General features: G+C 40.5%; 5 protein-coding genes, 2 long non-coding RNA genes and 8 other non-coding genes across 17 annotated transcripts; 6 read left to right on the top strand and 9 right to left on the bottom strand.

The window, feature by feature from the left end:
- Positions 1-14,497: 14,497 nt before the first annotated feature.
- On the top strand, positions 14,498-35,893 carry shtn2 (shootin 2). Of its 2 annotated transcripts, none has more exons than XM_051944088.1 (17): positions 14,498-14,634; positions 25,158-25,207; positions 25,563-25,623; positions 25,753-25,847; positions 26,013-26,205; positions 26,750-26,847; positions 26,921-27,002; positions 28,359-28,453; positions 31,124-31,258; positions 31,336-31,480; positions 33,450-33,597; positions 33,806-33,864; positions 34,165-34,262; positions 34,384-34,404; positions 34,499-34,552; positions 34,644-34,779; positions 35,460-35,893. In XM_051944088.1, exons 1-17 carry the CDS (start codon positions 14,628-14,630, stop codon positions 35,615-35,617), a joined length of 1,635 nt encoding a protein of 544 aa, XP_051800048.1. In that variant the 5' UTR covers positions 14,498-14,627; the 3' UTR covers positions 35,618-35,893. The 2 variants fall into 2 exon arrangements, with proteins under 2 accessions (XP_051800048.1, XP_051800047.1); XM_051944087.1 differs by lacking the exon at positions 14,498-14,634 and adding an exon at positions 22,544-23,069.
- trnal-cag (transfer RNA leucine (anticodon CAG)) lies at positions 19,453-19,535 on the top strand. Its single transcript has one exon. It is a non-coding gene; the product is annotated as a tRNA-Leu (tRNA).
- A 3,360-nt stretch (positions 35,894-39,253) lies between the features above and the next one.
- On the top strand, positions 39,254-45,149 carry tex261 (testis expressed 261). The gene is made up of 6 exons (XM_022218020.2): positions 39,254-39,440; positions 42,161-42,240; positions 42,330-42,483; positions 42,939-43,006; positions 43,129-43,231; positions 43,634-45,149. The coding sequence occupies exons 1-6, from the start codon at positions 39,371-39,373 to the stop codon at positions 43,747-43,749; spliced, it is 591 nt and encodes a 196-aa protein (XP_022073712.1). The 5' UTR covers positions 39,254-39,370; the 3' UTR covers positions 43,750-45,149.
- trnak-cuu (transfer RNA lysine (anticodon CUU)) lies at positions 43,395-43,467 on the top strand. The gene has a single exon. It is a non-coding gene; the product is annotated as a tRNA-Lys (tRNA).
- Positions 45,150-45,841: 692 nt separating the features above from the next.
- ankrd53 (ankyrin repeat domain 53) lies at positions 45,842-50,205 on the bottom strand. The gene is given in 6 exon segments (XM_022218021.2): positions 45,842-47,324; positions 47,327-47,378; positions 47,689-47,809; positions 47,913-48,077; positions 48,382-48,578; positions 49,772-50,205. Coding segments are annotated over 6 exon segments (1,095 nt in total). The 5' UTR covers positions 49,826-50,205; the 3' UTR covers positions 45,842-46,818.
- On the top strand, positions 48,574-74,647 carry LOC127532303 (uncharacterized). The gene is made up of 4 exons (XR_007939683.1): positions 48,574-49,899; positions 55,073-55,222; positions 73,718-73,761; positions 74,613-74,647. It is a non-coding gene; the product is annotated as an uncharacterized LOC127532303 (long non-coding RNA).
- Positions 74,648-86,925: 12,278 nt separating this feature from the next.
- f13a1b (coagulation factor XIII, A1 polypeptide b) lies at positions 86,926-110,599 on the top strand. 2 transcript variants are annotated; one of them, XM_022218024.2, is made up of 17 exons: positions 86,926-87,072; positions 92,081-96,119; positions 96,895-96,931; positions 101,708-101,922; positions 103,409-103,597; positions 104,412-104,660; positions 104,748-104,866; positions 104,938-105,045; positions 105,143-105,317; positions 105,595-105,733; positions 105,968-106,071; positions 106,179-106,267; positions 106,764-106,917; positions 107,565-107,840; positions 107,937-108,097; positions 108,324-108,460; positions 108,979-110,599. In XM_022218024.2, the coding sequence occupies exons 4-17, from the start codon at positions 101,736-101,738 to the stop codon at positions 109,118-109,120; spliced, it is 2,229 nt and encodes a 742-aa protein (XP_022073716.2). In that variant the 5' UTR covers positions 86,926-87,072; positions 92,081-96,119; positions 96,895-96,931; positions 101,708-101,735; the 3' UTR covers positions 109,121-110,599. The 2 variants fall into 2 exon arrangements, with proteins under 2 accessions (XP_022073716.2, XP_051799746.1); XM_051943786.1 differs by lacking the exons at positions 86,926-87,072; positions 92,081-96,119 and having other exon boundaries at positions 96,549-96,931.
- Positions 95,169-95,242, bottom strand: trnan-guu (transfer RNA asparagine (anticodon GUU)). The gene has a single exon. It is a non-coding gene; the product is annotated as a tRNA-Asn (tRNA).
- Positions 98,396-98,469, bottom strand: trnan-guu (transfer RNA asparagine (anticodon GUU)). The gene has a single exon. It is a non-coding gene; the product is annotated as a tRNA-Asn (tRNA).
- On the bottom strand, positions 98,929-99,002 carry trnan-guu (transfer RNA asparagine (anticodon GUU)). Its single transcript has one exon. It is a non-coding gene; the product is annotated as a tRNA-Asn (tRNA).
- trnan-guu (transfer RNA asparagine (anticodon GUU)) lies at positions 99,457-99,530 on the bottom strand. Its single transcript has one exon. It is a non-coding gene; the product is annotated as a tRNA-Asn (tRNA).
- On the bottom strand, positions 99,990-100,063 carry trnan-guu (transfer RNA asparagine (anticodon GUU)). The gene has a single exon. It is a non-coding gene; the product is annotated as a tRNA-Asn (tRNA).
- trnan-guu (transfer RNA asparagine (anticodon GUU)) lies at positions 100,524-100,597 on the bottom strand. Its single transcript has one exon. It is a non-coding gene; the product is annotated as a tRNA-Asn (tRNA).
- On the bottom strand, positions 110,315-143,396 carry LOC110967555 (uncharacterized). The gene is made up of 4 exons (XM_051944225.1): positions 143,225-143,396; positions 142,502-143,122; positions 114,401-114,541; positions 110,315-110,604 (listed from the first exon to the last, which is right to left on the bottom strand). Exons 1-4 carry the CDS (start codon positions 143,256-143,258, stop codon positions 110,315-110,317), a joined length of 1,086 nt encoding a protein of 361 aa, XP_051800185.1. The 5' UTR covers positions 143,259-143,396.
- On the bottom strand, positions 115,017-120,653 carry LOC110945712 (uncharacterized). The gene is made up of 5 exons (XR_007939682.1): positions 120,623-120,653; positions 119,678-119,824; positions 116,279-116,341; positions 115,735-116,187; positions 115,017-115,631 (listed from the first exon to the last, which is right to left on the bottom strand). It is a non-coding gene; the product is annotated as an uncharacterized LOC110945712 (long non-coding RNA).
- Positions 143,397-143,622: the final 226 nt, after the last annotated feature.

Below are 143,622 nucleotides of genomic sequence, written 5' to 3'. Positions count from 1 at the left end.
AGCGCATCTGCAGACCTAAAGATATTGTGTGTTGCTTTCTGCACAGTAGAACTGAGCTTAGAGGCTACAGTCAGTTTTTCACCGATGTTTGGTGGCTCCTTTAGTTTGTAATTACTGATGTTTCAGAAGTGAAGGCTGCCTCCCTCCTTGTTCTTGTTTTCGCCCAAAAATGCAGGAGCAGGCCACGTTTGCATCACCTCTTCTTTACATCTCTGACCACTTTCGCCTGCATTTAAATAGCCCTAAATTAATATCATAGGAAACAAGCAGCAAGTGAACGAGAACATTCAGCCTTATTTTATATCACTCTGTGAATCAATGGACAAAGCTCCAGATTGGCTTGATAGATTTGACCGTGGCTACAAAGCTGCTTTTAAGGAGAAGAAATTCCTGTGCTTGATTAGGTCAGTGTATTTTCAGAAAGTGATCACACCTCAAGGACACAACATGGCATCTTCACTTCTCTCCACAATGCGGCGGCTCTCTGAAGGAACGATCTTTCGCCATTAGCCACCGCCAGCGTTCTCGAAACCTTGGGGGGAAACTTGATAAACTCTGCTTTTAAATCCACGGCGACGTCTTCCACTTAGCTTCCAGCGGGAGTAATGCACAGCGCTAATGCACAGCAGAGTGCTCCCTCAACTAATGAATGCAAGGTTTTGTGAAGAAAGCTTCTTATATTTTATTATCGCCACATACTTCAGGGCTCGCTAAACTGACGAAAACCCACAATAGCTAATTACGCATTCAGCGACACTGAGAAGGAATATGTTATTTACAATTCAGCCGCACAAGTGTGCTTTCTGCAGATAACAGGTGAGGTGATGATGAGCAGAGTGCAGCCTGTGCGGAAAAATGCAGCGTTTAGATTGAAAGAAAGACGAGAGAGGCGAAAAAAAGCACTTAAGATTCTGTATAAGACAATCTTAATAGAATGTGTGTGTGTCCTTGTGTGTGTGTCACGTGTCACGACACTGGAGTCTTAAGTATCTCATTGAAAGATTAAGGACACTCGTCTTATAAATGAAGTTTTATTAGTGTATTCACGTTCATTCACTGCCTCTCGTTCAGATATTGACCATGACTTCTAAGATATTTTCCGTGATATGTTTATTTCAGCATAATCAGGAATTTACCTTGATTGTATGGTGTTAAATGACTTTTTTTTTGCTTTTTTTAAATACAGTTTCTGTAACTAAGGTATGTGAATGTGTGTTATTAATTGCTTTACGGCAGATATTTCTCTGAGATGTAATTGTGCTGTTGCTAATCGTGTCTACAGCTCCGTTTCTCTCATAGCTTACACGTTAAAACAGCTAAAATATGAAACAAATAGCTCCAATCTATCATCCCTCCTGTTTGAAAATGTGGCAGGAACATTAAACGGCTGTTATCATTGCACATCATTCCCATACATATCAGCGACTCGGAACCTCCTCCACTTTTTGTTCATCTAAAGACATTTCTGAAGTGTTCTGTTTTGACTTCAGTCTCGTTTTGACTTTCATGTTTAACTTGACCGATATTTTCTGTCTGCAAAAAGGGCCATCAGCGCCTTCACTGCCTCAGAAAACATGCACATTTACACATTACTGAACAATCTTGACTCTGTTTTATCATTCTTTTATCACTTCGCCAAGAAGGTGGAGCCTTGGCAGAGTTATGTGATGATTGGTGTTGGTTTGTCTGTCTGTCTGTTAGCAACATTACTCAAAAACGGACTAATGGATTTGGATGAAATTTTCAGGGAAGATCAGAAATGACACAAGGACCAAGTGATCAGATTTAGGTGGTGATGCGACTTATAGTTTGGATCCGCGGATTTGCTCAATATTTCTGTATCATTGCGAGGGTTAGGGTTAGGGTTAGGGTTAGGGTAGGGTTAGGGTTAGATAGCAGCATGGCGTCACTGTAACTGTGACAACAAGTGAACACTACATCAGCTGCCTGTTGATGATCACATGATTACGATCCTACAACAAATCCACCGCTGCAGACTTATTGTCAGAATTATATGTAGCGGCCAGCTACATATTTAGGTCATGTGATTCGGTATCCGTACATAACGTACATGTGCATAACATGCCTGTGCTCAGCGTAAGGTCATTTTGTTTGTGGGTAGATCTATAATAAATGGCCACATTCTATGATTTTTTTCAAGACATCAGCCGTCGGAAATGATCCGACTGAGCAGCCTTGGCTTAGTGCTTTTCTTGTTGAATCTGTTTTATCTTTTTGCTTGATTACAGGGTTCGGTCAGACCTTTGTTACAGAGTAACACTCACTGAATCAAACAGTGAGATGGTCCAGTCACCTGATTGGTGAGTCAAAGTCTTGTCCAGCCTCCCTGTACAATAAACAGGTACACAGGATATTAATTCTTAATAATGACTCCCATCTTCTACAGGGTGAATTTCAGCGTCTTCCCTCTGGACGAAGATTTTTAGTCCCAAGATGCAGGAAAAAGCGTTATAAAACCAGCTTTGTTCCTGTCGTCACTGAGCTCAATAACAAATAGTGACATTTTCACTTAATTTTATCTGTCTTATTTCTTAGCTCTATTTATTATTGTGACCTTTATATTTTATGATTTCATCCTGTTTTTTTTTTTTATCCTAGAGATTGCTTTTGTTTCCCTAAGGTTTTTTATTGCATTTTATTGTCTTTTATTTTTGGTTATCTTCCCTTTTTATCTATCCTTGCAGCTACGTTGTTGAATGGTGGAACACTGAGCACTTTTTGTCTTTTGTCTTGTCACTCGAGCAAGTACCTGCCAGTCAGGTTCAATGTCTGTTTTGTAACAGAATGCCAAATGCAGTCATTCTTTTTCTGCAAAACAATTTCATTCACGGGTATAAATAAAGTAACCTTGAACCTTGAACCTTTTCAGATGGTTACACACTAAAACTACTTGGATAGCTTAGGGAAATGATCATGATTTCAATTAAAATACGCTCTGTCGCTATGTTTACCACATGATATAACGCTCCATTTCGAAGGTTTCCAGGATGATAGCACAGTTGGAGATGTTGCATGCACTTATTCACAGAACTGCAACATTTTTGGGGTTACTATTTGTTCATTAGTTACCAGAATTGATTATATTCAGATGCAGCCAGAACATAGAAACTTATGCAGAAGTGCCTTAAATCTGCATTATTTCTAATAACCACCAGGAGGCAACTGGTCTGGTTGCAAAAAGAAGTCACATTGTATAGAAGTCTACAAAAATTACATTTTTTTTTTTACCTCGGTGAACATTTTCCTTACAAGTGAATGATCTGATTTGCAAGTTTTAGATCTCCTTCAGTACAGCATGATGTTCAGTGTGTAAATTATAGTGTTGTTTAAATTGGAAGACACTTGATTTAGGGTGTGTCTATTTTGTTATTTTTGACAAGTCGCTACCACACAGGTATGTTCACTGTTCTTGGGTTCTCAGTCAGATTCATCCATTGCTCGACACATCCAAAGTATAAAACTAAGGCTAAAGCTAACAGGTTCCATCTAAATATGTCACGAGTCATAATCTAAAGTTGTACAATACATTGTTTCTGCAATGTGCACGTCAATATGAAGTAAAGCATATGAACTCAAACACATCATTCTGTTTAATTTTTGTTCATTTGTTTGACAGATTTTTAGAGGCCTTGCTGGTTTTACACCACATGATAAAGAATTCAGTTGGCTTTTTCAGCTCTTTATTTATTTATATATACAGACACATCCCCTACAAAACCACCACAATCATTCCACAGTGATTTATTCTTTCCAAATAGAATTGCCATCCTGTACTCTTTCATTAAATAATGCTGGTATGTTCCAGTATTGTGCAGCCCTATCATGAGTCATATAGAAAAGATGGAAAGAAGAAGCTGTGTTGTTTGTGTACCCCTGTTTAGATTCTTCAAGTGGCACCAAAGGGCTGCATTTAAGTGTTTTTTTGATTGTGTTGATTGTGTTCAGCCCTTTTACCCCACAATATAACTTGATAGCTCTCATTCGAGTCCCCTTCATGCAGGGAAATCCAGGCCTGCTGTATGTGCAGCTATGACTAGAACATATGTAACATTCAGACTGTCTGATGCTGACATTGTCTCTCTCTGTCCACAGACCAATATTAATTTGTTCCAAGGAAACTCTTCTCTTCCACCCACCTACTGCTCTGCCACTCACATCACGGAGTATTATTCTGACCGGCAGAGACAGTGACGGCTGTTCACGGTATAACCTTTACTTCCTCTTTAGCTGCCTGACGTTATTTAACAGCGTTTCCACGAAAGCTTTGCTCTCCAGTCATGTTGTCACTTCTTCTTGGTTTGAAGACAACTGAAGAGTCGCTGCCTGCAGTACTTTGAGTCCATTTTAGAAGGAAAAAATGAAAGGTTACGTGACAATCCGTGCTAAGTACTACAAAATAAGGTTACACCCAAAGATAAATGGTCTTTAAAGGGATGTTATATAAGAAAATTTTAAATTATAAGGCGCAAGTTTGTCAGAAATTATCACAGTTCAGGATTGAATTCAGTTTGTTTAAATTTAACCCTCTATGGTACGCACTATGATCCCAGTTGGTAAAAAAATGTTTGGGGTGTTTTTTTGTCTTAAAATAGACCCAGTAAACATAATTAAGAGACATTTTCAAAAAAAATTATTTTTTTAGTAGTTTTTAGGGTTCGTTGCCATATGGCAACACCGTACCATAATGGAAAGTAATGAAAACAAGAAAGTTTTGTTTAAAATTGTATATAACATTTATTTTAAAACTCATGTTATAGTATAAACAATCCCCAGTAGCTAACTAAACTAATAGTTTAATGCAATACATAAATGGAGGCTGGAACATGATTGCCATATACATTTTACACTCTCTTACTGGTAATACCTGACACTTCACTGTCTCTGCCCTCACTGTCTCCACTGTCCTCATTCTCTGGCTCATAGTCTTTATCCGTCTCACTGTCTTCATCACTCTCACTCTACTGTGTTTCGAGCAGCTCATTTTTCTCGTCACTGAATCCTTTGTCATCTTCACTATCATCTAGTGGGAGGGCTAGTTCAGCTTTTTTTCCCTGACTTACCATAAAAAAAATTTGCATTCATGCTGTAAATGGAAGAAAGATGTGTCAAATATCATCATATGCAATGTGGAAAGGACTCACAAAGTGTATTATTATAGTTTATAGACTATAGAGGATCAGTGTACACCAGTGCAATTGCAAAGTAGGTGTATAACTAAATACAAAATGTTATCAACATACCAGGCTAGCAATCCATAATGATACGGTGTTGCCATATGGCAACGTATACATTTTTAACATTTTCTAATATTTATTGATCAAGCACAGTGCAAGAAACTACATAAAAATGAACTTAACTCACCTATTATTGAGTGTATATTTTTTTCCCCGTTGAAAAACTTCAAAAAACACTTCTTTTGGTGAATTTTTAGGAGTCAAATGGTGAGGCGCCTCCCGTCAATGATGTCTGCAGAAAAGGGTTTCAAACTGGCCTGCAGAAAGTCATGTGACAAATTTAAACACTGCTATTGGTTAACTTAGAACCCCACTTCTTTTTAATGCATTGCAACATAACTGGGGATGTATTATCTGTGTGTAGAAAGCTTAAAATGTGGGTGTTGCCATATGGCAACGCTGTACCATAGAGGGTTAAATTAATTGTTTAAAGCTGGAGCGTGTGTGTTTGAAACTATATAGATTTTTTTCACTACAGATATTTTGAAAAAAGGGGCCCCAGGTCTGATAAGTCAAGTCCCTGAAACTGCAATGTCCAAGTTTCAGTGAATGCAACTACAGTGTCCAAGTGGAAATTGAAACAGCATTGATGACTGTAAGGCTATGTGTAACGGCAACCAGTCGACTGTAATACCAAATAGCTCAGAGAGAGCAAAAGACACATTTGTACTTTTGTTTTTCTGGGTACCCCGGTAGTTCAACTGGTTTAGCGGGCGACCCATGAACGGGTTTTAGTACCTGTCACAGCGGCCATGTTTTGAGTCCAACCCACGGCCAGTTGCTGTAGGTCCTTCCCCTACTCTTCTCCCTATGTTTTCTGTCTCTCTCTTCACATCCAAAACAGTATGGCTTTTGGTTTTTGTGTGCCAAACCAAGAACTCTGGTGGCCCCACCTGTCCACCCCGATGAAACCTTTCTGGAGGTGTAAATGCCCAAAAACAGTCACCTTGAAAAAGGCGTGGTCCACACTGACAACTTCATTTCATTCAGAGCATCTGTAACCATGTGGATGTGTCACTTTCAAACTAATTTCAGCCCTTCACTTAGACCATCCCAACAAGCCTGACTTGACACTCAATGCCCCTAGAGGTCACTGCAAGTTTCCCTCATTAGTAGCACAAGGTCTTAGCCTCGACCTAGTCCATCACCCTGTTTGTGTGCGTCTAATAGAGCCAAAATGACCACACATGAACCGAAGTTCCAACCCAGGCCGTAACCTATAACCTCCAGAACCACACTTAGTTCTTTGCCTCCATTCATACTTCATTCATTTGGACTCCAACAATCTGTTTAGTGAGAGAAAAAGGGAAAAGACACGCACAAGAGATTGTTTCCTCATCCTGCCCTTGGCTCTAACTCAGGACACACACACGAATGCATTCATCCTCTGGCGCTCACGCAGTGCTTTTTTTTCCGGACCGGAAAACAGAGGGAGCTAGAGAGGGAGCAGAACGGGATTATTGGGAAAGAGGAGGGAAGGAAGAGGAGGAGGAGGAGGAGCTGAGGGCCGAGGAGGGGGCCCCTCTCTGCTTTTCAACGGATGTGTGAACAAAAGCCTGGTCAAACTGTCGGGCCCGAAGCCTAGGGTGTTTACCGCTCTTGTATCTATAACCAACAAATCAAGGATCACCCCCTCACCACCGCTACTACCACCTCCACAGCTCTGCAACCCCTGCTGCCCCTTTTCCCTTGAGCTGCCTGGCTTTATTGGGAACAGCAAATTAAGGAACCATCCATCTGGGTGTGATCACCAATTACGGAGGGAAACTGTCAGCATGCATTAAGGCCTGCAGGGAAGGCGGGCGTGTTGGGGCGGCTTTTTACGAAGAGGGAGGGAGTGAAAGAGTTAGAAGGTGATTAAAAACTGATTTCAAAATTAGAACTTTTATTTTTTTTTGAAGTCAGAAACGCCTCATTTGGGCCCCTCTGAATTATCCATGTGTCTGGTTTTGTTCATCTCAACTAAACAAAGTCCACTCATTATTTGCCGGTTCCCCACTCCAAACAAATATGTTGTTTTGTTAGCAGGAGCGAGGATGAGTGAGTGCACTTTTTCAGAGCGGCATAAAGCGACCATGTAAGCGATATAAATGTGTCGAAAACCCAGCGCCGCTTATGGCCGGCCCCTTTTTGTCGCTGCTCACTGGCACAGGCGGTGATTCCCTGTAACACTTCTCCTCCGGCCAGCTTTCTCACAACACAATAGGGCCATCATTAACTTTTTGCTCCATCGGAATGCTGAAAGACCCTGACGACCAAATGCCCCCCTTTCCCCTGCCCACCCCTCGCATGCATCCCCGCTTTTCTCTCCGCTCGCTGGTTTTCCAGGGCCCTAATTTGTGAAGGCCAGGTGTGCGCGGACCCACAGTGAGGAGGGGAGGAGGGTGGGTGAGAATGTGTGAGGAGAAGGGTGAGAATGGGGATGGAGGGGTGGGCGGCACACAAAGGGGATCCACAGATAAGGGGGCGACGGTGCCGACTATTTTCTGGTATATTCACTCGACAATTGCTTGCACACGGTCTCAGTACAGTAAATTTAGACAAACTGAGATGATTAATAATGATGACAACCTGTTTTATATACACAAATTGATGTGTTTTCACTTTCTGCTTTTTTCAATGAATTGGTCTTTTTATCTTTATTGCAAGTGGCTTCATTTTAGAGCACTGACATCCAATAATAACAGATTTTTACTTACATAAGTAAAAATGTAGCCTATAACGATGGTATGCGGATGCTACTTAGGGTTCCACGCTGGAGCAGTGCGAGTCAAATGTTTGTAAATGTAGGTGTGCCCACATGCCCTGCTGTTTTGCACAACCTAATGTTCAGATACAGGAGTAGGCTGTTGAACTCTTCCAGCAGCATCATTGCTGTACTGACCAACCCTGGACTAAGTTCAGTGCGGTACTTTTCTATTTTATGGACTCACTGACGTTTGAGCCTGTATAGAAAAGTTATTTAATTGTTATGTGTGTCTTTTTTTAATGGACCAGTTATTGTGTCTGAAATAAAGTATTCAATGAATGAACATAGTGACACTTTTTAAGTTTACTATCTAAATGCAGTACAGCTTTTGTCTATCCCATTCTGTTTTTGTTTTGGTTTCCACCAAGTAAAAAACAAGATTTTTTTGGACAAATTTATATGAATTGTTTCAATGCAATTGAATTAATTAAATCCAAATGAATGTAACACGTAATATTACCACCACCCGTTACAGTTCAGCGGGCCGTTTTGATATCTGCATAAGCATTTCTCAAAACAGAACGACACTGCCAACTCGATGATAGAAACATTACACACCCATGGAAACCGCAATGCTAAAACAAAGTTTGGCACTTTCGCTGAAATTCGACTGTAAATATAAAGGGATAAAGTGAAATTTTAACTTGACTGAGTGCAAAAAAAACAACAATCTGCCTTCACTAAAATTCAACTAAAGCAGCACTTTATTTCAACTGCAGCTCAAATACCTTTTTTACAGTGTATGTTCACCAGCTAGCTGCTAACTTTTACTGCCTTTTGCATGGTGACTAAAGCATAAAGACTCTGTTTAGAGCTTTTCTGCTGCATGCTAAAGTCCAAAATTATGCCAAATATTACTGATCAATTTTCAAGCTCAGAAAGCCAAAGCAAAGAGGTAAAAGATGCTAGAATTCCTTAAAAACCTGCCGTGTTTACTACTAATTCTGTTTCATAACCACGGTTGAACGTCATCTGAGCCATTTTAATCATTAGAATTGATTATAGCTGCTTATAGTTGTCATGTTGCTGCGCTTCTTTAAGTGCGGATTGTTCGGTAAATTCGTGTACGTTCCTCTGAGTTGCTCCTGAGTTCAATCTGTGGGAGTTTATGTGCAGAAAACTACGGTTTCTATGAGATGTGTCACTTTGGATATGCGCTCTGGTGGTGCATATGAGAATGAATGTGTGAATGAGTCATTGTGTGTATGTGTGTGTGTGTGTGAGGATAATTGGAGGACGTGGGTGGGGGGCGGCGGAAGAAGGGGAGGAGGATTTTTTTCCCCCCTTTTTTGTGTCATGTTGGCTACAAGTCGAATCAAAGTTGTTCGCCAGGCCGCTCTGCCAGGTTGAGCGAGTTGCTCGAAGCTTGGCAGCTTTTTTGGAGAGTCACAGCAGGCGGGTGAGGAGGGAGGTGGCAGTGGAGGAGGAAGGGGGAGGAGAGGGAGAGAGCGGGGGGGACGGGGTGGGGGTGGACCAGGACTAATTGCCACTAATTGAATTGGATGTGCTGATCAGATGGGAGGCTGTGGAAGTAATCGGAGTTGTCACAGTAGATAACGCTGGGCCGTCCCAGAGTGTCCGCCTCATGTGACAGCCTGTAACATAGCCTGCGAGAGGGCACCGGCCCCCTTTGTCATCGCCACAAAAGGGGAGAGAAGCAAAGTTGCCAGTTACAATGAGCAGCAACAGGCGGAGGGAGGGTGGAGGGAGGACGGAGGAGGGAGGAGGGAGTCAGGGGCAGAGGGGAGGCAAGGAAGGGGAGGCATGGCTGAGATGAAAGGGGAAATCTGAAGGAGATGCTCAGTGGAGGAAAGCAGCAGTGAAATGGGATGAAGATGTAACCTGGTTTAAAGATAATGTAGAATCTGTAGGTTTTATTCACATGAGATTTATATGCCGAGGGTGTGTTTGTAAGATCTGACTCAGACAGAAAGAGCTTTTTGCAAGTTTTTAAATGAGATCAGTGTCAGATTACAGAAGTGTTTGTAGCTTCACATTTAGTTCATCAACATTTCCAAAATATTCTTTGTCTTTATGCTGATCAGCAATTTATAGGCATACATACAAAAGTGTAAAAACACAGTGATTTTCATCATTTTTGACCCACTTATGGAAGAGGCCCAATCACTTGTGCATCTAATGGTTAAAAATCAGCTGTTTCCAGCTAGAATAGTCATTTACCACATTAACAATGTCTAGACTGTATTTCTAATTACTTTAATGTTATCTTCAGCGACATGAAGCTGCTTTTATTTCAACAGTAAGGACATTTCTGAGTGACCTCAAACTTTTGAATGGTAGTGTAGGTGTAGACCCTGTTTCGTGTTCAGAACTACCTCATTTATTCACTGCACAGATTCAAAACAGTGCTAGAAAAGAAAAATACCTTATTTTTTGGAATATGAAAACATCACGTAGCAAACCTTAAACGTTCTGCTGGATTGAGATCTACAGACCGGAGGTCATTTGAACATTCACTGTCTATTTCAAGACACCAGTATGAGAGGATATAAACTGTGGTCATAAAGAGATGCATATGGACAGCAGCAATATTCAGGTAAGCTGTAGCATCTAAATAGTGTCAAACTGGCACCAAAGGGCCCAAAAAGTGACACTGCCACCACCACCAGTCTGAGCTGTTGCTGCCATTCAGGATGGAGTCATACTTTCATGCCGCCTGAATGTCACAGCAGAAATCGAAACTCATCAGATCAAGCAACATCTTTCCAATCTTCTATTGTCCAGTTTTGGTGACCTGGTTCCCACTGCAGCCTCGGCCTCCTGTTCTCGTCTGACAGCAGAGACCCTCGGTGTGGTCTCCTGCTGCTGGAGCCCGTCTCCTCCGAGCTTCAAGGTGTTCAAGGTGTTATAACAAACTACAGTAGCCTTTCTGTCGGTCTGATCGTCTTTCTCTGACCTCTGCCTTCAACAAGGCGTTGCTGCCCAGAGACCTTCGACTGGCTGGATGCTTTTTTTATTATTATTTTTTGGACCATTCTCTGTAAACCACAGAGAAAATAGTGTTTAAAAATCCCAGTAGATCAGCAATTTCTTGACACATCAGCCTTCCTGGCACCAACTTTTCATCCCCTCTCTGAACTGCAGCATGATGTCTACCTGCCTACCTGCACTGATTTTCTGCCACATGATTGGCTGATCAGATATTTGCTTTAACCAGCAGTAGAACTCTCTGAACCTCGGACTGTTTCTTTCTGTTTGTTTGCTCTTATGGTACTGAAACTGGATGGAAACAGCATAACGATAAAGGAACTCAAAAATCTGTCTTTTTTGCACTATAACACAGCTAAGTCGCCACAAAAATGAAAAATACAAAAGTTTAAGTTTATTTCCTTTGGTTATCTATTTTACAAAAACCCCAAATCACCATACACAACAAGGTGCCAGCAGGTGTCACCAATACTCAGAAAAAGATGCTATAGATACTTTATTATTTTCATTTTTACAGTGTAATGTCATTGCATTTTTCACAGTTGTGCATTTTTCATGCTACACAATCAGGCGTAAACTAATCGTGACGTCACCCGTTGGTTTCAACGCCGAGAAAATGAAGCCCGGATTTTGCTACTTCCTGGTCGCCATTTTGGATTTTTTGGAGCCAGTGATGTAAAAAGCGTCATCAAACAGGCTGGACCAGAGAGCAACTCGGGGCAGGACCAGTCAATGGGACTGTCAATCAAGTATAGCCACGCCCCCTGGCTCCGCCAACTTTAACGATTTATTTAAAATTCAGTATTGATTTATTTTAATATCGGCCACCTGATCTCTCATTTTGACCATGAAAACTAACGGGAAAAAAATCCTGAGCTGTAGAACATCAGTCTATCAAATTTTATTTTTTCCAAAAATGAATTGGGGTCTACGGAGCAAAAGCTTTTTGGAGCCAACCCTAGCGGACGGCGTGATATTGCAAGTTTTTGACACTTCCGGGTTGGCTTCAATTTTGGAGCCAGATGCTACATCCATCTTTATATACAGTTTATGTACACAATGCAAAAAAGATATTTTGCCATGCTGAAAGGACCTCTCTGTACCATTTTTTAGCCATGCTGTATTTATTTATTTTGATCAAGTATGTTTTTTTTTCCTTGCAACTTCCTCTTTAGTTCAACCAAATAGTCTCTTTTTTTTTGTTTACAGGATCCAGTGCTTTTTATTTTTGGAGCATTCTTAAACTAGATGCCAGTGATTTTGCTTAAATATCCAAATGTTAAGTTTATATTTGGTTAATTTTCCTGAAGGAACTGTGCACCACTAGTTATATGTTCAAGGCTTGTCTGAAAGCTGAAAAGTTTCTTCTGCATTTACAGTTTCTGGTTCTTACGAAACCTTATTTTGCATTACAGTTATTTTCTTCAGAATATAATTAACTCAACATTAAATGAGAAATTAGTGCTTTCATGCTTTAAAATAATTTACCTAATATGTTTTCAGGCTTTATGCTACGTTCAAAAGTTTGGAGTCACTTAGAAATGCCCTTATTTTTGAAAGTAAAGCGTTTTGTTTTTTCCAATGAAGATGGCATTTATTCCATCAGAAATACTGTCTAGTCTTGTAAACCCCTGGTCAATCAAAAAAAAAAAAGATATATAGCCAGAATTGCCATCTCCCAGTAGATTCTCCCACTGAACATATGTACTAATCCCATAATATGCTCAAGATACGCTTTAGCTCCTCCTCATTCTCATCCCTCTGCTCCATACCACTTGTGTTGACATCCAGTATCTCGCTGATGACATTTTCAGTGTAATTTCTTTTTCTGTCTCCTTCCTCTAGTCTTTTTGACATCCAAAAATTGGTCAGTATAATAAAGCAATTATGATTTCAGAGGAATTGCTATTGTAAAAATACTCTAAATGCATTTGGAGATGACATTTCATTTATTATTTGAGTTAATTAAGTCATCAAAATAGCGTGTGTTTGTATTTTCATAGGTATAATGTAGATTACATCACAAAAATGTTCCATGACATTTCAGGAATAAAAGCATGTTGTATACCTGGAGTTTCAAATTTAAATACAGACATTTTAACATGATTTAATTTAAATATAAACTATTAATTATTTAGCAAATATGCATTCTTTCAATGCAGAAAATACTTATTTTTAAAAAATGAAGAACAATTTAGATGTTATCTTTAGCATTACTTCTTGAAAATTAGCAATGATTTTACTTTGAAAAAAAAGTGTGTGGATGATTTCATGAGAGCAGCCATTTTGAAAAGGGGCAAAACACGACTTCAGCAGCCTGTGGTGGAATGATAATTCACAAGAGGGCAGAATACAGGTATCAGGTTACATACAACAGATTTTTAACAAAACTATTTATCATGTTGAAAAGATAGAGGTCTCAGAAAGTCATGTATCAAATATGATACAAATGGTTATATAGCTCTAGACATTGTTAATGTGGTAAATAAGTATTCTAGCTGGAAACGGCTGATTTTTCATGGAATATCTACATAGGGGTACAGAGGAACATTTCCAGCAACCATCACTCCTGTGTTCTAATGCTACATTGTGTTAGCTAACGGTGTTGAAAGGCTAACTGATTATGTTAGCACTGCTAGCATTTTTCTCGCACATGAATACAAGTGTGAGTTTTCATGGAGTGAGTGACCCCAAACTTTTAAACAGTCGTGTACATGAAGCTTTGTTTCATCCTGTTGAAGGACACGGCTCTCCACGGGACTCCTGATGAGTGTGGCTAAATGTAAACGCTGCCGTCGATCGTAGAACCACAGGATAATAGCGGGACAATCGGACGACAGTGACCGACAAAAAGAGAGCGAGAGAGAGGCGTGAGAAAGACAGAGAGACAGAGAAAGCGGAGAGTTGCTGTGGGTCTTTCCCAAGCCTGCAGCAGTCCAATTAAGCCAAATTTCTCCCACTTGCACATCTGACTCACAGACGCACACACACTTACAACCGCTGCAGCTGTGCAGTCAGTTGGAGGGGTTAAATCTTGTCAGCACGATGAAAGCAGGCCAGAGCTGTGTGCCTGTAAATCCCACCGTGCACATACGTCCACATTTGTGCACTTTTGTGTCACTATGTATGTATACTCGCCAGATCTGAGTGTGTGTTTGTGCAGCTCCGTGTACATGAATGCGTGTGTGTGTGTTGTGTGAAGGATACACGCAGTGGGCATCCCGGAGCACGCAGATGTGTGAGTGTGTAGGACTAAGCCCTGGCGAAGCCCACTGCGAGGGGTCACGACCTTTACAGAATCAGTGCCTCTGCATGTCAGAACTAATGGAAGGGCCCCACCAGCTGCACAGAGAGGAGAAGGAGGAGGGAGATGAAGGGAGCCGAGTGGGAGGAAAAAGAGCCAGAGGTAAGAAAAAAGATGAAAAGTGAATAAACACTGAGGTGGGTGGGAGGGAGAGAAGGGGGGGGGAGACAAGGGATGGATGGGAAGATTTGGGGAGCGATGGTGGGAGGAGAAATGAGGGAGAGGGAGGGAGACGGAGGATGGAAATATTGGGGAAGGAAATTTCTGCAGGAGGGAGAACTTCTACTTTAGGGGAGAGAAAAGTTGGTAGAGGAAAAGAAGAATATCGGACAAATGGATATAAAGAGGAAAAGAAGAGAAATGAGAGGAGATGCAAGGTAAGCTTGGAAAATAGAAGTAAAGGTGACATGGGGAAATGTTTCGGTAAAGAGGGAGGAGTGATGGTGTGATGGAGGAGCAGAGGGGGAGACATGGGTGTGGCTTCGGCGATGAATACAGATCTTTTCAGCTCTGACTTCCCTCTCTGGGGTCGTTCCATCTCACCTTGAACCTTCAATTCTCCCCATTTTATCGCAGATCTTTTATAATATGAGCATAATATCAATGCAGAGCTTTATTTGCATTAAATCAGCGACCAAATGAAGAAAAAGATGAATTTTTTATTCTACATTTAGGGAAATACGGGACTGTATTGATAAGACGTCTTTACTGTACGGACTGATGAACTGCTTCTAAAAATGTCTAAGCTTATGAAATTCTGTATTTTCACAAAATAGTTCTACAACTTATGCAGATATAAAATAAAATATAGGAAAATTATCTCATTTGGATTAAAACATCTCATGCATCATTGTATATGCACAAGTTATTGCACCAATAATATGAAAGAAACACGTAAAAAATGTTCAAATTGATTTTTTCTTCTTTTATGAAGAATATTGTTATTTTTTACTTGAATGATTTGCTCTTTGGAGCTTTTACTGATCAGTTGAAGAACTAGAGTGCTTTTATAAGCACATAAATCCTGGCTCTGAAAAGGTTTTGCAGTGTTTCAGTTATGTTTAAATGTGTTGTGCATTTAAGTAGCCATCATTATCATATTCTAAATATGAAAGAATGAGGTTTAAATTGGGACGCTTGTGTTAAAAATGAGTGTTAATTTAATGTTTTAACTTATGAATTTGCTCAACAACCCATTAAATAAAGCTCCAAGTCTTCATCTTTGCTCCTGATAAATCTGAGTAAATGATCTTTAACAAAGAAACAAAGATGTCATTTCTAGTTATTGTTGTCAAATGATGATCAACACTCAAGAGGAAAATAAGCAGCTTAAGATTAAGTGACCAGACATGCATAATTTAACAGCAATATTCTGTAAAACAATTAACTTTATGCAAATCCGTGTTGTTCACCACCTTCAAAAGTAATTCCCACCCAGACAGCAGCTGCTGGCGGAGTGAGAGTGAGCTGACTGTGTGGTCAGTGTTGGGCTGCAGACGGTGCCACTCTGTGCCCACTCTGCCCAGACACCCCGCTTCCTCTCCTGATATGACCCGGAGACGGTGATCCGCCGTCTGTGCCACTTTGTGCCGGGGTTCAGCAGACGGCATCGCCTCTGACATCATCACTGCGAGACGGTGATGCAGCAGCTGCAGGGCGAAAGCCAAAGACGGAGGACTGACGACGCGTCTGGGAAGTTGTGGGGCGAACACTGACAGGCGTGTTGTTTTTCTACACACTTCAGAGTTCAGTCTGACATTTGAAAGTAAAGTCAGAATCAGAATCCACAAAACAGCAGAATCCACTCACTGTTTTTTCCTCAATCGAACAAGGCACAGTGAATAAAATATGATTGGGGAAGCAAAGACATAATGCTGGATTGTGCAGTGCTCTACAAACATGCAAACATGTTCTTTATGTGGGATAAAAGTGCACATAAGTGGGTTTTTAGGAGATCTGCAGCTCAGGATGAAGAGCAACAGGTGGTGAATGACAGAGTTAGAGCGACACCTACAGAGCTGAGAGCAGAAAAACCACAAGAGGCACCGGAGACACACAAAAGGCCTGTTGGGGCAGATACTGGTTAGATACTGCAGATACTAGTTACCACTGGAGGAAATCACAGCAATGATGGATCTGACATGTTTAGAATATTTTTTGTACACAAATTCTATATTAAACAAATCTTAGTATTTATAGTAATTAATCTAATTTCCAGTGCTTGTTCCAAGAGAGGTTTTAATGACATATAAATACAGTGTAAGAGTTTTAAAAGTACTTCTAATAAGACAGTGGTTTAAACTCTTTAAAAAATGCTTGCTCATTCAATTTTAATTCGTGTTTTTTTCTATTTAATGTCCATGAATCAATTTTAAATCATTTCCAATAAGACTGGGCATTATTAGAATTGTTAATTATCATGTTTGTTAATGATGCTTGTATTTCAATAAAGATACCAAAAGATGCGTGCGATCAGGATTTTCTGCAAAAGTCCTTTGTTTTTTTGTTTTCTCTGTGATGAATTTTGCATGAAAGAAATTAATTTTAGCTAAAAAAAATATATTTTACTCATCCCTCAAGGGGCAATTCAAACACAACACACACGGTCAAGCACAGAAAAATGATCTAAACATACCAAATAGGACTAAAAATTGAGGTTGTGCTTGTATTCTTATACAATAAACAGACCAACAATATCAATGGGCATTAAATAGAACCTGAAGACTCCTATAAATCTATATAAAAGTTGATTTTAAGTCTTTAAAGGTGTCGGGTTGATCAGTAGCAACAGTAGCCGGACCACAGTTGTGCGTATTTTCTCTCTGTTTGGTCTTTCAGAGTGTGAATTCGCCTGTGTTTGTGTGCAGTGTTTGCAGAGACTAATCACTGGAGAATATTGTCATTTACTCGCTCTAATAGAGTCGGTCATCATCCTCAGGTCTAAACTAATGCACATACAAATCCCCCGCAGGGAGCTGACTCACAGGCTGCTATTCTCAGCGACAACACAGTCGGAGCCAAGTGGACTCATTCATTTACACCTGCAGCCCCGACTATTTATGAGCAACTGGCACAACAGTGTAGTAGTGAGTTATAAAATACAGTAGCATAAACCGATGACTATATCAAGTGGCGAACGCAGCCCACGTATTAAATATCCCATTAAGTGCTTATAAAAATCCCTCCTGGCTCCTAGCAGATGGTTAGAGGAGAGTCTGGGGTCACAGGAAATGATATCCTTCAGAAAAAAGTGACCGTGTTTGGACAAAACGTAATGGCTCAGATGGAGTGTGAGAGTGTGAGAGAGGAAAAGCAGCGTCTCACATTAGAGTGGGTGCAGCCAGTGGCGGCCCTGTTTGTTTGTCTTGCCGGCGTACAGTGGAGTCACCAGGAGGCCAGCAGTGTCTGCGAGGCTCTCCTGTCACAACGCATCCCATCTCCCTCCTCCAAACACACCCCGTCTTTCCCGCCTCTCGCCTCCCCTCATGCAGGTTTCAGCATCCTTCCCCCTCTTTTTCTGAATTCCCAGATATCTCATCTGTCACCATTTTGCTCTACAAAAAAAAAGACCCTCCTCGGAACATTTGTCTCCTAAAATCCTTCATTCCTCGCCTCATCTGCTCTCCCACCGAAGGCCTCGACTTATGCAAAGGTCGCGACCCCGCTGGCCTCTTGTTGACCCCGGCTTGACTTTTTGCAGGTTAGCTTCTTGTCAGCTTCAGCTGTGGTGCTGCTAAAAGCCTGGATAATCCAATCACACAGTCATTAGTGCTGAGTAGGCCAGAGCAGGAGCAGGTGAGTGTGTGCGTGTTTGTGTGTGTCACCCTCTCTCTCTCTCTCGTAATCTTTCTCTTTTGCTCAGATGTTGCTAATTTCCCGTACAAACACAAACACTGTATAAGTAGTAATTCAATAATCACAGCCTTCCCCTGTTTGTCATGTGCTCAGAAATACATCAGATCAGTGGTGTCAAAGCCCGGCGAGCTGTCACCTCTGTCCGATCCAGATGCTGCGGAGGTGTCACATCCTAAACCGGCCCTTTCAGCTTCATTAAGCCGCTGCTGTTGAACAGAGTTTTGCACCAACCTCAGCAGTGGGTGCAGATGAGGGAGGGGTTGCCAGGTTTGAGATTGTCTGGATGGCAGGCATGTGAGGCGTCCGAGCCAATCACGGTCGAGATGTTAAGAAGGCGATGAGCGACCAAACACTTCCAATGAGCCAGGGTTTTTTTCTCCTTAGAGGAAACCCGTCATGCTCTGTGGCTCTTTGAATGAAAATAAATCATAAGATAGCTGTAAAGAGCAATTAAAATGTCATTGTTTCAAGCCACATCTTTATTTTGGGCTCAGAGACACAGTGGAAAAGTAAATCAATACAAAAACAAATTTATTCTGAAATGCCAATTTAGGCCACATGTCTTAAGGGGCAGGTTTACTGCGTGCATATTCTGAGTAACAATATAATGTATGATTAAATAAATATATTTAGAGGGTAATTAGGTCAAAACATACTACAAATGTTTTTTTTTTAATTATCAAGCTAAACATATTTTCCCAGAAGTCATTCTGATCACTTGTTACTTTTGTATCAGATTTGTTTTAATTTGAAATGTTTCTCTTCCTTAAAGTAGCTAACTAAAACATAGACAAATTGTTTCAGATTTGTGTCAAGCTGATTGATTGTTGCCAAAGGATTATAACTTTAGTATCACTGATGTATTATCACTTTGTATTCCAGACCAAGGTTTTTACATTTGTATTCACTTTTTAAAAAAAGTATCAGACTGTCAAAATATCAACTTTAACAAACCTCAAAGCCACCTCTTTTCATTTCCTGACTTGTATTTAAAGCTGAGAAAAGTTATTATAAAGTAAGAAAAGACATTAAAGTGAAAACTTGTCTTTTCTAGTGGTGAGGAGGGGAATTAAAGAGGGGCTTCTTACCTTCATAACTGTGACCTGCAGCAGCACAACACGTGGATCACTCTTAAAAACAGCGCTGTTTTTTTCTATCAGCAGCGTGTCTATTAACATGAAAATGTGTTACATAGTCTGACGAAGCGCAACAGGAAATAAGTCGATTATGTCTACTTTATTGAAAGTATACCACAATCGCAAAAAAAATATGTACAAGGATCAGGTATTTTTTTTCAGCCGTTTATCTTCATATTAGCATGTAACGAGCACTGTGCGTAAGTCAGGATGGCCGAGCGGTCTAAGGCGCTGCGTTCAGGTCGCAGTCTCCCCTGGAGGCGTGGGTTCGAATCCCACTTCTGACAGAAACATTTTTAACACATTCGTCCTGTCAATATTTGAATCTACAACATTGTGTTAACTGTTTTCACAGCAATGTACTCTGTTAGTGTCTCGCCGCGATGTTCTGATTCAAGGACGCTCTCAGATCCCTGATTGTCCCTGAAAGCAGCGCAACTGCTGCAGCTTCAAACTTTCCAGCCCAGTCATGTCTTGGACAAACTGAGGCACAAAGCACATCTGATTATAGCTACATCCGATTTCATGATGGCTGTGGCTTGTAATCCCAGTTAAATAAAGATATACAGTGTAGAACTAAGTGAAAGATGATAATCCATAACGTGAATGATCCTACAAGTAGTAAAACACTTAAAATAAACATTCAGTCTGGGCTACAGCCAGAATTTTTCATTTTTCTGAAACTGAAGAGTAGAATCCAGGCAATATAGTTGTTTGTAAGGACATGTTAATGCATCTTTAATTCTGCAAATATTACTATATTTCATTATTTGTTATCATTCAATCAAAATTAAACAGCAATAAATATTCATATATTTCTACAGCTGCATGTACATAGAGACTTGTATTGAACTGCTGCCAGTGGGGTCGCTCTACATTGGAGGATGCAAACGTTCACTAGGATGCCATAAATTCCAGACATGACATCGGTGGCTCTGCTAACAACATCTGACACGTTCCATATTTGCTTTTCTCCAACATGAATAATGTCAGATACTGTTAAATAAGATAAAGCTCGCATCAGCTTCAAAATTAAAGGGTTATTTTAAAGCAATTGGATCATTACAGAGCAATTAGCACAAAAAAATGTCAGGACTTTGTATCTTAAACTGTCTCGCACATTTTTCAAATGAAAGAAATCAGCTGCCGTTTCTTCAATGAAACAAAAACGGTGTAATAAAGGCCAACTGCTCACCGAGAGCCAAAGCCAACGTGGTCTTAGTAATTCAAAACTAAATACTGCTGGTTTTCTAATCTGTCTCTATTTAATCAGAATTTGAAGGCCCAGTTTTAATGAGGACCAAGTTTTTTGACAATGTCGCGCACTGCAAGAAACACCAGACAACGGCTAATGTTAAGTGACAATTTCACCTTTATTAAGATGGTGAAGGATCATTAGTAAAGGTCAGGGTGACAGGCTGGAGGAGGTTTGGGTGCTCAGGTGGGGACTGTAAAGAGAGCAGCACACACACACACACACACACACACACACACACACTGAGAAAAGACTCATTAAATCACAAGGACGTCACTGCCATGAATCACAGCAGCTTTCTGTCCTTCAGCTGTAAAGGACATTCGCTCAAGGTGATTTAAAGGCCCAACATTTCAATGAGGCCTTTTGATCGTCTCTGATTGCCTATTCTCACCGCAAATTATGAAAAATCTTTATTGTCAGTGTTTGTGTTCAAAATAATGAGCCAGTATTGTATGTGTTGGAATTTAAAGGAGGAATAGTCTTTGAATTTAAGAGATCAATAGAACTTAAAGCACCCATTGAATGCTCTGTAATGTCTATAAAAACTATAGTAATCTATTTAAAATTGTTTCTTTGACAAAAACACGAGGATTAATAGTCTGAATAGCATGAATGATAATAATAAAAGCTATTAAGATGCCCCATGCTCTGACCCTAAGTTTTCTGATAGGACATAAAGACGCTGTTGTTTAAGTTCCTCACAATGTGACAAATATAAGTTTTAGTCAGAATTCTCTACTTTGGGTAAAGTTCACTGCATTGTTTTCTAAGATAGCTCCTTATAGCCACACATCATTATCAGATATTTACATTCCTTGTTCTGTCATTGACAGGATTTAAAGACAAGAGATAATGCGGTCCTGCTTTAAAACAGCAAAAAAGTTTGCAGAGCACAAGTCTTACTGATTAGCATTTTACCACAAACATTGTTTTCTTGACATGTTCGGAGGGTTTTTGTTGGCCAAACCACTGGTTTGCTGTACCACAGAGTAACAGGGAGGACAAATCAGTCCTGTACAGATGTAACTTCTCTTAACCAAGGCTGCATTCTTTCTCTTAGATGCTGTCTTCTAATGCACTTTCATGATCTTGATGTCTACTTTAAGGTTTTATTTCCGTAGATTTTAATGCATGTCTACCTTTACATAATTTTTCTGAATGTATTTCTTTGTCATTGTAAAGCAGCTTGTATGAATTGTGCTATACAATAAGCTTGCCTTACATTGAACCTGCTCCAAATGACATGTAGCTTCATCGCCATGGACGTTCCCCCTTTCAGAAGTTTAGGATCACCGAAATGTCTTTATTTTTGAATGAAAAGCATTTTTGTTCAATGAAAATAACATTAAATTACTCAGAAATACAGTCTAAACTGTGGTAAATGACTGTTCCAGCTGGAATTTTTAGTGGAATATCTCCATAGGGGTACAGAGGAACATTTCCAGCAACCATCACTCCTGTGTTCTAATGCTACATTGTGTTAGCTAATGGTGTTGAAAGGCTCACTGATGATTAGAAAACCCTTGTGCAGTTATGTTAGCACATGAAAAAAGGTGTGACTTTTCATGGAAAACATGAAATTGTCTGGGTGACCCCAAACTTCTACATGATAATGCCAATGCTCAAGTGTTAAATGGGCATTAATCTGCAGCTGAAATACCCCAAAATGCAACCCAGTAACATTTAGTACATGTGTGGCTCTTAAGACCAACTAATCTACATGGGAGTGAGAGCTTTGGTGGTTTTGGTGTTCTCAGAAAAGCACAGAATCACACGAAACCTGATCCTTTAAGATTCTGATCTCCGTCTGACCGTGAAGCGTCAAAGCCCAACCACCTGGAACCCCGATCAAGTCAAATCAAGCGCTGAGAATTAAACGCATGTCTGACCGGAGCCTCGGTGTGCTCCTGGAAATCGACTCCTGGAAGGCAGGTGAATGAATAAAACAGGAGCGGGCGATCAGAAATTTGAAGTTTCTGAATTATTCATAGTGGAAGAACGTGTGGCATCACCGCTGTCGTCATCCCCTGAATTATCACCCAGAAATGTGCTTCCTGTGGCAGGTGTCTGATGATTCAGGGGTCATGAACTCTGAGCACAGATGCTAATAGAAGAGTGAAAGCAGCTTTGCCTTTGCCCCAGCTGCTTGAGTGACATTGATCTTGCAGTAGAGAGACAGTGTCGCCCCTTAGAGACTTCATGCATGGAGGGAAGCTACATTTTCCTCTTTTCCCTGCATGAGAAAGGGGGAAAAGTCCACACAGCTTCTGTTTTCTCATCTTTACCGTCATTACTTACCCACAAATATCATTTTAGCAACCAAAACCCAATTAAGAACTGCCTCATGCAAGGGAAAAAGTTCCTCATTTTTGAATCCTTGCAGTGGGGGAGGGTTTAAGCAGAAATTCCCACTTGCTTCTTTCACAATAAGCCAACTGCTGTTCAGAGAGAAAGCAGGTTTTTGTTTGTGCAGGAATGTGCAGCTTTATTTAGTTTTCTAAGGAGCCAGGAACCTGAAAACGGTGCAGGATGTGGGCACAGGACGAGGGCAGTGCAGCTGAAGGTAAGCCTTGATAACGTGGATGTAAAATGAGAGACTTTCAATAAGATTTCTCAGCGTAGACACAAGTTGTTTTACTTATTGTGGGGAATCATCTTCATGAAGCCTAAAATATTTCAATTTTGCGCAAATGTTCAGCGTGCAAGTTTTGCGGTTAATTCAAATACAGGGCGTTCTTTCATTTGATTATTTCTGCTCACTCTGATTTCTGACACTTAAATTCCAAACAGTTTTTGCATAAAAGCTGGATTGAATCAGCGCTACAGTCAAATATGCTAATTTGTTTTCCTGATGCCAGTTAGATGGAACTACTCAGATCCACGTGTGCAGGTTTGGAGGATTTTTGATTGAGGGACACATTCAACAGGGCTCAGCGGTTTCCTCTTATAGTTAATTTTGTAGCACCTAACATCTAAATTCCTGTATTCTGGTGAATTTTTTATGCACCAGATTGAACCTTTCCTGCATTAATGTATGGTGGAATGGTTTTCCTTAGCCACCAGGTAATGGAGTGTAATGCAGTGAGGATTTAAGGCATTCTGTGTTTCTTTCAAATATTTAATCTCCAAAAAATCCTCTGGTTCTTTCATGTTTCTATTAAGTTTTTTCTTGGATATCTACACCATGTAGATGAAGCTACAATCAGCTGAGCATTGCATAGAAACTTATTTTACATACAACAGGTTAAGGTGCTGATTTTGTTCATTTTTTTCCTGTTTGGTTGCTTTTGCACAAAACTGTAAATAGTTGTAACCATGCAGCACGTCCTGTACCTGTAAAACTCACAACAACAAAAGTTAAAGATAATACATTTGGCTTTACATGGGATTACATACTGCTCAACACTATTTCTTGGCAGAAAGTGAGAATGGTGTCAATATTCTCATCTAACTCCCAGCAGGGCGGCAATTAATTTCTGATTTCATAAAGTGAAGTAGCAGCTGGAAGCTGGAGTGATTCAGCAGCAACAGAAAGTGAAACATTCTTCTGCGGTTTCACTTCATGTATTTCTCTGGCTGAGGAACTTCACAAGGCCTCCGTCAGGTTCCTCTTCCTGTCACGCTGAGGGGATGTGAGGATCTTGGGTTGTCTCGGCTGAAGCTGAACGTGGTGTCTGTTTTCAGATGCCTCAAACCATTTCACCATCTGCACTGTAAAAGCTTGGACACACCTTCTAATTCAGCGGTTTTTGGTAAATTATTTTCTGTAGTGTGGAATAACACCGAAGACATCAAAACCATAAAAGATACATGTGGAATTATGCTGTAAACAAAAAAGTGTAAATCTTCGGTATTAATCTACAATGCAGAAAATAACACAAATAAATAAAAAGCATTGAATGAGAAGGTGTGTCCAAACTTTTGACTGGTAGTGCATATTTTTATGGTAAAATTCTAGCAGCTGCGATGTACAGAACGCTGCTGTAAAACATTTTCTTCATTTATGGTAAAGAAATGTGTTGATAATGTTGATTTTGCGGTTAAAAATGTGCTTCATTCCATATTTTACTATAAAAAATGAAGGTTTTAACCTTAAAAAAAACTTTTGTTTTACATGAAAATATCTATAAAATAAAGTTTGTGTGACCTATTATAGATATTGCAGCATTTTTTAATTATCAGCACAACAGTTATAGTGTATTTAACATTTAATATGTGTATTTTTAGCAGTGAATATTATATAATGATGCAAAAATTGCAGTTCTAGCTGTCATAAATATTAAAGCATATTTGCATTATTAACACGAAAGTACATCAATTTTTACATGAAATAAATGCAAAAGTAACAATTTGCTTGTTATAATATTACAGCATATTTCCATTTTCAGTACGTACATTTAACTGTGAAAAACTGTTTTCTTTCTGGGAACGTTTTTTTTTTTAATTACATGATTTTATACATATTACTTCATTTTTCCATTAAATAACTGCGCATAGTAGAGAAATAATCTAAAAGAAATACAGTTTTCTCCTGATCAACTTATTTAGTTTTATATAAACGGTTTGATGTTGTTTTTTTCACAGTAAAATTTACCAGCATCTTTTTACAGTGTGGCTGTTCAAGGTAAAAATGACGTTCTTCTCCCCACAGACTCTGACGGAGACAGCAGTCTGTACTCTGAAGATGAAGGAGACATTCAGGTATACCAGCTACTGACACCGTTTTAGGACAATCAGCATGAATTGTGCTCGAGAAAGTCAGAATTTTTGACTCCCTTTGGTTGAGAAATCTAGCATATTTTATTAAGGTTCTATTATTGTGAAGATAAAAGAGAAAGATGAAATAAAATCACAGAATCAAATTGCTCCAAAAAAAAAAGTGCAAGGGCACAAGCTTGATTACATTAACAAGGACAGAAGTAATTTTGGTGCCTCGGCTGTCTGATAATAGAATAAAATGTAAATCACAATGAGCAGCATCAATTTATTGCTCCATGATTGAGCTCTTTCTTCTGTTTTGTTTGTGCTTTTCATTTTATTGGCATTTGATTGTTAGTGCGAGATTCTGGAGAAGCAGAGGGACGAAGCCAATCAGAAACTGTCTGAACTGGAGGAAGGTGAGAATTCATGTTTGTTTCACACTGAAAGGCTTTAAAATGTGTTGATCTGAGTAATGAAAGTGTCTCCTCTCCTTTTGCCTAAATTGCTATGAAAGGACCACGACTGAAAACTCTTTTCATTATCAGTTTCCAGTCAGCTCCTGAGAGAGATGAACGTCCTGGAGATCCAGTTCCAGATTGAACGCTCCTGCAGGGAGACGGCAGAAGCTCTGGCTCTGAAAGTATGTATGCTGTTCCTTTCCTTTCCTTTCCTTTCCTTTCCTTTCCTTTCCTTTCCTTTCCTTTCCTTTCCTTTCCTTTCCTTTCCTTTCCTTTCCTTTCCTTTCCTTTCCTTTCCTCCAGCATCCTCGACCTCCTCACTCCACCTTGTCTCCTCTGTTGCCTAGGTGACCAAAGAGAACAAAACCCTGAAGAGGAGGAGCCAGATGCTGATGCCGCTGATCCCCGAGCTGCCTGAAAACCTGCTCGCCGTGACCTCTGACCCGGAGACTGACCCCTCCGTGAACGGTGACGTGGTCGATGCTGGCGAGGACATCAGTGAGGAGACGCTGCTGCTTGACAATCAAGCCAAGATCACAGGTTAGATGATATGAATTCAAAACTGAAATTATGTAGGTGCAAGAGTGCACATGTGCAACAATAATAACCTTAAAAATAAGAGCCACTTGAGCTTCTCATGACCAAAAATAATCACCATGATATATTAAATAGCATTTCAGTCAATTAGAAGAGCTGGTAAATATAATTAATTCACGTGTTTCATATTTGTTTACTGTGGTTATGATGCAAACCTTATAAAAATGAAAACATTATCAATGCATGAAAGGTGAAATCATCTAATTATCTTCAAATCATTTTAGATTTCCAGACACACAGTCAGCATGTGTTTGATCATTAAATCCAGAATTCTCAGCTAGTACAGAATCTGGTGCTCTATAATAAAGTCATGACACCTATGAGGCTAAAATGACTCACTACCTATAGGGAGGCCAATAATGAGATTTGATGCAGTGTATTCAGTAGGTCTCCACCACAGGAGAACCGGCAGGAGATCAATTCTAATTTCAGGAGAATAAATTTTATTTTAATGACGTGTGGCTTTCTTTGTCCGTCTGTGCGTCAGAGCTGCAGGCGTCAGTGGACGGTCTGCTGGCTGAGAAGCTGCAACTGGAGCAACAAGTGGAGGATCTGAACAGAGAGCTGCTGCAGCTTAGAGAGCAGGTACGAGTGTGTGTGTGTCTGTGTATGTGTGTGTGCGTGTGTGTGAGGCCTCATTACCTGTTTCTTCTCTCAGCTGGCTCTGGAGGTTGAGGAGAAAGAGGCCCTTTTGAAGAAAATGAGCAAACAGGGTCGGGCCATGAATAAGATCAAACGAGGTGAGTCCTCATTATGAGACGCACACGAGACAAGTGATGACTGTCATTGTTGGCTAAGGCATTGAATTTTAGCGATTAACCGATTCTTTACAGTTGTGAAAAAAACAAAATGTCATTTATAAATTCCTACGCCCCCAAAATGTCTTTGTATTTAACCCTTAGATGCCCAAGTGGGGCGTTTTCTTGCAATACGTTTGCAATGAAGAGTTTTTATTATTTCATATTCCTCACAAGACATGTTTTGATATCATCCAATTTACATTTTGAAATTACCTTTTATATTTTTAACCCTCGTGTTGTCCGGAGGGTCAAAATCGACCATTTTAAAATTTAAAAATGTGGAAAAAATATATTTTCACAGTAAAACTTCTGATGTCCACCTTTTCAACATTTTTGGGAAATCTTTGAACATTTTTTGGTTAAAAATGTTTCTTTCAGAAAATTCACACTGCTCTTTAAGAAATTATTAAAAGTTTCACTGATATATATCACTTTACATATTTTTAGCATTTTTTTTGGAAGATTTTTACCCATTTTTTGAAAATATTTACAAGAATTCTCTTGCCAAATTTGGGGAATTTTTTTAAATAAAATTTTTAAGGTAAATTTTTAAAGAATTATAGGAATTTTCTACTGGAAGGTTTTTGCAAATTTTCAGAAATTTGGGGATTTTTTTTTTTTGCTTATTTTTTTTTTCAGACAAGGAAACAATATTTTTTGGTGCCCATAAATGAGGACAACAGGAGGGTTAAAGAAACTGTAATATTTGTATCACTACCCAAAGCTCTGTATCACTGATAATACCATGCAAGAGGTGATGCACAAATTTGAAGCAACAGCTGGAGGAAAACAGTGAAAAATGTCTGCAAAATGGGTGCTGACATTCTTCTATTGCTGTTCTGTGTAATATTCTTCTTTTTCAATCATCAAAATATGTTTCTCAAATGAAAAATAAGCAAATTTCAAACATGCAAACAATAATACAAGTTATTATTCCAAAACAAAGCGACAAAAATGACCTAAAAACAGATTAATTCTTATGTGGGTCATTTTTGACTCACTTACGGAAGAGTGTAGCGTCCAATCAGTCATGCATCTAAGGGTGAAACGATCATTTCACCCATAATGTAAACAAACAAAAAGACACACATTTTTTCTTGTTATAAGATTTGTTTTCACTCTATATGACAAGATGTGAAGGTTTCTGTTATATTCTACCTAAATGACTTCATTTTCTGCAGATTTTAGAATCTATTAAGGGATTTGAATTGTACTTCTTAAACCAAGTCATCATCAATCTTTGTGAATGTTTTGTCTATAATACGTAGGCTTTTTTGTTTGTTTGTGTGTGCTCAGTCTCCCAGCTTGTCACAGAGGAGTTCACAGAGATGTCTCAGAAGCTGGAGCTGGAGCAGGGCCTCCGGCAACACGCCGAAGTCTTCGCTCACCAGGTGTGAGCATGCAGTGTGTGTTCAAGTGTGTGTGTGTGTGTCTTCAGCATGGCACAGAACATTTTGTCATACATTCACACCTATAGACACTGAGGGTGACAGGTCGTGCCACGGGAAGGGAGAAGGAGTGTTGGCGCTGACCTTCGGGCGGCCGGGGCGAACAGACGGACACTTGGACGAGGGGGAGGGATTAAACACACACACACACACACACACACGGACATAAAGACACACACTTCCGCTTGTCAGAGAGCAGCTGATGTGGCGGGACAGCAGAAGGGGTCTCCATTCTCCCTTTTCACACCCATGACACTCTGCTCAAATCTGGACTCTCTCTATGAGGCGTTCACACACACGAGACAAAAGCTCACACACACTTGTACACAAGCGGGGGGAAAAAAAAAACATCAATTCACTTAAAATCCACATACCCAAACACACACACCCACACACACGCACACAGACAGTGTTTGCTATCCCAGCTGCTCCTATAATGAAGGGCTTTTCTTTTCAAAAAACATGCCTCTGTTCCCTTCCCTTCCCATTTAGCCCCTCCTCTCCCCATAATTAGCGGTCATCACCGCTGCTGAAGGAGAATAGCAGTCTTTAAGCGCAACCTGTCTTTGCCTGACACCTTTATGTTTCGCTGAGCATATAGCAATTGTCGCCTTTGTGCGCGGTGTCCTCCATTTACCGGACAGGCGCACAATGGGCCGCCTCGCAGGGGTCCTTACCTGTGAAAGGGACCCCCAACTCTTCACACAATTAAGCCCCTTTACTCTCAATTCACGGTAAAAGACCCCCCTGTGCTGAATGCCTCTTGTATGCACTACTATTTGTTTTCATGTGTTTTGAAAACAACAACCATTCACACCTCTTCTCTGTGATGCATGGTGGTATAATGACGCAGGGCCTCAAACAGGAAACAATTTGGGCCGGTTTTTTGTGTGTGTGTGTCTGTCTGTGTGTCTTTGTCCCTTTGTGTCGCTGTGTGTGCTTGTTTGTACGTATGAAATAATTGTGCTAATTGCTGTTTGAAAATGGCTCTGCGCTGAAGGGAGAGCACAGATTTGGAACGGTGTAATTTGCAGAGCGGGGCCTGGTGCTGCATGTGCCGACACGGAGCTCCCCGAGCACGCTGCTTCCGTTTGTCTTTGTAGTAGCAAACGCAGAATTGAAAACCGCTTTTTGGTCGCTCTTCCTGTTTTCCGATCTGCTCTCAGATAGTCCACCCAAATTTGCCAGCGAGATGGTTTACACTGGAAAAAATGCCCATCTCAAAACAAGAAGAAACAAACTTATTTCATGGAACTTTTACCTTGAAATGAGTGAAAGAAATCCACCAATAGAACAAGTGAAAATGGCTTGGTAAGATTCCTTGAAATAAGATCTGATATTTAGTATATTGAGATCTTAAAATTAGCTGGGAAAACTCATTTTATGCTATATTTGACCAGGATTGTCAAGCTTAGGGGTCTTAAAATACGCCCGACATGCTTTAAAAAAAATTGCAATTTTCACTCAAATATAGATTTTTGCTTTCATGTAACCTCCAAATTTGAGATGTATGAGACTTATTTTCAGTTTTCTTGTAAAATACAACTCAAAACAAGATAATTTCAAGATATTTAAGATGCACTGTCTTAAAGCAAGTCCTTCCATCTTGCTGAAATGTCACTTGTTAAGTGAATTTATCTTAAATCAAGTGGTATGAGACATTTTGACTAAAACTAAGACAAATAGACTTGGTAAGGTTTTGAGTTTTTGCAGTGTATGAATCCAACATGAGGTCATCTGCGTTGTTGGTAGGAGTTAAAGGATATTAGTGTCAATTATACAAATATTCCACATGATTTAGGGGGATTTTGTTTTCAATTTGTCTTTTTCTGGCAATAAAATGGAATTCTTTTATAAATTATTTTCTCAGGAGCAGAAGAAAGGCTTTGAACAGCGTGCATGGGGATTAAAAATTACAGATAACTGAGCGATTAGATGAATAAATACAGAATTTCACATTAAATTCTTCTGGAAACTCCTGGTGGCGCTGTGTTAAAAATGCATGAAACAGTAGATTTTGTTGCCCCTGTTAGACCATTTCATTTCTTTACTAATTAGATTTGATTTGTTTTCTAATCCAATCTGATCGACATTTTACCAATATATTGTATTGATATTCAACATCTCAGAAAAGCACATGCAGAGGAACAAAAGGTTTGTTTAGAGTGTTTGATGACTGAGGAGCTTGACACACCAATTATTAACCACGACTGGTGCATTTATTTGTCACACTATAGAAGAAAGGATCAGATTTTCCCAATGAGTCGAGGCAAAGCCTGACAATTTTCTTTCATAATGTACGAACAATGACGCTTTGTCTCGCAGCAGAATCATCCTGTTTGCATTGTCACTCCTTCTCAGCGAAGCCGACGAGTAACAAGGCTTCCGAGTCATTGTTCAGTCCAGTTTGAAAACATTTTCTCCGCATCGTGACAACCTCCTGGTGGGAGAAAATCAACAACCAGCCGTTCACGTCTCGCACAATGATTCTTTCTCTCATTGTGTTTCGCTGTCGTTGACGTCTGTCGCTTTTCATTTCCTTGGAAGCAAATGATCAGGTAGATGTGTTGGAGATGTCAGAGGTTGACGCTGGATTTGGGCTGTCTCCATCAGATGCTGGTGGAGCAGGAGGCGAGCCAAAGACAGAGGCTGATGGAGACGCAGAGCTCCAAGCTGCAGCAGGCCATGGAGCAAATCTCCCAAATCAGCCAAGCCCTAAGTGATGTCCAGCTCTACTACCAGGACCAGGTGTGTAATCAGGTGTGTGGTCATGACAGCAGAGAAAAATGGATGCTGCGACTATTAACCACAGCTCTGTTTGTCAGATAAAACAGAGCCAGCACGTTGTGGAGGAGAGCAGCGTCCGATGTGAGCTGCAGAACCGGCTGGAGAAGAGCGAGGAGGAGAGAAAAGCTTTGGAAACTCAGCTCTCTGAGGCGAACAGCTCCGTCACACAGCTCCAGGAAGAAGGTAGCAGCTAATATTAGTCATCAAACACAGAATATCAGCAGGGAATGGGTCAAAAGAAACATGGTGAATGGTGAAGTCACACAAGAGATGTTGCCTCCAAAAACTCCTTATAAAACATCCTACAGTTCTACAGTTTCATTTACGCTTCTATCCAAAGAGTAGCTGCTTACTCCCAGTAGTATGAGCTGTATTTGGAAGCATGTTTTAGGTGGTAGCTGGACCTCGTTTATCCTATTTAAGCTGCATCTCACTGCACAGGTTTGGATGTTGTACAGCAGGGGTGTCAAATATGCAGCCCGCAGGCCAAAAGTGGTCCTCCAAAGGGTTCAATCACTTTAATAATTACAGAGAAGACATTCACTCTAAAATTGTAAATTTAGAATAATTTCAAGACCTTGGCAAGTTGTTTTGATCACAAAGTAAATACCATATTGCTCATTGTTGTTTTGCCTTTTTTGCCGTGTCTTTGTCAAATTTTGTCTTGCTTTTGTTGTTTTTTTGGTCTTGTTTTTTGCCTGACTTTTGTTGTTTGTCTCATGTTTTTGTCGTTTTGTTTCTCGTTTTTGTCGTTTTCTGTTTCGTTTTTGTCTCACTTGTGTTTTTGTCTTATTCTTTGTCATTTTCTGTTTCGCTTTATGCTTTGTTTTTTGTCTCGTTTTTTGTCGTTTGTCCATTTTTTTGCTGCTTTGTGTCTCATTGTTGTAATAGTTTTTCTTGTTTGTGTTGTTTTTTTGTCTTGTTTTTGTCTGTGTTTTGTCGTTTTGTTTCTCGTTTTGTAGTTTCGTCTTCCCTTTTTGTCTCGCTTGTTGTTTTTGTCTTATTCTTTGTCATTTTCTGTTTCGCTTTATGCTTTGTTTTTTGTCTCGTTTTTTGTCGTTTGTCCATTTTTTGCTGCTTTGTGTCTCATTGTTGTAATAGTTTTTCTTGTTTGTGTTGTTTTTTGTCTTGTTTTTGTCTGTGTTTTGTTTCTCGTTTTTGTAGTTTCGTCTTCCCTTTTTGTCTCGCTTGTTGTTTTTGTCTTATTCTTTGTCATTTTCTGTTTCGCTTTATGCTTTGTTTTTTGTCTCGTTTTTTGTCGTTTGTCCATTTTTTTGCTGCTTTGTGTCTCATTGTTGTAATAGTTTTTCTTGTTTGTGTTGTTTTTTTGTCTTGTTTTTGTCTGTGTTTTGTCGTTTTGTTTCTCGTTTTTGTAGTTTCGTCTTCCCTTTTTGTCTCGCTTGTTGTTTTTGTCTTATTCTTTGTCATTTTCTGTTTCGCTTTATGCTTTGTTTTTGTCTCGTTTTTTGTCGTTTGTCCATTTTTTTGCTGCTTTGTGTCTCATTGTTGTAATAGTTTTTCTTGTTTGTGTTGTTTTTTTGTCTTGTTTTTGTCTGTGTTTTGTCGTTTGTTTCTCGTTTTTGTAGTTTCGTCTTCCCTTTTTGTCTCGCTTGTTGTTTTTGTCCTGTTTTTGGTCATTTTGTGTTGTTCGCTTTATTCGCCGTTTTTGTCGTTTGCTGTCTTTTTTTGTCTCGCTTGTGTCGTTTGTCCATTTTTTGTCGCTTTGTGTCTCATTTTTGTAATATTTTGTGTCATTTTTGTTTTCTTTTGTGTACTTTTTGTCTTTCTTGTCATTTTGATCATAAAGTTGCGCTAAAACAAAGACAAAAATGTGGTGGTGTTGTTATTTGTAGGTTACTATGCTCTGATTTTACTGATCCAGCTCACTTGAGATCAAATTGGGCTGAACATAGAGTCATGATTGAAAACATCCTCACTGAAGCCTACAGATATTGTCACAGACTCTAGTTTCTGTAGGTTATTCTTCAGCTTCATCTTGACATTGTCTATTTAGGAAATGTTTTCTGACACATTCTTGGACTGTGCTGTCTGCAAAAACCTTCTCTTGGGTAAAACACAGATCTTTCCAGGCATCCTTCTACATTTGATATGGACACACCTGGACAAACTCTGTCTCTCTCTGCCTTTGTAGTGAAACAGTTACATGAAAAACTGAGCCGAGAGGATAAAAGCGATGTTGAGAAATCCATTCCTGCTTCACCTCCTCCTCCTCCTCCTCCTCCTCCTCCTCCTCCTCCTCCTCCTCCTCCTCCACCACCATCCACCACCACTGACACCAAGTATGTTTAAATCCAGAAATGATCAGTCAAAGAATGTGGAGATACATTTTAATGAATGGTTTAAATGCTGTTTCATGTATTTTTGTTCCCACCTTGACTGGAAAAAAGCATGAATGTGCCTTTCTAAGATGGCTATGTTCCTGCTGGTGTGGTTACTATCTGGTCCACTGATTGTGAGCATTTAACCCTGACCTGTTCCTCTCTCTAGTTTACTTGATTTGCTGAAGAGCAGGAGGAAAGATGGAGCCAGTAGAGATGTTCAGAACAGTGAGTCTTATCTCTCTTTGCTATATCTGCATCACACACATCATTTTTACTCTGAACTTTTTTTTAAAACTGAGAGATTTATCTTTCCTATCGGCTTAGTTCATATTTCTCCAACATTTTTCCTGGTTTCCTGGGAAACTGTTTTGCTTTTGAGGTGTTTTTCCTATAAAATCGCATGTTAGACTTCATTTACAGACGTACATTTGATGCAGCCAACCCTGCACATGTTGTCAACTTGTGCAAAATATACAACAGTCAATTGAAGATCTCACCATGAATTATCAATTTTTCCTTTTTAAGAGCCAGCAACTGCAGTGGACATGAAGGCAAAAGCGGTGAATGAGATGATGGAGAGAATCAGGACAGGCATCGTCCTGAGGCCCTACAAGAAAATACAGGTCAGAAAACTAAACCGTGAAATCACCTTTTAGAAATGTAGATGATCTTATCTAAAAGAGCTGATATTAAAGTAAAATCCAAAGATGGAAATATTGAACTTTGTCATTTCTTGGGTCACAGGAGGACGACAGCTCATGGAAGGTCAGCTGTTCTTTTTATTCGTTTTTGTTTCCATATTAAAAAAAAACCTCTCTTCCAATAAGAGATTTCTATCAAATTCCAAATCTTCTCACAGGACCAAAGAAATGAAAACAGAAAATCCGCCATCGTGGAGTTGAAAGGAATGCTGGTAAATTCAAATTTCACTCATGCAGTGTTTAAACATTAAACCCTTTATGAAGCCTTGTATCTGATCCATCTTTAACCGGTAAACTCGCCAGGACAACATGAAACGTCAGCACCTCCGCAGAGTCCCATCCAGGAGGGGAGTCAGTCGAAATGTGGGGGAGGCAGAGCTGCTGCAGGTACTTCAGAGGAGGAGGAGAGCGATGGGGGAGAACCGGGATTCAATGCTGGGTACGCTGACCAGTCTAACTCCATGTTTCTTTTCTTTAACATGCTTCCATTATTGTTGCTATTTATGCATTGTCTAGTCTCTTGTGTGCAGAAATATACTGTAGCACAACTCATGTAGCTAATAGCATGTCTCAAAAGGGACGTTTTATTGCGTTTAAACTACAAAATAAGCTTATTAAAATGTGGTTTATCATCTTTTATAACTGTGCTCAGCGCTAAATGAGAAATAGCTGCATTTTTGGAAACTAAGATCCCAATAATTTCCCTTTATAGTGTGTTTCTGTAACAATGACACGTTTTTTAATACAAAAAACCCTGAATTTATTCAAATAAGAAAGTTTTGTGGTTTTTAAATGACTGGCAGATATCATATGCCCAGAAAATGACATGCTTTTATTTTGCTTTTCATTTTTTTGAGTTACTACATGCGTTTACTATTTATTTGCATTGATATTTATTCGAGAAAAATGAAGGTACAAGAGTGTAAATCAGATCACTTCCAGGCCCAAACATGCAATGTTCTGTGCACAAAGTGTCCTTTTGCTCTTGCCAGCTGACCTACTACAGGCATAATCACAACAAAAGGCACAGTTCTAACTCTGTTCAGCTGTTTCAGCCTGTCCTGTAGTTCTCATTTTTGGGTTCGTGTCTGAACTGAGTATGTGGTGATGTCTGGACAGATCCCCAGCCCGGTTCTCAGTGTGTCCCAGCAGCAGGAGACGCTCCCTGGGCAGGTGAGAGCGGCCGAGCCCCTGTGCTCCGGAGGCTGAAACAGAACAGGGAGAAGAGAGACTCTCGCATCAGAGCATCAGCGCTGATCATCACTCAAGAAACGTGAAATGCAGTTTTCTAAATAAAATAGCTGAATTATTAAAATGCAGTTTTATATGATGATGAACCAAAGCTAAGTTTGTTGACCAAACTGTGCCTGTATAGATGTTTTTACACTCAGTTTTACCTTGACTTGAAAGGAATCCTCTCCATCTCTGCATATTTAGTGCTTTAATATATAAATGCATTGCCTCAGTGTTCTTTCTTTTAGTAGGAAACCACTGGTTGATCTTGGGGTCTGTACTGAAAAGTTCAAATAAAGACTGGAGCTGTAATCATCTCACTCACAGAAAACAGTTCTTGATGTTTGTTTTATCCTCCTAAGAGCACCAGATGGGAGGGGTATGCTGCAAAGAGGTATCAAATCTCACATTCATGGCTGGAGAAAAACAAAGAAGAGCATTTTTTCAAATGCCATTTAACCCTCGTCTGCAAAAAGCCAGTACTTATTGCGTGTCAAAGGAAATGGAGCTCTTTCAGCCGTATTTAATGGCAACATCATTCTTTTTGGGAGCCTCGGTTTCAGCTGATCTAAGTGCAAGTTACAGGATTTTTTTTATGCGACAAAAAATAGTTGAAAAAGAGCCCGGGCCATTAAAAAAACACTCCTATGAATACCTTTGCGCACTTCTCTCCCAAGGTGTCTGTCTCTTAAAGCTCGATCCAGCAGAAGAATGGGAGCCGCCATTTATTTAGGCACATTAAAGCTGTCGCACCCAGAGCCCCGAGGTGGTGTCGAGATAAGAGCCTCGGGTGATCTGTGGCCTCCATCCTGAAAGTTCTCTCAATGCAGCAGGTCGCCTTTTGTTTTCTCACCTCCACACTGATACTGTATGTGTGCACGCATGCATGAATGAATACATGCACCTTCACACCTCTCCATCTACCTACCTGCCTTTGTTAAAAGCGTTTGAAAAGAGGATGAAATAACTCTCACCTTTGACTCTGACACCATTTTAGTGTCTTCACGCTGTTTCACATTATATATTTACTTTATTTAGCTCTTTACTTGAAGGTCTGCCTTTTCACTTTCAAGCATGCATTTTTTATTGTTTTCTTCCTCAATCTTAAGGTGTCAGCTTCTGAGATATGTGTGCTGCACCCTCCTTGTTTATGAACCCATGCACACAAAAGCAGCACATACTGAAAATGATGCTTAGTGTTACACATTCTGGTAGTATTATGGCTTTATTAATGACTTTCACAAATACAAGATCATAGCAGTGTCAGTTTACTTCTCTTAACATATTTTCCTTGACCTCCAGACAACTGCATATTGACAGACCACGTAAAATCAGAATTAATTTAATATTCACACTGATGTTGTGGCTTTAGTTAGCAGCAAAGATATGCAACTACGCTCTTAATGCGTGAAGCTAAATTTTGCACCCTTTCAATAGTGGTGACACTGTGAAAAGGCAGCATTTCTTCTCCTTTTAAACATTCTGGTCCCGTGTTTTCCAGCTTCACAGAAGATTTGACTCCAGTTCTAATCATGGCTTTCATTCAGCCCACTTCTGGGTAATTTGCTCCTGACAGGAACTCTCCTAACCATAACCTGTGGTCGCTAAAGACACACATGCCTGATTCAAATGTAACTGAGACAAAGACAGAGCTTCTGGAAATGGGGAACTCTTTTCAAGTTGAGCCAATTTATGGGCCTACAACCTTAAAAGCGTATATTTGACTGGGTTGATCAACTCTCTGCAACGGGAGGGGACCGGCCAGCACTACAATCACACAGATATTAAGATTTGTTTCCCCCAATACGGGTGCTGTGTTTAGATCATGTGTTTATCTTTGGGCCAAGAAAGACACACTTTTACACTAGCACTTTAACAAACACACAGAAAACCAAAAGAATGTAATTTAGCAGTTTTCCAGGCGTCTGAAACACAAATGACACAGAGCTCATTCACAGAGACACACACAAGATGTCCTTTGGTATCAGTGCTACCCACGTAAATACAGTGCTGGAAATAAGCTTTCGGACACCCTTAAAATTTGACACAATCCCAAATATTATCATGATATATTTGTGGAAAAATCTTTTTTGTGTTTCAAAAGGTGTGGCTGCATTAGACAAACACAAACAAATACAAATTGTATTTTTTTGTTTATTGTTTACAAGATAAACAAACCGAATTATATTCTTGACAGTTTCAATATGTCAGTTCTCAACACTGTTAGTATCAAAGTCAATAAATGACAGAGAATGTGCTCCAAACTGAACAAAAAATAAACCATCACATCATCAAATTAATATTTAGTAGCTCTGACATTAGCACACAGTAGAGCTCTAATCCTGGTTGTCATGTTCCCCACCAGCCTTTCACACTGTTGACGGGTAATCTCGTCCCATTCTTCTTGAATTACTGCTTTTTATTCTTCTGAATTTTTTGGTTTGCTCTTTGAAACAGACCTTTTGATAATCCAGCACAGATTTTCAGTGGGGCTCATGTCCAGGGATTGAGCTGATCACTCTAAAACCTGGATACTGTGCTCCTGCAGCCAAGTTCTACTCGCCCTGGATGTGTGGCAACAAACAATATCTTGTTCAAATATTCAGTTTAGACTTTGACAGAACAGTGAATGTGCAGAAAGGAGCATGTGGGTTTGGAGAATGGCACAATATTTGGTAGAGTTCAATGTGCCATCACAGACAGTGAGATGACCAACACCAGCAGCACTCATGCAGCCCCAAACCATGATACTGCCTCCATCATGCTTGACAGTAAATACTGTACATGCTGGATTGTTTTGCCTGTCCTTTTGTGTACCCTCATATTAGCAGGAGGAAGATAAAACTGGACTCATCTAACCACAGAATATTCTTCCAATTCCTTTTTTGTCTAAAGATCTAGTAATCTTCATTGGAAAAGAAGACACAGTTTCTTAATATCTCAACATATGACTTCATCTGTTTTATCTAACTCCTTATTTTTCATCCAATAGTTACTGGCAGTTATAGGCTTTGATCTTAAAACAATCAAACACTGCATTTTATAAACTCTCTCAGATGTATTTTTAATCCTCCCGCTTGAAATCTAAAACTATTTTACATCTTAACATTAAAACTGCAGATTTGATGAATTCTTGTAACAACTTTTGATAACTGACGAATCATTTTGCTGCTTTCCTGTAAACTGTTAAACATTAAATTAATTTGTTTCCATTTTTACTGTTGGTGAGACAAAATGAGGCATCTGAGGACATCACTTCAAGCTTCTTAAATTTAGAATTCGGTGTTCTTAATCCAGATTTTTCTTATTTATCAATTGATGAATGTGATTGATTCCAATTTTTACCTGAAAACAATATTTTGACTAAATTATCGTAATTTTGACTTAAAAGGAATGCATTTTATCTCATTATATCAAACTTTATCCTAATGTGTCAGTAAATGTTGCCAGAATTTTGACTTACTGTGATGTTTTTTCAGACTGGTACCTTTCCATACATTATTTTTTGGCCAAAATAGCATCCTATTCTTAAACATTCAAACTCTGCTTTTTAGAAATCAGCAAAAAAGGTTGTTTTATTGCGCCGGGAGAGCTTTAACAGTTATTGCATTTCCCCTCCGACCACAGGTGGCGCTACAGGCAGAACGAACCGTCCTTCCTGGAGATGAGGCCCTTCTTTACTGCTCTGCTCACTTTGTACCGAGGGGGAGGAACTTTGATCAGTGCTAGTTAGCAGCCAGCTAGCTGTTTTCTGCATTATTTTCGTATTCTTCGTGTGTTGTTGCATATGCATAGAGATGTGGTTTATTTATTTACTGAGCTGGCTGTCGTTGGTGATTCAAATATCCTTCGTCACTCTGGCAATAGGTGAGTGCTCGCTGGAAATCCCTGCAAAGAGCTAACGTAGGCTGCTAATATTTGCTGGCTAATGCTAGCGTAGCAAGTCAGCGGATGAAGCTGCATCAACAGACGTTCACTGGGCGTCGTTTCACAAACGGAGGATGTCTTAGCACTCATTTAAATGTTAAAAGTTGAATGACAAAAAGCAGAAAGTGTGCCTGAACAAGTTACGCGTTTTAGCTCGCCGGCTTACTAGCTAGCTAGCTAGCTAGCCAGCCTTCGGGTACAGGAAGTTGTGGGAGAGAAGATGTTTAATTGTAACTTCATAGTAATGGCAATGTTGCATATTTTCATGTATTTACGTACAAGCAAAAAATGTACCACGGGTGTATTTTTGAATTTCCTTATTTCGGTGTAGTTTCCTCGGGACAAGGGAGTAACTCGGGCTAGATGTCTTGTTTGCTAATTGGTGTCAACTAGCTAGCAATATGCGGTTATTCTGTTATTTTATCCCTTTAAGGTTTCTCTATTCACACTAATCGACCAATCGATTCATCAGCAAATATCATTTACCACGCAGTAAAGGCTAACTAAATTAACGCCAAATAAGCTTGGCATGCAAGCTAATGTGAACAAGACAGCACTGCTCTCGGTTTTACCAACGTTAGCTGGGGAAAGTTTGTGTTTGTTTACATGTATTAATACAGCAGACAAGTTGGCTATGAGAAGTACTCAGCCCTCTTGTCGCCAGCAGTACGAACAATTAAGTTAATTTAATCAGAGCTTTTACAGGAAACTTGGCAAGGAGCCTGTTTGTCCACGTTGTCAGTGAGTTACCTGGCCACGTAAGACCTGCTGCAGCTGTCAGGTGGCAGTCACTCATAGACACTCCTACTTGATTCGTATTGTAATTTCAGATTAAATATTCAGCCCTAATGACAAGGCGGTGCATGGTCCGACTCTCCCAGTATATCTTTGTTCTTTTATCTCTGTACAACCCCATTTGCACTTTGAGATACTCGGCCAGAGGTCTGTTCTCTGTTCCACATTCTTGATTGAGGACTAAAGGGGACAGGCCTTTTGCAATAACACTTCTGATTCTCTGGAATCCTCTGCCCAGGAAAACAATGTCGACTTACTGTGAAACTTCTTTTAAATCTCAGCTTGAAAATGTATTATTTAACACCACTCTCTGACATTTTTGTCTGACTTTAGCTGTTATTTGCTGATAGATTTTGTGATGTCTAATTTTAATGTGGTTGTTTTGCACTCTAATGCTCTCTCACTGTGTTTTTCTGTCATGCTTTGTATATTCTTTACTTGCTATGTGGATACTTTGTGACATAGTCTAATTATTGTTAATCAATTAATCAGCTTGTGATCGCCAGGTTGAAAAAAAAAATTTTCCGCTGTTTTCAATCATCCACCATTAAGCTTGGATCTGCTTGATATTTACAACTGCAGACTGGATGTATTGTTCTAAAAAATGCTTTCCTAACTATCACTGCGCTAAGTCATCTGTTTGTCAATAGCAGGAAATTTATTTCCAGCAATCTTTGATATTTGATTATTTTGCTTCTTTTCTGTGAATAATAGAATGTTCATGAAACAGGTTGCAGTTTTGAGTGTTGGTTGGACAAAACAAGATCTTTGACAATTTCACTTCAGGTTCTCTGAATGTGAAACTTGAGTTTGTCCATGTTTTTAGATAGAGGCAACCAGAAATAATGACCAACAGATTGATTTGCAATAAAATGACTGTCACTTCCAGCCTTTTTTATAACAGCAGATCAGATTACTAATCAAAAAGTGAGAAATAGATGAGTAGTTATCAATTAATGGTCCACATTTAGAACTGCCTGTCACAAATATAAAGTGTAAACATCAATCAAAGCCATTTCCTACCATCTTGCAGCTAAAAAAATGTCCCTTGCAGTCCCTGGATACGTGCTTTGATCAGTTTTGATTATGTTTGGCGTTCCTTCAACACAAGCTCAATATCTGCTACAAGGTCATGTCAAGTGTTGCTGGTGTGTTTTTATTAACTTCAAGTGGACTGTATTATTTATGCTTTCTTTCTTGCTTTGCCTTGGCTGTTTGCTTGAGTTAGGCATTAAATCTCAGTACATTTAGGGAACTGGCTTGTCTGTTCTTAGCTCCAGCTAGAAAACTGTCAAGTGCTGAAAGTTGCTCTTGAAAATCTCCAGTGATTCACTCTTTTTGAGTTATTCTTTTATCTATTTTATTCCCTCTGCTTGATATTTACAGATTTGTGTTCTGCTTTATTTATATATATATATATATATATATATATATATATATATTTTTTTTTTTTAAAACTGCTACATTTTAAGGAGTACAAAGAGATGTAAAAAAACAAGTTTGTATTCCAAAACGTAAGGTATTGAGTGATCCTTTTTCTATTATTTTGGTAGTGGTACTAAAAATGTTACAGCATAACTAGTTTCAAATAATACCAAGTCCTTTTGTTGACTGCTGTGTAGATAACACTATCCTGGCAATAAACTGTTTCATTCACAAATGTGTTCTGAAATGATGAACAAACTCATCTTTCTAGCAATTCATCTTTCCTTTTTATGAACCCTAAATATTAATTGATTTCCAGCAAAATTGGCATTCTAAGATAGTACATTTACCAGTGTGTGTAAAAAGACTTTTATTATATCATTCATGTTGATTTCCAGCAGCAGTGACAAAGATTTGTCTGTTTTTGTTGCTTTACCCAGCTGCTGGCCTCTACTACTTGGCCGAACTAATAGAAGAATACACAGTAGCCACCAGTCGAATTATAAAGTACATGATACTGGTGAGTACGCAGACGTGAAAGATGTGATTATCCTTATGTTTTGAAGGATATATTGTCAAGCTGCTGTTTCACTCATTGAATGCGTCCAGTTCTCGACAGGCGTGCTGGCAGGTCTCTATGTTTTTGAGGGTTTCCCAGTGTTGATGGTGGGAGTTGGTCTCTTCACAAACCTGGTATATTTTGGCCTCCTGCAGACCTTCCCCTACATACTGCTGAGCTCCCCAAACTTTATCCTCTCCTGTGGTAAGCATAATCGACACTTTCTTTGGATCGTTTGGCTCTTTATTTGTTAAAAAAAGCTGGATTAATTGCTTATTAAACAAGTTTCCCAAGAGCAAGCTTAATACTGCACATATAAGGGACCTTTGTTCATTTTGGTTCATTTTGATTTTTTTTTTGCCTTATTAGTCAATTACAGTGTCTCTTTTGGCTATTTCAATGTCATTTGTACACTTTATTGGTCTCATTACACCCTGGTTGTGTATTACTGTGTATTCAATTTGCTTACTCTTTGGCTGTTTGCTGCTGTCACTCAGTATTATCCCCGCTCAGTGAGTCCCTGAAAGAGTTTATCTCCAGCCCTGTTATGCTGTTGATTCAGTGCTCAGTGTTTGTCACTGACATATGAAATGCCTTTATTTCTTGTTCTGCTGTGCTTTTTACTGGTTTGTTTCTTCCTGTTTGTCTGTATGCTGCAGTGTTGGTGGTTGTGAACCACTACATGGCCTTTCAGTACTTTGCACAAGAGTATTATCCATTCTCAGAGGTAATTTAATATCACATTTCTGATTCCATGTCCAGTGCTTTTTGTGAATTGGGGAAAGATTTTCTTACATAATCATTTGTTTGTCGTCTAATCGTCTTCAATTTGCTCCTGACTGGTTTTAGGTGCTGGCGTACTTCACCATCTGCCTGTGGGTGATTCCCTTCGCCTTCTTTGTGTCTCTGTCAGCGGGAGAAAATGTGCTTCCATCCACCATGCAGCAAGGAGGTGAGATCCACACAGATTTCCTTCAGCTTTGTGTTGTTTTAAGTATGCAGCAGGCACAAGCTTCAGATGTTGTTTTCTCAATCGGACATATCAGTCATGTTCATGAAATCTGAGTCTCCATGCCACGCTGTCTTTAACAAGTTGAGCTCATGTGTTAAAAGTAGCCCGGCTAGCTCAGTCGGTAGAGCATGAGACTCTTAATCTCAGGGTCGTGGGTTCGAGCCCCACGTTGGGCGCTTAGTTCTTCTTTGTCACTTTCTAAAGTACACCTCAAGTGTTTACATGTATTTCCTGTTTTCTTGTGAAATATGAAATTTAAGTCCAGAGTCGTCAGTCACTGAGATTGTCTAATTAATGATGATTACCCTTTTGTTCTTCTTTTGTTTTTTTGTTTTTTTAAAGATGATGTCGTGTCTAATTACTTCACCAAGGGCAAAAGGGGAAAGAGGTCTGGGATCCTCCTTGTGTTCTCTTTCCTCAAGGAGGCAGTGCTGCCCAGCCGACAGAAAATGTACTGAGGAGCTCGGACTCGGGGTGCAGCCTCAAGGGTTCAGGGGTTTGTGAGTATGTATGTGTTGGAGATCAAGGGGAAGCAGGAAGGACAGTGGAAATTGTTTCTGGACGGGACTAAAACGAAGCAGTGGTCGACAAAGGGGAGGAAAAGCACACAAAAAAAGGATGGACCAATAAACAGATCAGAGCTTCCTGCTGGACGAGCCAACAAGTTTACACAGGACATGTTCGTCTGTCTGTACTGACTGCCAACAACACCTACTGGAGACCTCGTTGTGGGGATCTTGTCTGTAGCGCGATGCTTTCTTATCGTCATGTTGGACTCCATTTTTTAAGCTTTAGTATTAAAATATGTATGCGCAGGGTTTGAAATTAACAACCACCAAATACCTGTAAGTTTCAACTTGGACAGATAAATCACTACCCGATAACATCTTTGTCATTCGTGTGTTGTAGGTCTCACTCGTCATCTGGTTCAGTACACAAAGTAGCACTTAAGACAAAATGCAAGCAGGATGGGTTAGAGATGACTGAGACATCTTAAAGGTACTTTATGGTGAACTCCTGCAGTCCACACTTGGGCTATGGTGTGAAATGATCTTGGACAAAATAGTGGATAAGATGGAAAGTGTTTCAATGGGAGAAATGTCACAGGTCACTACAAAAGCACCTAATAGGATAACTTCAAATGAGAAAGGGTAATCCGAAAAGGTGTACCGAGTCTGGAAAGATGTCCCGTTCTCTACAATGCGTGACATGGTTCTAATGCTGTGTGGCCTCCTGGATCACATCACTGAAAAAGTGGTAAATAAAGACGCTTACGAAGGCTTACTTGTAATTCTTAGGGATCTTTTCTAATGTGGATCATTGGCATTGAGCCTTAAAAGGGTGGTGCTATGTGGGATTTCTGTTGTTTTGACCTGCTTCTACACGTTCATTAATCACCAGCACGGTAGTGTGCGACTCGCCTGTGGTTTTTTTTTTTTTTTTTTGGGCTGTTTGTAAGAATTCATAGGAATAACAAATTGATTTCTTTGTACATTGATCCAAGAGAAAACCCGACATGAGCTACACATGTAAACACTTCTGAAGATCAAATCTGTGCAATGAGTTTTTTTTTTTTTTAAAGCTTATTGGTGTTTGGGGGGGGGGCTGCTCAAAGTGCTTTTATGAAAGACGCATAGAGGAGGCTGAAATCCTTTTTACCAATTACTCAGTGTGATTCATCGTAGGCACACAACTGTGTAATAAAAGATTTTGTTGAAATAAGTCCTGGATTAAATGGGTCTTTTCGCAGATTGGTGTTTCAAGGAAATGAAGGCAAAAATAGAGCTACTGATCTTCTTCATTTCCAATTAAATCTGGTTAATGCAGCCTGTCACGATTAAAATTTATGTATGAAGGATTTTCTCTGTGTGTGTGTGTGTGTGTGTGTTAGACTATTGAACTGACATGTTTTCAATGTCTCGTGTGGTTTGGTCACGTCACATAAGTTACACCAGGTTAATGCAGGGTGTACTTTGACCCCCACTGAGGTGTGAAGTGCTTCATGAAGTCAAGGAAAAGACAAAAAAATAAAAACCCAAGCACACACACATATGCATCTTCAGCTGACAGGCCCAGCTTTAGTTCACACTCGCATGCTGTTGACAAGCCCTCACCTGGAGCCTGATTCAGTTCCCTGGGGGAGATCAGTAAAAGTGCACGGATATATCTGTGACAGGTGACCCAGTTCACTGAGGTTTTCTCACCTTTCGCTCACCCCTCTGTTCACCCTGCTTTTGTAGGTGCAGCTTCTGGAGAAACGAGAACACCTGGAGGAATTTCCTTACATCTGGAACAAACATCCACTTAAATACTAAAGTGTGATTTTATTACTATTTGGTGGTCAGAGGTCACTGTGTTTTTGGCCGTATCTTCCGTTTTGTCAGATACTGAACTGGTGATACTGGTTTTGTTTGCCCCTTGAAACTGTGGTGATTGAAGATTTTCTATGCGCTGGACTGTAGATGTATGTGAAGCTATCATGTTTTAGGATAGATCGTGTTTTTGCAGTGACCTCCACTTTGAAGATTCATTTGTGGTCATGGCTACAGCTTGTGTTGTATCAGAATCGGCTTTATTGGCCAGGTATGTGAATACAGACATGGAATTTTACCCTGATGTTTTTTCTCTCAATGAACCTAAACATGTCAAAGTCTTCACTCCATATATTGGTGACATGGATGTAAACTGTAATTTAAGTGGGTGGAGCAGGCAAGGTAGACATTCTAATTCATTTGTCACTTTGAGCAAAGGTTGATGGATATTTTGAAAGGGAAGTTTTAATATTTTATATGTGCTAAAACTCTTGATAAGACAATTAGACATCTGATTCATTTATACATAGTTTTCCTACTTTTTTTTTTTTTTTTTAACCCTCCTGCTGTCTTCATTTACTGGCACCAAAAAATATAGTTTCCTTGTCTGGAAAAAAATCAAACATTAAAGGGAAAAAAATTCCTTAAATTTCTGAAAATTTGCAAAAGTTTCAGGAATAAAATTCCAATAATTCCTTAAAAGTTTCCCTTTAAAAGTTTTATATATAAAGAAATCCCCCAAATTTGGCAAGAAAATTCTTGTATATCTTTACAAAATGAGCAAATCTTTTTAAAAAATCCTGAAAATATCTAAAATGATTGCATATACATCAGTAAAACTTCTATTTTCTTTAAGAACATTCACAAAAAATCTCCCAAAATCCAGCGAATTTTTTTCTAAATGTTATTAAACATTTTTTTTACATTTATTTTTTTCCACCAAAAAGATGTTAAAAAATTTCTCAAAACTGTTGAAAATGTGGACATCTGAAGTTTCAGTGTGAAAATATATTTTTTTCCACATTTTTAAAATTTAAAATGGGCTAATTTTGACCCGCAGGACAACACGAGGGTTAAAACTACGAATGCATTTTACATATAAAAAATGAAAACATTTCAGATTATCTGACTACCAGTTGAGTTTTAATGCATTTTCTCTACACCTATCCGCCAGTTTGAGGTCCAGTAGAAGCCCCATCAGTACAGATTTGGAGGTCAGTAGCGTCCAGACTCCAGCACCTCAGCCAGATGCCAAGCCACCTCCGTCCATGGAGAGGTTCTCTGCCCCTGAGGGCGCCCTCGATGCGAGACCTCTGCGATGTTCTGTGGCTGAAATTGCTGAGGGGAGGCGATCCTGGAAGGGAAGGCTCTGGGGAACAGCACTCTGTCAAGGACATCCTGAGGCAGCTTAGGAGTCGGGCGAGGTGTGTTGTCCCACTTGGTGGTATACTGAAGTAGCCTGCTGCTGTTGTCCCTTCTTATTGTGACAGTGTCCCGAAGGTCGGGCACTGTGGGGGGTTTCTCTGGCTGGAGGCCCGTGAAGATGGTCCAGGGTCCGGGTGATGAGGCTACAGGTTGCCTAGTGGTGGTGCTCCCGTCCTGTTGAGGGTGTCCAGGCTTACACAGACCTGTGGGTTGTTTTGGATTAGAGCTGCTCTTCTGTGGTAAGAGGCACTGAGTGTGATACTTGGTCACCTGAGTCCTGGGGGAGAAATCCTTTGGGGGGGCAAACCTTTCTTGCTTGCCCACTCTGCCGTCTTCTCACTGATAAGTGTCTGAAAATGAAGCAGGATGTAGATGGTGTAAAATCTGTGTCTTTATAATGCGCTTCAAATGTCTTTGTTGCATAAAAACAAAGCTAAACATGCTGCCTTCAGATACCACCCAGATAAACACTTGTATAGCAGTATTAAGTTTCTTACTATATATTTTGTAGTTTATTTATTTAACTATTTGTCATTAGCAGACTTCATGTCGGTGTGTTGCTAAGTGAATGCTCTTCTGATCCTGGTCAGCTGTGGCATCATAACCTTTACATCATCTGAACATGCTGACAGAATCAGGTTTCACATCATACAAACTAACCTTTTTGTTGAGTTTATCCTGCTTAGTCAAATCCACAAGATCCCTGTGCAAGACTTGGGCACGCTTTCTCTCCTCCATTTCCTTCTTCTTTTCTGTGTGCCACATGCAGCTTTTCAGATACCTGGACACACAATAAGTCTATTTTAACAAAAATCTGTCCATTTTAACTGTAGCTGTTTAACTGAGCTTACATTTAGGCTTGAACTGTTCCATCAGTTTGATACCTTGCTACCTTCCTGTGGCACCAGATGCGGGCAAAGTCCAGAGGTATGAGTCCTATGTTGTCCTGGACCAACACATCTGCTCCGGCCTCCACGAGGATCTCCACACAGTCGAGGAGGCCCTCAGAGGCGGCCAGGTGCAGTGGGGTCTGGCCTGAGTCGTTGGTACTGGTTATAAAAAAAAAACAGTCTTTTCAGCTCCATCATCATCACTGTTGCCATCATAATCGTCATTGCAATCATTATCCTTTGTAACTTTCACCATCATTTCATTGTAATCAAAACAAGTACTTTTGCACTCTGCAGTATTGTTTACACTCTCTATTCCAAGCATCCATTTTAAAAGCGCTTCACTTGGGTAATAGGAGTTTGATAAAGCATGCCACAGCTGAATCATTCACCATTCTGGATCCAACTGAGAAAACTTAGAAACTAACCCGAAGTAGCATAAAACAATATGAAATGCTCCTACGCGTTGACATCAGCCTTGTGCTCCACCAGGTATCTGAGGCAGGCGGAAGTGTCGGAGCTCTTGGAGGTCAGGACCATGTGAAGAGGAAGACGACCTTTGGAGTCACGGCTGTTGATACACGTCAGCTTGGAGTCCACCAGGAGCCGAACAGAGGTCAGCTGGCCATTAAGGCAGGCCACATGAAATGCTGACAGACCCTAGGGGACAAAGTGTACTCTCAACACTCCTCTGTTTTCTGTTTCTACTGTTAAAACGTGTCCCTTCAGAGGTGAGTGAGAGGACAGAGGTGATGCCCGATTGTCCTTTTACATGGCAGGCATTTTGATGCTTCTGCAGGAAAAACACAGGCGTAATTAATAAGAATAGTGATGCCCCGTGTTTCTCCATTTTCATCACATGCATCAAAGTGACTGAAGCAGGAAGCTGTTGCTGTAGCTGCACCTGCTGATTTAGATACAGCTGCTTAATTGAACTGGGCAGTATGATGTTTTATGAGCAGATGTCATGTAGGAACTACATTAAGTTGTGTGCTGTACACCCACACAGGTGTTTTCACTCTTTATGGCTGATTACACCTATTTTAGAATGAGCAAAAAGGAAGTATCTGCACTTTATATACTCATTTCCGTTTTTATTTTTAATCACTTTTATTTAGTCTCTCTCCGGTCATGTATGAAATTCTAGAAGTCTGAATAACTGTTTGTGAGGCTGACATGTCCACAAGGTAACACACAGGGGTAGAAGATGTACTCAGATACCGTATGTAAGTAAAAGCAGCATTCATGCAATGTGGCAGCACTCTGTTATGAGTAAAATCCATGCATTTTAATTTGTACTTCTGTAAAAATATATAAGTAGAACAATGCTTCTCATATTATTGGAGTGATGCTGGAGCTGGTAAAGGTGGTTTATGTGGTTCCTCTGCTGTGTCAATGATCGACAAAGTTCAACTATATTATTACATCATTATTTATTCTTTCATTATTTTTATTATTAAATAAAATCGGCAAAGTAACTAAAGGTGTCAGGTAAATGTAGTGGAGTAAAAAGTACAATATTTGCCTCTTAGCTGTAATGGAGTAGCAAAAAATAGAAATATTTTCGTTGCTCAGGTAACCTGTAACTGAAAATTATACTTAGGCACAGTGATTGAATAATTCTAATTAGTTACTTTTCAATGCTTAGGCTTTCTGACTTGTCCACCTACAATATTAACATCCAGCTTTGGCCTGCAGCTTAGGAAAATAAAAATAAAATCCAAGCAAACAGCAAGTGAGGCTTTTATTATGAAACTGATTTACGCACAAAGTATTTTGACATTGGCTTCATAAATAAAGAGCCAGAGCAGTTTCCCATAGTGTCAGCAGCACACTGCCATGTTCTAACCCACCTTTCTGTCCACGTGCAGCTTCTCTGGGCTTTCTGTACAGATATCTGGGAACATCTGGCGGCCCGACGGAGCTCGACGCGATTTTTTTCCTGCAACATTTAACCATAAAGAAACTGCGGTTTTAAATGGTAAGCTATGAATTTAACTTTACGCGAGAGGTTTTAGGCAGAACTTTCACATATGTTTTAAAAACGTCGTCGTTACTGCCGTGAAAAGTTTAGCCCACGGCGAAGTTCGTCACAACTTCTGTCTTCCATGAAAAGTTCACTACGGTTCTTTGGCACGCCAGCGTGCTAGCTCAACCAGTGTACAGGATGAGTTTAGACTTATAAAAACAACCTTTAAGCTTTAAATATTATTAAACGTTTTCTTACATCCTTCGCGTTCAGCATTTCTGGTTTTGTTGACAGCTTCCTGGGTTGTCATGGAAATGAGGTAACCAGGAAATGAACCCTTCTTTACAAGTCTGTCACAGGCCCTGCGGGAAAATAAAAATTAATTAAAAAAAAAAAACTCAGTAACGTGCTAAACTGTTTTACTATCTATTGAATAAGTAGCATTTTACGTCTACAGTCGTACACAGAGTTAACTGCTCATTTAACTATGTAATATACTGGGTATTCCTTAATGAAGTTATATTAAGTAAGCTAAGCATATATTTATATGTGTATGCATAACTTGTAAAAAACAATAAATGTGAAATAAATTAGAATAAACAACAATCTGTCTTAATTGTAGTGGAATAGAGGCGTAAAATAGCATGAAAAGTAAAGGCTTGGATATAAAGCTACCTCATAACTGTTCTCGAGTAAACAGGGACTTAAGCTTTTTTAATTACTCAGGGAAATCTATACAATAAATAGTATAGTAGGGTCTTCACTTTAATATTAAATTTATTGAGATAACCTTGTATTTTTGTAGATAATATTGTAGGGTCTTATACTAAATGATTACATTTAGCTAAGTGTATATTCTATATATAATATTGTGCAATCTTAACTGGAGATGTCCTGATCCAAATCTTTGAGATGAAGGCATTTTTGACAGAAATGATTAAATAATTAATTAATGACACAAAATAAGCATAGTGGTCATCTGTTCTGGGCTGATATTGCTGTTATGTCAGTGATGTGGGTCCCAAAGTTTGTTTCCGAATATATCTGCCATTGATATCAACTTGTTTTAATATGATAAACTCTGACTGGAGACCATTAAGTCACAAAAATCTTTGCGGTGGTGGCCCGTTGCTACACACCAATCATAGCTCTCAGCTTGCCGATATGGAACTGCCCCTATGTTAAATGACCATCTTCTGAAATTGCCATAGTGGCAAACAGTATGAAGTTCCACCTGGTGGTGCAAACAGGTACTGATGTTAGTCTACTGGGAGTGAAGATTGGTGTCAGGTATTGACAAGTGCATGACTCAGAAACTGGATAATGGCAAAAATGGAAAATAAAAAAATAATTGGGACATATTTCATATTTTTATTTAAACTTGTAATGTATAGTGGCTCAACATCGACTGTATTTTTTGTGCCACATTAATAATAGTGACTTAACTTGACTAAATATACTTGGTTGCCATTACTTATTATTTTCTCTGAGGCTCACATTTACTGGACCCGCACAATAACATTCCTGTAACACTGCTAGAAACATTTATATGCTGTTCTTCAAAATCTTCATCACTGTTAATCTGGATAGAATTTTTCTTCAGGAAAGTACTAGTTTCTATGCTGTGGCCTAATGAATGGACCGCTTTGTCTTCTTTTCATGTATGCTGCCAGTCAAAAAAATTGTACACACCTTCTCATTCAGTGTTTTTTGTTTAATCATTTTGTACATTGTAGATTAATACTGAAGACATCAAAACTATAACAGAATACATGTGGAATTATGTTGTAAACAAAAAAGTATTATTCTACAATGTAGGAAATAATACAAATAAACAAAAAACATTGAAAAAGAAGATATGTTCATCAGTAGTGTAAGTGGAAAGTGAGAAAGGTTTACACACGTGGACAAAATTGTTGGTACCCCTCAGTTAAAGAAGGAAAAACCCACAATTCTCACTGAAATCACTTGAAACTCACAAAAGTAACAATAAATAAAAATTTATTGAAAATTAAATAATCAAAATCAGCCATCACTTTTGAATTGTTGATTAACATAATTGTTTAAAAAAACAAACTAATGAAACAGGCCTGGACAAAAATGATGGTACCTCTATAAAAGATTGAAAACTATTTGACCAGAGTGACATGATTAACTCAGGTGTGTCATTTAATTGACATCACAGGTGTTTCCAAACTCATAATCAGTCAGTCTGCCTATTTAAAGGGAGACAAGTAGTCACCCTGCTGTTTGGTGAAAAGGTGTGTACCACACTGAACATGGACAACAGAAAGCGAAGGAGAGAATTGTCCCAGGACATCCGAAAAAAAATTATGGACAAACATCTTAAAGGTAAAGGCTATAAGACCATCTCTAAACAGCTTGAAGTTCCTGTGACAACAGTGACTCATATTATTCAGAAGTTCAAGACCCACGGGACAGTAGCCAACCTCCCTGGACGTGGCCGCAAGAGGAAAATTGATGACAAATTGAAGAGACGGATCGTTGGAATTGTATCCAAAGAGCCCAGAGCAACCTCCAAAGAAATTAAAGGTGAACTCCAAGGCCAAGGTACATCAGTGTCAGATCGCACCATTCGTCGTTGTTTGAGCCAAAGTGGACTTCATGGGAGACGACCGAGGAGGACACCACTGCTGAAAAAAACTCATAAAAAAGCGAGACTGGAATTTGCAAAAAATGCATGTTGACAAGCCACAAAGCTTCTGGGAGAATGTCCTTTGGACAGATGAGACCAAACTGGAGCTTTTTGGTAAGGCACATCAACTCTATGTTCATAGACTCAAAAACCAAGCATACGAAGAAAAGAACACTGTCCCTACGGTGAAACATGGAGGAGGCTCAGTAATGTTTTGGGGCTGCTTTGCTGCATCTGGCACAGGGTGTCTTGAAAGTGTGCAAGGTACAATGAAATCTGAAGACTATCAAGGCATTCTGGAGAGAAATGTGCTGCCTAGTGTCAGAAAGCTTGGTCTCAGTCGCAGGTCATGGGTCTTCCAACAGGACAACCATCCAAAACACACAGCCAAAAACACCCAAGAATGGCTGAGAGAAAAGCGTTGGACTATTCTAAAGTGGCCTTCTATGAGCCCAGATCTGAATCCCATTGAACATATGTGGAAGGAGCTGAAACATGCCATTTGGAGAAGACACCCATCAAACCTGAGACAACTGGAGCTGTTTGCTCATGAGGAGTGGGCCAAAATACCTGTTGACAGCTGCAGAACGCTCATTGACAAATACAGAAATCGTTTAATTGCAGTGATTGCCTCAAAAGGTTGTGCAACAAAATATTAAGTTATGGGTACCATCATTTTTGTCCAGCCCTATTTCATTAGTTTGTTTTTTTTAAATAATTATGTTAATCAACAATTCAAAAGTGATGGCTGATTTTGATTATTTAATTTTCAATAAATTTTTATTTATTGTTACTTTTGTGAGTTTCAAGTGATTTCAGTGAGAATTGTGGGTTTTTCCTTCTTTAACTGAGGGGTACCAACAATTTTGTCCACGTGTGTAAATTTAGGCAGGTTAAAAGAATTTGACTTCCTTCTTTTCATCAGGTTTTAAACTAATATAACTGGCTTTTTGTGGGCAAATCGTTAAGGAAAAGGAGGGAAAACCTCAGAAACTGCAGCTGATTTATGAATTAAATTATTCATAGAAGCGACCTATATCAGCATGCCATTGCTAGCTGTTCTTTCTCTGGAATTAAACAGAAATAAAAGCCCACTTTGTAATGCTGCACATTCAATAGCACGTGTTGTGTTTGAGTCAGTGTAACAGCCCGTGACAGATAAAGGCAGATCAGTGGCTGCAGGCATAGCAGAAATGGATACTTCCACCCTGCCATGCCACAGCTCTGCCATCATATGTCCCTGGTGCGCTCATATTGACAGTGCATTACCATTGCTGGCTTGCACTTGGCCTCAGTAAAGCAGATTGATCTTGCGAGAGCCGTGGACGCCATACGTTTGTTCCACGGCACCCCGGACCCGCCGCCACATGTGGGGCCGCTATGAATCGGAACAGTTATATTCTCCATATCTCTGTAAAGCTCAGGGGTCGATGGGCTCATCGGGCGGCCGGCCACCCTGATCACAGCTATTGACCATCTGACCTGTGACTGAACTGAGCAGGATGGACAGCACTTTAGTGGACACATGTACACTGTGGAGGACAAAGTGTGTCGTCACAGAAGTTTACAGTGTTTAAACCGTTCAGCAAATTGAGATGCCACCAACACGAAACCAACCAGTGGCACATTAGTTTGTGCCTGGCTTGCATTTTTAATTTACAATAGGCAGTAGGTCAGATCAGTTCTTAACCAGCAGGAGAGATTAGTGCATTTGTAGAGGACTACTTGGACAGTGAGCCAAAATGAATGACAGCACTTGTGAGACCCAGTATAATCATATTGCTCACTATGTCTTTAGCGAGGACAGATTGTAATCAGGAGAGGAGGTCACCACAAAACAAAACCCTACATTGGGTGTTGAACAACAGTGTATTCACAGTAAGAAAGACATGGAATACTGACCAGACATACCATCAACACTGGCTTATCAGTAGCTTTATTTTTTTTAAAAAATTCTCTTCATATTTTATAGTTATATCTAACTTATAGTCATATATTTGCTTGTTTTTTTTTCTGCACATGATGCTATAAAGTATTTTAATTGTCATAACTTGGTAGTCATATTCTCCTAATGCACCTTTGGGGTAGCATTTGCTGTTGCTTGCAGGTTTTTCAAAGCTGTATCGATATGTGTATCCATACTTGTATGCTGCATGTGTTTTTCATTCCTTTTTGTAATACTTTTCACTCAGGAAAAGGAAAACGTAAATGTGTTTGAAAAGAGGCACAAATGACAACATCATTAATGTCTGTTTAGCTTGCTAAAGAACTTTAATCTTGCTTCTTTTTCCAGAGCTTTCAACCTCATTTAACAATCGTATTTCTCTCATTGGAGTCAGTGAACTTATTTTTTATAGAGTTTAATTGCTCAGTCATCAGTTACCACCTAATATTTTCACTTGTCACAATCAAAACCATTAACCAATGCATTTGATCACCTTCATGGGATTTAAAAATATTTTTTTGTCCGTTTAATCTTTGAATGTGTGGCTTCCCTTTTTGCTCTCTGTCGTCCTCTATCTGTTAAAGTGATCGTTGTCCAGTGGAGGGTCAAGGACAGGCCACGACCCCCAGCTTCCTGCTATGAGCTCCAACCCCCCCAGAGCCTTCGCCTTTGTCACAACACAGCCTTATAGCTGCCGGATACTTCGGTGACACAGACATGCGAGTGCAGAAAGAGTGAGTACATGTGGTCTCTTTGTGTGTGTGCATGATAATGCATATGCAGTCTTGGTTTGTGTGTACGGGTTAATAGTAAAGAGCAGAACACCCCCACTGTGGCCTCAGCAGCTTCCTTTGACCTCGGTCACATGCCGTGGAGGGTTGTGCGGACCCTTTGGGATAGAGCTCTTTCATGTTTGACTTTCATCACAAGTCCCTGGACAGCGACCCCCAGCATCACTTCTTTCTTTTGACAGTTGTGTGTTGGATTGTCCATGTACTGTCAAACTGAGTCTGTGAGTGAGTGTAAGCTCCTGAAAAGCCCTCGCATCTTAAAAGCTTTCTGACGTATGAAGTTCTGGAGCTTAGTCTGTAAGAAATTAAGATCAGAGCTCTTTAAGTTCAAAGTGCCTCCCAATGTTCTCCCTCCTACTAAATACTCATTACATTAAAACAATGGAATTTGTGTGTGTGCGCGTGCAGCGAGTGTGCATGCAAGCACTAGCTACCACTCATCCAGTTGCTCCAGTGCAGATTAGCAATGGGCTGATCAGAGCTGTCTAAACCTGCTTAGGGCCAGAATGAAAATGAGATCATATCCCAGCAGCCTCGCGGCAGACTCTCCCATTGGTTCGTTACATCATCCACTCACGTCCCATCTGCTTGGTTAGTGGCGTCTGACCGGTTGACCAATCAGGCTGCAGCACAGACAAATGAATGTAAATAAATGTTTTATGAATTTTTCAGTTGTTGTATATAACATTTGATCCTTCCATGTAGGGTTATTAATTTTAAATAGTACAGAGTGACTGGAATTGTGGGATGATAAGTAATTGGTGCATGCAAGAAAGATTTCCTTTGGCTACTAAGACATCCTGAATTTGTGTTTTTGTGCTATCAAAAATAATGATTTGACTGTAAAATGTTTCTCTCATATCTTGGGAGACAGACACTTTATGTTTCAGCTGCCTTTTGGAAACAGAAGACTGAGATATGTGGAAAAAGAATATTGGTGTTGTAAAGCTTTGAGTGAGAGTTTCAAGAAGAAAGTTGACTGAGAAACAGTGAAGAGAGAGGGAGAAAGAGATAAGAAGGAATACAGTGAGACTGTTGAAAAGAGACAGAGGAAACAGAGACAAGGAGAAGATGAGGAGCAGATACAAGAGCAAACACACACCCTCGATGTGCCTTCATATTTGATGAGCCACCTTACAAAGACCTTGTGCCCCTGGGGCTTCTGAGCTCTGCTTGTGTAAGTGCGCTGATGCCCTCACTTTCCTCCTTCTCCCTCCTCCCTCTCTCCTCTTATTCTTCTTTCCCCTCCTTCTTCCTCTGGTCCTCCTCCCTTAGTTGGTTCCCCCATCTTTCTGCCTCCTGCTCCATCCTTTAGCTCCTCCTCGTGTCTCCCCTCTTGTCCTCTCTCTCTCTCTCTCTCTCGCTCTCGCTCTCGCTCTCGCTCTCGCTCTCTCTCTCGCTCTCTCTCTCTCTCGCTCTCTCTCTCTCTCTCTCTCTCTCTCTCTCTCTCTCTCTCTCTCTCTCTGTGCCTCATGCTCAGCCAGGCGGCAGCGCGCTAATGCACCATGGCACATTCTGCAGCTCCGAGTCACAGTGCGACCAGGCTTTATGCAGTGACCGCACGGCGACCTCCCTCAGCATCGCTACACACAGGCACTGTGCTGTACCAGGGCCTGTTTAGGGCAAGGATGGAGGCAGTGGGTGGAGGAGAGGAAAGGAAAGGAGAGGAGAGGAGATAAAGTTCTGCCACTCCAAGTGACAGTGAGATAAATGAATTGCGAGTAAAGAAAGACTGAAACACCCTAAGATCCATCCAGAAGACATTTTGTGTCACGTGCAAATGATCAGAGTGTCAAACCAGAGGAGGGGAGTGCTTATCTTTGCAATTGTAAAACGTGGCGTACATGACGAAATGACAAATGCCTCTAAGGCCAGGCTATACTCCAAGTGTAGGGTTTCTTATCCTGCAAATAAATTGCACTTGCCAGTGATCAAACAGCCGAGCCACTAAGATGCGACCACTTGACATGTAGATAACTGAAAGTGTTGCCCCACAAATCTGAACACCAGGAGGAAGGACAGAGGTTATCCCAGGTGTTTGTGCTGCTCCTGCAGGGGTTTTATCTTTCCCTTTGTCGGGCCATGCTCTTTCGTCCCTGAGGTCCCGACAGACATCCTGCCATCACACCTTCCCATGATCCTGAGCTTTTATTCACATCCCTTGGACACGTTCTTCTCAGTCCTCACAGCTCAGCAGAAACAACCAGAGGGAAGGAGAGAGAGATAAAAGGATTGTGATAGTGAGAAAAGGAGAGGGGAAGCCTTAAAGGTCAGTGTTGTGAAGGTAGAGGGGAAAGAAAAGGGAAGGAAGAGAGACTAGGAGAGATGTGTGTGTATTCTTTGTGTATGTAAGGGAAATAGTAAAGCTCAAACTAGCTTGTGGCAGACCTGTCCCTCTTTATATATTTGTTAATTGTGATTATTCTCAAGCAGGCAGCACATCTCTCCTCTGTCAAACCTGAGGGGGATTGTGTCCATCTGTTGGTTGTCACATCTTCTACGCTGGCCTGCCATAGGCTGTACTCCTGATAACATCAAGTTCCACTCTACTGTAATTCATCTGCTAATCTTTAATAGTTGTTCAAATAAAGCAGATGCTGAGGATTAAATATGGTGGAGTTACATTCATTACAAGTGAGAGCTAGTTTACTGCTACCTACAGTTGATGCAGTGCAGCTGTGAGCATCCTGGGAAAAGTGTCACTCTTTTAACTTAGTGTGGGATTTAGAGTCACATACTGCAGAAAATTACCACAACCTGATACATTTATAAACCACTAGCTTCTGAGATGGCTCTGCGCTCTACACCAGAATTGATCCATTGCTTAAAGTTGTCTAGTTCTTGACTTAGCCTTTGTCTTTATCTCAAGCAGCACATCATCAAGCTTAAGGCGCAATATTATGACAAAGTAATATGTCACAATTGTATGCATGCTGTATAAAACAGTTTTGTTTCTTTAAGGGCAGCTGTAGTACGTACTTAAAGTACAAAGAAAAAGTATGCGTTTTGGAACACAGCCTCTGACTTTCTGTTCTCCATTTACTTTGGAGAGACCTTGAAGGTCAGAACTAGGATGACGTCAACCTTACACTGGCAAAGTTGCAGTACAAGAAGTCAGAAACCCACATTTCCAGGGAAACCTTTCTTTTCAGGATAACCACTGTTAGCTACACCAGTGAATAATAATGCATTACCCTGTAAATACAAACACTGGCAACATGCCTACAGATACAAACAAGGCAGAGGTGCTATTAAACAGAGTATGAATACAGCTGCAACTGCTGTTGATGTGCTGAGCAGCCATCTTTGATTTTGAATTCAGGGTTGTTATGTTCTTCATGGCGTCCAAGTTAAAAATCCTGCAACTTGAAACTTGGTACATGGAGATTTAAACCTCTGAGTTCAAACGCAATGCACCATTAGTGCCCCTGGACTGCAGATGTCACTGATTCTTACCATGGAAATATGACTTCAGACAATCAATGTAGACTCTGAAAATAAGTTAATATGCAATAGACTAGTCTAAGATCTAAAATGATACTGGCCTAACGTCACAGACCAGTTAAGGACATCTATATCACACACATACTGTATATGTGCTTGGAGTTTAAACGCGTGATAATCACTGATACCATACAGAGCTCAGGAACTGTAGCCTTCACCCACAGACCAAATAGTTCTTTATTCTCCCTGAAAATACAGCTTTTAGAGCTTCAATCACATCAGCTCTTTGGAAACGGATTTCCTTTTTTCTCACATGAACCTCACAGACGTTGCTGTGATCTCAGAGTTTAAAGGTTCATCTGCTGTGTGAACTCACACTCTGATTGTGTGCAAAGATCAACCACTCAGCAACACCATTAGCAAGGTCAAATTTACATGTTCTTTATCCAATCCTGCCCTGTCAGGAGGCTGCACTTTAACAGCAGCACCGATTGCTGCTCTGCACCGTTAACCTGCACATGAACATAAAGCTTCGACATACTAGGACGCAATCTCCATGACACGCAGTATAACCAGTGTGTCCTGTATGTACCAACACTGTGTGCAGTCGTGTTGCATGTGAGTGTGACAGTTTTCTCTCACGTGCATGTGTGCAGCCGCTGACACTGTGACCCTTTGTGATATGAAGGTCTCTGCTCTTCTATCCAGGTCGCAGAGCATTGTCTCATCCTGGTTCATCAGCAGGGCAACGCTGCACAGAGCCCATTGTTATTCTGACACACATCATGATTATATTCATAAAATGTGGCCCTGGTTGAGATAACATGATGTAAAAATGCAAATGCCATTAGGAGAGTGATACCACAACAGCCACTTTACAGAGTGTACACACTGCTTAAGCAAACATGGTGTGACAGCCGCAGGGGCCTGCATCCTCTCAGCTGATGATTTAAGTATGCATTGAAGCTAAATGTTTTAAAATCCTATTTAGCTCAATAAGAACAAAGCTGAAATTGTCTTATCTGAGGAAAAATGAAAAGATATTAATTTGCTACTCACGGTAACCTGAAATGATTAAAAAAAGACACTGTTAAAAGCAACAATTAAATTAAGCTTCTCAAAACTATTGCCAAACTTAGAGGCCTTATATGATTTAAATGTGATTTAGGAAAAAAAAAACTCATCCAGGTGTTTCATTCCAGCAGTGTCTTAATAGGCCTTCTTTAAAAAACCATCCAAACAGCAAAAGAACTGAGCACATTACAACCATCCACCTGATATAGTGTTGGTTCTACTTCTGTCGCCAAAACAATCTCTGATCTTTTGTCCTGTGGGGTGAGGTCTCTGTAGATCAGGATTGGTTCGGCTCTTTGTCGTGCTCCTTGAGCTGTCCCTGGGCATTTTGTGTGGTGAGGTGGAGCACATTATCCTGCTGCAGGAGGCTGCTGCTGTCGTAGATTGCTGTTGCCATGTGAAAGTGTGCTTGGTCTGCAGAAATGCTCTGGTGGGTGATGCATGTCGAAGTAGCATCCACATGAATGTCAGGAGCAACGGTTCCCCAGCAGAGCATTGCACTGATAGGTGATGATCAGTGGTATTCACTTTACCTGTCAGTGGTTGATCAGTGTAAGTCCAGTGGCTTCCTGTAAGTCACAGCTATGACTTTACAGCACGGCTGCTTGTCAGGAATACCAACCAACTTCATGGTGAGATCAGCTGTGACCAGTTTCACATTTAGATGTAAAACCAAACAGTTTTCAGAAGCTTTTCAGTAGCTTATCTGTGACCGTCTCTTAGTTTCAGTATGCTGCTATTGGCTCAGGCTGCTGAGGGACCTCCTATGATGCTAATTAGAGAATCTTTTCTCTCTCCTCTCCCCCCAGCCGGTACAAACAGCTGGCCACCCACCTGAGTCTGAATCCGTCTGAGGTTTCTTACTGTTATATGTAGCTTTTCCTCCTCATTGTTGCCAAGTCCTTGCTCACATGGATTGTTTTTTTAATCTTCTATTTTCTGTACTCTTCTCACTGTTTTGGTGCACTCTTTCTTCTCGAAGTGTTATTTTTCAATTTTCTCGTGTCTGCTTTTTTGCAAATGACCATTTCTTAAACAATCTATTTAATTAAAGTGCTTGTGTTTTGCTTATGTTACAAAGGCACAGAGCAGGAATTAAGACATTAAGCAAAAACAAATAAGATTTAGTTAAGATGGATGGAATTTTGTCTCTTAAGACAGAAGACTGATAAGAGGATTTAATCTTACAAAGCTAACAGTGTTCTGACAGTTATTTGACACGCAGAAGCCACAATCACCTAATTAGCAGCTTGAATAATTCACCAGTGCGACAGCGACATGCAGAAACACTAAAATCCATTTGGGCCGTTGAGACTAGAGAGATGTAGCCTCATACCCTGTGTATCACACGCTGATCGCTGTATTATTGATGCTGGATATGTAGCGTGTTTTATCAAGCTCAAACAGAGCTGGAAAAAACCTTAACCCCAATGATTTTACATTTTGTAGTGCACCGATGTGTGAAAAAAGATTTAAAAGATTTTTTTTTTGGGATTAGATTTAATATCCTTTTATTGCAAAAAGCTGCACATATACTTTACACGTGTGAATCCATTTGAAATATAAGCATGCATAAATGTAAAGAATGTCTTTGAGTCTGTGTGAATGTGCTTAAGGGAAGTAAAATGGCATTTCTTAAATAATTTATTTGTTTTTGAATGAAACTGAAAAATTAGTTATGTTTGTATGCAGAGGGCATTGTTGATGCCAGGTGAAAGCCTCTGATTGGAAAATGCAACATTTTTTCAGGGAGAATTTTGTTTTTTCAGCTTGACATTGAGCATTTTTGACATTATCAGGTTTATTATGAAAGGCTTCATAAGTTCAAGAGGTTGGAGAGGAATTCCCCTTTCAGCAGATGTAAAAATCAGCAGTTCTGAAGACTGTAGTCTTCAGGCAGTGCAACAACAAGGACGCAAAGTTCAAACAAAGTCCATTCCTTTAGATAGAAAAGCAAAAAGAAAAAGCAACTTGTCAATCCAGTTTGCTTCTGCTGTGCATAAATACACAGTCAACACTGCTCAGTTTGAACTACTGCAGCTGAAAGGCTTGTCTGTGATTACTGGTGTTTTTGGTGATTAGAATCTTTTACCTTGAAGTAACAGCTCCAAAAACGTCAGAGGATTCACATTGTTTCTGCAATCAACTGTAACCGTCAGTGTCCACATAGGTATATAAAAACACATCACAAAATTAGTCCATAGCTGGTGTTTTAAACACAATTTAAAGATTTGTTCCCCCTGTCTTGTCATTTATTCTTTTAAAATTCTCATGCATTCACCTCCGCTCAAACACCAGCATTGATTAGCTTTAAGTGAAACCACCCACTCAATTGTGGAAAAACCCCGCTGTCTCATATACAGTAAGAGGAGCCTGCCTCAGTCTCTATTTCTGCTCTGAGTGTGTGTGTGTGTGTGTGTGTGTGAGATCCTCACCTCCCCTGGCATACCCTACAGTGCCAACACTAAGGTCTGCCACATTTCCCATCCAGCTCCTCTTACCGGGGTCCCGGTGTCGGCAGGGCACAGAGCAGCGGATTGTGATGCCGACTGGCATGTTTGGGCTCTTTCTGCATTTTCAGCCAAGTCTGCATGCGGACACCTACTGCGCTGCACGTATTAAGCTCTTACAGCTCATGTGTGTGGGTCTTCGTGTCCGTGACTGCGCCAAATGTGTTTTTTTAACACATCCACACAGCTCCTTGTGTTTCCCTGCTGTCGCTCTTGTATGTAGATCGCCATCAGCTGCTAGATGTGGTGTTTGGGCACATGGCTCTGATACTCTGTCAGATGTACTGTTGTGTGTGTAAATGTGTGGGTATCACATTATACTGCTGTATGATCTTATTTAATCTAATGTGTGAATGTGATGTATGTGTTCACATCTGTTTGTTTTCACTGAAGGTGGATGTATGGGGGCTTTGTGTGTTTATGTGTTTGTACGCCCTCAGGGTGGTGGATATGACCCATAAAGCCCGGCCATGAGCATGCTCACTGTGGCCTCCCAGAGTCAGGTGAGGATATCTCCAGATGCTTGACCCTGGGTCGACTTTGCAATTGTGATCAAAGTGTGAAAAGAAGTCTGGGCATGAGAAGTCGGAGTTAAATCGCACCCCGGACTGGAGTCTGGCTGGTTCTCAGGTGTCTTCTCACCTCAGATAATTCTAATGTGCAGAGAAGAGAGGAGGGTTGAAAGGATCCTGAGAGGATGTTTTTCATAAAAGCAAAGGGCAAAGAAATGGTGTTAAAAGTCTACATTGTTCTCTGTCCTCTCTCATTTCAAACACTGGTGGGTGAGAGTTTTGAGAGGAATATAGAATTCCCCAGGAGACAGTATATACTGTCCAGCATCTGTGTGAAATGTCTCCAGAGATGCAAATATAAATACATGAAATTAAAAAATAGTTACACACATGTACAGTGTGTGCAGCTTAAGTTCAAGGTGTGAGTTTGATGAAGGAAAAGTGACTTTTTTGCTGTTTGGGGGTTAATACTTTGTGGTCCGTGTTCAGTTTGCATGTTTTATTCGTCTAAAAGTGTACTTCTGGATGTAATGGGTGCTGAAAACCGATTTAAATTCAGTTTAGTGTGTTGAATTTTCTAGCTGGTCAGGAAAGCAAGCAAAAACCGCCATTAAATGTTCATTTTTGTGCAACACTTTGCAGTGCTCGCTGTGGGGTGAAAGGTCAGCATAGTGTTAGAACCCTGCAGGTGGAACACTTGCTGGTAAAATGTTAAACAAGATTACCGAGGCCTGCTTCATGCCAAATTACACCCGTCACCTGTCTGTTGCATTGATTGTTCTGCCAGCAGCTGAAGATTTTTCAGCCTTTCCGCTGAGCTAAGCTAACCAACCACTGACTTTAGCTTCATGATAATCACAAAAACGTAATTGGTGACGGTGATTTTTGAGCTCCAACTAAGCCATTTGCTTTAAGGCAGCTCTTAGAATAGCCCAATCTGGGGTTTGGGACTGCGAGGCAAATTTGAGGAAAGCAGAAAAGACATTTATATATACAGGAATTACATTTATTTTTTTGGACATCCCCCTCATCTTTGCTTTTTTTTAAGAAGAAACTGCTCAAGCTCTTATCATTAATCAAGGATGCATAGAAAGATGAACATAACTGCTTCATATTTTGGATATTCTTGCTGTTACAAACCTGTCGATAACAGCTCTGTTAACACGCATGGGGATGATCCGTTCCTCCATGTACATGCCAGTATATTCTACATCCTCCTCATCTGCTCCCTCCACCCTTCAGCAGCTGCCGAGGAACTGCACGCTTTTATATCACTGTGATGTTGCTCTCAGGCAGTGAGAGGAAACGACATCTCACCTCACCCACACAGCCAACATCACAGGCTTTTAAAAACCTCCCCGGTCCTTTCCTCTGCTGTGTCCTCTCCAGTATTACACCAGCAGCCTAAACTCCCTGCTCTGCTCTGACCTAATGGGCTGTGAAGCATTGACGGGAGGGAGGAGGGCTGGATACCTCTTACCTCCACCTGTCTTTTCCCCTCCTGCGCACGTCTTTACCCATTTTGTCGTCTGCTTGTGGTTCCAGATTTAGGATTCGGTACTACCCCGACCGTATTTTTGTCTCTTAAGATTCGATCACATAATAGACGTTTGCAGCTCAGACATCGAGCTGTTTGGACACTTTAGGAGCTCAGAATCCAATAGAGATCAGCCTGAGGATGATGAAGGGAGAGAGACAGAAAGGTCAGACAGGTAGAAAAGGATGGATGCTTTTATTTTTGTTTTCTATTTGTTCCGGTGCTACCCATCTCCTCCTACTGTGTCAAGAGTTAATAACAGAAATACATTTGCTTGAAGAATCTGAATCTGATCTATGTCTTTCAGATTTTCGTGTTGGTGTAAATTATTAGTAAAAAGGCACACCGTAAGCAGCCATTTAACCCTCCTGTTGCCTTCATTTACAAGCACAAAAAAATATTGTTTCCTTGTCTGATAAAAAAAAATTCCCCAAATTTCCTAAAATTTGCAAAACCTTCAGGAAGAAAATTGCTATAATTCCTTAGAAGTTTCCCTTTAAAATTAAATTAAAAAAATTTTGATCAAAATTTAAAAAAATTAAAAAAATCCCTCAATTTTGGCAAGAAAATTCTTGTAAATATTTTTAAAAAATTAGTAAAAATCTTCCAAAAAAAATCCTAAAAATATCTGAAGTGATTACACATGTATCAGTAAAACTTCTGATATTTTCATTAAGAACATTCACAAAAAAAATCTACCAAAATCCAGCGAAATTCGCTGGATTTTGGTAGATTTTTTTGTGAATGTTCTTAAAGGAAAGTCTTTTTTTAACATTTCTTTTTTCCACCTAAACATATTCAAAAATTTCCCCAAAAATGTTGAAAATGTGGACATCAGAAATTTCACTATGAAAATATTTTTTTTCATATTTTCAAACGTTAAAACGGGCTAATTTGACCCGCAGGACAACACGAGGGTTAATGCAGCAACCAAATGTGGCTGCTACCCTTCACATATGTATGTAGGCACAGAAGACTTGAGTTGCTCTGGTCTCGACTTGTCTCCACGCCTGCTGGTTCTTGTGCTGACTCAGACTGCCTCTGAAAGTGACTTATACCCCGCTGAAGTGATTTATGATTTATAGCCCCGCTCTGCCATCTTGCTTCAGATTCCCTTAAACAGCCCCACTGTCATCTGACCTAAACCAGTTCGCTCTGGAGCTCAGTGATGGACTGACGGTGAGAAACGCATGCTTGGCTCTGACAGCTGTTCATCACTGTCATGCGTTTGAAAGGTTGCCCTTGCGCAATCAGAATCTGCCACACAAATGCGTGGAGAAGCCCTTCAGTGGCCTTACAGTGTTAAGATTCAAGAGACCTGACTGCATTCATGGTCACAACGCTTCCTCTCCAATCCGCAGAGTGGCAAAGATGGCATCATTAGACTCCTCAGCTCAGCCGAAGACATCATGAAAGAGATCTCATGATGGATGATAGTTTGGACTGAAAGCTCAGACGCTAAAAAAAACTGTTTGCCCGCAGGACACACATGAGCACCCCAGGATCGGGTCCAGCTCAGCGGTCAAAGGTCGAGGACGAAACCCGGCCAAAGGAGCCCTCTCACGTCAGCCTGTTTTGTTAGACATCTGCAGGCTAAAATGACCTGACAGCCCTCGATGCATTTGCTGCCTGGCAGATAAGCGATCTGAAAACTATTTTTGCTGATGTTAATTTGCTCCGTGTTAGGGCCCTGGTTCACAGCTCGGTCAGCCTTCTCTGATACTATATTCCCGTTTGTTTCAGTAAAGGTTCTCCCGTCACATCGCATTTAGGTCGAGATGCCTGTGAACTGTGAAAGCACCGCGCAGAGGGACCCGGGCACGCCGAGGCTTCTGGGTCCTGGGCTCCGATGGGTTCAGGGAAGAAGAGCTCATGTGTTGAGGGAGTTGTTAATGGTTTCTAAGTTTACCTGCACCAAAGGAGTGCTGAATTAACAGCAGAATTAATGGATGGATATTTTTAAAAAAAATAAAAACAAAACCTTTAATTGTCACTCATCCTGTTTTTCTCAATTTTGTGCATAAGAAGGGAAATTTAAAGCAACCGTCTTTGAAATCCCACCGGACCAAATAGCCTCTAAAAAGGTTTGAATTTTTTAGCAATTAATAAAATATTAAACTGTAGCATGCAATGAAATATATGAAGGTGACAAATTTCTACAAATAGTTTAAAAGCAAACGCACAAAACTAGTGTTTAATATAAGGTGCTTTCTTTTAATTAATTGTCTAAAATGAAAAACAAATAAAAGATAATTAAAACATTGTATGTGATTGTAAATAGGAGAAGTGTGCTTTTGAGAAAAATAGACATTTTTACATGTAGTTTTTCAAATGAAGAAAAATACTGCAACTTGTAATTTTTAAGTTGAAATTATTATATTTATAGAAGTAAAAATTACCTGATTTTTGCAGCTGTGTCCAAACAGCAGCAGCAGCAGGCTGATCGTGTGTCTTCCACGAAAAGGCAGCAGCGTGTCCTGTCTTTATACCAATCCCTCCTCAGTGGGCAAGCTGAAGCCTTCATTCTACGTCTTGTTAGCTCTGATTTCATGAATAATTCATCACACAGTCAGAAGCACAAATGAGCATGCTAATTGGTGTCTCTTAAAAAAAAAAAATTATCGCCATTATTATTGTTATTATTCCTGTCTCTGGTGTGTGCGATTAAACATGAAATTAAATTAATGTGATGGTGAGAAAAATATTTTTCTAATAGCCCTGCATTAACCCTCTTGTTAATTTAAAAACACATTTTAGGAAATTAATTTGAAATTTGAACACAGTTTGTGAGGGGGGAAGATGAAAAACTCCAAACAGCTAATTTAAGTATTAATTTGTGTAATAGCTCAATTTATTTGCCAGTGGAGATATGCTAATGTTTCTTTTCAAACTAGTGTGTCGGAGAAGGAATTCTCCCGAGCCTGAAGTAAAGCTTTAATGGAGATAAATATTGAAAACAAATTCTGATCAACGCGCTGATTTTGTGTGTGCTGCTGTGTTCAAGGAAAAAAAAAAAGCCGCAAGTAATTTTTCTTCAATAGTCACTTCAGGCCTGCAGCAGAGTTGCTACTTTAACCCCTGGATTGTGCTTTTTTTCTAAAAGTTCCATGTCCTTTGGTTATTTTTAATTAAATTGGGATTCCAGTGAAGCGCACACAACATGACTGCATTAGTGTGTATTGTGTGTGTGCTCCTTGAAAACAGCCAGCAGCTGAGTGTGTGCCTTACAGTGAGGCGGTTAAACGGAGGTTAACAAGTGTTGCGGCAGAATCCAAACATAATTAGGCCACATTAAGTTCATGACTGAGTAAATATTTTTCCTGGATGTGTTTTTTTTTTTTTTTTGGCTTCTTTAAGATTTCTCAGATGTCATCAGTGTGTGAGGTTTGCTCTGAGGTTGAGGCTGCTGAAATGAAAAATACACTCTGAGTTGCATTTAAAATTGATGGAACATCTACACTTACTGCTTCATGCTAAAGGCTCACTGGTTTACTACTTCTGCCTTTTTGCATGCTACACACTCGCTGCATGAAGCACTTTATTTGTCACAACCATGCCTTATTTCTTATTTATCTTTTCCTTTTTTCTTCCTTATTTTAAAGTTGAATAAATAAATGGTCATTCACTAAATCCATGTTTAGATGTGAGATGATCCTTTGAATTCACCTATTGGACAGCGCACGTGTGACGAGATGATTTTAACTCAGAGAGCCACTGGTATGTGCATTCTGATCGCCTGGGAAATTGCACATGGCACTGCCATGTTAGGGAAGACTCTAGGAAGCAAACATGCTCAGCATAGAGGAAACTGTGAATTGTGTAGGGCGGTTTGCCAGAAGTTGACAAGCAGGATTACCCATCAGTGGTTTTGCCTCACAGGAGCACCAAAAAAGGCTCGCACATGAGTCACCGAATGTTCATATTGTTGCTGTAACGTCAGTGATGTGACTATTTAAGTGGTTTGGTTGTCTGAAAACTGCAAAGCTCAAATATCCTACGACTCAAGGAACAAGGTTTTTTTGACCTTTTGCCTTGCCTGCTAGCAGTCTAAACAAATGTCGATTTGGAATAGTGTAACTTTTTTAACTGACAGCTGAGTAAGGAAAAGATGGTTTTTACCTTGCTGACGTGTTTAAACCGCATCTGTGGTGTTCCTCAGAGCGTCATCTGACGTGTTGAATTATCACGTGTCTGGCCTGACAGATCTGTCAGAATCAGATCCAGACACTCAGTTACTCAGTTGTTGGTTTAAAAAGGTAACGCTATTCTAAAGTAAGAAACAACAAAATTAACATAATTAATCTAAGGTCTTGTAATGTCGTAGACTGTCGTATTTCAGTGGTGTGAATTCTGCACAATTTGCAGCAACAGGTATCTGAGGTGTTACCACGGTAACACACAGAGGGAGGATGGAAATGTAGTGAGGACTTCCATAAAGAAGTTCTCCACTATAGTTTCGCCACTCAGCAGTCATCTTGGTAATTTAATACTCACAATATCTAATTTAAATGAATACAGAGCGAGTCAAAACTGCAATTATTATTATTAATGTAAAGACTGCACGAATAGAATCATCAATCAAAACTACTAAAAACTTTGGTGATTTTGCAACGAAGTAAGATTTTAAAAAAAATTTTTTTTTGGTGGAGGTGTGGGAAATCTGTCACACAATGACCTTCTTTAGGGAATTCCTCCATAGATTTTTACTCGGGACTCTTTAAGTAGCACGTCTCTTCCTTGTAATGTGTAATTTGTAAGTTCATTCAGTTGTACCAGTGAGTTACAGCTTATTTATAGCATGACAGTGAACACAACACTCTTTTTCAATTGGCTTGTCATACATATTTCTGGAAGTTTAACCTACTGGAAGGTTTTTCATTCCATATAAGAAAGGCTAAGTGCTTTCCAAAGAGTAAAAGCTTGCTGGAGATGAAAAGGCATCTCTCCAACCCCTTTTCTTGGATTACATACATTTTGTAAGCTGAAAGCAGTCATCAGCTGTAACTCACAAACACACAAGTATTTTGTTTTCCTAAAAAGGACATTAAACAGTAAATATTTAAATAACTCATTATGAACATAAATAAAAGATCATCTAAAATCTTAGAGTTCAGTTTGTTTTCACAGAGTGAGCTTTAATATCATATGGAGTATGGATTGTAACTCTGTTATTTTAAGCTTTCAACTTGATTCAGTAGAATTCTGTGGCATAACTGAGGACAATTCTTGGCTCTTCTGTGTAAGTGCTGTTTTCTATAGAACACTCTGCAGTACAATAATCCACAATTCCTTTCTATTATAGAGCATTCCAGTGAGCATAGAGCTGAATATGGCAAATAATTCAGTTTGTATGACTGCTCTGAATGTATTGCTGCGGTTTCTTTGACGTACAGTGCAGCGCAGAGCCAAAGAGGACACCTGGCTGCTTGTTTGCCTCATGACCAGGTGAATAAGATGCGTTCCGATGTGTTGGAAAAACACCTGTAATAGTCCAGGTGTGTGAGAGGATTGAGGACCGAAACCTGCGGTGCTCTGGAATAGCGTCACTGCACCTGCAGCAGTAATGATAAATAAAAAGCCCGGGCTCTCCCTCTCTTTCCCTCTCCCTCTGCCTCTTTTTCCTCCTCTCCCCATCTATTAGACTGCAAGAGCAGCAGCAGGCAGTTACCATGGCAACAGAAGCAGATGCTGAAGGGTGTCTTCTGTGTGACGAGATTTGAACTATTGACCTCCGCCTTTGAAAAAAGAGAAATGGCAGTAATGGATATGGATTTTATGAGTGTATGGGCTGGAGCTGTATTGCCTCTAATACAGCTTGGCACACCATATGCCACTGTATGCATTTTTTATGATGTGGGCCTATGTGCTTGCAGGGCTTGGATGATTTACTTTGCTGACAGGCTCTGGGGCTTTCCAGCAGTACATACAGATAGTGTGTGTTAAATCTATACGCACTGTAAACCGAACCTCCATCTATTCAACATGTGATGATATACAGGCAGTTGTGTATTTTTCTTAAGCAACAGGCTCTACAACTAGAACATGTTCTGTTTCTGTCTCTTCTCTATACATGATTTAATACAATAAATCGAAGTATATTGAAAATGATGTGCTTACATATAAACATAAGGGCCCGACCTGTTACATGTGACTCACACACACACATCTGAACCAACTGAGGACCTAATTTGAAAGACCAGAATGCATATATGCATTAATGGCTTCAGGCACAACCTGAGTCACAGCAGTGCTACAGTAACCACAAGGGCCTATTTCTGCATGCTTTCCAGGGGCTACAACATGCAAACTGCAGGCTTTGATGCTTTACATACACAGACAAGTAGTTGACCGGCTGTTCTTGCATGACTGTCTCTTTTCGCTGAGTGTTTTCTTTTTTTGTTACAGCAGCTGAACACTTTATTTTGTCATGTGGTACTTAATCTTTGCTACCAAACGTTAACAAGAGGCATTTAAAATTGTCAAGAGAATACAGTTAAAGCTGCAGGAATAGAGGGTTAATGTTGAGAAACTAATAGTTGATTTTCTTTTGTCTTTGGAAGAACCTGGTGAAATCACCAACATAATTTTTCAGTTAAAAAAAAATCATCCATTGTAGCAGTCTGAAAGAAAACTTCTACACCTCCTCTTGTCCTCTCAGGTTTAAAAAAATCTATCCTGTGATGGAAGAATTTGGCCAGTTCCATGTCTGTACAGGAAGAGGATGTTGTTGCTTTGAGCTGTTTTACAGATGCCTTTGCACATGCATGTCCTAATGGTAAAAAGCCTGATTTAATAGTGGAAAATCCACCTTAAAATCAGCCATCATGGACCACTGCAAAAGAAATAACCTCATTATGGACTAGGACAAAGGGGGAATCATAACGTCAGAGGCCAACAAATATAAACGGTGGATAAAAGAGGCCGCTGAGATCAGAAAGCAAGCTGAGGAGGCCTACAAAGACACGTCATCACTCGTCAGATGTGGTAAAAATACTCACCTTTACTGATTTGTCGGGAAAAAAGAAACGCTATTACTGAGAGGAAAATCTTGCAGGAAAACTGGCTATTCTGGCACTGGCATAAGACAAGCATCTTATTGTCTCAAGAAGAGTCTGAAACAGCAAATGCAATAAAACACGTACCGATAGAAGTGTTTCACTGATGCTGGGAACTTTGTGTTCTTCTCCTAGAATGTAGGTTGAAAAGAGAGACAAAGAGAAATATAAGACAAAAGAGTTGCCTCTATTCAAGCATAGTCACAAGATTAAAGCCAAAAAGCGTACCACACTGCGCTCCCAACTCTTGCACATACACCTTGAACAATCTCTGAACTTTTTGTATAACTGCACCAGGGTCACAATCAGGATCTGGATGATTGAATTGAATGAATAGTTGCATATATACACCAAAGTACAGTCAGCTACTTGAAGCATATAAGACAAAAAAGACTAAAAACACTGAAAATACATAAAAAGTGTTAATTTTTTCATTTTTACATTAAAGGGGTAAAAGTATCCCAAGGTTTTCCGTGGTCGCTGCATGCAACTAACAAAGAGGCTTTCGTCTGCCTGGTAATTTGTTGAACACAAATCAGATAAACTAAACTGAGAGTCTAAAATGTTGCTTTAAAATACATTCTTTAGCTGGTGCTGTGATGGCAGTGTGTTTAAACTGAATGTGCCCTGTGGCTGTTCGTTTAGCCGGCCTCCTCACTATGTGGGTCAGTTCTGCAACAGAAGCACAAACAGACAAACACCCATCATCTGTCTCATGAGTCCGGCCACTGAGCCAATTATTTCCTCCCACCCATCAGCCTTCCCAGTAAGAGAGAAAATACAGGACGGGCCGTGCACCTTTCAGGTTAAAGTTGCTGGTTCAGGACAGGGGGAGTTGTTTTTATATCCAGTCAGAGAAGCAACATCCTGCACAAGGACGTGATGAAAGACGCGTTGGATGCTGGAAGGGTTAAAGCAGTGATCTCACCATTACCGCAGTGCTTCTTTAATCACTGTCGTAGGTGTGCCAGAAATGACCTCTGTGGCCTTCCTTGTCGATGATATAGATCTAAAACGGGAAGATTCAAAGAGAGATGTTATTTATTTGTAAAAAAAAAAAGAAAAATGTGGCATTGACTCGAAGATATTTTGTGCCATTAAATGAAACAAAAATGTATCATTTAAAAAGTAAAAAAAACTTAGTGTTGTTGAGATATACCCCAAAGGACTTCATATGTTTGGTTGTTTGTTTGTTTTCTGTGTCAGATACTGAGCAGATTGTGTAAATTAGGCTGTATTTTTTCAGCCAAGCTATATACAGAGGATCTAAAGAGTAATTGAAACACCAACAACATATGAATAACAAGCACTTAACAAGGATTAAGGTCACTGTTTTGCCCACAGAACAGCTCCAATCCCACTTAGAATGCTATAATACATGTAATGAACTGTGTGTAGGATGCTGGACCTTTGCTCCAGCAGAAAAGCCCTGCGGTCTTTGAGGAATAAAGAAAACTGATTATTTAATGATCGTCATGACGCTTGACATCTGGTGATTGCTGAGGCCACACAAGAACCACAGTCTGGTGTTTGTGATCTGTGTGCAGAAGCATTTATTTGTGCCTGATCTCAGAAAGTGGCAACAACATGAGAAAAAGCAGCGTCTGACCTGTAAAAAGGCTTCATAATGTTCTGACCCTGCAGAGCAATTAGTGGCGGATGGCTTTCTGCACATGTAGCCACGTCTTGATATGGAACATATGATGTCAACTAACTACTTGTATTGTGTTTCTTTGCATTTGCTGGTTCATATTTTCAGGTTATGCTAGCAAAGGTCGTGGATTCAAATTGTTTCTAGAGTGATTTTCAGAGAAACAGTGTCGTTTTAAAATTAGAATCTGCTAGATTGATCAGATTTTTTCAAACCGTTTGTAATACACGTCAGCTTTTTTCGCGATTTTAATAAAAATCTGTGTCAGTATTTGTTAAGTAAGATGAATGAGGCAGGTTGTTGCACTAGATTCAAGTAAAATTAATGTTTATGCTGGAAAATTTATGAAGATGAAACCAAAATGTGTTGTAGCTATGTTAGTCCAAAGCACAAAATGTATTAGTTTCACAATAAAACTTTTTTTTTTCTATTAGCCTGTGCTAAGTTTCTTTTGGTTTGCACATAAAAAGAACAACAAAGTACGTATTAGGGTGTTGGTGGTGTTTTTCCTGTTCCTTTTCCGTGGTACTTTTACACTTTGTTGAGTTTCAGTCACTCTTTTCTTTAGTTTATCCTGCGAAACGCCTTGGGTATATTTAGGCCTTAAAGCAACTTGCTGCTAACTACTAACCACAAAACTCTGGTTGTTTTCTAGGTTGCACGATCGACGAGTTCTACCTCAAGATACCCCTATAAAATGTAAGTCTCTCACAATTTTAGAGCCTTTTCCGTTAAAATAACACATTTTTGCACTATGGGCTAATGTGTCTCCCACCAATTTTGGTGTGAGACTTAGCTGTCCTGGAAAAAGTAATTTCAGTCACAGTCGAATTCTTCACAAGAAAGAACAAACGTTTTACTAATCTAAACAGATAGATGACAATATATCGTACAGATAGCTTAAATTTATAAAGTTATTTTAATTAAATTCACCAGAAAGGACAACATTTCTTGGTAAAACTGACATTTTTACCTTTTTATTGTTTGTGTCCATTTCATTCTTTATTTAATTCTACATTTGTGTCATACAGTTGTTATTTTGTGTACTCCTTTACAGGTCTGCAGGTCACCAACACTGCCTTTTAAACATGTATGCGCAAATATTTGACAACACAAGAGGCCCGAGCAGTGGAAGAATAACCTCTCTTCCAAGACTGACTTCTTTATATATAATTAATCTTTCATCCGCTCCTCACCTCCATCCAGAGCTGTTACTCCCGCTCTCTGCCACCATATCAAAGTTTCATGAGGGTAATCGAGATAAAACCAAAATGGAATAAATGCGCCTTCCCTACAATACCCGGAGGAAAGTTGAAAGAAAATGATTTCAAGGTGTTACATGGTGCTAGACAGCTCTCTGAATGAGCTTCTCTACCCAAATGTGCAGCCTGGACGCCACTTTGAATGGTATCAGGTGTCTTCTAATAGAATATTCTACAGAGGCCTGATGGAGCGCTGGTGTGAAGGTGGAGTGTTAGTGTGCATTTTTAAAGTCGATCCTGCATAAACGTGGACATTTTGTACTAAAATTGTTCTTTTTTCATTGACAGATTAAGAAAGCAGCAACTTCAGATGAGGTAAATAACATGCAGACACACTCGTTCAAAAGGCAGCTTGAGGGTTAAGATATGGCTTTAGGGTTAAGATTAAACTTGGGTTTAGTTTATGGTCAGCATGTAGGTTGGGATTAGGCACTTAACTCTGTTCTTTAAGGTTCTTTAGCGGGTGTAGGATTCATGAGGTCAATGAAAGTCCTGACAAATATATCCCCACAAACGTGTGTACCCTAATAAGTTTACACGGCCTTGTAATTCCTTGCCAATATGTCGTATAAGTCTTTTATACTCATTCTTTTAAAGTGTAAACAAGTCATTCAAAGATCTGCTGGATTATGCCTTTAGTGTGTATGTTTGGGTGTACATCCCTATATAGTGTGTGTGTGTGTGTGTGTGTGTGTCAGTGCACATGAACAGACGGCGTAAAGAGCAGAAAAAAAGGAACTACAGACCAAGCATTGCACCATGACGCAAATCCGCCAAAATAAATGTTGCCCAATGCTGTACCGTCACGCATGCATGCATCTGTACAATGTATACATCCACATGCATTTAATAATGAGCGAAACATGTGGCGTATTGAGCACACACTGCACAGATGGGACTTGGCTCGCTCGCCGCTAGAGTGCGCTCGACTCCTGTGAACTTTTGACCCCAGCCTCTGGCCGTTCAGGCAACATCACATCTGTTATTACGTGATCCAGCTTTGATTAATGAGGCGAATGCGGTGGTACACACTGACTCTATGATCCTCCAAATGAGGACAGAGCCTCGGCCGGACGATTAAAGGGGCAAAGCAAACACGGAGCGTGAAGTGATGCAAATTGACAAACTATGAAACAGAGGAGAGCGAGAAAAGGAAGGGAGAGACGTGGAAAACGGGGGCCGAGAAGGGAGAGAGGAGCTGACACAGGAGTGGTAATAGATTTGACTTAAAGACATGTTGCTCTGATTGTGTGGATTAAAATGCAGAGCACAACTCTGTCTGTCTGACCCCAGGTCTAAACTCTGCTCCCTGTTCCACCCTTATCTTTTTCTACCAAAGCTGTGTGACTGAACAGCACTGCTGGGAACAAACCCAGGAGCCCAAAGGGGTCTGGGGACTCAGTTTTGAAGTGACTCTTAATGTCTAGTGTTGGAAAGTCAAATTTAATTCTTGACAACCATAAAATGAGCCAAAAAGGCTAAAGAGACACAAAATTACTGGAAAGAAATGCAGTGGTGCAATATTACTTCCAGTAGGTGCCAAAAGAGCACAGAGGAGCAGAAAAGTAACGCAAAATTTAAGTAACAACAGATCTGCAATGCCGATGGCCACAACGAGACACCAAATAACTGCAAAGACACTCAAACTGACAACACAATGGCTACAAGACAATGCACAAAGGCCATAAAGTGACTTTAAAGAGCTGCATCTTGCTCCTATGTAGGATACCTAGGGGCTTTTTGACATGTATGTGCCCAGGAGTCTGCTTTCTTACAATCCATCGTGCTTTCAACCCACATTGTCAGCCTGAAGTACCGGTTTTGATTTTCCCTCTTGGTTACAACTATATTCTTCTCCCCCGTCCGCCTCCTACTGAATTTTTTCCTGCCATTCATCGACCTTCAGGCATCTGCCACCATGAGCCGATCAGGGGACGCTCACTTAGGACCAGAAATGTTCATAATCCCCTCATCTTGCATCCTGACCGTCCCCTGAACCCGGCTCACAGCTCCGAGGAGGCCACTGAGACAGAGAAGCTCAATGTCAAAGATGGGAGGGAGGAACAGCAGGTTAGGCTTTTTTACATCCTCCTCTGTAGTGCATTTCTAATGTCTTGAACTTGCATTGCCCCCCCTCGGTCTTGTTTGGGTATGTGTCGAAGCATTTCAAGTAATTTCCCGATTATGTACAACATTTTCAACAGCGGTCAAGGCACAGGACAATGTTCCTCTTTGCACCGAATGTCCAGATCATGTTGAGGGCAGCTTATCTCAAAGTGCTGCTAAAAATATTTGTAGGACATTCCACATGAGAGCTTCTGCCTTTAGCACATAGTAAAAAATACAATGTTTTATTCATGCTGCAAGATACATACTGTCGCTTTCATTGTCAAAGGCCCTCTTCAGATATCTCACTGAATAAATAAAATCTAGATATATCTTTTTTCTTTTACAGGAGGCGGAAGTAACTCATCGTATCTGGATAATGTCTCGCAGTGTTCAAAGGGGCCTTGAAGAAAACGTGACTTACAGACACAGAGTTATAGAGTTTGCAGTGCATGCAGTTTCTCCAAATAAAGAAGAAATATTAAAAGGCTATAACGGGCTTAAGATTAAACTTACAGATAAAAACAAAACCTCCAAGTTTGGATTCAACCTGTAGTTTTAAACTGTTTTTAAAGGTTTGCAGTATACATTTCACTGGACTCATTCAGCTTCTTTACTGTGTGCCACACTGGATATGAATACTGTCTGAGTTTGACTTGCAACACTCTCTGACAGCTGCTTGCACCGGACTCAATCGGCCAATCGTCTTAGCTGCCGCCAGGCTCTCAGCCAATAGGACAGCACCGAGGCCTCGGGGGTGTGTCTCATTAGCTAGATTCCAGGACCTGGCTCTGGCCCACTGGACGCACTCAGTCGTAAAGGATGCAGTCCAGAGGGGGATTCATCATTTTCAGCATCGTCTCCTCTTCCTTTCCCTCTCTCTCCTCCCTCTTCAGGAGAAGAAGTTAAATACACAGAGCCAGAAACCTGCCAAAAGCATGGAACAAATCGTCAATCTTTTCTAGTTTTTTAAAAGGCTCTGTACAAACTTCTATTAATGAATTTTCTTTAGCATATAAATACTTTATAGCATCTATAAAAAACCTGCAGTATCACCTTATTTCACATATCATGACGTGATTTTAAAATCAGCTTCATCGTTCATCTGTTCGTGTTTTATGGACATCTCTTCCTTTGGGTACAGACTTTGTTTTCCCAAAACACTTTTCCTGATAATTGATGTGTATAATCGTAACAAAACCCGCAATTCTTATCCACCGCCACCTTCCAAATGCACAGTTAAAATATGAACAATTCATAAACGAGTACTCTTGTTTAAGGATCAGCTGAAGTTTCCGTGTCTGCTCTCTCAGACATCTGGCCACCTCTTTAGCGCAGTAGGAACATTTTGTGCTTTTTTGGCCCTCCCTCACACTGAAACTATTTTGGGTATAGACTCCAGAGGGCCTGTGTGGGATCATGGGTGATTTATGTAACTGGTTGAAGCGGTACTTCTAATTCTGAAAGGCTAACGTTATCTAAATGTGTCCCCCGGGAGGTGGTGGAGGTGGTGGACTTGGGCACGGCGAGGCCAGACCTGAATGTCCTCATGGAGCATCAGGTTCAATATAAATCCTTGCCCTCGAGGGACCAGCGCTGACCTTTGCAACCAAGATCATGCGAATACCTACCTGGGTGTCACCTGTAGTTTGTTGACTACTCAGATCTACCAGAAAAAGAAAGCAATAAGATTAATGCATCAAAATATTTTGTGAAATCCAAATAATTTTCACCTAGAAAGTCTATGAGTGCCATTTTTTAATAACACGCCTTTTGTCAAGTGTAACTAATCGATTTATTAATAATTAATTGGTGATTTCTGATGCTTTCATGATTAGTTGCAAGCTGTGAATGAGAAGATTGAAATGGCTTATAACTAATCTATAAATTATTAGTAGAATTGGATAACATGAATTCATTTTACTGCTTGAAAATCCCTCATAAAAGGAATAACAACAAAGGGATTCACAAAGTTTAAGACTTTGCTTATGTCGATAACCACAAAGGAACAAGAAATGAGGTTTAAATTAACATGTTGCAAAAATAAACAGGTTAATTCAGAGCAAAACTTGATTAAAAAGTACCAAAATGCCAACTCACATGCAAGAAAATCATATTTTTTTTGTTGAGATTAGCTGGCACGGAGCAAAAATAATAGCTTTTAATAATATCTCCTCTGGTGTTCTTTACTTTGTGTATTATATTTTTTTCTGTAGTGATACTTCCACCACAAAATGCACAATCACAACCTAGTTTATCATAAACTAGCAACAGACTGCCGTGCTAATTACTGTGAGTCCGTATTAAACCTGGCATATTAAAGCCACTTGAATATTAATGGAGGTGTTAAAGCGGAATCACATTTATTTCCGTCCTGGGTCAAGTACTGAGAAGAAAAAACAGTGTTGGAAAGACCATTATTCAAATGAGAGTGCACAGTCCTTAATAGAAATCAGCCAAACCATTAACTTCTGTTTTAACACAGCCCGGTAATTTTGTTTCCAACATTTGTAGACATGATTGACTGTGCTGTTCCTGTCTATTGTGGCGCATGTAAATGTGGCCCCATCCATATTTCCCAAAAAGCCTCATTCAGAACCTTAAAAAGCTCCAAATAAAGATAAATTAGGGTTACCATGTTGCCTTAATCTGAACTAATGCCGGCTAAAACCGAAATGAGTGCCCAAGAGTGGTTTCATCAGCCACTGTTTGCACCATTCAGTGTGACAATGCTGATGTGGAACAAGAATTCACCTTTGAACTCACAGATATAGGGATGATTTTTGTTTCCTGAATGGCCTTGGATGGAAAGAAGAAAGAGCATGACGGCTTTGGGGATCATAGTTCACCTGAAAAACACATTTTGCAAGCTTGTACTTTTATGGTCCTTAACTTTTAGATCATCACTTTATCTCAGTCAGGTTCAGGAATGTGTGCAGAGAAGTCTGAAAAACAACTTAAAACATGAAAAGAAACACCCACATATTCAGTAGTTTTTTGTTCCGACATCAGATATGTGAAATTGCCACATTTGGGGAAATGCTACATGAAGTATGCTTTATTTGCTTACTTGCTGAGAGATTAGTGAGAAAATGACACATTCATGGCTGTGTTTGAGCAAAAAAAAATACAAGACTGCAGCTTGCAGTCCAAAGTGTTGGGCCTCTAGGTGCCACCAGAACAGTTTCAGTGTTCATTAGCATTGATTATCCCAATCTCTGAACTCTATGGGCTGGACGAACGCCATTCTTTCAAAAGACATTCCCTCATTTGGTGTTTTGATAAGCGTTATCTAACACGTCAGCCAAAAATCTGCTGTGGGTGTCCAGCTGGGGTGAGATTTGGTGACTGTGAAGCCCACAGCATATGATTCACATCATTTTCGTACTCGTCAAACCACTCGGTGACTCCTCATGCCTTGTATTTGGAAGTGTTGTCATCCTGGATGACACTGCTCTGGTCAGGACAGAAGTGTTTCATCATAGGATAAATGTGATCATCCAGAACAACTTTGTGTTGCAGTGACCACTCCTCTAAGGGGAAAAGTGAACCTAAACCAAGTGAACAAAATTCCCCCAACAGCAGAACAGAGGCACCAGATCGCCTCCCTGCAGGGCTTTAAGGGTCCAAGCTTTTCCTATGGACTGTAATTGTCCTCCATCTCTATCTGTATGAATCTATTTAGCTTTTGTCTTGCAGAGCTGCCCAGGTCAACTCAAAATCTACGTAAAGTATTCAAAATTAAACCATATTGAGGGTAGTTTATATATACATATATATATATATCGCAGACAACCATCTAATCAATCTGAGCTTACAATCAAGAAATCACAAGCTGCGATATTCTAAATGATATATGATAAATGGAAGGATTTAAAAATGAAAACAAGCATTGCTTATAGGATATCAGGGCAGAGTATGTCTTGGATACCTGATATCTGTGAATCATTATGAAAATTATGTCTGCATCGGCTGCAATTTGGCAACTTTTTTTTCTTCTTAATTTCTCCCCAGACGCTTTGAAAACAGTCCCACCCTGCAGAGATGATCAAAGAAGCAGAGATCCATCTTGACACAACACCCTCTCATCTCGCCTCTAAAGGCAGCTCACATTGAATGGACAGATTAAAAAAACATTGCTGCCATGTTAGATACAGACCAGCACTCACTCTCCATAATTATTAGCCTGATGATTGCACACGAGTGTTTTTGGATGCTGCATCTGGCTCCGCGGATGATGGAAGTTGTTGTATGTATCAAGCCGCATTTTTCCTGGCTGTCAAAAATTGCATTCTGAGAAAGCCGTACTACTCTCATCAAGAGTCATAATTTACTTGTCAAAGCAGGAGTCCTCTCAGCGTGCGGGAGGCTCCCTGGGGTTATAATTGCGAGACGGTTTGGTTCTCCTGAAATGCCTCCAGTCAAGACGGAGCACAGGCCTGCTCGTCAGGCTTTGTGTACTCTTCCTTTTAAAAGTAGCCATTTACACAGAAAAATGGTAAAACATGGTTAAAAAAAATATCTGACTAGCTCCACTATGCTTTCACCATCTACTCTTTAGCATTTGTGACTTGCAACGCTGATTACTTTGGTGTTCAGAGAGAATCTCTACACTGACACAAGGTCCCCATCTTGTGGAGAAAACATGAAAGTCTTATGAGATGTGATGGTGCAGGTCAGTTAAGGTTTGTCTGAAAAATCATGCTGGATATACAGCTTTTGCAGAATTACATATGATCATTGAGAGTAATGTATAAATTGTGAATATTTATGAATTATTTGGTCAGTAAGATGTTAACTGTGTGTGTTTCCACTACATTTTAGTGAACTTTTTGCCCTGCTACTGTTGTTTGACTGCTTTCAGATCAGGATTTCACAATAAAAGCCCATGATATGTGTAAAATACGCAATATGAATGCCCAGTTGAGGCCTTTGTTTAATGTAGCAGTGATACCAAGAGTAATTTCCAATTTCAAAATGAATGTAAATGTGTGCTAACAAAATAATATGCAAGATTTTTTTCAATTCTAGTTAAATTTAATCAAATATATCCACATAATAAGAACAAACACAGTTTTGCATGATAAATTCATTCATTTTCATTACAGTTTTACAACAAAAATTGCTCCCTTCTATTCAGAACAGCTATGTCATCTATCTTTTCAAATAATCCTTCGATCATGGAGTTGTTGTTCTTGCTGTTTAACACATGATACCTTCCCCCACATCTCTCCACAAGCCCCATCAGTTCTCCGTTCCTCAGGATATGCTGCTCTGCGCTTTCCCCTAAAATTTCCCCCCATGTGAACAGCACCAGTGTGTGTTGCCAAACCTCTTCCCCGAGCAAACTCATGTGTTCCTCAATGGCTCGTCTGTACTTCTGCGTGCAGGTCAAGAAGGTGGGTACGAGCAGGAAGATGATGTGAGGACCTGGGTGACACCAGGAAGAGCTGTCCAGAATGCTTTTCCGTTGAGACGTGTTTGTGGGATCGGGTCCGTCTCGCCACCTCAGACCGAGTGGTTCGGCCACAGCGAGACGTCGTCCGGCTATCTCTCCTCTCCAAGGTCTGAAGGTAGATCCGTCGAATTTGGACACTTCTCCGCCCAACATGGTGACTCCAGCTGGGGAGCGAGAAGACCAGGCCTCCCCAAGAACCACCACTCTCAGGTCCGACCCAGGAGAGCCTTTGTTGTTTGATGTTCCTGGACTCAGAGATACCAACTTGAAATCGCTGATAACCTTTGCACTTTCCACTTTTGTCCTCCTTCCTCTCAACCCTTCCTTTCCATCCGTCATTTCTTTTAGTGTTTCAAGGTGACAGTTATTGCTGCTCTCTGTATCTGACAATGCTGTTTTCAGCCTCTGATCCTCCCTGTAATTTGTGCTTTCTTCTTTATCTGACTCTTTTCCTCTTCCCTTTTCTCTTAACTCACTGACTTCTTGGTACATTAAAGGCGAGTTGTCTTCAGAGCTCTCAACAGCAGCCGTGAGATCAAAAGAATCCCTCTCAAACACGCTATCGTCAGCCACGTGTTGTCCATTCTCTAAACCTCTTTGCTGCCTTTTGCGCAGCTCTCCCTCTCGTTCTTTAAGATTCTGCTCCCATTTGCTCAATTTTTGAAGTGATTCCTTCAGATTTTTCTCCTTGTTGTGAAGTTCCTCCTTCAGCAAACCCAGATCTCTTCCCATCTCATCCAGCTGCTGTGTTGTAGAGTTCACATGCTCGTTTTGTATCTGCAGCTCCGACTTCCAGTTCAGCAACTCCTGTTCTTCATTTTTTAGGAGGTGCTCCTTATCTTTCAGCTCCTTCCCTTGATCCTTCAGTCCTTTCACCTTCTTCTGCAGATCTTGACCATGACAGCTGAGCTCCCTCTGTTTGCCCTCCAGAGCTTTAAGTAAGCTCTCTAGCTCTCTTTCTTTTTTCTCGATGTTCTGCTCCCTCAAATTCACTTCAAGTTGGTCATGTTTGTCTTTCTCCTCTTGCTCTTTTTGTCTTCTCTCTAGACTCGCTTCCAGTTTTCTGAGTTCTTCTTCCTTACCTTCCAGCTTTATCTCTTTTCCAAGAAGTTCTTCCTGTTTTGCATCGAGTTCATGTCCTCTTCTGTTCAGCTCCTCTTCATTTCTACTCAGAACTTGTTCTCTTGTTAAGAAATTCTCCTCTTCCCTCATTCTCTGGTCGCTTTCTTTCTGCATCAGCTGTTTCTCAAAATGCTCTCTCAGCTCTTTCGCCTGCTTCTCACTCTCACCTTGCTTTTCCTTCATTATTTCTATCTCGTCTTGTAGTTTGTTGTTGGCCTCCTTTAATGCCTTCAACTCCACATCCCGCTCTTTCATAATAGTTTGGATTTCAGCCTCGATGCTCTTCACTTTCTCTTCACATCCCTTGAGATGTTTCCTAACTTCTTCTTCACTCTCCTCCTTCACCTCCTCACATTTAATTCTGAGATTCTCTGCCTCTTTTCTCATCTTCTCATTTTGCTCCTGCAGCTCCTCAACTCTCTTTCGACTTTCCTCGTATTTCTCAGTGGCTTCCAAAATGCTTTGCTGCTTCTCTTGCTCCAAGCGACTTATCGTGCTTTCCTTCTCCTTTGCAATTGATTCCAAGTTCTCGTTTTTTCTCGCAATCTCGTTTTCATATTCCTGAATCATGCTCGTCATCTCCTTTTCCATCTTACTGGTGAGCCCCTTCAGCTCTGACTTCGTTTGCTCGATTGTTAGCCTCAGCTGGACGATCTCCTTCTCGTTTTCGGCGTCTTTTTGCTGCAGGTGTCCGAGCTCTTCTTCTTTCTCCTGTAGCTTTTCTACCATTTCCTCATCTTTTTTCCTCTCCTGCTCTGTATGACGTTGCTGCATCTCAGTGATACTGGAGGCTTTGTTTTCATTGCTTTCTTTCAGCTCTTCCATTTCTTTTAAGTAGGCTGCACATGTCTTTTGCACCTCATCGATCTCACCGTCTCTCTGTGCAAGAAGACAATGCGCTTGCGTTATGTCTTTTGTTTTCTCGTCAATGATTTCCTGCAGCTTCTTCATCTCACTTGCCTCTTTCTCCTCTTTCTTCTTCTGCTCTTCCCTCCATCTTGCCTCTCTGGAGTCGGCCTGCTGCTTGATGCTTTCAACCTCGGTTTCCTTTTCTTTCAGTTGTCTCTCCATGTCATTTAAAAGCTGTTGCTTGATCTCCTCCATCTCTCTTTCTCTGTCTTGCAGTTGCTGCTCTGCCTCTTTCTTTTGGCTTAGAATAATTTCCCCTCTCTCTTCTTCTTTTCTTTGCAGGATTTCATCGATATCATTTATGTGCTGCTTTAACTTTTCTATCGTTCTGTTGTTTTCGGTTAAGGATTGCTCCATCTGTCTCTTGTGACTTAAGAATCTTTCTTTTTCCTCTTCGCTTTGCTGCAGTTGTTTCTCAAGCTCTTTTAAACGCTCTTTCATCACTGCTACTTCTCTCCCTCTTTCCTCCAGTCTTTCCTCCATGTCTTCCTTGTTTTTTAAATGATCGACTTCTTCCTTTTGCAGTTTTTCCGTCATTTCTTTGGCGTTTGATTCCAATTCCTCAATTTCCCTTTCCTTTACTTTCACTTGTTGCTCCATTGCGTTCTTGTGTTTTGAATTTTCTTTTTCTTTCTCTTCCTTTTCTTGCAGTCTCTCCTTCATTTCTTTAATGTTCAGTTTCATCTCCTGAATCTCGTTGTCCTTTTCCTCCACTGTTTGCTCCATCTCCTTCCTGCATCTTTCTTTTTCCTTTTCACTTTCTTCGATTTCACTCCTGAGTTGGCATCTTACCTCCTCTGTCCGTCTGTCTTTCTCTTGCAGCTTTTGCAACATGCCCTTTTCATGATTTTGATTCATCATTTCCTTCTCTTTCATGTTTTCTAACTTCATGTCTTCCACCTGGGCGGCATACTTTTGTTCTAAGTCTCTTATCTCTCTTTGTCTTTCTTGCAATTGTTTCTCTATTTCATTTGCGAGCTGTTGTTTCAGCTCCTCTGTCTCTCTTTGTCTCTCTTTCTCCATGTCCCTCAATTTTTCAGAGTACTGTTGTTGCATCCTTTCTACATCCTCCTGCTTTTGTTTCACTTTTGTAGTAATTTCCCCCTCGTGTTCAGCTCTCTGTGCCTCCATCCGTTTTACCATTTCATTCATTTTTACCGCCATCTCTTCCTGATGCCGCAGTTTCAATGCCTCTACCTCTTTGTCTTTCTCTTGCATCTGTTGTTCTGTGTCTTTTTTGTGCTTTAGATGAATAGCCTCCTTGTCTTTTTCATTTTCAAGCATTCTTGCCTCCATTTGAGCAATATGCTTTTGTTCTATCTCTGCTATCTCTTTGTTTTTTGCTTGTACATGTTCCTTATTTTCTTCAGTAAACTGCTCTTTCAGCTCTGCAATCTGTCTTTGTTTTTCTCGCTGTGCGTCCCTCATTTCATCGTCGTGCCGTTGTTTGAGCTTTTCTATATCGTTTGCTTTTTCTCTCAACTTTTTCTCAAATTCTTGTTGCTGTTGAACCTTTAGTTTTTCCATTTCACCTATTTTCCTGGCCAGCACTTCCTGATGCTGCAGTTGAATGTTTTTAATCTCAGTTTCTTTGTCCTGCGTTTTTCTCTCCATCTCTTTTTCGTGCTTTGTTTTCAGCTGTTCAAATTTACTCTCCATATCTTCTTCATGTTGTTTTATTTTATCGAGGGTTTTCTGTTTTTCCTCTGAGGCTTTCTTTCTCAGCTCCTCCACCTCTTCTTCTTTTTCAAGCAATTTTGTTTCCATTATCCCTCTTAGTTTTTCCTCCATCTCTGCCATCTCCAGTTTTTTTTCTTGTGCTTTCCTCTCAAGTGAATCATCATAGTGTATTTTAGTTTGTTTCATTTCTTCCTTTAAAGAATCAAGTTTTTCAATACACTCAGCTTTCTCCTTCTTGAGCAGCTCTGTAGTTCCCTCCAATTTCTCTAATTCCTTCTTCCATTCTTGTTTCTTCACTCTAATGGCGTCGTCTCTCTGCTTTCTCTCATGTTCGATTTCAACACTGGCGCGCTCAAGGTCGAGCAGCTTCAGTTGTTGCTCATCGGTTCTTTCTTTCAGCTCCTCAATTTCTCTCTCTTTTAGCTCCAAGTTCAGCATCATTTCATCCCTTTCTCGTTGACTTTGGTTCAGTGCTACACGGATTCTCTCATTTTCTATGCTCAAATCCTGTATTTCTCTCTCTCTGTCCTCTGTCAGCCACCGCATCCTCTCCTCAAGTTCGCCGATATCGTTCCTCCTTTCGCCAGCCCTCCTGTCCTCATCCTCCTCTTCTTCCTTTTGGATGTCGGCCTTCCCTGGCGATTTCACCTTCTTCTTTCTGTCAAAGAACCATCTGATGCTCTTCATCTCCCTCTCCCTCATGTTCTTCAGCTCTGCCTCCTGACGAAGCATCTTATCTCCGATCTCCTTCAGGCGCTGGTTGAACTTTTCGTTCCTTTGTCGGCTCAAATCCCTGACTTCCAGAACCAAACTGGAGAAAGCTTCACACCTGTTCATTGTCGCCATCTTTTCCACTTTCTCCAGGAGCTCTGTCACTGTAGCGGGGCCTCCTCTTCCTCCTCCATCCACGCTGCTGATGACATGGTATCTGCTCCTGCACTTCTCCAGCAGCCACTGCAGGTCTCGGCCTCCACTCTGGATGTGCTGCTCAATGTCCACCCCCTGTCGAAGCTGATCTCCATGGGTGAACAGCAGGATGGTGTGCCTCCAAACACCCTCACCCAGGAGCTCCAGATGTTCCCTCACGTGTCCTGCGCTCACCAGTGTGTCCACTCTCAGAGTCAGCAGGAGAGCGTGAGGCCCCGGAGGACACAAGGCCACGCTACAGACGATCTCCCTCTTCACCCGCTCAGGTGTAGCACCGGCCACACCTGCCTCCCAGCCGGGTGTGTCCACCACAGTCACCAGCCGCATGGCCACCTCTGCCTGCTCACGGATGCACTCCTCCGTTACTGCCCCCGCGTGGAAGAAGTCCATCTTTCCCAGGATGGTGTTCCCAGCAGAACTCTTCCCAGTTTCACGCTCGCCCAAGAGAACCAGCCTGACCTCAGGCAGACGTCGGGGAGCTTTGGAGAAGGACTGGTGGGCATCTAGCTCAGAGCCCTGAGGACCATCGCCTGGCAGGGGAAAAAGGTACAGTTCTTCAGTAAAAGCCTTTTCACACAATGTGTTCTGATAAAAAGCTATGACAAAGATGCATTAATTGATTTTTTTGTCATTTAGGGGTCAAAACAAGCAGACAGAGCTTCCACCGTTTTATTGACTTACAAAGTTGTTCATGTGTTTTACATTAAGAAGGCGCATTATTCATCTTCTTCTTACTTTTCTTTCACCAGCTTGTTGCTAACTTTCTGCTTGGTGCTGGACAGAAAACCACAGTGAGTTTGTCTGAGTTTGCATGCTGAAAGTGAATGCTTTCAGTCAAAGATATTCTGAAAATGTACAGAAAATATTTTAGTCATAAACTCAAAACTGGCACACTAAAACAGGTGTTACCCCCCAGTTTCCGTAGCACCTAATCAACGCTTTTGCCATTTGAGTGGCAGAAAAAAACATAGTGAAACAAGATGATACATGTTGAAATTGCATAAACCAATTTATTTGTCAGATACAGACAAACGTGAACATTCAGTTTTAGATTTTGGGTTGATTTTATGTCTAATAGTACTTTCATTTTAGCTCCATATTAGCTGTGGTCCTCAAGTGAAATGATGCTGCCTTACTGCAAGTCCAAGTCTTATTTCTGGACACCTGATTCCTGAGGAAAAAATATTTACTTGTAGTTGCTTAAAGTTTGACCTTTTTCCAACTTGCTGCTTACTTTGTCTGCTGTTTGACCCTGGGCACATGGCATATCTAACTTCTTTTTGCGAAAATTGTTATGTATATTTAATAATTTATATTAGAATCAGCAATACAGGAAATGTTCAAGTCGTAAGAGTAAGGCCATGACTCATTTGATTCAGCAACTATATGAAAAATACAGTGATTCAGAAATATATTGACTTCATGTATGTTATAACTCTCCTTTCTGCAGAATGACAGCTGAAACAATGGACATTTAAATCATAATGCTAATAATAATCAGTCACTTGAGGCACTTATCATGTGCAACATTTCATTTTCAGGCCCGCTTTGTTAATGCAATGTGCAATGCTTCCTTTTTCACATGCAAAATTACCTAAATACTACTTTAGATTCAGAAACATTGACATTATTTTTTGTAACGTCCTATGTTACCTCGACTCGTCTCACCTCATCCCATCTTACTTGAGACTTGTCAAGTTATATCAATAAAGCAAACTGAAGAACTCACTCATGAGAGCGGCTTTGATGGTCCCTCTCTGCATCTGCGCCTCCATCTGCCGCTGCTTCTTTCTCCTCTCTCTGGCTCTCCTCTTTCCATCTGCCTCCAGACCCAGCAGAACTGTACTGTCCATCTCTAAATGGCTGCTTCCATCCTTCTTGCCATGAACCATCTCCTCCAGCTTCCTTATCAGCTCTTTCACTTGCATCTCATCCCCCTTGCTGCGGTTGTTCACCACATGGTATCTGTCGCCACACTTCTTGAGGAGCCTCTGAAGCGCCGGGCCGCTTGTCAGGATCCGCTGCTCCATGGAGCCCAGGCCCAGTTCGTCTCCTCTGGTGAACAGCACCATGGTGTGCTCCCACACTCCTTTTCCCAGCGGCTCCAGGTGCTGCTGTATCTCCCGGATGTAGTCATCTGTGACAGAAGCACAGGATCTCACAACCAGCAGCACAGCGTGAGGTCCAGGGGGGCAAAGCGACACGCTCCGTAAGGTTTCTCTCCTCACCCAGTTGGGGGTGCTGTTCAGAGGGTAGTACCACTCCCACCCGGGTGTGTCCACCACTGTCACTTTTCTGCCCGAAACATCAGCTCGTCTTTTCACACACTCCTCTGTGGGCTTCCCGCTCTCGAACCCTCCCGCTACTCCCAGGATTGTGTTGCCTGCCGCGCTCTTCCCGGCTCCTTTCCTGCCCAGGAGGACCAGTCTAAGCTCTGGGAGAGCAGGTGGGGCGCTGTGGGAGGCAGGAGGAGGCCGTGAGTCCATGGCAGCCTGCAGACTCTCGTCTATGAAGAAAGGGAGAAGTACTTCCTCAGTGCACCGTACCGGATAAGCTGAATGACACAAAACACAGAAACGTGGCAGCAGTCAGACATCCAGTCACTACTTTACAATTAAAACAGTTCTTGGAACTTTCCTTCTACATCTACAACAGGATTGTTATATTTTACTGCCAAATTCTAGATTTATGAGAAAATGTTTAAAGATTAAGCTGCATTTACAATCAGAAAATAAAGCATGTAATTATCAGCTCCACTAAGTTCTATCTGTTCAAGCTTTTTTTCCTCAAATTTATAGCACTTTACAAGCAAAATATGTTAAAGATTGGAGCTAAACTCACCACCATTTGTGACCGTGACAGGACTGCAGTTCTCATCTGTCGTGTCCATCACATCTACGTCCTCTTCGCTTCCTCTTGTCCTTCCTCTTCCTCTTTTTTGGTTCTTTTACAGGAAGAATTTCATCAGCATTGTGGCGAAAGATAACAGAAACGCTTTGGTAGTTAAAAGATCCGACAGACTGAACAGAAAGTCACAGACCCACTCCGTCATGTGACTGGCCTGTGGTTTGTTCTCATTCAAGACAGGAAGTCAGAGGGCGGCACACTGAGCTGTCACGACACACTTGTACCTGCACATACTTGCAAAACACATGCAGACGACACATTATTGCACATTCGTGTGCTGCGCACATGCATGTTAAAGAGTTGCACAGATTCATTCATGTGTGCACACGTTGGACAAGCACAGAACAGGTGCATGAGTGTAAAGACACACAGATGCTTCTTTTAGCAGAGCTGTGTTGCTCTGTACTGGCAGATGCTGTCCTGTGGTTAATGTGTGGAACTTCTGTTTCCTCTATCTACAAGCAAAATGAGACAGAGGTAACAGGCTCTTGTTGCTGCCGCCCTGAGAACTCTGTGCGCTGCATTTCAAAACACACATGCAAATAAACCAAAATAGCATGCAAAGTAAGAAGAAGTCTCATCTTATATTGGATAATGTGATGACAGGGAACAGGAATGAGCAAATGACTGAATATAACTGAAGTTTCAAAACTGAAAGTCTAATAAGGAAGCACATCTTTTATCTCGGTTATCAACGCATCTACACATACTGCGTGTTCCTCAGTGTGTTCACAGTTTCTTCTAAATGAAACCAATTATCTGCAACAGTTGTTAGTTTCAGAGTTTATTCTTGAAATTGGGAACAGCAATTTCTGTTCCAGGTCCATTTAGTAAGTGTTCTGAAGCTCTGAATCGTATCACATGATATTTGTTGTGAGAAGAGCCTAACTTTTCAGCCGACATCGACAAGGACAAATCCTTGATTTTCTCAGGAAAGTGTGAATATTAAATTATATACAATTCCAATGACAACAAGACAAGAACTAACATTTTTTTTTAGTAGAACCGCTTTTATTGACTGTATCCTCCTTATAACCCTAAAGAATACTCTGCCTTTTGCACACATTTCATAGTATTTGCATCTTTAAATATGACAATATCAGAAAAACAACTGATCTGTAATTCATCATAGTGTGAAACAGAGGTGCATTTGTCGTCTAACAGTTGTTGCATTGTGTGAAGAGCCAGTATGCTTTCATCAGGCCTGTGGTTAGAGCTGCCTGCTGTCGGTGCACCTTGGCTGTATACATGGTACAACATGTCCTGTCCACTCGCTACCATGAAAGCACACACACACATTAGATCATGTTCTTTATGATTCACCCTTTCCTCCAGCACCAGGCAGGGTTAATAAAAACAAACCCTGTTTATGGAAAGGACTGAATCAGCCGTATTGATTTGGCGCCATTAACCCGAGCCGAGTTGTTTTGAGGTCTGTTAAGTGTTCTGTGAATATTACCATGATGGATGCCTTTTCACATGGGTGCTGCTTTTTGTAAATGTCAAACGAATTGCTTAATTATTGGGCTCCCTGCAGCAGCACCACCACCAGCAATTCCCTCCAAACACGAGGCTGTCCGACATCTAAAAGAGTCCATATCATGAATAAAAAACAGCCCAAAAATCCGACCGTCAATGCTGAAGCTTACTGTTGCTCTCTTTAATGTATCATGTAAATTTGCATCGGCATTTGCTGATTAGTTTGCCCCTGAAATTAACTGGTCAATCGAGAAGATAAGTGCTAGTGGTGGAAATGGGAAACAGACCCATATGTTGCAGGGTTACTTCTGTAATTTTGCTCCTGCAGTGAGGCTTGTGGGGATATTTTTTTCCGGTCATGACTTGGATTCACTTTTAAAAATAATGGACGTGCAGCCAATAAAGTTTCTTTTTTTTTCAGTTGATTCCAAACATTATGAGTGCACATCTCTGTGACTCAGTAGGAAATTAAACTGTATTTTATGTTCATGTTTTGAGTGCTGCTAATGGAAACTCTCACGCAGCAGATGATGAAGCAAATGAATAAAAGGGAAATCTTGTATATACATAATGTCAGGGCTCCACTGGCTCTTCAGCAGTTTTGATTTTTATAGTGTTTGGACTCATTTCTTGCTCTTTATTGCCCTTCAGCACTGTATCAGTGCCAATATGGAAAAGAAAACTGTGTCCACAGAGTGTGCAGAAAACAGGCCTAATAGTAAGGAAGTAGTGTCGGAGAAATTATTGCAGGAGCAACAGTCAAGTAGTAGCACTGATGAGAGAAGATGGTGGTACTAGTATTCATTAATCTGTCAACATTAAAAGCACTGATGGGCAAAGCAAAATGACAGAATGCAAAGTTCTTCTGGGAAACCATCTATGTTGCCAATAAAGCAAATGGACAGTAACTGTGGACTCCCCCAGCAGGACAATGCACCTGCCTCACTACAAAAATTGCTCAGGAATGACTTGAGGAACATGAGAACGAGGGCCAGGTACTGATCCGGCCTCCAAGCTTCCAAATTTCCAATAGCTAGCATCACCCTGGGCAGCTCTTCTACAAAATGACATTTCTATACAACTAAACATTGCATTCTCAGTTATGATCTGAAGGAGATGCACGTATCACAGATGTGTTTCAAACCGGGTTGTTGTTGCTCTTTTTCAGCATAACAGTGACATTTTGGATGGGGCAGGATTCGTCACTGTGGCAACCGAGAAAATGGAGGAAAATCGTCAAACATGTTGTGAAAGGTTCGTATTTCCAACCAAACCACAATATTTTCCTAAATCTAACCAAGTAATTTTGGTCCCTAAGCTTAACCAAGCTTCTGACATGTACTTATTGTTGTTAAATTGTAAATCAAACCGCGATATTTTCCCCAACTTCACCATGTAGTTTTGGTGCCTAAACCCAGCCAAAAAGCAACTGAAAACCAAAAGCAAACAACGATTTAAACTTACGTCTAAAAATGATGGTCCCACATATGATGCAAATGTTGGTTTCCTTGATGAGAGTCCTTATTATGTTTCTTTCAAAACTTCAATAAGAATGCAGTTCAGTTGTATAGGAACATTATTTTGTGTAGAGACAAAGTTTCCTCCAGAGGAACCCTATTCATGGAGGCAACCACAGGACCCAGAGGGTCTGCTGCCGGCATCCTGGTGCCAGACGCCACAGGACGATTCAAGGGGACTGGTCAGAGCTGTTTTTGCCACATGAGGGGGACATGTAAAATATTAGGCAGGTGGTTTTAATGTTGTGGCCAATTAGTCACTTTATATCACTTTCTAAGTACTGATCACACCAGAGCTGGGACTATTTTCAGGGTTAGCTGATGAACTGCTGTCACAACAGTTACTGGGGTTATGTCTTTTGTGTCATTTGCCCACTGTTTTGTTCATTTTGTTCAAGAAAATGCCATTTAACAGGGTAGTAGACTGTAACTTGCAGCTATAATTGCACATTGTTGCCTCAGACCAAACATTAGTCACAGCCCAAAAATCTGGTAATTTTTGCTTGATTACTTAATATTCACCTTTTTTCACTGAAAAAGTCTAGAAACTTGGAAATATTTAATTCATCTACTCTTACTTTGAAAACAGAGTAGTGATTTGTGCTCGTATGGATGATAGGATATTATGAAACATTTTGTTGTGCACATACTCTCAAAGAACTAAAAGTATCAGAAACTAAGATATAGACTATTTACTGGTGCTAGTGTTGCTGTAGTGTTAGCATCTTACAATACTTTAGAGGATTTTCACAGGTCGCGTTGTCTAATCTTGACAAAGTAGCCATTTAATTAAACCCCAACTTGTGCTTTTGCCAATTTAACTCAGTTGTTTTTGTCTTGAAACCAAAGCAAGCTCTCAGCGGGGTCACATCCAAAAACAGATTTATTTCTCAACAGAGATTTGGAACAGTTTTCAAAAGGCACACACAAACGATGTCCTCCTGCTGACAGAGGCATTCAATCAAAAAACACTTCTATGTGTTGGCCTAAAGTGCTTTGACGATCCAGAAACCACATGATTAATTTGAGAATTTTGTTGCACAACTCTCTGTTTATTAAGAACAAACACTCAGACACTTAGAAAACAAGAGACGAGGACAGGACCGGCAGACTGGGAAGGCAAACACCTTTTTGTGGAGCAAACTGTAGAAATGATAACACACACCGAGCACTTCAAACGGAAAACCTCACACTAGTAAATATGACACCATAAACCACACCACCATGAAGAGTCAGTGAACACCCACCACACCTGTGACTGGAGAGACAGAATTAAAACCCTAAAATCAGCAACACTGCAAAGACTGCAAGAATAAACAATGCTACTGACCCAGCAAGCAAACATACTGAAATAGACTTCAGTCATTGCGATGGCTGTGAACAAACAATGAACTGTTAACAAACTGGGAGCAAGATAAACATGAATGACTTACAATACTAAATTAATACATTGCATACATGGCTACGGACCACTACTTTATTTAGTGCTTCAAAATAGAATTCAGGGCAGAAGTGCTAAAAATGTTGATGTGAAATGTCAAATGTTCACCATGTCGCCCCTCTTAGTTGAGCATACTGATATTCATTTTGTAAAACGGGACAAGAAAACGTTGCAGCCGAGGCCAAAGTAAATGTCATTAGTGAGGTATTTGTTCAGTAAAAGCTATGAAATAAAAAAGCCAAAAGATCATCTAAAGGCCTTACAGCTTGTCCTCTGGGGATCATGAATGTCTTTCAATCCGTCCATACAGCTGTTGAGACAGTTTGGACAATCTGAACCTTCAGACTACCTCCTTGTGAAGGTGCAGTTTACATCATCTACATCTATCCAGACTAATATATGTAGTAAAGAAGAAATTTAACAGGTGGGCACCCAAGATTAGTGTCAACAAATCTGACCAGATGTGAAACACAATATTCCACTCTGTTTTTGTGGAACATTATAATGTCACAGTAATACTGACCACTGACTATTTGAATATAAAATGTCATGATATCATCATTTTGTCCTGCTGCATATATGTATCTTTGAAATTTTGTTGTAATCAGCGCATCAGTTCTTGAATTTATGCCAAAAAATATGTTTGAGGTAAATATGACCTTTGACCTCCAACTTCTAATCAGTTCTTCCTTCAGTGTAAGTTAACATTTTGACCAAATTTGGAGAAATATACAAAGAAATTGACCTTCAAGTCAATTTTTTCAATGTATTTTTAGACACCTTTCACTGGCACAGAAGAATAAAAAAAACACTAGAGAAGAAAAAATACAGTGCAGCAAAATAAAGATGCAACAAGCAATAATGAATGTAATGACTTTTATGGCATGTATAAATGTCCTCACAAAAAGATATTTCTAAAGTAAGCCAGTTACAGCCGTGTATCAATAACGCCAAACTGAACAGGCTTGAGTTTTAGAGACACTTGGGAGGAAATAAAATAGGTCTCCTTCTTTTCTCCAGGTCACAGTATGATTTGAAAAACTCCAGGAAAAACAACCATTTTCACTTCTTAATCAAAAACATTACAGTGAAACAGGTACATTAGAAAGTTAATAAAAGGACAAAATCAGACATTGACAAAGATATTATTGTTCTTAAAATTCTCAACTGCACAACTACAGAAACAAAGAATATTTTTTTTAATGAAAGTGCAGGGTTAGGTACAAAGGTCTCTGATGCATATCTGTGTGAAAGATGTTGTTCTCCCCATGATAATGCTCAGTTACTTAAGCACAAAACGTCCCTGAGTGGGCTTGAACCACCAACCTTTCGGTTAACAGCCGAACGCGCTAACCGATTGCGCCACAGAGACAGCTGCTGCTGACTTTGACTCATGGGGCGTGGTCTGCCTGTCAGAGGCGTGGTCTGAAGTTGAATCGGCATCATTCTACACTGACTCTTTGGCTATTTATCACTGTTTCCTAAAATTGTTCAATGTTAGATTTGTTTTTTGGAATTTTAAACAAAATAGAAATGCTTCTTCAGTCCTGTACAAGCCATTGCTTTGCCTGTTATTATTTTGTTCTTTTTATATAAAGGTCAGTTTCAATTGTCCAAATTTGAATTAATTGTTTTCCATTTTCAGGGCACACTGCAAGTAATTAGTTGATTAATTAATAAATTAGTTTTTTTTAATAGTGGACAGATCATAAGATACACTCTCAGATCTGATGCGGCAGAAAAAAGTACACCAAACACTATATCCATTACAGTTCGATGAGTACCAGACAGCCTCTCTTATGGAAGTGCCATGCTCAGCAACTTTTTAAAAAATGGCTTATTAACAGATGCAGTGGGGTGTCATCACAGGGACCTGGGTGCAAAGGGTTAAGCTTGCAAATGTACGAAACAGTGTCCCTAATTATTTTGAGACAAAATCTTAGTCAGTGACTTTATGTGTCTGAGCCCCATCCAGCTGTGGGTTGTAAAGAGATGGCACATTCCACATCCTGCTCCCAAGTTGGACTGACCAGTTACACCCACAGCAACACTGCTTCTCTACAGCGGTCTTAGACACACAAACACACAAATACACACACATGTGGCGCTCTTCCTTGCCTCCTGGGGGTATATAAGCAGAAGCAGGAGGCTCCTGGATGGAGCAGCAGCAGCAGCAGCAGCAGCAGCAGCAGCAGCAGCAGCAGACCGACTCCAACCAGCAGCAACTTCTTTCTGCAACTTCAGCTGAGGTGCGTTCACTCTGCATTTACACCTATTTTATAGAAACAAAGCCTAAATGGAACCTAAAGCTCTGCTTTGGTGCAGCAGTAGTGTGGCTGCTGCTTTTTATTCATTCCAGATGCAAAGATGCAAATTAATTGTCTGATACATCTGAGAGTGATTTAAAAAGTTCTGTGGTGTTTGTGCAATCTTCACAGGAGGCTCTGAGTAACTCCAACAAAGCTTTTTGTGTATGACTATATGCCATGCACATTGTAAACATTTCAGGACTGTTTTTGATGCATTTTCTTCCACTTTTGTTGCATTGTTGTACTGCTTTTTCAGCCTCTCACACAGACAGGATTTCCATAACCTATTTAGGAGTATGATCAGTAATTACAGTAACAAAGGGACAAATAGCTGAAGGGTTATTACTAAGTTTACAAATGCTACAAATGTAAAATCTTCTTACTTTGAAATGAATGATTGTTTGATCACTAATTCTACAGTAGATGCTGCACTGTGAATAAATAGTACATATATTCAAGACTTGGTCTTTTTAAGCAGCGTTTTTACTGAGAAGTTTGTAGTTCTTTGCAGAGGGTTTTATGGTGAGCGCAAAGCCTCCCAGAGTGCAGACTGCTACCTGTGTAGAGTTTTTTTCCTGTGTCAGCAGCTGCCAAACTTGTGTTAAATATGTGTCTGTGCATACGTCATTTAATAAGCATACCTAAAAAAAGGAAAAAGATTGACAACTATTTGCTAACCCAATTTTGGTACTGGTTCTTTACTTACAATTTTCAGATCCCCAACCCGACTTCTACGCCACCAAGTCTCTGAGGTAGTATAACTTTGTTCTTTTTACTTCACTATATTTTTCTGAGAAGTATGTTTACTAGTTACTCTGTTGAATTGATCTTTTAATATAATGCATTGGCAATAACTATCAGATGGAATAATAGAAAATAATACTCGGCACCAGTTGGATGATAGTACTTTGTACTTAGCTTAACTTTGACTCAACATCCCCAAACATGACCTAAATCTGAATTTATAAAACAAAAAGACATGAACTTCAGTTTTTAGCGATGTCTATATTTGTGGAGAATGATCCTTAAAAATAGACCTGCCAGTAAGAATATGAATATGCTGCAAAATATATATGCCTAACTGTAGTTATAGTTTGTTATAAAACCAACAAGTGCCATATAGTGCTTGTGTGAGCAATAGTGGTCGCTTAAGTAGTAAAAGTAGACAAAGTAAAAGTGAAGAATGTGACCTGACAAAATAATTAGAAACAATTAACTGTCACCTTTTAAGCCTGAACTATTGCCTTTAACTTAAAAAATAACTGCATGAAATTATAATAGATATATTGATAAATTTATAATTAATAATCCACAACTCTTTTATTTGCATGGTCATGATAATAGTAAGGTACTTAAAAAAGAAAACAGTAGTGCCAGTTTTAAAGTGGAAACTGTGACAATGCCACCCCTTGTATTCCAAACAAGTTATTTCCATTCATGGTTCACCTAAGATGGTAAAATATTCTTAAAGACTCTTTAAATGGGAAAACAATGAATTGAAAAGCTGAAACTCCAATGACCACTGTGGTGACTAAAAATACTTGCTGATTCAAACTTAGCCCTAGTTGTGAATACGCTAAAGCCATGTAAACAAAGACTGTCAGTGTACTCTACTCTGTGTGACTCACTAAATCCATGAAACATGAAACTAAAATTCCATCAACCCTTCAGCCACCATTGGGTCTACCTAAAGTCTACTTCCAACGCTGCAGACCAGGAAGCCCTTTGGTTGCTACTATGACTACATAAGTATGTGGCAAGGCTGATTTAACCATTAAATACACAGCAACTGTTTTCATAAGATGCTAGCAACGTGCACAGTATGTCAAGTTTGTGGCACAAACACCTGCCCAAGAGTAAGACCCACTGTTGCATAATGTGGGTGTGTGCTGGACGAGGAGGAAAGTTTGGGACAGTGTTTGGCTGCATGAGTCATCATTTAGCACAGTGGAAGCTCTGTTTACACCTGAACCACCAATGGCAGAGATAGTTTCTGCAGTACGCAGCAGAAAGGAAAAGGATTTCATGGTAACATGAAGTCCAATATAGCCTAAATGACTCATTATAAACAGGGTCCCACTAACAGTAGTACATGTTTACCTATGTTATGAACTGAAGGACCTGTGCTCTTATCATTCTGCTATATGTTTCTGACCTCGTTAACCGTCTGACAAAGATGTTCTTTTTCCCACAGTAATAGTCTTTTAAACACAAAGCGTCCCTGGGTGGGCTCGAACCACCAACCTTTCGGTTAACAGCCGAACGCGCTAACCGATTGCGCCACAGAGACTCTCACAGCTTATGGTTGAGTGGGCGTGGCCGAATTTTTAATCCACGCCCACCCATATCTGTGATCAAGTGTAGTAAACACAAGTATAAATTATTTTATTACAACAGCTGAAAGTCACAAGTTATCTCTTTAGGCTGTTAAGATCTCCACCTACAGTAGCATCTGCTATTATTGCCATTTTCTTGACATTATTCAATGTATTTTTTGGAATTCTGAAAGGTTAATATGCTTCTGTAGGCTTGTATAAGCCACGGATCTCCATATTGTTGTTGTTGTTGTTATTTTGCTATTTTATTCTTAAGTGACAGTTTCAATGGTTGTCTAAGAATGAAATAATGTCTGATTATTTTCAAGGGCATTCTGCTAATGATGCTTTTACTTCAGATCTCTCATCCTTAGCCATAATCTCAGAGACAATGCAATTCTTATTTGATGTGAAGTAGTTAGTTAAGCACAAAACGTCCCTGGGTGGGCTTGAACCACCAACCTTTCGGTTAACAGCCGAACGCGCTAACCGATTGCGCCACAGAGACTCTCACAGCTTATGGTTGAGTGGGCGTGGCCGAATTTTTTAATCCACGCCCACCCATATCTGTGATCAAGTGTAGTAAACACAAGTATAAATTATTTTATTACAACAGCTGAAAGCCACAAGTTATCTCTTTAGGCTGTTAAGATCTCCACCTACAGTAGCATCTGCTATTATTGCCATTTTCTTGACATTATTCAATGTGTTTTTTGGAATTCTGAAAGGTTAATATGCTTCTGTAGGCTTGTACAAGCCACAGATCTCCATATTGTTGTTGTTATTTTGCTATTTTATTCTTAAGTGACAGTTTCAATGGTTGTCTAAGAATGAAATAATGTCTGATTATTTTCAAAGGCATTCTGCTAATGATGCTTTTACTTCAGATCTCTCATCCTTAGCCATAATCTCAGAGACAATGCAATTCTTATTTGATGTGAAGTAGTTAGTTAAGCACAAAACGTCCCTGGGTGGGCTTGAACCACCAACCTTTCGGTTAACAGCCGAACGCGCTAACCGATTGCGCCACAGAGACTCTCACAGCTTATGGTTGAGTGGGCGTGGCCGAATTTTTAATCCACGCCCACCCATATCTGTGATCAAGTGTAGTAAACACAAGTATAAATTATTTTATTACAACAGCTGAAAGTCACAAGTTATCTCTTTAGGCTGTTAAGATCTCCACCTACAGTAGCATCTGCTATTATTGCCATTTTCTTGACATTATTCAATGTATTTTTTGGAATTCTGAAAGGTTAATATGCTTCTGTAGGCTTGTATAAGCCACGGATCTCCATATTGTTGTTGTTGTTGTTATTTTGCTATTTTATTCTTAAGTGACAGTTTCAATGGTTGTCTAAGAATGAAATAATGTCTGATTATTTTCAAAGGCATTCTGCTAATGATGCTTTTACTTCAGATCTCTCATCCTTAGCCATAATCTCAGAGACAACGCCATTCTTCTTTGATGTGAAGTAGTTAGTTAAGCACAAAACGTCCCTGGGTGGGCTTGAACCACCAACCTTTCGGTTAACAGCCAAACGCGCTAACCGATTATGCCACAGAGACTCTCACAGCTTATGGTTGAGTGGGCGTGGCCTAATTTTTTAATCCACGCCCACCCATATCTGTGATCAAGTGTAGTAAACACAAGTATAAATTATTTTATTACAACAGCTGAAAGTCACAAGTTATCTCTTTAGGCTGTTAAGATCTCCACCTACAGTAGCATCTGCTATTATTGCCATTTTCTTGACATTATTCAATGTATTTTTTGGAATTCTGAAAGGTTAATATGCTTCTGTAGGCTTGTATAAGCCACGGATCTCCATATTGTTGTTGTTGTTGTTATTTTGCTATTTTATTCTTAAGTGACAGTTTCAATGGTTGTCTAAGAATGAAATAATGTCTGATTATTTTCAAAGGCATTCTGCTAATGATGCTTTTACTTCAGATCTCTCATCCTTAGCCATAATCTCAGAGACAATGCCATTCTTCTTTGATGTGAAGTAGTTAGTTAAGCACAAAACGTCCCTGGGTGGGCTTGAACCACCAACCTTTCGGTTAACAGCCGAACGCGCTAACCGATTGCGCCACAGAGACAGCTATCAGATGGAAAAGGGGGCGTGGTCTCACGTTTCAATCCGCATTCACTTTCATTTGCTATTAACTTGTACAATACGTGTATTCATTACATTATTATGACAGATACATACAAGAAATGATCTCTTTATGCTAAAAACATCTTACTTTATATCTCCCAGCCTGAGTACTACCATTGGTTGGTGGGTGAATTCTGGATATGCTGGACATTGATTGGTCTGGTGATTTGGGGGAATTCTGGACATGAGAGAATGTGTTTGGCTGTGAAATCTGGAGAAATCTAGAGATGCAGCGATGTGATTGGCCCACAGAGACTACTGTGTCTGACGCCACGCCTACTTCTATAAATTACTACTAATTATGTTTTACTTTTCACTGATCTGATATTGATATCCCAGCCATCTTCACTGAGAGAAAACACCCTACACTTGACATTTTCCCTTCTGTTTCTGTTTCCCAGAACATCATTTACATTTTTTTAATTTAAATGGCAGTAACTGAACCACCAACCTTGCAGCTGTGTTACCCAATTGTGCCATATACAACCAAGTTTGTTGTTTAAGTTTTGTATGTTCCTGTCCTTGCAGCCACAAAAACACGCATTTCTATTGAGCGAATATAAGTCACCAAACATTATAAATGTGTTTCTATACCAGCAGCTACCAGGATGGAGTGACTGTTACCTCCCCTCCACCCAGCCCACAAACACACAAACAAACCTCTTGTAATAGAAAAGAAACTGCTGCTGCATTTGTCACGACATGTGGGAAGTTCTGTCACTCAAACTTTTTTTTATTAATGTAATATTCTTTTCCACTTTCACTTTTTAAATGATTTCTTTTTTATGTAAAGGACAAAGACACAGACTCGTACTCTGTTTGAATGCAGTATCTCGAAGCTGAATAGATGAATTACACCAGCACAAACTATTGTGCAACCATGGTTAAGAAAGGGCGTGAAGATCAAGGTTGCATTTTACTAGAAACAGTTACCATAGCATTTTATTTCATATCCACAAATTATGTCTTATACTGAGAGCAATGCCGACATTGTGCAGCCAATATGGAAAAAATGACGTATTTATACTTTCTTCTCCCCTCGTTCTGCAAGGAATCGCACACCCTAAACTATCACCACCATGTCCGATCAAAGTGTCACCGTGACCCCTTCTCCTGCTCCCCCTCCTCCCACCGGACCTCGTCCCAAGATGACAAACCGTGGTCGCACCACAGTTCCAATTGACAGCTCCAACTCCAGCTCAACGGACATCCCTGAGATTGAATACTTTGGTGTGCCGGGACCGAGAGGATTTCCACCTCTGACTGGTGAGAGAAGAATGTAATGGCACTCTGTCCGCTTATGTGTGAAAACTATGATATATGAAAATACATGTGCATTGAAATGAGCATACATAATATGGAAAAAAACAACAAAAAACCCCATTACAGTTTGTTTCAGTAAACAGATGTGACAATGTGTTTCTGTTGGAGAAGATAATGTCCGTTTCCTGTCAGTCACACAGTTTCCAGTAATCTTTGCACATGACTGATATGTGAATGACGTCCAAACAGGATAAACTGTGCTCGCTTCCTGCAGCCTGCCACTGCGCTGCTCTCTGGACTTTAGTCAAAGAGCTGCACACTGAAAGATATCCAGATGTTGCAGGAATGTATGAATACAGTGACTGGAATTTCAACAACCACAAATGAATCGTTGACCGCGTGTTTCTGCTTACAAACCGCAGATGTTTTAAGAACAGAACCCAAAATCTGTTCATTAAAAATATAATTAAGACCCTGCACAAAAACATGACAGTTTTTATTAAATGGTAACATGTTAAAAAAACAGCTTCCATCTCAAAAACTATTTACTTTTTATCTCTTTAAATATCCAGTTATTAAATAACACTCAGTATTTTACGGATATTTGCTGATTTGCTGATATTTTCACAACGTTCCACCTTTTTTTAAATTATATTTTAAGTTTATCTCTGGATTTAATCACTGAAAATAGCTTGTTCAGAACAAACCCTTTGTATTTCAAAGGGTTTACTTTTCAAATCATTGGATTTTATTGCACATATAGCAGCTCATTTTTACCCTCCTGTTGTCCTCATTTGCTGGCATCAAAAAATATTGTTTCATTGTCTGAAAAAAATCCAAAAATTCAGCAAAAAAAAAAAAAACTCCCCAAATTTCAGAAAATTTGCAAAACCTTCAGGAAGAAAATTCCAATCATTCTTTCAAAAATTCCCTTAAAAGTTTTATTTAAAAAATCCCCCAAATTTGGCAAGAAAATTCTTGGAAATATTTTCAAAAAATGAGTAAAAATCTTCCAGAAAATCCTAAAAATATCTAAAGTGATTACATATATATATATATCAGTAAACCTTCTAATATTTTTTTTAAGAATGTTCACATAAAAATCAACCAAAATCCAACGAATTTCGCTGGATTTTGTTTGATTTTTTTTGTGAAGGTTCTTAAGAAACCTTTTTAACATTTTTTTTTCCACCAAAACATGTTCAAAGATGTCCTAAAAATGTTGAAAATGTGGACATCAGACGTTTCACTGTGAAAATATACATTTTTCCCACATTTTCAAATTTTAAAACGGGTCAATTTTGCCCCACAGGACGACACGAGAGTTAATATTTTCTGCCACTGTCTCTCTCATTTTCTATTATGTAAGTATTAAAACTGCAATTAGCAGTGTCCTCTTGCAGCAGGAAAAGTTAGGACATAAATCAGTAATGAAAATGATTTGCACACAATGACAAACTTCTGTCTGCGTCTTTCTCCGTCCATTCAGAGTTTCTGGACATCTGGGACGTGGACATGATGAAAAAGTCGGATGAAAGCAACAAGATGGATCACCACACCATGCTGTTCAACTCGGACTATCTGATCGTCCGTCGAGGACAAGAGTTCCAGGTCAAGATCAGCTTCAATCGTCCCTACAAACCTGCTGAAGACAAGTTCGCTGTGGAGTTTGTCATTGGTGAGCCCCACAGACTGCAATTTAAATTATTTCTCTTGATTCTGCAGTTATTTTTAGTATCTACTGTCTTAAGATCAGACAGTGAATAAATTGTAAAGTAGCATTAAAGTAGTGCTACACAGTTTGATGTCAGCAAACTCTGCAGTACTTCTGCAGTATGTACAGTGTTCATCTGGAAGCTGCTTAACATACGTTCTTGCCTTTTCTTCCAGTCTCCGTATTATATTGAATTCCCATGTAGTGAAAATCTTTTTTTTTTAAAAGACATACTTTAAGAAGGTAAAAGACCTTCTGATAAATGTTTTACTCATTTCCATGATTTTTAGATGTTACTTCATGTGCACTACTGTTCAAAAGTTTGGGGTCACCCAAAAGTTTCATTTTTTCCATGAAAACTCACACTTTTATTCATGTGCTAACAGAATAGCACAAGGGTTTACTAATCATCAGTTAGCCTTTCAGCACCATTAGCTAACACAATGTAGCATTAGAACACAGGAGTGATGGTTGCTGGAAATGTTCCTCTGTACCTCTATGTAGGTATTCCATTAAAAATCAGGCGTTTCCAGCTAGAATAGCCATTTATCACATTACCAATGTCTCGACTGGATTTGTGATTAACTTAATCTTATCTTCATAGAAAAAATAGCTTTTCTGTCAAAAATGAGGACCTTACTGAGCTACTTTTTGATTCTTTTATAAACAATATTGAATAGACTTCAGCTATTTTTGATATATTTGCAGTACCATGACTGCAGGGTGTGGTATTTTTTTTTTTTAGAACTAAATTTACGTAAATCTCCTTCCTGCTCAGGTTCCAGTCCTCAGTACAGCAAAGGCACCTACATTCCTGTCTTCCCCACAAAGGAGCGTCAGAGCAGCTGGGACGGTCGCATCACAAAGACCTCAGACAACGTGGTCACCATGGGCATCACCCCTGCGGCCAACTGCATTGTGGGCAAGTACCACATGTACGTCGCCGTGTTGACGCCTCACGGCATCCGCAGGACCAGGCGGGACAACAGCCGAGACCTCTACATCCTCTTCAATCCCTGGGCGGCAGGTTTGCATGTGGTTTTGTGTCTTTTTAAGTGCTGACCTGGAACATTTGTTTGGCTTTTGTTTCATCTGACTTGTTGTCGTCCCTCAGATGATGCTGTGTTTCTGAATGATGAGAAAGAGAGGGAGGAGTGTGTGATGACTGAGATGGGGATCATCTATCATGGCGCCTACGACGACGTGGCAGAGAGAGACTGGAACTACGGACAGGTGGGAGAAAAACAGATTGAGCCCTTTCAAGACTTCTTCATCAATTATGACTAAACTTTGTTTTCTTCTAGTTCAACTTTGGAGTCTTGGATGCATGTCTGTACATCATGGACAGATCTGAGATGCCCATCACCAACAGAGGAGACCCCATCAAGGTGACCAGAAAGGCATCTGCCATGGTGAGAAAAAAAAAACATGTTCATCCTTGAGCTTTTAGGATAGTTGTATTCCACTTTACTGCAACAAACATCTCACATCTGGTGTTTTTCCATCCAGCTGAACTCTCGTGACGACGAGGGTGTGCTGGTGGGGAACTGGAGTGGTGATTATACCTACGGAGTGGCGCCCACTTCCTGGACCGGCAGCACCGACATCCTGCTCAGCTACGCCAGCAGCAAGATGCCTGTCTGCTATGCTCAGTGCTGGGTCTACGCCGCTGTCTTCAACACCTGTGAGATACTGACCGGATCTAAGCGGTTTTTAAATGTTTTGTCCTTTCTTTTTTTTTTTGCCTCAGACCTCAGTGGAAAGGGTGATGATGTTGAGGAAAGATAAGAACAAGAAGCTAATTGCTTAAATTGACTATCACGCAAAAAAAAAAAAAAATAGCCGACGTCATTTCATTCCTGGACTTGATGAGATAGGAAAAGACGGATAGAGGCACCTTTTCAAAGCTTTCAACCCATGTTGAGAAGCTCCTGCTCTGTTCTGTTATTTGTGTGTTCCAGTCCTGCGCTGTCTGGGCATCCCATCCCGGGTCGTCACCAACTTCTACTCTGCTCATGACAACGATGGAAACCTGAAGACCGATATAATCATGGATGAGAATGGCAGGATTGACCGAAACCGTACCAAGGACTCTATCTGGTACCATGTCTTCCATCATTCATGAGCTATAATATGCTCTCTTTGTTTTCCTTTCCTCTTAGTGTGGTGTAGCTTTTTCTTTGTTTTTGCATGTCTTTCTAAAGCCCACAGTCCACACCAAAGACGGTTATTCTCTCCAGTAAATAACTCTGCTCTCATGCGTTTATGTTTGTAACGTAAAAGGATTTTTATTATACTCTCTTCTTTCCAATTATGTTTAAAATGTTTTGTCAGGAACTATCACTGCTGGAATGAGTGCTACATGTCCAGACCAGACCTCCCTCCTGGTTTCGGAGGCTGGCAGGTTGTGGATGCAACACCCCAGGAGACCAGTGATGGTAAATAATACTAATAATTACAATATGCAGTCATATATTTCTAATACATGGTAAGAGGGAATCATTCTTACTGAATTACTTGATTTTCCCCACCATTTTCCATAAAGGCATGTACAGATGTGGACCTGCATCAGTCCAGGCCATCAAACATGGGCAGATTTGCTACCCGTTCGATGCTGCCTTTGTGTTTGCTGAGGTGAGTGTCTCATGTATCGGTTCCTTTAAAATGATTGTATTCAAAGTTCTCCTCCAGTCATTAATTAAACCACAAAGTTACAGATTTATGTTTTTTCCCAATGAAATAATCATTTTATGCCTTAAAATGTCTTTGATGTAAAATGTAAATTGTGCTGCTTCCTCCAGAACTTGCAGATCGCTGCAGCTCAAGCACACCAGCTCATTTATAGCTTACAAAAGAGAAGCAATGATACAGAAAGCCACACCCTGCAAGTGTAAGCTTTCTAACGTATGGAAGCCAGGAGTCAGTACACGCTCAGATGTGATTAACTGCTTATTTTACTTACGATGTGTCTTACAGTGTATAAAAAATAACATATGGGCATGTTTAAAACTTGATTTTTGCTGGTGGAGGCCTTTATCAACTTTAGTGACTCCTCTGTTGTCATGTTTTGTTACCAACCACCACATCCAGCCCAGTGTTTATCACAGTTTCTCTGTCTTTGTCCCTGTAGGTCAACAGCGACGTGGTGTTCTATTCCCGGAGTAAAGACGGCACCATGGAGCCAGTCAAAGTGAACCGGACTCATGTCGGCCGCAACGTTTTGACCAAAACTCCCGGGGACGTGACCCGACGCGACATCACCGATCAGTACAAGTTCACTGAAGGTCGGTGGCTACGACAACTGCAACACAAGTCTGAGTGTTTTAGGAAGCAGCGTGTTTCAAATTAAAATTTGCCACTATATATTTAAAAAGAGGAGTTTTAAATCAGCCTTTGCAACTGTAGCGCCTAAAGTGTACAAACATGAATACAGCTACCTTGACACAATGTCGAAATGAAAACAAAAAGTGAAGCACTTCAGCAGAAACACACTGAAAGGCTTCATGATTACTTCAATGGATTACCTTGCTCAGTCAGTCTCTAAATTAGTGTTTTATTTTCATTTTGCACAAAAGCGAAGCAGCAAACTACATGAGGACTTTTGAATATTTTCTGGCACCAAATTACTATGTGTCCCGCTATGGCTGCCAAATTAGACAATGTTTTAAGGGTGGGGGGTTCTGCACCTTGTGGTCTGGGAATCAGCTCCATTTGGCACTCTGTTCTTTAAATTCTAGTCCTTCATTCACCACAACTTTTTTTGTCACTGGGAGACTGATCATTCTTTCTCAAGTAAAGAAAATGTACAGCATCAGCAAATCTGTGGATTCTGTGAAGATAACTATAAAAGGCAAAATCTGTCAACAAGTAATAACAATGTCAATATTATTTTATCAGAAATCGACAAACACATTAGTATATTTTAATCCAGGCAGCACAGAGGAGCGGACAGCCCTGGAAAAAGCGGAGGAGTATGGCTGTAAACGAGAGAAGTCCGACCCTGCCCTGGCTGATGTGGATCTGGTCCTGCCAACCCTGGAGATCAGCATTGGCGATGACTTCGAGCTGAACCTGGAGGCCATAAACCGCAGCGATGAGCAACGCACCGTGGACGTCTACGTCAGTGGAAGTGTGGTCTATTACACCGGAGTCACCACTTCTGAGTTCCTGTTCAGGACCCCCACAGTGAATCTTGGCCCACAAAAAAGTGAGTAACAGATGGAGCATGAAGAGGAGGCCACCAGAAATTAACTTCTGAAATAAAAAAGTCATTGGAGGGACGACGGTTGTTTGCTTTTTCCAGCTGTTAAGGAGACGGTGGTGGTCGAGTCAAAGAGGTACATGAAGCATCTGGTGGAACAGGCAAACCTCCACTTTATTGTCACTGGGAAGATCCGCGAGACCGGCCAGATCGTCACAGCGATGAAAGTCGTCACCCTGCGCAATCCTAAGCTCACCGTTGAGGTTTGAAATGATGTTTTAACTGCAAATCTCTCTACAACTATCAATCAGTCTAATTTGTTGGCATCAGCTGGATGATAAACATTATAAATGGTGTTGAATTAGAAAAAAACCAAACACTTTAAACCATTACATCTTGTGCTCTGTCTGGCAGACAGTTGTTCATGAAGAAAACTTTCTGTTGGTTGAATTTGTGAGATTGTTTTTGTGTGCTATATCTGTACCTCAGGTGTCTGGTGAAGGCAAGGTGAGTGAAGAGATGATGGCGACTGTGGAGTTTACAAACCCCTTCAGCTTCAACCTCGAGGGCGTCTACATTCGCATGGAAGGGCCTGGAGTCATGATGCCCAAGAACAGATACTACAGGTGAGCTCCACACAGAAGATGATAGTCGGCATGGTTGTATAAAATATAATATTATTAAGGCTTAGGCACATTAAAAAGTAGATTATATTTCAGTTATTATATCTACCCACATTAAAGATTTCCATTTCCATGCAGGCTGCAGATAATTCATCAAGGTCACAGTCAGAATGTTTAGATATTAACATCAGATAATAAAAACAATAAAGCAGCAAAATTTTACATGAGCCCCTCAGGTGCCTGCTTAAATAATGAATGACTTCATAATTTACTATATTAATTAAAACGGGATGAATTACAATTTGTGTTGCTCACTATTCACAAATAAACAAAATTTCCGTTGTTTATTACAAATTCCGGCTAATTTTAAGACACATAATTAGATTCATGATATAATCGAGTTAATGATTCATGCATTAATAATCATGTCCTTTGTTCTCTTTATTATGTAACGCTGCTGCTTCTTGATTCAATATTTATTGAGTCTCTCTGGTATCTAAGTGAAATGCTGCTGTTTTCAGTCTGATCCCAGCCAGCTCCTCTCTGACCTGGACCGAGCTCTTCACCCCAGTGAGGGCTGGAAAAACCCGGGTGATCGCTACTCTGGACTGTCCCGCTGTCAGACAGGTCCACGGCCAGGCGACTTTCACCGTCAAGGCCTGAGGATCCCTGCACGATCACTGACGTCCAACAGCGTTCAGCTTCAGCTATACTTCTGCCTAAGTATGGGCCTTTAACATACTTGTATAACTGTAGGTTTAAAACATGTATGCAGTAGCTTTAGCATTTACAGTAACAGTGGTGGTAGTTTTAAAACACTGCAGAGGCAACAGACTTAAAAGCAGCAAGTTCATGAAAATCTCTGAGAAAAAAAATAGTTTAGCAGCCAATCAAATGCAAAGAAATTCCGAAATTTTGTTCATGAACAAGATGACAATTTTTCACTGAAAAGCTGATAAATACAAAAGCATTTTAAAGATGCATTAGTCAATCACTTTCCAAAGAATCACAACTTCTGCCCTGATATATTATCGCAGCACAACTTTATCATCCAAAGTCCAGTTTTTGCCCTGATTTTAACTGAGGTTTCATGCCAGTGCTTGATAATAGTCACCTGAATCTCATCTGGTACAGTGGACCGAATAGAGCTGTTTCCTGAAAATGACTGCTCCAACTTGTAAAAATGTGCCGTAAAACCAAAACAACCGGACAAAGGTTACTAAAAAAGCTCAGCTTATATGCAGAATTGAGTGATTGTTGTCTGAGGATATGAGCGACTCTCTTTCACTTTACGTTATGCAAAATACAGATTAATCCAACTTTACCTTTGACACTTTAGCTCTTTGTGTTGACTTTTACCTCCGCAATGCAACCATAATTCAGTTTAAATATCAATGTTTCTTGCTACTTTGAACCAAATAAAGGATTAACACCTGCATAATGTTGTGACATGTTTCCTAACTGTGCATGTATGAATCTGTAGCTATATTCAGAGGTCATCCTGACACTTTTACTTCATTAGAAACCCAGTCTTCAACTTCACAGCGGCAGTGATTTAACAGCGTTTATTAATGCTTAGATTTGCTCATGACTTTCCAGCCAAACCCCATACCATACATAAATAATCTGAGCTATAATTCCCAGGTTCTTTATAGGGCCATGACACAGACTGTTTTGATTGTCATACTGTTCTCATTTCAAGTTAATTTCTTCTGTAAACATCCTGCATCATGCACGTAAGTAGCTATATATGATTTAATTTTAAGTAAACATCTAAAAATCAACACATTATCAGTAGATTTCCTGTACTTCTGACAGATTTGCTTGGTGTATTTTTTTATCATCTTCCCCTCCCTGTCACTTGAAGGTGATAAGATACTCTGGGTAGGCTTGGTTATCATGGAAGACAACATACATGGATGGGCTGTCTATGCTGTCCACCACGCTGTCGTAGCGGTCATGATCCTCCAGGCTGCCTTCCACCTGTGGAGGAACCTTCATGTTGCTGTTGCCCTGAGTGTAGAGGCCAGTCAGGACTCGAGCCACGAACATTAACTGAGAACCATCATCTGCTGGCTTGGAGTATCTGGGGTTAGCCGAGTAACTGGCGTTTAAGGCGAAGTAGGTTCCATGACCATATGCAGTTGCTGAAAACAAGAAATGAGAAAGTTTTAGGTTCTACCCTGACTTTTTGATTCAAGTGTGGAAGTTAATGGCATGAAGTTCCTCCTCACCTGCATCCAGCTGTTTCAATTTTATACTGTTCTATGCAGAGTTTTCATCAGTATTCTGATAAAATTAATGCTTTATCTGTATAACTGTCCAGAAAACAAATTGTCCTAGTTTGATTTATTCGTATCTTTTATCATTTGTGAGAGAAATGTGCTTAGATGGAAGTTTTCTACTTGGAACTCTCTTTTCAACTGAAGGCCTGCTTCAGTTGAAAACACACACGACACATTAAACACCAGTGATTATAAAGTAATATTCTGATGAGTTTCTCAGATTTTTAGCTCTTCTTTCCACCACTGTTTTAAACAGAAGTTGTGTTTTTTTTTCCAAATAGACAATAAAAATGCTCTCTTTAACCACGCCCGACGGGTACGTCGGTGGGGTTATTGCATTCGGTGTGGTATCTGGCTGGGTAAGTATGTATGTATGTATGTACCAGGCTTTGCAAAAGTTCTGTTACACGGTTTCATGATCTTTAGAGACGTTTACATGTCGGAGTGAAAAATTCCATTAACTAAACTGAAAGTTCTACCTTATAGGCAGGTGTCCTTAATACAATTTCTTTTCTCCGGTAAAGTTGTATCAAGATGGAAGTCAAAAGAGTTGAGATATCTGCTCTCCTTCATGCTGGCCACAATAAGTCTGACAGAGCCAAGCAGCTGAACATCAGCCGGATGACGGTCCACAGAGTCGCGGAGAGGCTCAAGAATGGTGAAGATCTTTCAGTGATCTTTCAAGAATGGTGAAGACCTGAAAGATCTTCACCATTCTTTAGCCTCTCCGCGACTCTGTGGACAGTCATCCGGCTGATGTTCAGCACAAAGGAGAGCAGATACACACGTGGACAAAATTGTTAGTACCCCTCAGTTAAAGAAGGAAAAACCCACAATTCTCACTGAAATCACTTGAAACTCACAAAAGTAACAATAAATAAAAATTTATTGAAAATTAAATAATCAAAAACAGCCATTACTTTTGAATTGTTGATTAACATAATTATTTAAAAAAACAAACTAATGAAACAGGCCTGGACAAAAATGATGGTACCTCTATAAAAGATTGAAAACTATTTGACCAGAGTGACATGATTAACTCAGGTGTGTCATTTAATTGACATCACAGGTGTTTCCAAACTCATAATCAGTCAGTCTGCCTATTTAAAGGGAGACAAGTAGTCACCCTGCTGTTTGGTGAAAAGGTGTGTACCACACTGAACATGGACAACAGAAAGCGAAGGAGAGAATTGTCCCAGGACATCCGAAAAAAATTATAGACAAACATCTTAAAGGTAAAGGCCATAAGACCATCTCTAAACAGCTTGAAGTTCCTGTGACAACAGTGGCTCATATTATTCAGAAGTTCAAGACCCACGGGACAGTAGCCAACCTCCCTGGACGTGGCCGCAAGAGGAAAATTGATGACAAATTGAAGAGACGGATCGTTGGAATTGTATCCAAAGAGCCCAGAGCAACCTCCAAAGAAATTAAAGGTGAACTCCAAGGCCAAGGTACATCAGTGTCAGATCGCACCATTCGTCGTTGTTTGAGCCAAAGTGGACTTCATGGGAGACGACCAAGGAGGACACCACTGCTGAAAAAAACTCATAAAAAAGCCAGACTGGAATTTGCAAAAATGCATGTTGACAAGCCACAAAGCTTCTGGGAGAATGTCCTTGGGACAGATGAGACCAAACTGGAGCTTTTTGGTAAGGCACATCAACTCTATGTTCATAGACTCAAAAACCAAGCATACGAAGAAAAGAACACTGTCCCTACGGTGAAACATGGAGGAGGCTCAGTAATGTTTTGGGGCTGCTTTGCTGCATCTGGCACAGGGTGTCTTGAAAGTGTGCAAGGTACGATGAAATCTGAAGACTATCAAGGCATTCTGGAGAGAAATGTGCTGCCTAGTGTCAGAAAGCTTGGTCTCAGTCGCAGGTCATGGGTCTTCCAACAGGACAACGATCCAAAACACACAGCCAAAAACACCCAAGAATGGCTGAGAGAAAAGCGTTGGACTATTCTAAAGTGGCCTTCTATGAGCCCAGATCTGAATCCCATTGAACATATGTGGAAGGAGCTGAAACATGCCATTTGGAGAAGACACCCATCAAACCTGAGACAACTGGAGCTGTTTGCTCATGAGGAGTGGGCCAAAATACCTGTTGACAGCTGCAGAACGCTCATTGACAAATACAGAAATCGTTTAATTGCAGTGATTGCCTCAAAAGGTTGTGCAACAAAATATTAAGTTATGGGTACCATCATTTTTGTCCAGCCCTATTTCATGAGTTTGTTTTTTTAAATAATTATGTTAATCAACAATTCAAAAGTGATGGCTGATTTTGATTATTTAATTTTCAATAAATTTTTATTTATTGTTACTTTTGTGAGTTTCAAGTGATTTCAGTGAGAATTGTGGGTTTTTTCTTCTTTAACTGAGGGGTACCAACAATTTTGTCCACGTGTGTATGTCAACTCTTTTGACTTCCATCTTGATACAACTTCACCGGAGAAAAAAATTTGTGTTAAGGACACCTGCCTATAAGGTAGAACTTTCAGTTTATTTAATGGAATTTTTCACTGCGACATGTAAACATCTCTAAAGATCATGAAACCGAGTGTAACAGAACTTTTGCAAAGCCCGGTATGTACGTATGTGGCTATGTCCGTTCCGATATCTCTGCAACCGCTGAAGTCAGGATAATCAAACTTGGCACTGAAGATCAGTCTAAGGTCCCCTGCTCAGTTGTGGAGTTACAGGTCAGCAGATCAAGTAGGGAGGGAGATACGTACGATGATCAAAATTGATACATATTGCATCAGTTGTATAGGGAGGACAGGGTTTTCGCCAGCAGAGGGCGTGGTTCTGCCCTCTACTGAGGGCTCATCTAGTTTCTTCAGTAATTGTAGGAGTGCATCAAAAGATCTTTACCATTTTGTCCTGCAAAGCTTCTGTTGAACCCGGTCTTCATGATGGAGTCACATTTGTCCTTGGTGGTCCCGTGGTACAGAAGCATTTCTCTTGCTTTGCCCCGCTTTTTGTTCTTATCAGAAATATGCTTCTTCTGTGCTTCATATGTACGACGCAGATGTACGTTCTGCAAACGGTCAATCTAAGAGAAAGATCAAGAAAACAGTGAGCTGTCAAACTTCCCTTAGAGGAGTTTAACAATCTAAACTCGTCATTCATTCAGAAGTGGTTGACCCAAAGGCAACTGAACTTTTTGCCCCTTAAAAAAATTTCACATCTCATCCAAGAGGTTTCCTCAGTTCAAGCTTACTCATGGGAAGTCCCAGCAGGCTGATGGCCCATTAACAACCCAAGACGTACATGCTTCTTGATGTGAATGGTTACAAAACAGCCTGGAGAGGAATGTATCAAACTGTTTATGGTAGTGAACTTATTGCTGGGGGAGAGGGATCTCAGGACTGTGTTATAAGTACCTATGAAGTGGCAACACACTTTACTGTCCTGAATGCATTGTGTTATCATACTGACAAGTGGGCTTATAGTCTCATAGTGCTCTAAGCTTAACCTCATGTGGTTGCCGTGCTTCCTGTAACTCCCCTTCAACTTTCATTCAGGTGTTATAACGTAATATTTTATCGTATACATATAGTAAGACAGACATGGTGTGAACAGAAAATAGAAGGCAACATTGTGCAGTTTGTCTGCAGACTATCAAATGCATTCTCAATAGAAAGCCACCCACCTTCATGACCGCCTTGGGGACAGTTCTTTTGAAGGCCTTCTTTACTCTCCGGTACTCTGTAGAGGAAGGCTCCAGTGTAACCACCTTCATACCCTCATCAGCAGTCATGCTGTCCCAGAGCAGGGGCAGAGCAAAGTCTGAGGACAGAAAAAAACCCTTTAGTCATATGTCATTTGGTCAAGAAAGGCAACGAGGCCTCATACAATACAAAGACACAGTAGGACCCTTTGTTGCAGCTTTGTTTGATGAATTACTGCAAATAGTCCATGCAGTAGCTTTACTGTTGGTATTTAAAGAGAAGAAATAAAATCAAAATCCAACCAATATGATCATGGTCAAGTGCTCAGAGAAAAGTAAATGAAACATCTGCATCTCCGTGACAAATGAGGACATGATCTGCTGCTACTGAATGGACCATGAGGTGAACGGATTACTGTCATCTCTGCTGACATTTACCATCATCTTTACCACAGAATGTTTCTTTATGTGATCATTGCATTCAAAATCATAACATAGTACATTCATTCATTTTTACTCTGAAGCAGCAATGCTGGCCTGAAACCTCTTTGACTCATGTTGTCACATCACTGTGAACCATCTTCTCACCTTTCACATTCTCCAGTCTCTTCAGTTTCCTCTGCCGTCCAGTTGTTGACGTTGAGGCCTCCATCCTCTGTAGATCCACCTTCCACGTAATTCCCTGTGCGTCCACTATTCCTGCCGCTATATCCTTCTTTTCCAGGTGGTGATTGGCCGTTTTGGGGAGTCTTTCCCAGTTTCCCCTGTGCCCCTGGATGCACCAAGTCACACGGTTGAACAAATCCTCCTCCTCCCTGACTGCCATCTCCCTCCTGAGGTTGCTGTGCACAGCATCGTTTACAATGTGCCTTGCCTGGTTTACCCCATCTTTCAGCCCGCTCACTGTTAAACAGCCAGATGCATCCATTTTCATGTACAGACCCTCAGTCGTCACCATGTGCATCAGATCCTGCATATTGTCTTGGGTGAGGTTGGTCAGCTCCTCCTTTGTGAAGGTTTGAGTGGAGTACTGTGCCTGGTAAAGGCTCTTCAGCTTTTCCTTGGCATCATGAACATCTTTTCTGCTAAGACCCAGGAACAGGAAGACGGACTGCTGACTTGCAGAGCTGGTATGGAGCAAGCTCAGGTTTGTTGTTACAGAGGGTGGTGGCTGTTGTTGCTGTACCTGAGGATCCTGAGGCAATGATGCTGGAAGGCAAGTGAAATTAAACAGTGAAAACTGACAAAAATTGAGCTTCTCTATCTGAAATAGCCATACAAGAACAAGGCCATTTGTGAAAATTCTTGTCACCTTTTTGGATAACAGCAGTGGAGAACGTTTGCATTGCTTCTTCTTTAAACGCCAAGTAGACATTGATCTTAATCAGGACGAGGCGGATGTTGGTAAGGCTTTGAATAGAGCCAGAGGAAGACTCAACCTTGATCCCTCGGAGGATGGCATCTGCCACAACTCCAGGGTCCAACTTTCCAGCCCCTGTACAGTTTCATTTCATCACCATTAATATCACGGAAATCACTTTCAGGTGTGTGAGTTTTACCTACATAGAAAGTCTTACAATATACTTACCAGCACAGATGGCAGGAATTGCAACAGATTGGTATCCTTCTGATTCACAACCATCAATGATGTTCCCAACAAGTTCTTCAATAAGTCCTGCATCCTGTTGTCCGCACACATGGAAAATATCTTTGCAAGGGAACCGTCCAGGACCAGAAGCAAAAACCTCTCCTCGTCTCACATTTGCTACTCACAGAAAGACGCAAGAAACACGAGTAAGAAGCTGATAAGTGTGTGCGTGTGTCTCGAAAATGCACAGATGTTCTTATTTTCTCACCTGCCCTCAGCTGAGCCTCCACCGCTGGTCCAGCTACGGTTAAAATGTGTTTGCAGACGCCAGCTGTGGAATAAAGATATGCAAGACTGAGAGTTATGTGAGGTTGATATGAATGGAAAAAAAGCACACGAATGCCAACCAAGAGCATCTGAACCAAATTTGATACTTGAGATGTTTATATATTTGAATCTGCTGTTGACACCAGATGTAGAGCTATGTCACCAAACTCACTATCATTCATACTTGTGTTGTTGCAGCAAACTGCAGAATAGTTGTAGACGTCTTATAATAAATACCAGTGAGACTCTGCATGCTATAGTTTTGGTCAAAGCTCTGTTTTGTAATGAATGCCTCTCCACCCACTAAATGTCCTTAGTCTGTTTTTCTGCTTCCACATACACACGTGGACAAAATTGTTGGTACCCCTCAGTTAAAGAAGGAAAAACCCACAATTCTCACTGAAATCACTTGAAACTCACAAAAGTAACAATAAATAAAAATTTATTGAAAATTAAATAATCAAAATCAGCCATCACTTTTGAATTGTTGATTAACATAATTATTTAAAAAAAACAAACTAATGAAATAGGGCTGGACAAAAATGATGGTACCCATAACTTAATATTTTGTTGCACAACCTTTTGAGGCAATCACTGCAATTAAACGATTTCTGTATTTGTCAATGAGCGTTCTGCAGCTGTCAACAGGTATTTTGGCCCACTCCTCATGAGCAAACAGCTCCAGTTGTCTCAGGTTTGATGGGTGTCTTCTCCAAATGGCATGTTTCAGCTCCTTCCACATATGTTCAATGGGATTCAGATCTGGGCTCATAGAAGGCCACTTTAGAATAGTCCAACGCTTTTCTCTCAGCCATTCTTGGGTGTTTTTGGCTGTGTGTTTTGGATCGTTGTCCTGTTGGAAGACCCATGACCTGCGACTGAGACCAAGCTTTCTGACACTAGGCAGCACATTTCTCTCCAGAATGCCTCGATAGTCTTCAGATTTCATCGTACCTTGCACACTTTCAAGACACCCTGTGCCAGATGCAGCAAAGCAGCCCCAAAACATTACTGAGCCTCCTCCATATTTCACCGTAGGGACAGTGCTCTTTTCTTTGTATGCTTGGTTTTTGAGTCTATGAACATAGAGTTGATGTGCCTTACCAAAAAGCTCCAGTTTGGTCTCATCTGTCCCAAGGACATTCTCCCAGAAGCTTTGTGGCTTGTCAACATGCATTTTTGCAAATTCCAGTCTGGCTTTTTTATGAGTTTTTTTCAGCAGTGGTGTCCTCCTTGGTCGTCTCCCATGAAGTCCACTTTGGCTCAAACAACGACGAATGGTGCGATCTGACACTGATGTACCTTGGCCTTGGAGTTCACCTTTAATTTCTTTGGAGGTTGCTCTGGGCTCTTTGGATACAATTCCAACGATCCGTCTCTTCAATTTGTCATCAATTTTCCTCTTGCGGCCACGTCCAGGGAGGTTGGCTACTGTCCCGTGGGTCTTGAACTTCTGAATAATATGAGCCACTGTTGTCACAGGAACTTCAAGCTGTTTAGATATGGTCTTATAGCCTTTACCTTTAAGATGTTTGTCTATAATTTTTTTTCGGATGTCCTGGGACAATTCTCTCCTTCGCTTTCTGTTGTCCATGTTCAGTGTGGTACACACCTTTTCACCAAACAGCAGGGTGACTACTTGTCTCCCTTTAAATAGGCAGACTGACTGATTATGAGTTTGGAAACACCTGTGATGTCAATTAAATGACACACCTGAGTTAATCATGTCACTCTGGTCAAATAGTTTTCAATCTTTTATAGAGGTACCATCATTTTTGTCCAGGCCTGTTTCATTAGTTTGTTTTTTTAAATAATTATGTTAATCAACAATTCAAAAGTGATGGCTGTTTTTGATTATTTAATTTTCAATAAATTTTTATTTATTGTTACTTTTGTGAGTTTCAAGTGATTTCAGTGAGAATTGTGGGTTTTTCCTTCTTTAACTGAGGGGTACCAACAATTTTGTCCACGTGTGTACATGACTCACATGACATGTTCCCATTTCCTTATCGGTCCCTGAGTCATTTATAGATGTATGCCATTTGGTCTTTGTTCTCTGCTGGACTCACTTGTGCTTTCTTGGCTGCAGTTTGCTCCTATGACTCCTGCATAGTTTCTGTTTTGTAATCTCTAATAAATCAACTATATATATGCTGCTCTGAATTGAACAATTTGGGGAAAATATAGAGTTGTGATTTTTATGAAAGACACTTGATTTGCAATATACTTTAAAAAAAAAAAGTCAATCTGTCATTCTCTATCTACCTTGGTGTAGATTTCCAAAATGTGAAGGAGCAATGTCACAATCACTCTTTCACAATGTAACCAAATAAAAAAGTAAACAATGTTTTCACACAAATAGGCAACTTGAAAATGAATGACCATACAACAAATGGAAGATAAAACTAGTAAAACATTAAAGGCATTGAATATAATTAGAGCATTTCATATCTGGACTGCAAATGGATCAACTAAAGCAAGAACAGCTTGAGATAAGATCAAATGAAATATAAAAGTTATATTGCCCTGAGCAAGAAAAGTAGGTTGAGTTTTATATAGTTCTGCTTCTCATTCCAGGTTACAGGTGCTTAGTCAGTAAACACACATAGGATAGCATCAAAAATACAACTCACACAAGGCAGATTGCATGAATTTGCAAAACCATTGACAATTTAAACACTGAATAAGGCGTGCTACAAAATATATGAGGTGTGGTTGTTAAATAACAAGACTAGGCTTGTGATCAATGCACATCACATCTCCTGGAAGTCTGAAATAAATATAACTAAAAGACAAGATTGGTCTTTTCATTTAAAAGCCACACTTCTTAGGTCATAAATTGTGATTTCTTAACTGCTGTTTCAGACTTCAAAACAAACTGTAAACTGCAATATTGATTGGAATAATTATTCTGCCCTATTGTAAGGCACTATTTATTCTTAGTATGGCTTGTCAGCATGTAAACACTTACTCATATCAATGCATCTAAGGTGATGGAAATAGTTTTGCAGATATTATGAAGGAATCAGTAGAAAAATTAAGGGACTGGCAAAGTTATAGCAATTTATGGCATGGGGGGCATGGCAATATGTGTTCATTTATCACGAATATTTATACTAAATAAGTGACCCTGTGATGATGCTAAATGACAAGTCAGGGTATCATGAAAGTAATTAGGATTCACTGTGAATATCTGAGCTTAATTTCATGGAAATCCATCTTATATATGTTGACAAAATTTCACTGTAAACCCAAATCAGGACCATATGGACTGACTAATTTTGCATCTCCAACATGATCTTCCTTCTGACCGTTGTTTGCCTCCTCAGCGCTTCCTTACCCTGGTCAAAAGTTTTGAAGTCGGTCGTGTTCACCACAACATCTGTAGTCTCATTAGTGATGTCGCCAAACACCACCTGTAGCTCAACTCCGCCCCTCAGTTTCATGGTGATGTCATCGAGGTCACTGGTGAGGGACCTGAAGATCGCTGAGAGGAAGAACACCACAACAAAATTGTTATGATCCTGCTCTAGGTCTTGCCCTTCCTCCTTTTCCCTCTTTCATTCCCCATCTGTTCTATCTGTTTTGATCTGTCTCTCCTTGACTCCCTCTGTCTGTCACCTCTCGCTCATGTCTCTCTGTCTCTCTCCTTGTCACTCGTCCCTGTCTCTTGCTCTCCCTGCTACACCTCTCTGCGCTCAGCTGATTACTGCAGGGGCCTCACATTGCCATAATCAGTTCACCTGTCCACAAGCTCTCCTCATCTCCACAGCTACCCACATGTCTTCACAGACTCTCGTCTCGACATAGACCCTGTTGCACCTCCAGATTCAGTTTCTCCCCACCAAGCCAGCCACCTCTGGACTGCTTTAGCCCCATGGACTCTGCTGCTCTCCCCCCTTTTGGACACTGTAGTGCTCCTTTGTGTTCATGGACTTCTTCAGCCAGTTTTCCCCCCATTGTGTTCAGTTCCCCCACCTTGTGAGTACCCCTCCAGAGCTTAGTGTTGTTAATGCAGTTTAGTTTTGTAGAGTTCCGTTTCTGTATTTTTAGTGTTGGTTTATAGAGTTTTGAGTAGTTTGGCCTTGTTCTGTCTCCCTAAGTTTTGTTCTCCATTTATGTATTGATCTAGTTTCCAGTTTAACAAATCTCTTTCCCTCATTCACTTGTTGCCTGTTACTGTGAGTCTGCACCTGGGTTCTCCAGCTCTCCCCGTAACAGAAATTCAGATTTGTGTAACATTCAGTCAGTTAATGAAAGTAGTCTGAGTGTCTCTGTGGTTTACCTCGGCCTCCCTGGTTCATGCTTGAGCTAAGACCTTTGAAGACCTCATGGTAGCACTGTAAAGAAAAATATAATTCCAGCATTACACAGGGAAGAATGCATGCATGTATTTAACAACCAGTTATGGCAAGTATGGTTACTCACCTCCTCTGAGTCAGGATAGCCGGGTTTAATGACGATGTGGATGTTGGAGAGAGACCCAGAGGATGCAGATAGTCCAAACTGGCGAATGTTCTCGGTCAGCACCTGAACGGCTTCTCTCAGCGGGAATCTTAACAGAATTCCAGGTCCGATGACTGGGAAGGCCACAGAGCTAAAGCTCTTCTGGACACAGATGTCCAAACACTTCTTCAGGCCATTACTAAGAGCCTACAAAACAGAAGTTACACATTTTCTTATATTATTTTATGAAGTACATCTTGCTTTGTACAATTCCTTTTAAGTTACTGTGTAAAGTAAACTAACATGTTTTTTCTTATCTAATTTTACCTGCAGGCTCGTTCCTCGGATTCCATCCCAAGGCAAACACTCGATGAAGAAGATCTTGGAGCAGCCAAGCGATGGAGGCCCGTCGACCTGCAGAATGTCACCCGGGGCGACGGAACGGTTTGCTGCTGCTGAGTCAAACTTTGCCTGGAGTGTGTTCCCAGCTTTAGTCAACAGAGATGAACCTATTGTTGTAGAGTTCAGCTGCTTGTCTATCATGGGCAACACCAACACATTCATCTGTGGACATAATGGGAAACAACATGAAGGTGAGTTTTGCTTGTTTTCTGATTACATTTGGCTTTGTGGATTATGAATAGTTGAGCAGAATAGAAATGTGCAAACCTGCTCATCTTCTAAGCTTCCAATTGTGATCTTTAAGTTTGTTTTGTTGACCACAGGTGTGCCAGCAGTATTGGAGAGGCTTGTGGAAGGTGTGATGCTGCTGGGGCTGCTGATGCTTCCTGGTCTGGTTTGCACATTTGGTGAGTGAACACCTTGCTGTTCCCTGATGACGACCTGACAGGAGGTTTCTACCAGCTCCTTGCTCACTTTACCATCTGTTTGGAAATATCGTTGAGCCCCTGGTCCATCTACAACTAAAGTATCGGATATCAGAGTGGCTAGAGCAGCCGTTAGAGCCTGCTTGGCATCCTGAACATGACTACGGGGACCAGACAGGAGTACACAAGGATTTGGAACATGTGAGGCGTTGAAGGTCACATTTGTGTGCTTCATGCCAATCAGGGCTAAGATTTGATCAAAACAGTCGACCAGCTCAGGATTTGGCAGATTCAGCACTTCTTGAGTCACAACCTGATTCATTTGGTAGTCACTTAGAAACTGTTTGAGTGCGTTCACAACGTCACTGTAGCCCACCAGTCCTACTTTAGTGGTTCCACTGGGTCCTGGGATGAAGCTGACGTCCACTCTGAGCTCGCTGAGGTTTGCGTCATTCTTAGCTTTGATCAGGATTTCTTTGAGTCTGTCCAGATCTGGAGCTACAGCTGCAGCACCCTGCAGCTCTATGGTGGCCACAGTCACATCTCTTGACACAGCAGCTGCAGCCTCTTCCAGGGCATCAGAGGACAAACTGGACAGAACCAGATCAGACCCCACTTCTAGGGAAACAGGATTTCTGAGGCTCTGCTGGAAGCGGGTCTGGTACTTGGAGATGGCACCGCTGGATGTTAGGAACGTTGTTAAAGCTGCAGAGAGCTGAACTCTCTTTTCTTTTATCTTGTTGATCAGTTCATCAAGTTTTGCAGCTGCTGACTGCACATCCTTGTCAGGGCCTTCCAAAGTGATCATCCCATTTTGTCTGAACATCGTCACCTCTGGAAAACATGCATGCATTTCATGACTGAACTCTTCTTCTACCAGTTTGAACTGCTTCTCCACAACTACCAGGTTCTTCTGGATCGGCAGGCATTTTTCCAGAGCTGCGATCTTTTCCTTCACAACGTCAGCTTCTCCCACAACCACAGGATAACCACTCTCCTTGTACACTTTTACATCATCAGTTGCAAAAGAGGGATCCTGCAGCAGCATTTTGACTTGTTGTGGTTCCATCACATGATAGCAGAGGTAGCTTTCAATGAGACCAAAAAAGACCTGATCAACTTGGAGCTCCCATTGTTCTGCAGCACCTCCACCAAAAGCCCCTCCAGGTCCCTTCTCTATATCCCCACTAACCACTGCCTCCTCTTCTTCGACATCTAACTTCACAGTGCAGCCGATTGCAGAGAGTTGTTTGGTTAATGCTTTGGATGCTTTAGGGTTGTCTCTCAGGTAATACAGGAGGAAAACCTCTATCTTGAAAATCTTCTCAAGACCTTTCGTGTTCACTTTTGTACTCGTCTAAAGAAGAAAAACATCAAATATGTTAATGAGTTCCTGCTCCTGTAAGACTTATAAAAATACATATTTAATAATCTATAAACTGTAAAAGATATTATAAAAGACCCATTATACATATAACATACACAACATTTTGACTATGAGATGTTCTATATATCTGTCTATGTTGCACATTTTGCAATAATTGGTTTCTGGATTTTACAGAGAAATATATCATCAGAACAGCCTACATACTGAATGTTTGTGTCTGTATACCAGCTGTTTTGCTGTGTGACATTGGTTAAATAATTTTGCTGGAAACTTTCGGGAATCCCTATAAACTGGTTTGGCAGCATCGGTCCACTGTGACGTAGGTGTTTACAGGAATCAATCAAGTCTCTGATGAAAGGAAATAAAACTCACCTGAGACTGGCTGGTCGAAGGCTGATCGAGGGCCTGAGGTGAACTGGTCCGGCTTACTGTCAGACGTAGTTCTCCATCAGGAAGAGATATGACATGAAACTTCCTCTGTAAAACCCTTTCCTGATCTGTAAAAACAAATTCAAAAGTCACAGAAAGTTGCCACATACATTACCAGTCAAAGTCTGTACGCACCTTCTCTTTTAATGTTTTTTTTATATAATTAAATTGCATTGTAGACCAACACTTAAGACATCAGAACTATGAAAGAATACATATAGAATTATGGTGTTAACAAAAAATGTTAATCTACAATGTAGAAAATAATGCATATAAATAAAGATCATGAAATGAGAAGACGTGCCCAAACCTTTGACTGGCCATGTAAACAACTGGAAAATCTCTTCTACAAAAGTGAACCTTATTACCTACCTTCTTTTTCCTTGAAGCTGATTTTGTAGATTTTACTTCCAACATTTTCAATATTTCCACATTCACCTCCCCCGGACTCTCTTCTCTTCTGGAAATATCTCCTAGTCTTCTCCTTCTCTCTGTCTGTCAGATCTTTGGCTTCAAAAAACAATGAATGCAGGAATTCATCCATTTTAACTACAGCCTTAAACTAAAAAAAAAGACTTTCCATGAGCACGTCTTTGTGCCCCACTATCATAACTAAACTGCGTGCTGCAAGTTCTTTAACTTTGTTTCACTTTCTCTTCCAGCAAGTGCTCCACCTTAATTTCCTTATTTAGATAATGACAAATAGGCACACATAAAGGCTCCATGTTTAGCTTTAAGAGGCATTTTGCTATCCGTCTCGCTCTATTTCATGTGTTGCGGTTTCAAACCACAGAAAAATCCTAAGAAATCCACCACAAAAGTAAAGCTGTCACACTGGAATATCAGGTGTAAATCTGCTCACCTGTAGTGTTTTCACACCAAAGCACCACTAGATGTCCTACTGAGACTAAAAACTGTTTACAAGAACATTTAGTCCAACAATGGTTTGTTTGAGTGTTTTGGTTAAGATCAGAGCCTGTCATCATCATGAAGTAGCCTCCAACAAGACAAAATCAGGAATGACTTAACTTGAGACCAAATGATTATTATACAGTCACTGATGTCCAGTGTTATTCAGCTCGATTACACTTCTTTAAACATGTCCAACTTCAGGATGTATAGCAAAAGTACAGTCATTTCGAAAATTACAACTTAAATACCATTTTTAGAGGAGGTTAATAACATTTTGTCACATTACAAATACTATTTTGAAGCACTTAAAAGGTATGCTTTTATTCTCTGGATTTCCATTGTTTGACGTGCTTTTATTTTGTAACTGATTACTTGAATTTTAAGTTGTTACTTATTTTCACCGTTACTGCTCTGTACTCAACTTGAAATGTGTAGAACATGGGCCTGTTTCACGAAGCAGGTTCACTGAAAACTCTGAGTTTCTTAACCCTGAAATGAGGGAAACTCAGAGTTTTCCGTTTCGCGAAGCGAGGTAACTTAACCCTGAGACAGAGGGGTAACTCGAGCCTGTTTCACAAAGAGGGGTAACTTCAACTCTCGGTCAGTTACCGCAGTAACAGACTCTGAGTTTAACCTGGTCGGCAGCAGGTTTACCTGAGAAAACCTCGAGTTTCTCTCCGTCTCCGCCCACTTTCAGCCACACACGCTGTTTCATTTCCTCATTCATTCAGTCAGTAAGCGAGCGAGTTTTGGCGTAGAACAGCTTTTATTAAGGATCCAGTGGATAAAGGAGCAGCATTACCGCACAGATAATTAAATATTCGTCGGTAGATTGTTATCAGACCGCGCATAAATGTTCTCGCATTTCCGGACAATTATCGCTTTGAGCGGTACCGTTTCGTAATCGTTTCAAGTCCATAATCTACATAAACAACCTAATCCGTCCTTACATTTACATTACCAGCCGCAGTCATGCTCTCACATCCAGCAGATATTGTGTGTTGCGCTGCGGTTCTTTGCAAATGGAAGTTTTTATATGATGTCGGAGATGCAGAGTACTACAGTAAGACAACTGTATGGAGAACAGTCAGAAAAGTTTTCCTGGCTCTGAAACGACTTTTACTCGTCATTGTGGACATAAACCTGTCAGAACATCAAGAGGAGTTCCACAGAATTGCAGGTGAATGATGTAGAGATCTGTTACATTCATTTTAAATCATATTCTGTTAATGACATTGTACTGCAGCCTCTGACTGGGATTAGTCATTTCAGTTTCTTTTAGGATTTCCCAGTGTGATTAACTGCATAGATGCACACACATCCCCATCACAGCTCCCTCACATCATGAACAGGAAGTCCATTCACAGCATAAATGTGCAGGTAGGCTACAGGTAGACTGACTACTGTTTCTAAATGTTAAAGACTGCATCATAGTTCAACATCTGTCATTCTCTGCACTGTCCAGATCATATGTGATGCTGCATACATCACTTCTAATGTGGAGGCCAAGTGGTCTGGGTCTGTTGGTCTGTTCATGACTCCAGGATTTATGGAGAGTCTAACCTGAGCAACAGACTGCAGCGTGGTCAGCAGCATAAAGATTTTCACAATAGAATTCTCTTGTCTCTCTCCTTTAATATACTCTGATGTATCCACTATACATTACAGGAGAGTTTGATGGTCTTCTGCTGGGTGACAGGGGTTACCATGCCAACCCAGGCTGATGACCTCATACCCTGAACCAGGCTCCCAACAGAACTTCAACCGGACTCACTGCAGGACCAGGGCCTGGGTGGAGATGACCATAGGCCTGCTGAAAGCCCGGTTCCAGAGCCTACATCTCCTCAGGGTGACCCCTGAGAGGGCCTGTGTTATTACTGTGGCATGTGTTGTTCTTCATAATATTACCACTATTAGAGGAGAGCAACACCCTGCCCTACAGACTGAAGACCCAGATGATGAGCCCATCCACCTGCAGCTATCCAGGACAGCAGAGCAGTCAGAGACACCGTATGCAATAATCACTTTAGAGTTTAAGTCACAATCATCACCACCACAGCAAATAAAGACATGATACACATTTCATTTGGTCTTCTTTATTTCCTACAAATAAAACAGTTCAGTTAATGTTCCAGTCGTTAACATAATTCACCTGTGACCATCACCACCTCTAACTTGTGCTCCAGTATTTCAATTTCCAGATCTGCCCTCCTAATCTGTTTTTTTTATTTTTCTCAGCAAATGCAGTTTGTAAATCTGTTTTACTGATAACTGGGAATACATAGAGGACATTAAATTATACAGTTGCACATGAATTCCACAGAATGAACCTCTGGTGTTTCCTGAACATCCATCTCACTGTGTCAGTCTGTGCAGTGGAAGCTGAGGGACCATCCTGCTGCTATCCAGCCATGCTCTGTTAAAAGGATGAGAATGTGCAATACTTCAGTGTAGGCTAAATGTCACACTCTATATTCCACCCAAAATGTGAATGGGAAGAGAACTATCAGTAACATACCTCTGTATAAAACTTAAACTACCATTTGGATAAATGTTTGGAGTATTGCCTACTTACAGTTACAAGGTCTTTTGTGGTGTGAAGGGGCCAAAAGACAAAAAAAGACACAAAAGAAAACTAAATATCTATCTATCTATCTATCTATCTATCTATCTATCTATCTATCTATCTATCTATCTATCTATCTATCTATCTATCTATCTATCTATCTATCTATCTATCTATCTATCTATCTATCTATCTATCTATCTATCTGCATCCATGACCTTTTATACCACCGTTTTACAGGCATCTACTTTCTTTCTTTTGGCTGAGCAGAAGTCTGTTAGTTTAAATAGGCTTAATTATTTAACAGGACATGATATGGATGCAGACATTTAGGCTATGTGTGGATAAAACAACTGCACAGTCAAACAGCCACTTGATATTTAGGCTACTTTACTATGTAAAACATGATCAACATGAAGTACCTCCATGAAATAATGCCGAGGTCTGACCTGTTTGAACAGTGTTTCTATATTTCATCTTAAGCTGCTGCCCCGTGCGCTTCTCCCCGCAGCGGGATTTCACCTCAATGAAATAACGTACTCGGCTGCCATTCAGACAGTTATTCCCTGTAATATTATTACGATTACAACGGACAACATTTAAACTTACGCATTGATACGGGCAGCAGTGTTCTCCACGACGTCTCCCTCTCTTTTGCAGCTGCAGCGGTGTTGCACTTCTTTCTAAAAACGTGTTCAAACTCGCCATATGAGCGCGTTAAAAACTTCCATTTCAAAAACGCAGCCTTTCGCTTCCCCGTTTCCATGGTGACTCGTCGAATCGGGGTTCCATTGATGCTGTCTTTTCAGAGTTGCGGTGCACGCGCGTAACTCTGGGTCAACCTACTCCGAGTTAATTAACCCAACTCATATCAGCCGTTGTGAAACCGAAAACTCAGAGTTTTCTATCTCAGAGTAGATCAACTCAGAGTTTCTTGAACTTGCTTCGTGAAACAGGCCCCATATCTGATTTTTGTTAGCCGTGATTGTTATTGGCTTGTTATTGTAAGCAGTTTCTAAAAGTGTGTGTACAAGCTGACACAAATAACATTATCACCCTGCTGGAGTCAACTTCCTGGTTTGCTGGTGAGAAAAACAAATTTCTGCTGCAGCTGTAGACACGGTTCGGGAGCAATGAGGTGATAACTGGTCATCATCCCACCATCTTTATTTTATGAACAGTAACCATAAACTCCAGTATTGAACGTTCTCTTGCTCTTTCTACATATATTTATTTCTGTTTAATCCACAGAGTTTCTCATGGTTTTCCAAACTGAAAAAACATATTCTTGCATATTAGCTTCAGCTGTTCAAATCAAATCAAACTTTATTTATAGAGCACGTTTTCATACAATTAAAATGCAGCACAAAGTGCTATACATGTTAAAAACAGTCCCCTCCCCCCGCCCCATCTCCAACCCCAACACATACATACACACACACACACACACACACACACACACACACACACACAGATGAAGTAATCTTAAAAGCGCGTGGCTGAGTACAGAGGAGCCAGGTCAGTAAACGCTAGGGGGCCGACTGCACGGGGCGCCGCCTACAGCACAGGGCCAGATGCCTCTGCCCGGGCATGCCCCACCACAAGGACAGTGAGGGGCCCACACAGCAAAACAGTCTTGTAGACCCCCGACTTGGCCAAGAAGATGCCAGCCACAAGACGGAGACATCCCAACCAGGGCCAATTGCAGCCCCCAGTGCAGCCGGCCCCCACTGAGGAAACACTGGAGATATGGAATAAAAACGTAAAACTACAAAGTCTAAGAACATAAAACTTAATAAATAAGTAAAGTTAAATAAAATATGAAATAAAATATAAAGTAAAGTACTAACAAATGGCTAAAATATCATTTAAAAGTAATAAAATAAAAATAAGTAAAGAGAGGGCTACGATTCATAAATAAATAAAATTAAATAAAAATATTAATGAAAATAAGACATTAGTTAAAAGCCAAATTAAATAGGTGGGTCTTGAGCCTACTTTTAAAAATATGAACATTCTCTGCGGCCCTCAGGTTCTCTGGCAGGCTGTTCCACAGACGGGGGCCATAGTGCTGGAAAGATGCCTCACCGTAAGTCCGTGTTCTAGCTTTGGGAACCATTAAGAGGCCGGTGCTAGAGGACCTCAGGGTCCGCGAGGGTTCATATGGTAAAAGCAATTCTGAGAGATAAGAAGGTCCAAGACCCCAAGACATTTAAAAACCATTAAAAGGACCTTGAAATCAATCCTAAAACACACAGGGAGCCAATGCAGTGATTTTAAAACCGGTGTAATATGTGCCCGCCTTCTGGTCTTCGTCAGCACACGTGCTGCGGAGTTCTGTAACAGTTGTAAACTTGAAATGTTTCTTTTTGGAAGACCAGAAAGCAGGGCGTTACAATAGTCAATACGACTGGAGATAAAAGCATGCATCAGCGTCTCTGTGTTTGCCCGGGAGAGAAAGGGGCGGACTCTGGCGATGTTCTTTAAATAATAAAACCCTGTTTTCGTTACGTTTTTAATATGTGGACTAAAGTTGAGCTCAGAGTCAAAAATGACGTCCAGATTCTTCACCTGATTGGATGGAATTAAAGACAGGGTTTGGAGTTTTGATAAAAGTTTCTCTCCCTGAGCCTTAGGATCAATAATTAAAACCTCAGTCTTGCCCTGGTTGAGCTGTAGGAAATTTTCTGCCATCCAGGATTTGATGTCTAAAATACAGTTAAAAAGGGCATCAATCGGCCCTGTGTCATCAGGAGACATGGAGATGTACAGCTGTGTATCATCAGCGTAGCTGTGGAATGTGACACCATGCCTCCTGATGACGTCTCCCAATGGAAGCATATATAGGTTAAAAAGTATGGGGCCTAAAATTGAGCCTTGGGGAACACCACATTTTATTTCATGGATCCCTGAAGAGCATGTGTCCAGACTTACAAGGAATTTTCAATCTGTGAGATAAGAACTGAACCATTGAAAGGTAGTACCAGAGAGGCCTACTAGGTGTCTTAGTCTATTTAAAAGAATCATGTGATCTACTGTATCAAAAGCAGCACTTAGATCCAGCAGCACAAGCTGTTAGCAGACCTGACACCACATTTACCTAAAACTCAAATGTCCGTCTTTCAGGCCAAACAGAAATCATAACTACTCATTATTTTTGCCCTCTGTATGATATATATGCTGGATAATGAAGAACAAATATCAGAAATCATCTTTTTCTAGGTATGTGCTGTATCTCTTGAGACTATGGGCTGGTCAGAATGGCCATAAAAAGCAGAGGACAAAGTTAACACAACCCAGTTTAAGTGATAAACACATGAAACTACAACATTACCTGAATCAAAGCACTTGTACCACTTGACTAGCATTTCCTTCTGTTGTTTAGATGATGCACATAAATGCTGAACAGGGATTTAGAACTAATGGAAGGTGATAAGATACTCTGGGTAGGCTTGGTTATCGTGGAACACAACATACATGGATGGGTTGTCTATTCTGTCCACCACGCTGTCGTAGCGGTCATGATCCTCCAGCCTGCCTTCGACTAGTGGAGGAACCACCATGCCGCTTTGGCCCCAAGTGTAGAGGCCAGTCAGGACTCGAGCCACAAACATTAACTGAGAACCATCATCTGCTGGCCTGGAGTATCTGGTGTGAGCTGAGTAACTGGCGTTTACGGCGAAGTAGGTTCCATGACCATATGAAGTTGCTGAAAACAAGAAATAAGAGAGTTTTAGGTCCTTCTCTGACTTTTTGATTCGAGTGTAGAAGTTAATGGCATGAAGTTCCTCCTCACCTGCATCCAACTGTTTCAACTTTATACTGTTCTATGCAGAGTTTTCATCAGTATTCTGATAAAATTAATGCTTTATCTGTATAACTGTCCAGAAAACAAATTGTCCTAGTTGGATTTATTTGTATCTTTTATCATTTATGAGAGAAATGTGCTTAGATGGAAGTTTTCTACTTGGAACTCTCTTTTCAACTGAAGGCCTGCTAATGACGACACATTGAACACCAGTGATTATAAAGTAATATTCTGATGAGTTTCTCAGATTTTTATCTCTTCTTTCCACCACTGTTTTAAACACAAGCTGTGTTTTTTTCAAATAGACACAAAAATGCTCTATTTTCTTCAGTAATTGTAGGAGTGCATCAAAAGATCTTTACCATTTTGTCCTGCAAAGCTTCTGTTGAACCCGGTCTTCATGATGGAGTCGCATTTGCTCTTGGTGGTCCCGTGGTACAGAAGCATTTCCTTTGCTCCGCCCCGCTGTTTGTTCTTATCAGAAATATGCTTCTTCTGTGCTTCATAAGTGCGACGCAGATGTACGTTCTGCAAACGCTCAATCTAAGAGAAAGATCAAGAAAACAATGAGCTGTCAAACTTCCCTCAAAGGAGTCTAATAATCTAAACTCATCCTTCATTACACCTGAAGGGCAAGTCTATGCATTTCCACGCATGGACAAAATTGTTGGTACCCCTTGGTTAATGAAAGAAAAACCCACAATGTAGGGTGATCAAGGGTCCCGCTTTGTGCGGAACTGCACAACATTTTCATCCTTTTTACCACGGCCTACCGATTGAGACGCTGTCCCGCATTTTGATTGGCAGCTATAATTTTCAAAAGTTAAAACTCTAAATGACAGATGCTGGGAGTTTTGTTTTTTATCTGGCTTTTTTCTATGTTAGTCAAACAACGCAGATGTGTGATCACGAACACATTAACCCGTCAGTGTCTCTTCTGCCAAACCTTGTTGTCAGTTGCCATAAATTGTGCAGTCGCGACACACCGCAAAGCAAACACAAACACTAAACTATGGATTTTGGCCAAAATAATGGAAAGTACAGCAAAAAGAGGAGATGCAGCTTCAACAAAGACTGGGAAACTATATACACTGGATGAAGCCGGTGCAAAAAGATTCTCAGAGAGTTTTCTGTGAAGTTTGCCAGAGTTCGTTTTCCATTTCACAGGGGAATACGACGTGAAGTGACACAGTAAATGCGAGACCCACAAGAAACGTGCAACCCAAAAGGAGATGTGCTGATCAATGGATGTATTTTTGCTGAAACCCAAAGATGAATGCCAGACAGACAAGGTAACGGCAGCTGAAATAACCAGCGTTTATCACACTGTGCAGCACTCTGTCATATCGTTCAGCAGACTGTGGAAGTAAACTACTGCCGGTGTCATTTTTCCAGAGATTGTAAAAAAAAAAAATGTCATGCGGTCGCACAATAGCAGCGTCCATAGTAACAGATGTGCCTGCACCTGCCTCTGTGGAGACCTGTTTAGGAGACCTAAACATCAACGGTTAAACTCCAAAGTGCCAAAAAGATAGCCTAGCCCTGCTAGACCCATGTGTCTGAAGGCACAAGGGTCTAGGCACGCTCGACAGGGAGGGAGGCGGGCTAAAAGGTTGTCTTTCAAATCACTCTGCAGCAATTGGGTAGGTATACAACCAATCAGTGCAACGAATAGGCTCCTAGAGCGCCAGAAATCAGAGGATACGGTAGTTCGGTGAAGCCTTATTTATACAGTCAATGGGTGAAGCTCAAGTATATTACAGACATGTTAACAGAAAGATTATTCAGAGTCGGTGCTAATGGAGCTCAACGACTGTTGTCGTTTTTGTTGTCGACCCTGGCAGAGAATTAAATTCGTTGCCGTGGGTTGTCTAGCACGGCTAGGCTAGTTGTTTCCGGTTGTTTCTGTCAGAATCGCCGCGACTCTGTCGTCACTTAGTTACGCCCACCTTCTGACTCTACACTTCATGGTGATTGGTCCGGCCAATTTTCGGAGAATCCAGCCTCGAGCCTTATGGAGGGTAGCTAGACCCACCCTGGCAGAGAATTCAATTCGTTGCCGTGGGTTGTCTAGCGCGGCTAGGCTACCAAAAAGACACACACGCCGTTTTTTTCAGTAGCATTAGATGCTTCTAACATGGAACTACAAAACTTTCCCCACTGTCAGATATTGGATGCCAAAATTGGTTTTGAAAAGTAAGATCCTTGACTTTTATGAGGATAGCGAGTCGTCCCCATTGTCCCATACAAATATGCCCTTTGTCCCACAATTGGTTTATTGAGATGTGGTCACCCTACCACAATGGTCACAGAAATAATTTGAATCTGAAAAAAGTAAAATTAAAATTCTGTGAAAATTAACCAACGAAAATCAGACATTGGTTTTGAACTGTGGTTTAACCAAATTATTTTAAAAAAATAAACTCATAAAACAGGCTTGGACAAAAATTATGGTACCCTTACCTTAGTATTTTGTTGTGCAACCTTTTTGGTAGGGAGGTTAAGCCCAAAATATAGGCCTTTGACTTCAAGTCATGATGCAAAGGTCCCCTTTGGTATGGAAGTACCTTAGGGTCATACAAATAAATTTATCCTAAGACACAAGTGAGATCACCTTTTGTATTGAAAATAAACACATTTTTTCAAAAATGGCCGCCAATGTGCCGAAAATCCTCTGGAGCCCATATCTTTGCTTCTGTTATAGATATAATGACAAACTTGTTGTCAAAGTGTTCCTTTTTTGGGGTCAAGGAATCTACTAAAATAGGTTACAAGTTTAAAATACAAACAGCTTTCCCTTTACCATGAAAATTGGGGGTAAATATGTACTTTTCACATAAAAAATACATTACATTTGTTCTAAGTAGCATGAGATTTCAACTAGTCAGTAGTAGCATATGTTCAGATGCACCAGGGATTGTAGCAGCTGTTGAAGGTCCAAAGTGACAGGTTGACACTTTGAGGTTCGTATGCCTTTCTCATTGAATAGAAAATATTTTATAAGGTTTGATAATTAATAACTAGCTAGTTAATAAATAGTTAGCTACATTATAGCTAGCTAGCTACCAACTACTTAGCTTCATTATTGAAACAAGCACATAGTCTACATTTTGCTAGCTTGTTAGTTATCTTCATTATTATACATATATAAGCAAATGAATTGCACTTTAGCTTATTGCATATGACAGTTTGCTAACTGTTATTAAGTGAGTGTGTGTGTGTGGTCTGTTGGAAAATCTGATACCAGCACGAAGGAAGGACCTGCGGTAACGCTCCCTTTCACACCTGGGATAATCAGTCTGTCATGAAAGGAGCTGTCCACTGCCCGTAGAGTGTGTCATGCATGGGGTGGGAGATACTGTCCAGCAGGGATGTTACCTTGGCTAACATCCTCCTTTCTCCCACCACCTACACTGGATCCAGGGGGCTCCCCAGGACAGGGCAGGCCGTCTTGATCAGCCGATCAAGTCTCCTTTTGTCAGCAGCTGTTATGCTGCTGGCCCAGCAGACTAGTCCATAAAAGATGGCTGATGCCACCACAGAGACATAAAAAGTCTTCAGGAGTGTCCCCTACACCCCAAAAGACATCAGTCTCCTCATTAGACAGAATCTGCTTTGACCCTTCTTCTAAAGTGCTGTGGTGTGGTCTGACCACTCCAGTTTATTGTTAAGGTGAACACCCAGGTACTTGTATGAGTCCACTCTCTCCATGTCCATGTCCTGGATGTTCACCAATGGTGGGTGTGTGTGACTGCGCCTGTGGAAGTCCACCACCAGTTTTCTGGTCTTTCCTGAGTTGATCTGGAGGCAGTTCCACTGGCATCAGTCCACAAGGTCCTGGTTCAGTTTTCTGTACTCCTAATCATTATCATCTGAGATGAGAGCAACGACTGCAGAGTCATCAGAGAACTTCTGCAGATGACAGCTGGCTGAGTGGTCCATGAAGTCTGCAGTGTACCAGGTGAAAAGAAACAGAGTCAAGACCATTCCCTGTGGGGCCCCTCTGCTGCAGACCACCATGTCAGACTCACAGTCCTGTGTCCTCACAACCTGTGGTCTGTCTGTGAGATAGTCCATTATCCTACCCAAGAGGTGGTGATCCACCCCTGTGACCTCCAGGTGGTTTTTCTTTGATTGTAATTATGAACTTGTTGTGTCATTACTCAGTTTCTTTGCATCCATAATACACATATTCAACACTTTAAGTTGTATTTATTAAATTATTGAGTTTTGATTCGACTGTGTTTTTGGTATGTGTTTTTTTAGTAAATTGCATATTTTAACTTCAGTTGTCATGGTGAGGAGAATATCATTCTTTTTTAGTCTTGAAACCTATTTTATTGGATTCCTTGACCCCAAAAATGTACACTTTGACACCAAGTTTGCCATTATAGCTATAACAGAAGCAAAGATATGGGCCTCTCAAGGACGGTAGGCGACCATTTTAAAAATGGCCACCAAAGCATGATCTCACTTGTGTCTTAGGATAAATTTACTTGTATGACCCTAAGGTATTTACTTGTATGACCCTAAGGTACTTCCATACCAAAGGAGACCTTTGCATCATGATTTGAAGTCAAAAGTTGCTTTCACAGTAGGGACAGTGTTGTTTTTTTGATATGCTTCATTTTTGCATCTGTGAACATAGATCTAATGTGCCTTGCCAAAAACTTCCAGTTTTGTCTCGTCTGTCCATAGGGCATTCTCCCACAAGCTTTGTGGCTCGTCAACAGGCAGTTTGGCAAATTCCAGTCTGGCTTTTTTATGATTTGTTTTCAACAATGGCGTCCTCCTTGGTCGTCTCCCATGAAGTTCACTTTGGCTCAAACAATGATGGATGATCTGACACTGATGTACCTTGACCTTGGAGTTCACCTTTAATGTCTTTAAAGGTGGTTCTGGGCTTTTTTCTTAGCATTCATATTATCTGTCTCTTCCATTTGTCATCAGTTTTCCTCCTGCGGCCATGTCCAGGGGAGGTTGACTACAGTCCCATGGATCTTAAATTTCGTAATAATATGTGCAACTGTAGTCCCAGGAACATCAAGCTGCTTGGAGATGGTCTTATAGCCTTTACCGTTAACATGCTTGTCAAGAATTTTCTTTCTAATCTCCTGAGACAGCTCTCTCCTTGGCTTCCTCTGGTCCATGTTTAGTGTGGTACACACCATGTCACCAAACAGCACAGTGACTACGTTTATATGCCATTAATATTCGGGTTAAGGTCAATATTCCGGTTTCTGAAACATTTGGAATAACCCATTTACATGCCTAAACAGAAAGAGTTACTCCTTTTTACATGATCAGCATAATCAATTGGGATATTCCCATACAAACCGGGACGCACAGACAACGTCATGACAAAATCTCGATACTTTCTGCCGTCAATGAAAGACATTATATTCATGTCTTTCACAATGCTAATAAAGTAGTCCGTTTCCTCCTCGCTCCAAAAGTGTGGCGCTGTGCTGCCGTGTGTGGGTTTCACCATGTCTGTTTACCTCTCCTTGTGTATTTCTGGTGGGTCGCGCGCCAGACGCGGCATACAAGTAGTTGCCATACTCAAAAGACCAAGATTCCTTTTTGATGAAACATGCGCAGAAGGCAAATTAATGTTTCTTTCTATGGGGATATTCCGATGCGCGTTTATATTAAGAGATATTCGGGTTAGAAAAGGAGTAACCTAGGGGTCTTTTTCAGGTTTTTAAAAACCCGAATATGAGCATATTCGAGTTTTTGCGGGTGTTTACATGGCCGTACGCAACCAGGTTATTGCTAATATGCCGGATATGAAAGGGTTATTGACTGCATATAAATGTAGTCAAACCTGGGTGTCATGATTGATGACCAGCTGAGCTTTAAGGTTCACGTGGCCTCAGTTTCTCGATCTTGTCGTTATGCCCTCTACAACATCAGGAAGATCAGATCCTTCCTGACCCAACAGGCCACACAACTTCTGGTTCAGGCTCTTGTGATGTCACGCATTGACTACTGCAACTCTCTTCTGGCAGGCCTCCCTGCATGCACAGTCAAACCTCTACAGATGATCCAGAATGCAGCAGCACGTCTGGTCTTCAACCAGCCCAAAAGAGCTCATGTCATTCCCCTGTTCATCTCCCTTCACTGGCTTCCAGTTGCAGCCAGAATCAAATTCAAAACTCTCCTCCTGGCTTACAAAACATTTACAAGAACGGCCCCAGCCTACCTGGATTCCCTGATCCAGGTCTACTCCCCTTCACGCCCACTTCGCTCTGCATGTAAGAGACGCCTGGTGCTTCCAGCCCAGCACAGCTCGATATCTCTAGCTAGACTCTTCTCCACTGTTGTTCCCAAATGGTGGAACAAACTACCAAACTCTGTGCGTTCTGCTGAGTCCTTTTCTACTTTTAAGAGACAATTGAAGACTCAATTGTTTAGAGAACACCTAAGAACTTAATCTGACTCCACCTTTGGGGTAGAATAAGTCAGGTGGTCCAAAACCCAGCACTTATTTAGTGCTGACAAAGTAATAAAAAAAAGGAGGTGGGGGGGTTAGCAATTCTTCTGCAACCTGATGGCAACACCTTTGACCAATCGCACTTGAAGCACTTGAAGCACTTACTACAGGTTTTTCCTTATGTCTGAATTCTTGCTTGTGTTGTACGTCGCTTGGACAAAAAGCGTCTGCTAAATGAAATTGTAGAATTGTAGAATTGTAGTCAGTGACTACTTGTGACCCGATAAATAGGCCGACTGACTGATTACAAGTTTGTAGACACCTATGATGCTAATTAGAGGACACACCTTGATAGAACATGTCCCTATGGTCACATTATTTTCAGTCTTTTCTACGGGTACCATCATTTTTGTCCATATCTGTTTCATGAGTTTATTTTTTTAAAATAATTCTGTTGAACCACGGTTCAAAAGCAATGTCTGATTTTCATTGCTTAATTTTCATCGAATTTTTATTTATTATTACTTTTTTCAGATTCAAATTATTTCTGTGACCATTGTGGGTTTTTCTTTCATTAACCGAGGGGTACCAGCAATTTTGTCCGCCTGTGTATATAATATATACGGGAAGTATTATGTTACATGCCATATAATCAGAAGTGCTTCACCCAAAGGCAACTGACCTTTTCTTTCTGGGACTTAAAAACATTTCACATCTCATCCAATAGGTTTCCTCAGTTCTAGCTTACTCATGGAAAGTCCCAGCAGGCTGATGGCCCATTAACAACCCAAGACACATGATTCTCGGTGTGAATGGTTACAAAACAGCCTGGAGAGGAATTTGTCAAACTGTTTATGATAGTAAAACCTTTTTTTGAGGAAGGATCTCAGGACTGTGTTATAAGTACCTAAGTGGTAACACACGTCTTCTTCTCTCATCTTTTTTTTATGATGTTGGAGATTATAGTGCACCTGATAAATGTTTAGATTTGAGCTTTGAGAAGGACCACAAATTGTGACACAAATAGCAGCTGATAAATTGCTTTACTGTCCTGAATTCCTTGTGTTATCATACTGACAAGTGGGATAATAGTCTCATACAGCTCTAAGCTTTACAGTGGGGCAAAAAAGTTTTTTGTCAGCCACTGATTGTGCAAGTTCTTCAAGTTAAAATGATGACAGAGGTCTGTAATTTTCATCATAGTTACACTTCAACTGTGAGAGACAGAATGTTAAAAAATATCCAGGAAGTCACATTGTAGGATTTTTAAAGAATTCATTCGTAAATTATGGTGGAAAATAAGTATTTGGTCAATAACAAAAGTTCAACTCAGTGCTTTGTAATATAACCTTTGTTGCCAATGACAGAGGTCAAATGTTTACTATAGGTCTTCGCCAGGTTTGTACACACTGTTGCTGGTGTTTTGGCCCATTCCTCCATGCTGATCTCCTCTAGAGCAGTGATGTTTTGGAGCTATCACTGGGCAACACGGACTTTCAACTCCCTCTACAGATTTTCTGTGGGATTGAGGTCTGGTGACTGGCTAGGCCCCTCCAGGACTTTGAAATGCTTCTTACAGAGCCACTCCTTCGTTGCCCGGGCGGCGTGTTTGGGATCATTGTCATGCTGGAAGACCCAGCCATGTTTCATCTTCGATGTTCTCACTGACGGAAGGAGGTTTTGGCTCAAAATCTCACAATACATGGCCCCATTCATTCTTTCCTTAACACGGATCAGTCGTCCTGTCCCCTTTGCAGAAAAACCGCCTCAAAGCATGATGTTTCCGCCCTCATGCTTCACAGTAGGTATGGTGTTCTTGGGATGTAACTCTGCATTCTTCTTCCTCCAAACACAACCAGTTGAGTTTGTACCAAAAAGTTCTACTTTGGTTTCATCTGACCACATGATTTTCTCCCTGTCCTCTTCTGGATCATCCATTTGCTGTCTGGCAAACTTCAGACGGGCCTGGACATGTACTGGCTTAACCAGGGGAACACGTCTGGCACTGCAGGATATGATTCCCTGTCGGCGTAGTATGTTACTGATAGTAGCCTTTGTTACTTTGGTCCCAGCTCTCTGCCGGTCAATCACCAGGTCCCCCCGTGTAGTTCTGGGATTTTTGCTCACCGTTCTCACAATCATTTTGACCCCATGGGATGAGATCTTGTGTGGAGCCCCAGATCAAGGGAGATTATTAGTGGTCTTGTATGTCTTCCATTTTCTACTAATGGCTCCCACAGTTGATTTAATAACACCAAGCTGCTTGCCTATTGTAGATTCACTCTCCCCAGCCTGGTCCAAGTCTGCAAATTTGTTCCTGGTGTCCTTTGATAGCTCTTTGGTCTAGGCCATGGTGGAGTTTGAAGTCACTTAATGAACCTAAGTAGTTGTGGACAGGTGTCTTTTATACAGATAACGAGTTCAAACAGGTGCCTTTAATACAGGTAACGAGTGGAGGACAGAAGAGCTTCTTACAGAAAAAATTACAGGTCTGTGAGAGCCAGAGATCTTGCTTGTTTGTAGGTGACCAAATACTTCTTTTCCAAAATAATTTACAATTTAAAAAAAAAAATCATACAATCTGAGTTCCTGATTTTTTTTTACATTCTGTCTCTCACAGTTAATGTGTACCTAAGATGAAAATTACAGACCTCTGTCATCATTTTAATTTGGAGAACTTGCACAATCAGTGGCTCACTAAAAACTTTTTTGCCCCACTATACCTCATGTGGTTACCATCCTTTCTCTAACTCACCTTCAACTTTGTTTCAGGTTTTATAGAGCAGTATTTTATATTATACATACAGTTGCACTCAAAATTATTCAACCCCCAGTACCAATTTGGGTTTTAAGTACTATCTACAACTTTTAAGTTGTTTGGAATAAATTTAACATACAAGTGGATTTTAAACAGCTGAATGTAACCAATAATGCAGGGGTTTTCTCTAAATTCCACACAAAACGTTAATTTTAATAACTAGTGCAGTATCGAAATTTTTCAACCCCCTACGGAGCATTCCTTATAAAGACACACAATTGCAAATCAAGTGAGGTTAATAATGCCCCAAGCTTTTATAACGTGCGTGAAAGCCAACATTAGTACTACAGTTGCAAATTCTCTTTTCTACATGCTTGGATTTGCATCTTATAGTTTAATATTGTACTTGAACATATCAAAGTCAAGAACACTACCCTAAAAAATTAAGAAAAATGGCAATGTCCGTGCATAAGCAATGAAATGGATCCAAAAAGGTAGCATGTGCACTAAATTGTTCTAAGGATATTTTTTGAAAGCGCAGTTCGCTAGTTAATAGGTTTACATAAAGTGGCCACACTACTCGATATAAATGTTTTCTTTTGTTTTTCTTTTAATAATCATCATCCTCTGTTCTTAATGTCTTTGTAAAGCACTTTGAATCGCCTCGTTGTTGAAATGTGCTATATAAATAAATTTGCCTTGCCTTGCCTTGCCTTACCTGACCAGGGAGAAAGAACAACTTAACCACCACTACCACCAGATTTCTATGGAGACAAGTGGCAAAATAGCTTGAGTGACTATAAAAGAGCTACATTAAGATATTCTGACATCAGGAACTAATCAGTAACTGATATTTAGTTGGTACAGTAAGATACAACTTCACACCAAAGGGCTTCTTCAGGTACTCAAAGATGGGAACCTCTATTGACCCACAGCAAACACATAAAAATCAGCTCAAAATTTCTTAAAACTATTTACATAATCCATAGCTGTTTTGTAATCATATTTTCCAAAACGTTGAAAGAAAATAAGAACTTCTGTAGGCCTGTGATTTATCAGTAGATATGGCTGGAGATGGAAGATGACAATACAGCCTATCTACAGTAAGGCATGTCGGTGGCCGAATGCTGTTCTTGGCCTGATTGGCTTCATCAGATACTGCTTACGTATCACATTGTCTACTAAGGCTGGGTTTCCCAAGACATCCTAGAATATTCGAGAGTGGTATTGGTAGTTGAAGGATTTAAATCTCACAGGAAATCTGAATTGGGATTTGGTGAAGACAGTTGAAGCAGACATACTCAAGATTTATGCTGAACTAGGAGGACACTTTCCCATGAGGAAGGAACTCAGATTCCTCGTTTGGATTACCAGAAGGTATTGTTTGGTTAAATATCTTATTTGCAAAAGGTTATAACAGTCATAAAATGCTCCAGCAAGTGTTAAAGACACTTGTCATTAGGGGGTTGAAAAATTTCGATACTGCACTAGTTATTAAAATTAACATTTTGTGTGGAATTTAGAGAAAACCCTTGTGTTATTGGTTACATTCAGCTGTTTGAAATCCACTTGTATGTTAAATTTATTCCAAACAACTTAAAAGTTGTAGATAGTACTTAAAACCCAAATTGGCACTGGGGGTTGAATAATTTTGGTTGCAACTGTATAGTAAGACAGACATGGTGTAAATAGAAAATAGAAAGCAATGTTGTGCAGTTTATCTGAAGACAATTCAATCTATTCTCAATAGAAAGCCACCCACCTTCATGACCGCCTTAGGTACAGTTCTTTTGAAGGCCTCCTTTACTGTCCGGTACTCTGTAGAGGAAGGCTCCAGTGTAACCACCTTCATACCCTCATTAGCATTCATGCTGTCCCAGTACAGGGGCAGAGTAAAGTCTGAGCACAGAAAAAAATTAGTCATATGTCATTTGGTCAAGAAAGGCAACGAGGCCTCATATACAATAAAAAGACATAGTAGGATCCTTTGTTGCAGCTTTGTTTGGTGATTTACTGTGAATATTCCATGCAGTAGCTTTACTGTTGGCATTTGAGGATAAATAAAATCAAAATCCATGTATTTGTTAATGGAATCCAAACAATGTGATCATGGTCAAGTGCCCAGGGAAAAAATTATCAAAACATCTGCATATCCATGACAAATGAGGACATGATCTGCTGCTACTGAATGGACCATGAGGTGAACGGTTTACTGTCATCTTTGCTAATGACTTTTACCATCATCTTTACCACAGAATGTTTCTTTGTGTGATCATTACATTTAAAATCAGGCCATACGGGTACACTGGTAGCTCAACTGGTTGAGCGGGCGACCCACAAGCGGGGACTATAGTCCCCGCTGCAGCACCCTGGTTTCAATTTGAGCTCATGGCTCTTTGCTGCAAGTTCCATTCTTCTCCCTACTTTCCTTCCTGTCTCTTGACTAACCTATCTAATAAAGCCAACCAAAGGCCACAAAACATTTTATATAACCATAACATACAGTACATTCATTCATATTTATTCTCAAGCAGCAATGCTGGCCCTAAACCTCTTTGACTTGTGTTGTCACATCACTGTGAACCATCTTCTCACCTTCCACATTCTCCAGTCTCTTCAGCTTCCTCTTCAGTCCAATTGTTGACGATGAGGCCTCCATCCTCTGTAGATCCACCTTCCACGTAATTCCCTGTGCGTCCACTATTCCTGCCGCTACATCCTTATTTTCCAGGTGATGATTTGCCGTTTTGGGGAGTCTTTCCCAGTTGCCACCATGTCCCTGGATGCACCAAGTCACACGGCTGAACAAATCCTCCTCCTCCCTGTCTCTCATCTCCCTCCTGAGGTTGCTGTGCACAGCGTCGTTTACAATCTGTCTTGCGTGGTTTACCCCCTCTGTCAGCCCGCTCACTGTTAAACTGCCAGATGCATCCTTTTTCACGTACAGACCCCGAGTCTTCACCATGTGCATCAGATCCTGCATGTTGTCTTGGGTGAGGTTAGTCAGCTCCTCCTTTTTGAAGGTTTGAGTGGAGCACTGTGCCTGGTAAAGGCTCTTCAGCTTTTCCATGGCATCATGAACATCTTTTCCACTAAGACCCAGGAACAGGAAGACGGACTGCTGACTTGCAGAGCTGGTATGGAGCAAGCTCAGGTTTGTTGTCACAGAGGGTGGTGGCTGTTGTTGCTGTACCTGAGGCACCTGAGGCAATGATGCTGGAAGGCAAGTGAAATTAAACAGTGAAAACTCAAAAAAATGAGCTTCTGTATCTGAAATAGCCATACAAGAACAAGGCCATTTGTGAAAATTCTTGTCACCTTTTTGGATAACAGCAGTGGAGAACGTTTGCATTGCTTCTTCTTTAAATGCCAAGAAGACACTGATTTTAATCAGGACGAGGCGGATGTTGGTAAGGCTTTGAATAGAGCCAGAGGAAGACTCAACCTTGATCCCTCGGAGGATGGCATCTGCCACAACTCTAGGGTCCAACTTTCCAGCCCCTGTACAGTTTCATTTCATCACCATTAATATCACTGAATTCACATTCAGGCGTATGAGTTTTACCTACATAGAAGGTCTTACAATATACTTACCAGCGCAGATGGCAGGAATTGCAACAGACTGGTATCCATCTAATTCACAATAGTAAATGATGCTTCTGACAAGTTCTTCAATAACTCCTGCATCTCGTTGTCCCCACACATGGAAAATAACT

This window comes from Acanthochromis polyacanthus, chromosome 23 (genome assembly GCF_021347895.1).
Source record: "Acanthochromis polyacanthus isolate Apoly-LR-REF ecotype Palm Island chromosome 23, KAUST_Apoly_ChrSc, whole genome shotgun sequence".
Classification (NCBI taxonomy): Eukaryota; Metazoa; Chordata; class Actinopteri; family Pomacentridae; genus Acanthochromis; species Acanthochromis polyacanthus.
This window is presented reverse-complemented; position numbering and strand designations above follow the sequence as displayed.

Bases quoted from the DNA above. Each gene is read 5' to 3' on its own strand.
- LOC110967555 (XM_051944225.1), bottom strand. From the start codon at position 143,258: ATGCAAACGTTCTCCACTGCTGTTATCCAAAAAG. The intron at 114,542-142,501 runs GTGAGAAGATGG...TTCTGTCCTCAG, and splicing joins GAGACTGGAGAATGTGGAAG to ACTTTGCTCTGCCCCTGCTC. The intron at 110,605-114,400 runs GTGGCTTTCTAT...TCTTGTTTTCAG, and splicing joins CAAGGCGGTCATGAAGGTGG to CAACTGCATATGGTCATGGA.
- shtn2 (XM_051944087.1), top strand. From the start codon at position 23,036: ATGTGGGCACAGGACGAGGGCAGTGCAGCTGAAG. The intron at 25,208-25,562 runs GTATACCAGCTA...TTTGATTGTTAG, and splicing joins AAGATGAAGGAGACATTCAG to TGCGAGATTCTGGAGAAGCA. The intron at 34,553-34,643 runs GTAAATTCAAAT...TAAACTCGCCAG, and splicing joins TGGAGTTGAAAGGAATGCTG to GACAACATGAAACGTCAGCA.
- tex261 (XM_022218020.2), top strand. From the start codon at position 39,371: ATGTGGTTTATTTATTTACTGAGCTGGCTGTCGTTGGTGATTCAAATA. The intron at 42,241-42,329 runs GTGAGTACGCAG...GAATGCGTCCAG, and splicing joins TTATAAAGTACATGATACTG to TTCTCGACAGGCGTGCTGGC. The intron at 43,232-43,633 runs GTGAGATCCACA...GTTTTTTTAAAG, and splicing joins ATCCACCATGCAGCAAGGAG to ATGATGTCGTGTCTAATTAC.
- f13a1b (XM_022218024.2), top strand. From the start codon at position 101,736: ATGTCCGATCAAAGTGTCACCGTGACCCCTTCTCCTGCTCCCCCTCCT. The intron at 104,661-104,747 runs GTTTGCATGTGG...GTCGTCCCTCAG, and splicing joins CTTCAATCCCTGGGCGGCAG to ATGATGCTGTGTTTCTGAAT. The intron at 105,318-105,594 runs GTGAGATACTGA...TGTGTGTTCCAG, and splicing joins CGCCGCTGTCTTCAACACCT to TCCTGCGCTGTCTGGGCATC.